This window comes from Hyaena hyaena, unplaced genomic scaffold (genome assembly GCF_003009895.1).
Source record: "Hyaena hyaena isolate Hyena2069 unplaced genomic scaffold, ASM300989v1 scaffold_1118, whole genome shotgun sequence".
NCBI classification, from domain to species: domain Eukaryota; kingdom Metazoa; phylum Chordata; class Mammalia; order Carnivora; family Hyaenidae; genus Hyaena; species Hyaena hyaena.
The window spans coordinates 80,525-224,703 of record NW_024081753.1 but is presented as its reverse complement, the minus strand read 5'-3'; the positions used below and the strand labels follow the sequence as shown (position 1 = coordinate 224,703).

Below are 144,179 nucleotides of genomic sequence, written 5' to 3'. Positions count from 1 at the left end.
AGCTCCTGAAATCCTATCAGACTTGGCAATATTACAAGGATAAATCAGACACAGAAGAATGTTCAACTTTTGGCTGAAATGAGAATGTCTTTATCTAAATTCCATTAAGCCTGGCACCTTTCAGAATTCTCCGACAGGAACAAAACTCAAACACAGTGTCTGCAAGCCTGCCAAGTTCCCCGTATCTGAATAACCTTCAATTTCGGGCTGGTCTTTATCATTGACTTTAGAAAATTACCTGTCATTCCATTTTTGCTTCTTGTGTAATTTAGGTTTTGTTATTGTCAAGTTCAAGTATCATTTACAGCATAACGTAAAACTCCCTTTATGGTCATTATTTTAACCTCCATAAACAGACATGTCCATGAATGAGATAAAGAAGAGATTTTAAAATTGAAAAATTTAAAGACTGGAAGATTAACTGTTTCTGTACAACCCAGAAAAAGCCCCAATTTTGGATATATTTGTTCCTGAGTAGTGTTTTAAAGCAGAGTTGAAAGTTGAGTCTTTCCTGAACTAGATGAAGGTGCTCTGTCTTTTTCATAGGTTAGCCATGAATAGAAACAAAGGACCAATCAAGTTGACAATAAGGCAGCCATATCATGAGGCAATGGAAAGTAAGAGGATTACCAGAATGGGAATCAGAGAAAGGAGAATATTTGTCTCAGGTTTCCCCCTTCACCCACTAGCATGATTCTGATTACAGCTCCTGTATTTGCTTCTTTAAACAAAGATTATCTTAATTATCCTAATGATTTTTTCAACAATTACTTAGAAAAGCATTGCCTCACTTTCCCAATTTGGCAAACAAAAATAGGATCTGATTTTAAAGCACGGGCAGGATGAACTCAGCCACATCCCAGGAGCAGCAGAGCAGAGCACTGACAGGCACAGAACAAAATATTCTCCTCTCCTGAACTCCCAAAGGCACATGAAGTGTTTTCTACATTTCCAGTTTTGGAACTCCCCAATTCCTTCCCTCTGTGCACAAGGTAGAGCAATGTGAGGATCCTCCTGTACTTCTGAGTATGTCTGAAGCCAAACGGCCTTAAAAGCTGGCATGCTCAGATCTCACAAAACCTGTCACCTATGCGACCAAATTATCAAGAAAGCTCCCAGCTAACTTCAGGGCTCTTGCTTGGAAGGAGAAAGCAAGAAATCATTAGTTCTGGAGCACATGCAGCAAGCATATATAAATCCAAATAACTCTGTAAATCTCTGATTCAGAGCTAGAATCAGGGCCGCCTCTTAGCTTCCCGACAGCAGCCTCTGTGGAGTATGAAAAATAAAACAAAACAAAAAACAGTAAAGCTAATGGAAGTTAGAAAGCCATTGTGATGGATACCTCAGTGACCTTGGAGGATAGACAGACATCGCTGTGGTGGAAAGCCCTGGAAGCCTGCAGCCAGCTGACTGCCTAGCAGCTGGGAAACACAATCCCAGAGTCAGGAACAGCCTCTCAGGAGCATGAGTTGTTTGCAGGAGCCCTTCATCATCCTTAATAAATGCGTGTTAGGTATCTATCATGTTCAGGGTTCCAGTCAGACAGAAAGAAAGATGAGTAAGATGAGTACAGCAAAGGTCCTTTTCCTGTTATCTTCTTGTTTACTTTATCTATAAACACCACTCAACCCCCATGGCCCCCAGGAAACCCTCGGTGAGCATCTGTTGAAAAGGCACATAGCCCAGAACTGAGAATCAGAACATTTCAATGGATTGAAAGACAAGAGCCAACAGATCCACTTATAAATTTAAAAAAAAAAAATTGGAAGAAAGAATTATAGACAACAGTTGGCTTAGTGGGTTTGGAAATTAATCAAGGTATCATCAGTATATCTGGATTTCAAAGACATGGTATTTTCAGAAATTGCCTTAATTATAGAATGCCTAAAGTTTTGCTTTCTGAAAATGACCAATTCATAGAATAAAAGATGTTCTCTATGTAATATATAAAAATGAATTTCTCCTCTAATTGTGTACTAACATGAAGTTTGGTCGCTTCTCTTTGAAAACACACTTACCAAAATGCAGCTTTACAAATATTATCAAAACTTTATTATTTTATATCACTTCATCAGGAAGTAGGCCTAGAATAAAATGACAGATATATTCTTTACTCCTCACTCAGCAAAGACCATTATATGCCTCAGGCAAGCAGTTATTTGCCAGACTGAACTATTAAAATATTTTATGACTCAGAACCAATTGTCAACAGTATAACGCAAATATTTTAGAAAGCTTGATTACATAGGACTAGTTCATGAATGAGAAGTTCAAAGTATATTTATTTAATAAATACAATAAATATGTATGTTGATAAATAAAATATTAGAGAGTAGATTAGGTTTTTTGAAGTATTTCCATTGCAAAACAGAAAAGTAGCTGTTGTAGTTACAGGGTATTTTCCTGTTTAATGTCCTCTATGTTAGTAAAGTAGAACATTACTCAAGAATATAGGAAGCCATACCCTAAAATAGGTAAAGCCCAGGGTCAACAAACCTTTTCTGTTAGAAGCCAGACAGTGAATGTCTCATGTTTCACATGCCACATAGTCTCTGTTGCAACTACCCAGCTCTGCAGTTGTAGCACAAAAGCAGCAACACACAATGCATAGAAGAATGAATGTGGTTCTGAGCCAATAAAACTTTATTAACTAAACAAGTCACAGGCCAGCTTTGACCATAGACCATAGTATGCTAACTCCGGAGTAAAGCCAAACTCCAGTATAAAAACAAATCCAACAATGTTATCAAGATTTACCTAATAATTTTAGCATTTGGAATTTATTCCAACTGCATTTTCTAATTATACTAAATCCATATTTTCACAAATAGGTAAGGAATAAAAATTTCCTAAGTATATAATCAGATTAACAGTTTTTCAATGAATAAGTATCCATTAAATAAGAATGTGGCAGATAATATTGTGCTATTAGGTTATATGGAAAATTACATGAGAATCAAATAATATTCTGCCAAAACATCATAATCATAACACATTTCAGGATCTTAAAGTAGTGCTGATAATTTAATGAGAAAACTGGTAAGATGCCAAAACTGATCCAAAGAGCTTCTGGAAAGGTGGATGTAGGCAATTTAATGAGAAAGTGTTAGAATAAGATTACCAGGTTAGATTTAAAACTGGTTACTGACCAACAACAGAGGTTATCTGTTCCACTGGACAGAACTTATTTGCATATCTACCTAACAAAAATCTACAAGTTAACCTCTGTCCTACAGAGTTGTAAATGACTCAGTCAGTAGAAGCCCACTACTGCACGGAAAAAAATATTCAATAATCCTTTTTTTTCTTTTTACCTATTTCAAAGTTTCAAATAATTTTCCTGACAATTGGAGATTACCCTATATCTTCTCTGCCTCTTTGAAATATCTTGAGATATATTACATACATTCTACCTTATTTTCTTATATTTTTTCCCCACTAAGGTGACCTTCTCTGCATCATAGCACTATGAAGACTCAAAAAATTAATGACAACAAACAGCCTTTTCCCAAGTTGCTCTGCACACCCATGTCCTTGGGATTTACTATTCTGAGACCCTATTTACACAGCCAACAGTGGACAGCTGAATGGATGATGGTATATTAGCACCATGGAATAACTGCAGCTGTTGCCATCATCTTGTAGAAACATTTATTGGCATGAAAATATGTTCACAATATATTCATAGGTGAAAAAAGTAAGCTACTGAAGGATGCATGTGAGCATTTCTTTGTGTTTTCTGCATTAATTTTATAGTTTTAAAAGTTTAAGATTCTCTCCCCACTCCTTAAATGTAGGTTGTGCTTAATAACTTCCTTTCAAACAGTCCAAAATGGAAAGAGGGAAAAAGGGTAAGTTTGCAATAGAGAAACTTGACAAACATGACCTCAGCCAGGTGATCAAGGTCGGTATCAACAGTGATAGCCCATGTTGGTAGAAGGTACCCTTGTCATGATATGATGAGATGGAACTTTATCTCTGCGGTCTTCCTCCCCCAAACCCACAGACCTGCTCTAATAATGAGAAGAATTTCAGACCAATCTAAATTGAAGGATATTCTAGAAAATACCTGAACTGCACTATTGAGCACTGTCACAGTCACCAAAAACAATAAAAGTTTGAGAAACTGTCAAATCCAAGAGAAGCCTAAAGGAGACATAATGGCTAAATGTAATGTAGTATCCTGGAACAGACATTAGGTTAAAAAATAGAGAAATCTGAATATGGTATGGGCTTTAATTAATAATAAAGTATCAAATTGGCTCATTAATCATAACAAATGTACCATACTGAAGCAGGGTGAATGTTGGAAAGACCACCAAGTGCCAAATAGAAGCGAGGCAAGATTTTATTCATAGCTGGGCCAAACCTGATCTCCTGATCTTAAGGAGAAAATTGCAGAGAATGGCCCGAACAAAGGTAGCAGTGAGCTTATATGGATTTCAGCAAGGCAGAATATGTCATTATTTAGTTAGCCAATTACAATTTACAGCATTTCATGGTAGCCAATTATATTGTGTCACACAGATGTTAGTTTTGGCGGGAACCTATCATTTTAAAGTTCTTTGTCTTAAAAGGGTTTGAAATGACCATCATAGTTAGACATTTGAGAAACCGTGTGGTAGTGACCATGTGGCAGACCACCTGAGGCCTAATGGTAAGGAGGTGTTCTGTAACCTTTGCATACAGGTTGTGGCTAACCAGAACAGGGAAGCACAAGCTTGCTAAGCAGATTTACAGAAGCAGAAATAGCATGTTAGTATTTAACGGTGCTTGAGGTCAACCTACAACACATACTAGTGTAAGATGTTAATAATAGGGGAAATTAGGTGTGGAGTATATTGGAACTCTCTGTACTTTTTTCACATTTTTTCCATAAATCTAAAACTTTTAAAATTTAAAAGTTTATTAATTTTTTTAGATTTAAGAATCTCTATTTTTTGCATCATTTTTTTCACTTGAATTTCTTAAATTTTTTTCATTTATGTTTAGCTTCATAAAGTATCTTAAGCAAGGGTGACATTTTCTATGAATTTATGTTTCTGTATTTTCAAAACTGCCTTCTCAAGTCTCAAAGTCACTTATCTCAGAAAAAGAATACTTCTATATGTGTCATACCATGATTTTCTTTAATCTTCACTTAGTGACTCCCTTTAAGAGAATTTTCCACACAAATATGAAAAATTGTAATTTTGTTATAATGAGATTTAGATTTCTTCCTAAGGCTCACATTTCCTATCACATGAACTATCTTCTATAATAATATTTTACCTTATGAATATTACCCTGATACTGAAGTCAAATCAAGGCATTTATTGGTAAGATGAAAAATGATAAAAATATTAAATGCAGGTTTTGCTTTATAAGCATTCCAGTACAATTGTATGTGACAGAGGAATCTAAATGGTAAGAGGTCAGAGTTGATTTGGGTTTTAAACTTCACTCCATACTTACTTAGAGGTCAAATTATCTGTGCGGTAATTTACTTTAAGCGTAAACAGTATGATATATGTATAACTTAATTTTAATCTATATCCCCACAGTGGCTTGTTGGTAGTTGAAAGACCTCCATTCAGAAATCTACATGACAGAGGAGTCCACTTCAAATGCCATTGTCAAAATCTATATTAGAATATCTGTTAATTAAGATTGAGTATGTCTAGAAAATAATTTTCATGAGTGAACTAAAAGATGTTCAATGGTATTTTACCTGATCATACCTGATTATGCCTGATTGTACCTGATTTTACCTGATTGTACCACCTATGAATGAAGTAGGTATAAAAAGGCAGGAAACCCAACACTCAAAACCTATTGGTCCATTGGCTCTGGGTCTTCTCCACTTCCCAGATGACCTTGTAGCCTGACCACACCAGAACACTGTTTGGTCCACTGGCGGGTCATCATTTGTGTCTATGTCAGAGTGAATCTTCAAAACAGTAAAGGCTAACATTTGTTGATCACCTACTGTGTGTCAGACATTGTTCTAAGCCTCATACATGTAGAAACTCATTCAGTCTCTAATCTTTCTAAGATATGCAGGGCTATATATCACAAACAAAGAAACAGAGGTACAGAGAGTTTACATAACTTGCTGAAGGTCTCACTGCCAATAAGTGATGTGAATGAAAGAAGCTCTCCTAACCTACAGAACTGTATTATGTCCTGTATTCTAAAAGTTATAAACTCTAATAATAAAAATATCCTTAAAAGGCTGACTGTTTTGAATATATTATACAACATGACCCCTTCAAGGTCATACTTTTCTCTGTTCTTCTGAAGCAATATTTGAATCCTTTTTATTTCAAATGTTTGTTTACTGTAATGCTCCTTTTTATTAAAATGTTTGTCTGAGGGGCGCCTGGGTGGTTCAGTCAGTTAAGCATCAGACTTTGGCTCAGGTCATGATCTTGAGGTTCATGGGTTTGAGCCCCGCATCAGTTTCTTTGATTATAGCTCAGAGCCTGGAGACTGTTTCAGATTCTGTTGTCTCCCTCTCTCTCTGCCCTTCCCCAGCTCGTGCTCTGTCTCTCTCTGTCTCAAAAATAAATTTTAAAAACTATATAAAAATGTTCATCTGAATCTCTTTTTCAAATGTGTATTTGACAGTTTTACCTGGATCTCTGAAATTTGCAAAATGAATGCTTTCATGGCTTTTAAAGTGCTGGGCTGAAAACAATTGTGTGATAATCCATTGACTCTGGTCAAAATGATTGACCCACCATATCATCCTCCAAAAGGACAAATACCATTCTTGGCCTTTCCACACCACACTTTGGTGTAGTCTTGGTCTGGCCTGGCAGAACAGATCCTGACAAAGAAGAAACTGGCCACAGGAAAAAAATCTCATGACAAAATCTCATTGAAAAATCTCATGAAAAAATAAATACCACTTCCAAAAACTTTCCTTAAGCAGCTGTCAGTTTAAAAGGCTTTTATCATTTCAAGTAGGGCTCCCTGAGCCCATCCTCCATGTTTGCTTATACTGTCTCTCCTTTGTTATTGCTTCCCACCACTTAACATATTTTTTCATAAGTCATTTTTTTTTAGTTGTCCTATTTTCATGTGTAGGCAAGACCCACTTTTTATGGGCACTCCTTTCTCCAAGAGTCAGAAAAGTGAAACCCCACCCTTGCTCAGTTATTTTCAACCAAATGGACTCTATTCTGCATAATTTGGTGTACCAGAGATGTCCCAAAGTATTCCTTTGATGACTTCCAGGACCATCATGACATGAATCACCTAAGAGAAAATAGAATATTTTTTCTAATAGAAAAATTTCATCCTGGCCAGATGAAGTCTGGTATCTATGGGACAAAGAAACATACAAAAGAAAACTAAAATTTGGTTGACTCTTCATACATCCAGGAGAGTTTGGAAACCTTACTGAGTACAGAGAGGGAAATGTAGAGAGATAAAGAGAGACAGAAGCAGTGAGGAATTTGGGGACAACCTTTGTGAAAGTATCTGTTAAAAGGCCCCAGAAGCAAAAATCTCGTTCTTTATTTCTTAAAAGGGGTACAGGCCCAGGTTCCTCTACCAGACTATGTTAGAGAGCATGGACACCTGTGAAACACCTGGTATTGATGCTTTAAAGAGTGAGTACCTGATAACTCCAATAACCTTTATATTTTGTCCTTAGACTCATAACAACCCATACAGTGGGCCTCTACCGGCTTCCAGATTTCCTTCTTCATAGATGCCAAAAAAGTTTCTATACAATTATTTCAATATAAGATTAAATATTCAAAACATTATTATTGAAGTTGCTTAGTCCTGAAGAGGTCACACCTTAGAAATAATGGCCAGTGGTGGCCATTCTGCTTCACAGGGAATGGAACAAAGACTGATCCCTAGGAAAAGTCGCTTTTCTAGAAACTAATTCTTTTGCTGTCTATTCCTTAACTTTAACTTTAAAAAAAATTTAATATTTTATTTATTTCTGAGAGAGAGAGAGAGACAGTATGAACAGGGGAGGGTCAGAGAGAGAGGGAGGTACAGAATCTGAAACAGGCTCCAGGCTCTGAGCTAGCTGTCAGCACAGAGCCTGACGCAGGGCTCGAACCCACAAACTGCGAGATCATGACCTGAGCCAAAGTCAGACGCCCAACCGACCAAGCCACCCAAGCGCCCCCTTAACTCTTAAATAATAAGAAGTAGATCAAAAAAACCATTCTCCTCAAGTAAGCCTTAATTACAAAAGACTGTGAAATAGAAAATATATTAGTCTAGCAGAAAACAGTGAGTAGATGTTGACATCCAAACAGCTATATTTGCAAGTAACTCTGCCTTATGTTGTAATGTGATCTCTCTTATAGATGAAAGAATATTTTATCCTAAAAATAATAAATAAATAAATAAATGCTTGGATAGTTACCAATATAAACCTACTGAATTACAAATGGTATAAAGAATTTTTTTTAAAGAATCTTAAGAATTATCTGTTTGGGAAGGTGTGATCCAAATACATTTACCATATAAAATTTCTATTTCTAAATGTATATGGTTAAAAAGTATAAAATGTATTGCTCTATATTAGGATATTTTGATTAAATATCATCGTTGATTTTTAACCAGAAAGTCAAGGTTTCACATAAAGTGAATATATAAAAAATTTTTTTTAAATCGACTTAAGCTCAAAAAGAAAAAGTTATCTTGGACTGGTAAAGACCAGCAACAGGGGCACTTGGGTGGCTCAGTTTGTTAGGCACTCAACTCCTGATTTCAGCTCAGGTCAAAATCTCATAGTTAATGAGATTGCACATCATACTGGGCTCTGCACTGACAGTGCTTAAGATTCTCTCTCTCTCTCTCTGCCCCTTCCCCTCACCTCCATCTCAAAATAATAACTAAAAGGAAAAAAAAAAAAAAGACCAGTAACAAGACAGTAATTTGTAACAGGCTTGTGCCTGAGGATAGCCTCTGAAAGTAAATAAAAAGAGAGGGAGGGGCACCTGGGTGGCTCAGTCAGTTAAGCCTCTGACTCTGGGTTTTGGCTCAGGTCATGATCTCTCAGCGGTTTTATGAGTTCAAGCCACATGTCAGTCTCTGTGCTGACAGTTTGGGGCCTGCTTGGGATTCTCTCTCCCTCTCTCTCTGCCCTTCTCTGCTTAACTGTCTCTCTCTCTTTCAAAAATAAAGAGACCAAAAAATGAGAGAGGGTAAAAGGGAGAAAAGATGCCAGTTTACAATCTGCAAACAGCGAACACTTGTTCTAGAAAACTGGGGAAGGGTGACCTAATTACCTCTCTCTTCTTTAATAAAGTATTCATATTTTATCTCACTTTTATTTCTAAAATATTCATTGCAAGTTTTAAGGTGTTTTTTGTTGCTGCTGCTGTCTTAAATGACCCTGGTTAGGAAAAATGTATCCAATATATGGAAATAAGGCAAAAGGATGGCTGTGTCCTTTCATTGTCGTACTGGGGCATTGGCTAATAAGTCAGCAGCCGAGGGGATTATATTTTTGACTTACTATTTACCTCTGATTAAAGTTCAGGCTTGTGAAGTTAGGTTTTAACTTGTAGAAAATTGATAAGTTGCAAATGATTTTGGTCTGGTAGAGATAAAAATAATTTCTACCCTGTAGAAAATACAACCCCGGAGATTAAAGCTTTATTGTCCTATTTTGCACCTAATTTAGTACTCTTACTTCAGCATCCTGTTTTTAATTCTCCTTTGGTCCAACTTTGCCATCCTACTGGTTCCCTTTTTAGTAAGTTAAACATACATTTGAGTCACTTTATATTTGATATCTTTAAGTCTAAAATTCTAATTTTAGGGGTGCCTATGTGGCTCAGTCGGTTGAGCATCTGATTCTTGATTTTGGTTCAGGTCATGATCTCATGGTTCGAGATAATACCCCACATCAGTCTCCACAATAGGCATGGAGCCCACTTAAAATTTTTTCTCTTCTTCTCCCTTTGCCCTTCCTCTGCTCATGTGCACTTGTGTGCTCTCAATCTCTCCCTCAAAAAAATAGTAATAATAATAATAAAATAAAATTTTAATTTTAAAAAAGATTTTAATTACATTTTAATTTTAATAAAATTCTAATTTTAAATAATAAAAACGAAAAAATGAAATTTCCATTGGTTTACATAAAGTTTTAAAAAATAGATATTATATTGTATGCTATGGTTACAAGTGTAATTACCATAAGATGTGAAATTGGAAATCTTGGGCACAGCATATTTGTTTCCATTTAAGAATTTGAATTTCTGCACTATAAGTAAAGAGCTATCATTTTATGTAAAACATGATATTTCTTTCATTTTAAATGAATTGCAACTGAAATGTGTTATAGGTGTAAACCTGCATGTTCTTTACAAATACCATTCTAACGAGACCCAGATGATCTGAAAATTATATGAAATCATAGAAAAGTTCCCACTTGAATTTCTTGGGCATAAAATCTTCCATATTTTCCACTTATTTTTTAAACTGATTGAATTTTATTTTGATACACGCTTGATATTTTTATAGCGTTTAGTTGGATTTTAGAAGTCTGATTTTGTAAGTCCTAAGAAAATATCTATTTGTATTTATCTAAAGGCTTCTGAAAAATAGCTGTGTGTATTAGACCTGTTTTTCAACCAAGGACACCAATAACATATATAAAGTAAGTGTTTTTGACTCATTACTTTGACCCATTGTGACCCATATGTAAAAGTCTACATATCCATGCTTTGTTCTCTGATAATCACAAGAGTTGTAAATATGAGTTATTGCCTTGATATTCCTGGAACAAAATTAAAGATTTTGATGGTATTAGGTTAAGATGATCCTACTGGGAGATTTGGATTGGTATACTTCAAACTTGATATAACAATGTAAGTCATGAGATGGGTTTTTAAAGGGATGTTACAGATTGTAAAATAAAAAAGAATGTGTAACTCAGAAAAAGAAGCAAAGTAAATATAAAAACTTGAAAGATCGGGAGATAATTTAGTAAAGTTTAAAATATATAACCAGGGGAGGGTCAATTAAGTGTCTGACTCTTGATCTGTATTTCAGATTATGATCTCAAGGGTTCATGGGTTTGAGACCCACATGGAACCCCATGTCTGGGCTCTGCACTGACAGCATGGGATTTACTTGGGATTCTCTCTCTCCCTCACTCTCTGCCCCTCCCCCATTCATGCTCTCTTGCTCAAAATAAATAAATAAATAAACTTTAAAAAATAATTTAAAAATAATAAAATAAAAAATTTTATAAGTAAGTACATAAAATATATAGATTTTGATAGTCTAGACATACAATAATACTTATTTATAGTTTAGTTATATGTTTTTATTAGGGATGATGATGTTGTAGATGATGTACAGAATTTCAAAGATTGAGCATTTGCAATTTATTTTATCTCAAGTAGAGCAGACCCTTGTCTCTTCTCATTGACGATAGTCACCAAGAAAAAACTAGTAGCTAAAAGCTTCCACTGTTTTAAGTGTTTGTATTTTCAGCTGATAATATCCCAAAGCCTTCAAAAGGAAAGCTAATGGAAACAATTGAACCAAACTATCAATCACTTAATAATTATATAGCCACCCAAAGACTACATAATTTCTAGAACAAAGCAATTAGCTGCAAATCCTTAGAGTAATACTGTTTAAAATTAAAAGAAATACATAGAAATGTTTAGACGTTAGCCATTTTATGGTTTGTATAATATATTTTTACCGTAGAACTCTAATATTGTTAGTAAATAACTAATTATGCTGGCTGTGTTGGGAATCTGGAATTCTATATGATATATATAAAAGTGTACTATATAGTGTATAGTGTAGAAAAAAGGAGGTAATATTTTAAAATCAAGCATTAAGGTAGGACCACCCTACTGATAGAATGGGATTGAAAATTTCCCATGGGAAATGAGGCAAAATCATCTCATATCTTTACAAAATTTAAAAAACAAAACAAATGAAACTCCCCAAAACTTCCTTCTCTAGGTCTAAAATGTTACTTTTAAAACTTAGCACAGGTTCTATGGCTTCTAATACTATTTTTTTCCCCAGGCTTCTTAGAAAAATGACTTATGCCATGTCTGGGGCAGGAAGGTACAAGACAAATGAATGTCACTCTATTGGCCAATGATCAAGCTTTCTGAGTTCAAGCCCCACATCAGGCTCACTGTTGTCAGCCTGTAAGCATAGAGCCTGCTTCAGATCTTCTGAACCCTCTTTCTGCCCCTCCCCCACTTGCACTCTCCCCACCCCCCCAAAAAGGATTCATTCTGTCTTTACTTCCTTTACAGCTGTAGTTTGCTGCTGCCTACCAAGAGGTTTTTTCTAATCCACTTCTTATCACTTCTTCACCTTCCTCAAGTGTTTCTTACAGTGAACAATGCAAGTGCTTAAAAAGGCAGAGTTGAGGCAAAAAAATATATACTTATAGGTATAAATGTGTGGATTTTTATGTCCAAAAAGGAGAGAATATGATGACAAAATCAGTCCCTACATAATCAACAGAAATGTATATTAAATGTTCTAGAATTTAAAATCTCAATTTATTTTTTAAAAACCCTTAAATTTTACTCCTGGAACCAATTTCTTGGGCCCTTTGATGTCATACTGTTTTTTGTTCTTCCAAAATAATACCATGACTTCCATTCTTGTCGATGTATATCTGAATTTCTTTTCAAATATATATTTACTTTATTTACTGTGTCTCTCTTGTATAGTTTAATTTTCTAAATTCATTTTTTATCTAATTTACTGTTAATATTCCCACTTTTGAAATATAAATGAGTCACTTTTAATGCCCTAAGAATTGAGGTGTCTGATTTCTAATAGATGCTCTCTTGTTGCTTCCTGTATATAAATCTTATACAAATAACAAAAGCTTTCTTTTGAAAAGCTTTAGTCTATAATTACTTTTCCCATATCCATAGTAGAACCTGGGAATAAAACCTAGTATCTCATTGATTAAGTGTCTGATGACAGGGAGTAGGGTATTTAAGGTTCACGAATAGGTTATATGGTACCTCTTTGCTGATAAGTAATGGTTTCCTTGATAGAATTTGCCTGACTTACTCTGATTCTAATATATCCCTGGTACCTGGTGGTGGGATCTTAAATCACCAGAAGTTCCTAATACTTACTGAGAGAACCTAACAATTGCTGAACAGTTCTGGTCATAACATAAGGCTATTTTACTATATTAAATATTAATATTTTTACTGACAAGATAAAATTAAATCAATAATCAGAATTCAGAATTTTGTACTATAATGTTGGACAAAGTGATTTTTCAATTAATTACCTTTATAAGCACTTAAAACATAAACAGGCTAAAGTTTGTCATTTTGTCGATAAAATAAATTTAAATAGGGGTGCCTGCGTGGCTCAGTTGGTTCAGCGTTCAACTCTAGCTCAGGTCATGATCTCCACGGATTGTGAATTTGAGCTCCATGTCGGGCTCTGTGCTGACAGCTCAGAGCCTGGAGCCTGCTTCAGATTCTGTGTCTCCTTCTCTCTCTATGCCCCTCCTCAGCTTGCACTCAGTCTCTCTCTCTCTCTCGCTCTCTCTCAAAAAATAAACATTAAAAAAAAATTTTAAAGAATTTTAAACATACTATATCTTGATTTCTAATCATATAGTCCAATTTTGTAAAAATGCGTATGCCCCTAGAAAGCCAAGCAACTCTAGTTCCACCTCTCTTACTGCCACTGACTCTCTGTATTACCTTGGGCAAGTCATTCAGATATTAATACCTTATCTATCATTCGTTTTTCCCAGAGTATTGTGGTAAAGATCAAACAAGGTAATACTGGGGACAGTGCTTCATAAGTTAAAAACAAATCAGTAAAGCTATAGTTCTCAACCTTTTTTTCCTACTGAAGTGCACAACATAACAGACAATATTAACATACTTTATTAACTCCTCTGGGAATATTTATATATTGTACAAACAGTCACATGGCCCTTGCTATATTCTAAATATCATTCTAAGCAATTTGTAAGCAACAACTCATTTAATCCACAACTCCCAAAGAAGTAGATAGCCTTATAATTTCTATTTTACTGATGAGGAAACAGGCACAGAGAGGCCACATAAGTTGCCCAAAGTCACTCAGGTAGCTGAATCACAGAATTAAAACATAAACCTACTACTAAAACTCCTTAACAACCACAAGAAGCTATCTCTCATGAAAAAAAAGTTTAGTAACAATGGATTTCCTTTCTAGCTAGAGTTGTCACTGGCAGCAACTTCATTTTGTGCATATTTCAGGAAGGTAATGTTTCAGAAATGATGCCTTAACAATCTTGTATCCTTAACTGAAATAAAGAGCTATAAACACTAGAGCAAGAAGAATAATTTCACAGTCATTATTATACAATAATCACTCATGCTAGTTAATGCCTATTGTGTGTCAGGTCCTGCACTCATCAAGGGTCAGCAAAATAAATCACAGATCATGTACTAAAAAGAGGCCCCACAGCAGTGGTGGAAATAGTCATGGGAGTAAATGACCATAGGATTATGTGAATCGTGTTCTGACATAAGCACATAAAATATTGCAGAAACATGACAGGTGAATAGTTCCATCATCCCTGAGAATCACTGATGAAATGACCTTTAGTTTTGCCTTGAAGGGCAGTAGAATTTTAATAGGTGCAGAAGGGTGGCAGAAGGTGTCGATATTTCAAGGAGGAGAAACAGCACAAGAAAGGGCATAGAGTAATAATAGGCAATAATTTGTTTGTGGGACTGATGATAATTCTTAGCAGCTGGAGAACAGTGCCCATGGGAGGACGCTGGTGGGAAATGAAGCTGGAGAGGAGTATGGGGATGACTCGTGAAGAACCTCGTAGGGCATTTAGGGAGTTTATATTTTATGCTATAGACAAATAGGAGCTTTTTTTTTTTTCTAGGTTTAAAAGCAAGTCAATACCACTTTTAAAAAATTGTAGTTTTCAAAGCAAGGGAAGAAATTAGAGATGGGAAGACCCACTAGAGTGCTATAATATTCCTAATTATAAGATAATAAGAGAGTAGCGAAAGAGATCAAGAAGATAATCTGGGAGCACTTCATGATGTAGAATCAGTGGGAGCTGGTGACTATTTGACTAATGGAGATGAGAAAAAGGATGACTCCCAGACTCATGGTTTGGATCATTGATTCTACTAGCTAAGCTAGGGAGCATACAAAGAGATAAATGTCACCAGAAAGTAAAAACTAAAAACATACCGAGTACTTATGTTCTGTATGAAAAGGACAATGGGGAGTAACTGAATCAGAGTCTCCCAAAGTAGTGCTTAAATGCAAAACACAGAGAAATAAGATGGGGTAGTAGAATCAGAGGTGGAGAGACACCCAGAATGAATGGAGGAAGAAGCTATTTATCTATCTGCAGAAAGTTATGAGGTGGTAAAAGCCATAGAGAACTAAAAACAAACAAAAACAAAACAAAACCCCAAAACCAAATAAACAAAACAAACAAACAAACATAAAACCATGCCTCTGAGAGAAGGAAAGTGGAGAGAAGTCAATAGAGGCAAGAGCAATAGAAGGAGAGATGATGCCCTGTGGGTCATTGTCATTTGGAGACCCTTCCAGAGTAAGGTTGCTGGCTTTGAGGAGAACAGCTTCTAGAGCTTCCACTGGGTCTCCAGGAGTGCTTATAGGCCAACTGAAGGACCCACTGCTGTGCCCAGTGATTCCTGACCAGATGGCTGCTCCAGATCTTCCACTCTTTCCCAGGCATCCTGACAAGTGCCTCTCACCTGAGTCAGCATGAGTGTGTCTTTCTTTCTTGAAAACAAACAAAGAAAGACCAAGAATACAATGTGTAACACCTTTGAGAGTTTCAGGACAATTAAATACTTTTCAAATATTTTCAATTATATTTTTAAAACACTTAAGATATTTTCAGTGTTTTTTTTTATACTGCTTTTTTTTTTGGTCTTAAAGCAATGTTACCACACACAGAAAGACAATAAACTATGCTTATTATTGACTTTAAAACCATGGCATTGGATTTTCTTAGCAAGCATCTCTAAGGGCTTGATACAGTAGTATCAATGAATGTTATGCAAGGACTAGACCCTTTTTGAAATTAATTTCTGAAAAAGCTCATGCTTTCGATTTTGAAATTTCATGATCATATGGATATGATTTTAATGCCAATGAAATTTCAGTACACAAAAGCTCTCCTTCAGACACTGTACATGGCTTACTAATTATATCTTCCCATAAATTCTAATCCCTTTCCCTCTCATGTTAGACCAGGGGTAGCTGTAAACTCTGAGGTTTTATTTGAATAAAAATTGAGAATTTGTTATAAGAAAATAGAGGATAGATGATGTGGTTTCTTCAACAAATAAATCACAAGGGGAAAAAAGAGAGAAAGGGTATGAAACTCATAGACTGAGAGGCTTAAAATCATGTTAGTCATAATGTGTGGGACTGATTTTAAATAATTTAAATAAATCCAGGTAAAGTGCAAATAAAGATAGAGAAACTACGACATTTTGGAGATATTGAAAATTTGAACACTAACTGGATTTTGATGGTAAGAAAGAACATTGTTAGTTATATTTGTGATAATGCTTTGTGGTTATGCTTAAAAAAAAAGAATCCTTATCTTTTAGAAACACATATAGTGTCTGGGATTTATTTCAAAATAATACAGGGGGGCACCTGGGTGGCTCAGTCGGTTAAGCATCCAACTTCGGCTCAGGTCATGACCTCACGGTTTGTGGGTTCAAGTCCCGCATTGGGCTCTGTGCTGACAGCTAGCTCAGAGTCTGCTTCAAATTCTGTGTCCCCTTCTCTCTCTGACCCTCCCCTGCTCAAGCTGTCTCTCTCTCTCTCAGAAATAAATAAAACATTTAAATTTTTTTTAAAAAAATCAAAATAATACAGGAAAGGGGAAATGGGTGAGGGCATAGATGAAACAAGATCGGTTATGAGATAAGTATTGAGGCTGAGGATGGAGATTTATACTATACTATGACTACTTTTGTGTATTGTAAAAATTTTTTCATAATAAAAAACTTTTAAAAAATCAATAATGACCTTAAGCATCTGCCCTTTCTGAGCCTTGATATTATATAATATAAGTGAAAGAATTTCGCCTCCCTCCAAATGTGTGTTTATGTGTGTGTGTGTATAAAAATATGATTGAGAACAAAATGCCAAAATATTAATAGTGACTATGTGTCAATGTTACATTCTTTAGACTGAATGTATCTCCCCCCCCCCCCATTCATATGCTGAAGCCTAATCCCCAATGTGATGGTGTTTGGAAGTAGGGCCTTTGGAAGGTTACTAGGTCATGAGGGTGGAGCACTTATGAATGGGATTAGTGTCCTTATAAAAGAGACCCCAGAGAGCTCCCCTGCTCTTTCAGCCATGTGAGGACACAGTGAGAAGATGGATATATATATATATATATATGTATACAAATAACATATATATATATATATATATAAATTTATGAGAATTAAGACAAACACAAACAACTATAAATATAAGGCAAATATAGTGGGGAAAAATAAAGGAGGGACAGATTACTTCTGATGAGATGATGTTGGTTGGAATCTTCAGGAGTTGGTGACATTTGAGCTGGGTCTTCAATGTGGGTGGCATATAACAAGCAGAAGTGCATAGAAGTGTATTTCTTCCATTGTCTAGGAAAAGCACTTTTGTGTTTCCCTTTACTCATACGCTCAATACTTCTGATGCCAGATATGTGGGCTTTCCACACATCAAGCAATTCTTTACAACACCAGATGGATCCTCTGTAACTCAATTCAATTCTGACACTATCTATTTGAATTTAGCATCACATCACATAAGATAAATGTTCAGTCCCACAAGACTGCCTCCATATCAGACACCAATTGCAGTCACCTGTATTTCTGACCCATTGTCAATTATTTGGAGTTTCCACAATCCCATATTTGGGCTCAGTAATTTGTTAGAATGGCTCACAGAACTCAGAAAAACAATTACATTTACTGGTATGATAGGAAAAGATAGGATTCAGTGGGCAGAGAAGGAAAGATTAGGACCTGAAGTCCCTGGGTGGGAAAAAAACACATATTCTGTAACAATACTGGGAGTATATGACCACAGCAAACCCCCTCAGGCATGAGGTTCCTCTTAAGAATGTAACAAATACCACCTATTCCCCCTCAGGTTTTCTTCAGGAATTTGATAAAAGACCTAATTAACAATAAGTAGTAGACCATAAAACGTATGACCACAAGGAATGGTATGGCTATAGACCACCCCTCATACAATGGAAATGAGCCAATCAGAAATGGACAACCCAACACCTAAAGCTATCAAGCCAATAAGGGTAGGACCTGAGAAGGAACAAAGGGAAAGGAGGGGGTGAGGTGACCAGAAGCTTATAAAACAAAGACCCTTACCTATTGTCAATGGGCATTCACCTTCGACTGTCCCCTCTCTATAAAGAGAGCTTTCTTAGTATTCTTACTTCCTGATCTTATACTCTAATAAACTTCTGTCTGTTGCTTATTTTGTGTCCACATTTTCATTTTTCTAAGTGGTGAGACAACGAACCCTGGGTATGGAGGTAAAAAAAATTCTGCAACACTGGTTTATTATAAAAGATATTATAGAAGGAATGAACGAACAGTCAAATGAAAAGATATATAGAGTCAGGCCTGGAGGGGTCCCAAGTATAGGAGTTTCTTTCCCTGTGGAGATGGGATGTGCCAACCTCCAGTAATGTAGATCCAAAACCTCTTTAAGCCCAGTATTATTGAGATTTTTATGAAGGCTTCATCATGTAGGCATGATCAATTATTAACTCAGTCTCCAGCTCCTCTTCCCTTTCCAGAGGATAGGCAGGGGTGGGAGGTGGGGAGGCAGCGTCAAGGGGGATGGTGCTGAAAATTCCAAACTTCTTAAATAACAGCTTGGACTTTCTGGGGACCAGCCCCCATTCAGCTCATTAAAGGTCACTTCATTAGAACAAAAGATACTCCTATCACCCAGGAAATTCCAAGGGATTTAGGAACCCCGTGTTAAGGAACAAGGGTCAAAGAACAAATATTAGAACAAAAGATGTTCCTAGTACTCTTATCACTTAGGAAATCACAAAGGTTTTGGGAGTTCTAGGAACCAGCAACAGAGACCAATAAATATTTTCTATTATCTTATACTTCCTTATCAACGGAAAGGACTAGAAGCAGCAGTCCAGTGGCACACAACATTCAAAACTTACAAGAGACAAGTCTGTAGAGATGAATTAAGAGTCACATCATAGGTAGCCTTGGATGCCATTTTGAGACCTCTCTGCAGTATTAAAAAATGCAACTAAAAAATTAAATTTTACTCAGATGCAGTTTTATTGGTGTCATAATGGTCCCCAAATGTAATTGTCTAATTAATGACCATAATCAATACAATTGAAAATTTTACTCAAATGGGCCCCTCAGAACTCTTGGATACAATGCCTTGACTGGATCAACTTAGTTTTCCACTGACAGGCTCAGCCTTGGGAATGTCTACTTATTTAGGAAGTCAGTAAAATGGGAGAGAAAAGCAGACTGATTAAAGGAATGTCCCTCAAACTTCCTTTGAGGTTTTTGCTTAAAACTCACACTATTCCTCTCTTGCCCATCACATGTCCTCTCTCTGGTGTCATACACATGCTTTTCCATGATCTCCCAGTTCATATTCCTTCAACTACACTGAGGTCTCTACAGCCACTGAACACAGAAGTCCTAGCTTGACTCTGAACGTGCCATATTCTGTCAAGCTTTGATAACTAAGCCTTTGTATCTAAGCTCATATGAGAAAAGAATATTATTTTAATACTACCAGTGTCCCTGACAAATAGTATATTAATAAAATCCTACCACTACACATCCCAGGTAGATAGAATAGAAAGCATTGTACATGATCCCTTCTTGAGTAGAGCTGCAGGAACATGCTCAGGCTGGTCTGTCTATGTTCATTGAGCATACCCAACTTGGAGCAGAGAAAAAGCCCAAAATTAGATTTTTATGATCAACAGGTTTCTAAAACAAGCAATTTTACAAAGCAGCCTTAGTCAGCAGTGTATACAACTGTGTGTAAAAACAATGGGCAGTATTAAAATAAAATCCAAATGTCAGGCATAAAAATGCATTTTCTTACCTTATTCTGAAAGAATGCACCAGGGAGAAATTCATCAAATAAAACCTATTGAAAATATGAGCACTCCTGCAGGCTTATTTCCAGTGGGACATTAACACAGGCTTGCAGTAATACCTCTATTAATGAAGAGAATGTGTTCCAATGACACACTTATTCATCAGATATTTTATAAGCAAGACAGAAAAAAAATACCAAATATCGAGACGTTACCTTTAGAAGTTCATACAGGAGGGTAAAAGTTTGATACATAATACAAAATTATGACAAAATACTAAAGAAAGTAGCATCAAATCTGCTGGAAAACTCTAATTAGGCCTCTTACAATTTAGTGTAGAAGGAAATGAGGAGAAATCATGCTAATGGAATTTAGGAAAATAGTTACCCCGTTGTGAAGACAGGTGGAAGGTTTGGGGAAACAACTGGAAAGGGTACACTGGGTGACCTGTTGAAGGTCAGGGCAGCATAGGTTTCAGTAGGTCACAGTGATGAAGGACACATTTTCATCTAGATGCAGCCACCTCTGTAGCTGCCCCTGGTGACTCAGGTGGGGTGGAAAGAGGGAGAGACTGGAAGGGGTATTCTAGGGGAAAAAAACCCAAAGTATCTGGCAGGAGTAACTCAACTTTACTTTTATGACCTCGACCCTTCATGACTTGAATCTCTCACATACTTGCTTCCCAAGGTCTGATAGTCTTTTAAGAGGAAACCACACCTTGCCCTTGATAATTTGAATGAATAGGTATAAAACTTAAGTTCATAAAACATAAGTGCTATTTAGGATAAAGTTGTCATTAACTACAAGAGTTAAAACAAATGACCACAAGAGCCAGCAAGTGAAGCAGTTGAGGGGTGGGGAGGGGAGACTTAAAGCAGAAGATATGCCCTGTCAACAGTGGACAGTTGTCATGCAGCTTTGACTGAGGGTGGCAAAGGGAAAGCCTGGGTGGTTACAAATATTTCAAGAGATTCTTACATTTAAGAGAGATGCTGATCCTTAGTTTTATGTAAAATGTTTGTATCTTCAAACATTGGTAACTAATTCATAAAAGCCCAAAACAAAACACTGTTGGCGGTGGGGAGCAGATTTGCCTGTCAAACTCAGGGCACAGACTGCCATTTTGCAAGTGCTGATCAAAAAGTATATAGTCAACTAGACAGGCTGGTAGAAGTAAGAATTACTAAAGCTTTCTCTTTGGGCAAAGCTGAGAGTAAAGAGAGCAGGAAGCCAATAGTTTGAGGGGGTAACGTAAAAAGCAGGTGAAACATATTTTGAAAGTTTCATAATTTTGCTCATTGTAGCCCTGTCTGCCTGTATTTAGATGGAAGAATTGGAAACAATGCAGTGTCATTTGTCAAGCTTTACCACATACAAAGCTTCACTTACCACGGTTTTAATCTGCCAATTTCATTATAGAGGAGATCAGTTCCCAGAGTTTTCACTAATCAAGGTATCACACTATATGTTTTTTGGCACACAGCATATTTATGAATCACATTAAGTTCCATCTACAAGGATGGTTTTTCCAAGATGCCACAGACTGAGTGTGGTTTCAGATTCTGCAGCCCAAACAAGGTTCTGAGGATACAGGCTTTTTTTTTTTAAGGAATTAAATTGTAATCTGCAATGCAGCAATAATTTACTACAGAGCTTTGGGCAAAAAGCCTGAGGCAAATTGTCTGTCTGAAATGTTATTAACACATCAGCTATCAAGGTCAGCAAAAGGCACTATAGAAGTTTCTTTTACTGTTCTTAGATGGTGAAATATATAAATCACCTAACTGGGGCACAGAACTTGCTTTAAGCAAATAAACTCAACATTTGCTATCAATTGATTTCAAGGAGCAGCAAGCTGATGAAAAGCTCTTAGGATAGTAAGAATCCTAAAGCTTAAGTAGATAGTAAGAATCCCCCACAATGACACCTCAAGGTACACATGTATCTTTGCATAAAAGGAAAGTATATATGTTTATAGGTATGTACACGAGGTATCTGTAGTATATGTGTGAGGAAAGTGTTTTCCTGGAGAAACTAGAAACATCCATATGGTTTCACTCTATGGATTCACTATAAATTTTTTTAAAGCTGGTACTGCGTGCTTACATGCTTCTTGCACTCTGTTGTAAATTTATTTTCTATATAAATAAATATTATCTCATTACCAACCATCTCCATTAGAATCCAGCAGACCATGAAATAGGCTTTGCAAGATCAAGCAATGCACTTAGGCCCCCAAAAACATTGTTTTGGCTTCTAGCTTAAGAACTCATGGAGAAATAAAATTTTACATAACAGTTTGGAGAACATACACTATATAATCCTTCCCAGTCAAAGGCATTTCTAAAAAGGAAAGCAGATTACTCATAACTGTGAAAAATAAATGTTTCTATTTCTACCTACTTCTTCTTTGTCTACCTTTCTAGTATTTCTAACTTTTACATTGTTTTCAACAATACATATTTAAAAAAGTATATTTTTGCTAATACAAAAATTACCTAAGGACAAAGCATCCTGAGATTTAAATCTGTTAAATTAAGCGCTAAGTTAAGTGATCAATCCCCACTCATTTTAAGCACATAACTTCCAAGGAAAATGCCAGTAAGAATACTATAAAATTCAAGAGCAAGTCAGTGGCCATATTCTAGATGCCATTATGAAATGCTGCTAAAATATCAACAAATCTAGTCCATATTCCATTAAGAAAATGATGCCTTAGGGACAATCACAGCAAATACACACAGTTGACTATGGTTATAGTCATTCATTTAAATTGCATAAATTTTAGCACCTTTCATATAGTACACATGCCCAGAGTTCAAAGTTCAAAAGGAATATTTAAGTACCCTCTCAAAGAAACAAAGAGTTTATTTTGCCCAGAATTTTAAAGTGAGTGGGAAATGTAGCAACACAAATTTTTGCAGCATAAGCTCTATTGCCAGGTTTAGGAATTGGCAAAAACCCAGGAACCATTCAAGAGGCTGGCACGGGGGGAACGGTCAGTTTTGATTGGCAGAAAGCAAGCCACAAAGCACACAAAAGCACACTTGTGTTCTGTGTTCTGAGATCCCCATAAAAGAAGCAATGTGAGGGCCCCTGGATACTTATACAGCAAAAACCATAAGGTCTGCAACATGAATGAACCATATCAAAATTTTTATTTAGCACAACACACAGGAAAGTTTTAAAGGAATTCAGCTTATAGCTGAAGAAAAGTTAATCTGTTACAGCATTTGGTCTAATACAACAGTACTATTGCTCATTATAGTATATTGCTTTTGTGTGGTTGTATCTCAAAGTCAAAAACATTTTTCATATAATCCAAGGGATTTCTAAAGTTAAGTATATTTAAGTAAGAACTTATATAGAGGACTCTATTTTTTTTTTTAAGTGATCAATCTTAAAATCCAGCTACGTGGTAGTATGAAAGCATCGCCAGCTGGATGGAAGAAATGTGGATTTGTGGGGAGGAATCTGTCTGGGACCTCTTTGACTCAAGGATCAGTCTTGGCATGATGATGGAGGAGCAACCATATATCATGCATTTCCTAATGGGATGTGTTAGGACCTAGGTGGCTTTGCTCATAAAATATTTGTGCCTAAAATGTTCAAAGTGAATGTAATCACTCCTAAAGATTGAACTTCTAGTTTATAGTAAAACAGGAGCTGGAAGAACAAGCTAACGCAGCACCACCATGAAGCAATTAAACACATTTAAAAAGCAAGTTGTTCTTCAACTTGCTCAGTCTCATCAACATGTTAATATCATGGAGACTGAAGGAAGTAATGGAGGGAGAGAGGCAAAAGCAGGTGTTGTAGATAAAAACAGGCAAGATGCATCACAAACAAATGTACTATGCATCCCTCCATTACGATCCTTGTTTCAATAACTGGCTATAAAAGATATGTTGGGGACAGGACAGAATATTTAAATATGGGCTAGATAGTATAAGGTAATTATGTTATATTTTTAGTTGTGATAACAGATTTGTAGTTATGTAGGAAACCGCTTTCATTTTCTAAGAAATCTATTTTGAAGTATTTAGGAATAAAATGTCATGATGACTATATTTTACCTTAAAAGACTTTAGAAAAAATAGATGAAGCAAATATGGCAAGTTTTAACAATTTTAAAATCCAAGTAGTAGGCATATGGGTATCTATTATATATATAGTATTCTCTCTACTTTTGAGTATGTTTTAAAATTATAATACTAATAAGTATAAGTAAACAAAACAAAACAAAGATGTTTATTTTTTATATAGTTTATTTATTTTTGAGACAGAGAGAGACAGAGCATGAGTGAGGGTGGGGCAGAGAGAGAGGGAGACACAGATTCCAAAACAGGCTCCAGACTCTGAGCTGTCAGCACAGAGCTGGACGGGGTGGGGGGGAGGCTCAAACTCATGAACCGTGAGAATGTGACCTGAGCTGAAGTTGGACACTTAACCGACTGAGCCACCAAGGCACCCCAAAGGTGTTTATTTTTTAAGTTGCTTCTGTTACATCCTCTCTTAACAATAAATATTCAAAACAATATTGCATTTAACTATCTTCCTGTCCCATAAATCCTAATAAATAATTTTTGATATTCTATTTATTCATATTCATTAAGGCTTTTCAAAAAAAGCAAGTTTCTAGGCCTTAATTTGTTAACTTTTACAGAACACTTAGGAGTAGACCTTATTCCACTCTTCCACAACACAAATTAAAATACATATGTATTTTAAAAGATAGTAAGTCACTCAATGCTATCATTTGAAAATGCCCACTGTTAATATACCAGTATTTTTTAGAGTAGAAATATTTTGATATACTCAAGATATTAAGTACAAGTTTTTATTTTTGCCTTTTTCTGCACTGTGATAGAGCCCAGGGTTTAGTCTTTTTCTAAATATTTTTAATTGTTTTAATGGATTCTCTAACTGCAGGGTAGATTTTACAACTATAGTGCACTTACGCATAAGAAAGAATTTTTCCTAGCCACAGCAATCAGACAACAAAAAAAAGTAAAAAGCATCTAAATTGGAAAGGAAGAGGTAAAACTTTCACTCTTTGCAGATGACATGATAGTATATATAGAAAACCTGAAAGACTCTGTCATAAAACTACTAGAACTTATAAATTCAGTAAAGTCATAAGATACAAAATCAATATAAAGAACTCTATTGCATTTCTATACATCAATAATGAAGTAGTGGAAAGAGAGATTAAGAAAATAATCCCATATACGAATGCTCCAAAAATAATAAAATACCTAAAAATAAACCTAACCAAGGAGGTGAAAGACCTGTTCTACAAAAACTATAAAACACTGATGAAAGAAATTGAAGAAGACACAAAGAAATAGAAAGACATTCCATGCTTATGGATTGGAAGAACAAACATTGTTAAAATGTCAACACTACCCAAAGCAATCTCCACATTTAATGCAATCATTATCAGATACCAACAACATTTTTCACAGAACTAGAGCAAAGAATCCTAAAATCTGTATGGAACAACAAAAGACCCTGAATAGACAAAGCAATTTTGAAAAAAAAAAAGAAAAAAAGAAAGCTGGAGACATCACAGGTCTAAACTTCAAGTTATATTACAAAGCTGTAGTAATCAAAACAGTATGGTACTGGCACAAAAATAGACACATAGAACAATAGAACAGAACAAAAAACCTAGAGGTAAACCCACAATTACATGGTGCATTAATCTTTAACAAAGCAGGCAAGAATATCCAATGTGAAAAAGACGGTCTCCTCAACAAATGCTATTGGGAAAACTAGACAGCAACATGCAAAAAGAAATGAAACTGGACTACTTACACCATTCACAAAAATAAATTCAAAATGGATTGAATTTTGGGGCTCATGGGCTCAGTCAGTTAAGCATCTGACTCTTGATTTGGCCTCAGGTCATGATCTCAGCGTTCTTGGGATCTAGCCTTGTGTTGGGCTCTGCCCTGCAGCATGGGATATGCTTGGGATTCTCTCTCTCCCTGTCTCTCTGCCCCTCCCCTACTCAGGCATGTGCATGCTCTCTCTCAAAATAAATAAATAAAAATTTTGAAAACTGGATTAAAGACCTAAATGTGAGATATGAAACCATAAAAACCCTAGAAAAGAGCATAGGCAGTTATTTCTCTGATTTAGTCTATAGCAATTTTTTTCTAGATAGGTCCTCTAAGGCAGTGGAAACAAAAGAAAGAAACAAAAACAAAACAAAACAAACCCAAAAAACTATTGGGACTACATCAAAATAAAAGGCTTCTGCACAGTGAAGGAAACAATGAACTAAACTAAAAGGCAATGTCGGAAATGGGGAAAATATGACATAGTCAACAAAAATGAACGGGGAAAAATGACATATTCAATAAAAGGTTAGTATCCAAAATATACAAAGAACTTATAAAACTCAACACCCAAAAAACAAATAATCCAATTTAAAATGTGCAGAAGACATAAGCAGACATTCCTCCAAAGGAGACAAACAGATGGCCAACAGACACATGTAAAGATGCTCACCATCACTTCAGGGAAATGTAAATGAAAACTACAATGAGATATCATCTCACACCTGTTAGAATGGCTAAAATCAACAACAAAAGAAACAACAGGTGTTGGTGAGGATGTGGAAAAAAAGGAACCCTTATGTACTGTTGGTGGGAATGCAAAGTGGTGCAGCCACGCTGGAAAAGAGTTTGGAGTTTCCTCAAAAAGTTAAAAATAGAACTACTCTATGATCCAGTAATCACCCTACTGGGCATATACCGAAGAATATAAAAACACTAATTCAAAGGAATACATCCACCCCTGTGTTTACAGCAGCATGATTTACAATAGCCAAATAACGGAAGCAACTTAAGTGTCCATCGATAGAGGAATAGATAAAGAAGATGCGATATGGAATATTATTCAGCCATAAAAAGAACGAAATCTCACCATTTGGAACGACACGGATGGAGCTAAAGAGTATATGCTAAGTGAAATAAATCAGAGAAAAACAAATACCATATGATTTCCTTCATATGTGGAATTTAAGAAACAAAACAAATGAGCAAAGAAAAAAAGAGAGAGAGAGAGAGAGAAGCAAACCAAGAAACAAATTGTTAACTATTGAGAACAAACAGGTTGTTACCAGAGGGGAGGTGGGTGGGAGGATGGGTGAAATAGGTGAGGAGAATTAAGGGTGCACTTGTGATGAGCACTGGGTGATTAAAATATAAGTTAAAAAGAAAAATAACATTGTGAAAAAAAATTTGTTTTTTTAAAAAAATATTTATTTATTTTTGAGAGAGAGAGAAAGACAGAAAACAGAGCACAAGTAGGAGAAGGGGCAGAGAGAGAGGGAGACATAGAATCTGAAGCAGGCTGCAGGCTCCGATGCAGGGTTTGAACTCACAGAGCTGTGAGATCATGACCTAAATTGAAGTCAGAAGCCCAACCAACTGAATCACACAGGTACCCCAAGAAAAAATTTCATTTTTAAGTAAGGATTTAATTATCATTTTCCATTACAGAAATTTCTAATAGGGAAACCATGATGAGGAAGACCACAGGCTACATTATGACTAGGATCATAATCCCAGTGCTCTTGTTTGGGTCCAGCCTGAATTGGGATCAAAGGCTCATTCTCTTCAAAGTTGCATAATACTGACATCCAGTTGCATAACTTTACACAACTTAAAGCAATTTACCCTGAGGGGATGCTCCTTCTGAAAGGACTTACTGGGAACTTAGATAGTGAAATGTATTTACATAGATAAGACTTAGCTGAATTTAGAAGAAAACCTGGCATGGATACTTGGACTGAGAGTCAGGGTGAAGGTAAGAAAGCAAGGGAAAGTATTGAGTTGGAGAAGGATTTGAAAATGGGTATGTCTGGCAGAGACAACATAAGCAAAGGCATGGCATTGGGAAATGCACCTAATACATTCCAGAAACCAATTTATAACAAAGAGTATAATCTGAGGAGATGTAAAAGACAATTTTTGTAAATAATATTAGACCAATGATAAAAGACCTGGGATGACAGTTAAGTTCAATTGGATTGCAAACTTCAAGCAATATACAGTTACCGTGAGTTCTCAAGCCAAAGAAAGCCACAATAAAAGCAATGTTTTAGGTAGATTAATCTGGCAGAAGTGTGTTGTGTGGTTTGAATTGGGAGTAAATAAAACTTGGGAAAGTAGTGACCTGTCTATAACAATGAGTCAGTTGAGGTTTTGAAACCAGGGGATTTAGAAACCAGAGACACTTTAAAGAAGAGTAAACAGGACTCCAGGGCTAATTCGATAAGAGAGATAATGGAGAAGACGAAAATGAATAATGACTTGATGCAACACTTAGCGACTGGGAGAAAGGTGTTCCCTCAAACGAAAGGAGAGTGGGAAGATGCGGGGAAAGTTACAGATGAGAGGGAGGCTTCATTTGGGATAGCAAATTTGAGCTGATAGTGGGACATGCATGTGTAAATATTCTATAGATGAATCTGGACCCGGAGTGTACAGTGAAGCCTGACAATAAAGTAAGGTGAAGAGTTTCATGAGTGCTTTGTGGAATTCGTCATCTTAACTGTATAGAACTCCTTATGTAGGCCAATAGCCTACATAAGTGGTCATTGAAATAAATTTCTCCCATCTTCCCTCCGTCCCTTCCTTCTTTCCTTCCTTCTACAAGTATACATTTTCTTCATCATGAATGACCTGTTACATTTAATCTGAATCAATGACATTCTAATCCCATCCATCCCCATTAAGAAGACTGACAAGTGAGAGTCATTTCAGAATATCTAGGGAATGTGTGCTTTCCTCTTCTATGTTGGAAATCACTTGTATGTCAAAAGCCAAGGGATTTTTCATATCTTGGGAAATATCAGTGTGAGTCTATCTCCACAGTTTGATAACACATTCCAACCTTTTGAAAAAAAACCTGTTATCAAACCTAGTCTTAAAATGCTATTGTATCTAGATTCAATGTTGCATTAAACCTCCTTATAAAAAATTCCTTGCCATCATCTCTGTAATAACTCTCAATATTACTCAGCTCCCAATATCCATGATATGATTAAGTCCCATTTAGTCTATTCCAGCTTTCTTACATAGTTATTCATGGTGTTTCTGCTAAGTCTCAAACTCAGATAAGTATGAGATCACATAACAATTCACAACACTGTCAAAAAGAAGTGAATTGAAAGGACATCAATGTAATGTCTTAATCATTCAAAAATGAGTGGTGGTAGCTTCAGACAGGCAAGTCAACTGCCTTTTTAGTATTTTTCCCATGGTATCAAATTACTCATTTTCTTTATCCTGTGCCATGATCTAAAGGTCTTATCATATCTTTGCTAACTTTTTTGCACCCGTGTTAATAAAATAACTATTTTTAATACTTCATTAGTTGGCTAATATTAGCTAGAATGCTTTCAGCTGCAAATAAAAATCTAATTAAGCTAGTTCAGATAAAGATATGTATTGACCCATCAATATACCTGTAATCCCATGGGGAAAGCATAGTATAGTTTTGGAACAAACCAATAACTCCAGTCCTTTTTCTCCATTATTCCTTCCACTGAATTCTCCACTGTGAATTAATTTCATCCTAAGATTAGCTTCTGCCTGATGGAAAAAGAGCTGTGGCAGTTCTAAGCTTTTTATCTGCATCGCTATGGTGACCAGAAAAAGAGAGACTCTCTCTTTTGATTGACTCTTTTTTAAAAGCAAAGAAATTTCTTTCCCTGAAATCCTCAACAAACCTTTCCTCACATCTCACTGGCACAAACTGTCACATCACATGCCCATTTCTGAAGCAATCACTGGCAAAAGAAATTATCTTAGGTCAATGACACTAATCCCTAGGGCTGGGGGAAAAATGTCTTTTTACCTGAAGCCCATTGATTAGAAGGGGCAAAGGGATATAGTAACCAAAAAAAACTAGGGAAACTGTTAGAAAGGAGAAAGGAAGAAATGAATGCTCTGGTAGAACTTGTAGGTCTGCCAATAGACATTACTTTTATTTTTTGAATGGGGATTTTTGGCATGGGGTAAAGGAGAAAATGGAAAAGAAGCCATTTGACAGTTCTTACGGTTATCCACTCCTCTCAATTGCCGTAATTTTTCTTTTTATATTTCTCAAGATACTTTGCCTGTCATTGCTGTCCATTTATATACCTAGTTGCAAGTTGAATTTCTCAGTAAGATTAGTGACTAGGATCCAATATACTGGGACTACTTCTTCCTAGTAATTTTTTCATGTATATATTTTTCTTTCTTCTATTTTTGGAAATATTAGAAAAATTCCTAATATTTGGAGGGAAAATTCATCTAGACATGAAAACTTTCTGAGTATTATTTCTAATTCTTTCTCAGGAATGTATGGTATTTTAAAAATAGCACCAGTTTATCTAAGGAGATCTCACATTATCACTGTAAGAGTAAAAGGAAAAAATTAAAAACACAATATACTTGAGACCGGATGGATTTACTCTTGCCTCTGTGTCTTGTATATTGCTCCTGAAAAGGGTATATTTTCATCTATTGCCTTCAGGGGCCTCCAGGCCCTGTGGGCATGCCTCCTTATTCTGCCACTGATGAGAAGAATAAATCCCTTGTCCCCAGTAGGAAGGTACTGCATGCAGTTACTCCTCATGTCAATTCTGCAACATAAATATCATTCACTTAACTTATTCCCAAGAAAACTAAGGCCCAAGAAGTTAAATCTCACCAAGTTACCACACAAATGATTGGTGGAGTCAACATTCAGATAGTGTTTTTCTGACTGAAGGACTGTATTACTTCCAATGTGCCAAATGGCGTCTCAATCCTAAATGCCGTCCAACATTCTTTTTAAATTAATAAACTTCATTTTTTACAGCAATTTTAGATTCACAGCAAAGCCAAGCAGAAGCCGAAAGAAATGTATAGAGTTCCCATATACCCTCTGCACCCTACATGCATAGTCTCCCTCACTATCAGTAGCCCCAACCAGAGTGCTATATTTGTTGGAGTCGATTCACTTTTGGTGTTGTACATTCTATGAGTTTAGACACATGTGTAATACAAGTATTTGCCATTGTAGTATCATATAGAATAGTTTCACTTCCCTAAAAATCCCCTGTGCCCTACGTGTTCATCCTGGCTGACCCCCTACCCCTGGCAATCATTGATTGTTTTACTGTTGCCATAGTTTTGCCTTTTCCAGAATGTCAGATAGCTAGAATTGTACCATATGTAGCCTTTTCATATTGTCTTCTTTCACTTAGCAATATGCTTTTTAGGTTCCTCAATGTCTTTTCATTGCTTTATAGCTCATGCACTAGATGATATTCCATTGTGTGGATGTACCACAGTTTTACTTACTCATTCACCCACTGAAAGACATCTTGGTCACTTCCAAGTTTTGGCAAATATGAATAAAGTTACTATAAACATCCATGTACAGGCTTTTATGTGGACATAAGTTTTCAATCCAACTTCACTACACAAATCCCTTAGAAGTACAATTGTCACAAAGATTTATTGCAGTCTTGTCCTTTGAGTGGAGTCTCCCAGGGCCATTAAGAATTCTTTAAATAAAAATATTTTTTAAAGAAATATAGATTAGCAGTTAATATTTTATGAGAATTTATATATCCTGATATTGTAAAAACTCAATTTGAAGATTATTAGGCTAATTTAGGTTAATTTTCACTGTCTTCAATTGATAGGAATGAAAGTCTCAATGCCAAATAAAAATGACAAAGAGGAATTATTTTCTAGGAAGTATATATTTGTATACTAACCATTCTTGGTGCATATTTTAGAGTAAACATATAGAAAAAGGAGAAGGCTGTATAAGCAAACACAGAAGAGGCCTCAGATCCTGTGCTCTCATGCAGCAAGTGAAGGGTGTGATGTCTGCAACACTAGAGAGCAAAATAATTGATTTCATATTATAAATTCCACTGAGGGCTTAATGCCCAATAGGGGCTGAGACATCATGTTAAAACAAGGACACAGTACATTTTCAGTACAATTTTAGGATTTCAAATCAATTTGAATCTGATGAATTATGTTTAACACAAATTTATATTTGTAGAGTTCATGCTATTTTAGATCATTCTTTTCGTTATAACTATTAGAGATAAAAGAATGGTTTATAGGAAAAGAAGTAATTAATCAAGTCCTTACAACCAATAATTTCAAAGTCACCATTGAGATTGTGTAGCTTTGCAAGCCAACCAAGAGGGATCCAGTGTGAAAGTTGAGTCTGGGGAAAAGCAAGAAGAGGCAGAAGAGAATTGTCTCTACTTTATGTGAAACACAAACTTGACAATGACAGAAGTAGCCTGACTTAGAACAGATATCAATCAGGTAACTCACATTCCTGCAAGGAACAGGAAGGTAACAAGTAGGGACTGAAGAAAACCAGAGAACCTGTGCCCAATCTAAGGTGGCAACTGCTACTCAGCTCCAGACAATTGTTGCCATGTAGGAATGTGGAGTCAGTGCGGTTACATTTAGTACTTGGTGAATTGTCTTTTCAACTCCTTTGCCCATTTTTAAACTCAGTGGCTTATTTTCTTAGAAGTATTGAGAAATTTTTATATGTTCTGGGTATCAGTACTTTATCAGATGTGTGCTGTGCAAATATTTTCTCCAAGTCTTGTCTCTTCACTTTCTTGACTGTGACTTTTGAAGAGAAAAATTTTTGCATTTGATGAAGTGCAGTTTATCAGTCTGCTCTTTCAGCAACCACACTCCTGTATTGTATAGAGTCCTCCATTATCCACAGGGTATATGTTCCAAAATACCCGTTAGATGCCTCTGAACCTCGTACATAAAACAAACATAAGAAGATTCTGAAAGACGGAGAGGAAAAGGCAGGCTGGCTGGAGAATTTGGGACCTGAATGATGACCAAGTGTTGGGTTCAGTGGGTTTTCTTTTTGTCTCAGAAAGCCCAGACTTGGAGCTGAAGAAGTCAATGATCCAGAAATGCCAATGGATGCAGACAATAAAAAGCCCCAATAAAATTCTGGTCCCTGTAGTTACAGGACCAAGAAAAGAACAACCTAGAAAACAGAGAAAACAGGACTCTTCAGATAATTATCACTCTACTCTGGCTAAGCATCATAGAAAAAAGCAAGATCCCATCCACATCCATGCCAGCAAAGGACAGATGGGAAGCATAGAAGTCTAGCCTTGTAAGGATATAATGAGGTGTTCCAACTCTTTCTAGCCATAGTGTCAAAGAAGGCAAAGTAGGAATCAAAAACCTCCATACTAGAGTAAACATCCATGTCTTGCATTGTTTCTAGCAAACCTGCTGTCAATCTTTATTCATCTATAGTGTGTTTTTGTATTCTTTTTTTTCTTTTCTCCTTTATCTGCTTTTAAGATTATCCTTTTATCATTCTTTCTAGGTAATTTAATTATAATGTACCTTTGTATAGTTTTCTTCATGTTTCTTGTGCATGGAGTTCATTGAGCTTCTTGAATCTGTGGGGTTTAAAATTTCAACAAGTCTGAAAATCTTTCAGCCATTATTTATTCAAATATTTTTCTCTACCTGCTCTCATTCAGATATTCCAATTACAAGCATAATAGGGTGCTTGAAGTTGTCCCAAACCTCATTGATGCTCTTTTCTATTCCTTTCTCCCATGGTAGTTCATTCTGGATAAATTATACTGTTATGTCTTCAAGAGTACTCATCTTTTCTTTTTCCCTTCAATGTCTTATCTGCTGTTTATCCTGTTAAAATATATCCAGTATATTTTAAAGTCTCACTCTGGCTCATCTTCAGAAATTTAATTTGGGTTTCTTAAAATTATTTTTTTTGCTTTTTGAACATATGGAATGTAGTTTAATAACTGTATTAATATCCTTATCTTAACCAGTTCTGGGTCAACTTTGATTATTTGACTTCTTTTCATCATTATGAGACCTGTATTCCAGCCTCTTTGAATGCCTAGTAATCCATTTATATCAGACATTGTTAACTTTATATTATTGAAGGATGCATATTTTTGTATACATATTCTTTTCTTTTTTTCCATACAGCTAAGTTACTTGGGAAAATTTTAATCTTTTTGAATTTTTTAAAAAAGATTTTCTATGTAGAACTAGAATAACATTCAGTTTACAGATAATTAATTATTCTCCTCTATTACAACCCTTTTGCATACTCTACTCAATGCCCTGTGAATTGTGAGATTCTTCTAGTGTGGATGATGCAATCATGCCCTGTTGCTGGCAGTGTATGAATGTTCTATTACCTCTAACCTTTTTTTGGATGGTTCTTTCCTTGACTTCACACATAGTTTCCTCACATGCATGGGTTGATTAAGACTCTCCTGAATACTAGAGGGGGACCCTCTGCAGATTTCCAAGATTTCCTCTTTGTGTAGCTTTCTCTTTTCAGAACTCAACCCTGTGAACCCTACTTGCTATCATAATCTCTCTGGACACTCAGAAGCATCTCCTTAACTTAGGGAGTCCATTGTCCTCTGCCTAGTTTCTCTTCCCAGCACCACAGCCTGGAGACTTTATCAGGCAATAAAACAGGCAATAATAGGGCTAATTTCATGTGTTTTCTGTTTTCCCATCTTTTAAGTATCACTATCTTTCATTGCCTGATGTCTAGTGCCTTAAAAACGATTTTATCATATATTTTGTCTTTTTTCCTTGTTTGTTTCCTGAAAGAGTGTAAATTCAATCTCTGTTATTCTCTCATGGCCAAAAGAAGTCTGGTGAGAACCTCAAGAAAGCTAGATTTGGAAACTGTACAGTCAGAAGAGAAAAGAATTTTTCTGTGGAATTTGGCCTTCTACTAATCGCCACTAAGTTTCCTTGTCTCCCTAATCCCCATCTTCACTGACTCCCAGAATGCCTCAGCCTCAGAGGAATGTACTATTAGGAAAAAAGAGACAGGTAATGGACCTGGATCCTATGCCTCTGTATAAGATTGAGTTTTTCTGAAAAGTCAGTGGAGATTCATCCAGCACAGTTTCAAGAGAAGCTTGGAACTAAGGATACAGACTTGAGATTAGGACCTGACATTTCTCTATGAAGATCTGAGGTTGTTTTTTTTTTTTTGTTTGTTTTTTTAATTTTTAATGCTTATTCATTTTGAGAGAGACAACAAGCAAGCAGGAGAGGGGCAGAGAGAGAGGGAGACAGAGAATCTCAAGCAGGCTCCTCACTGTCAGTGCAGAGCCTGATGAAGGGCTCGAACTCACGAACTGTGAGATCCTGCCTGAGCCAATATCAAACATCAGATGCTTAACTGACTGAGCCAGCCAGGCACTGAAGACCTGAGTATTTTGTTTTTTAAATGTATTTTCACACCAGACCTGAGGAGTGCACATGATCTGAAGCTGCAAATTCTTCTATGGGGAGAACTCCAAAGGAATGTATGCCCAAATCTCCCCTTTCCTCACATATTGTAGAATAAGCAACTCTTAATTTCATTATTCAGTTCCCTCCAGAATAAGAGAATACACACTAGATTCATAAATATCAGGAGAAGAAACTGTAGTGAAAACCACAAGTTACCAAAGTTAAACTCATTTGTTTAGTCTGAGATTGTTGAAACTTGACCTTTAGAGTGCAATGTTTTCTGGCTGTGCAAAAGCTAGTTTGCTCTTAGAGCAAAACAATTCAAAAAATGACCATTGTGAGGAAAAAATGATTTTCAGGGTATATTCTAGGCCAACTTGCAACACATTTTTAATGCTGTGTTACCAAAACCTGACATTCAAGTTGAAGTTCTCGTGAAAAAGAGAACTTTAATGCTCATGACTGACCAACTTCTCTGCCTTCTTCCAAACATTACCCCAACTTCTCTTTCAGAGAAACTCCTCCTGTTTAATTGAACAAATATCTTATATCTTCATGAAGTTTATTCTCAGAAAGACAGCCAAAATGGAGAGAAAATAAAGAAAATGGTAATATAAGTATATAGTTTTCTTTCTTTTCTCTCCATTTCATATAATCTAGTTTAAGTCTTCCAAATGTATAGAGATTATTTAAAATAATTCTTGCTTCATTAACCAAAAAAAAATCTCTATTAGAAATCTAGTGTAATAAATAGCTGCAAGTCACTTATTTCCTTCTCAAAAACTCTATTTGTCTTCACTTGAATCGAGGAAATTGGCAATAGCTGTGAAACAATTATCTATAAGAGATGGCTGAACACTTCCTCAGAGTATAGAAGTGTCTGATGTGCCGCAGGACCCGTTACATTTTGAGACATAATCCCCTGTCCTGTACTAATATTGTGCCCCAAACTAGCTGATAAGTCTTGATTTCCCAACCTCAATGAAACATAGATATAATAAATAAGTACTTTAAGTCCCCCAATTACATGGGAGGTAGATCCTGCCTCTGATAGGACTAGAAAGACCTTCAGTCTGCTCCAGAACTTCAAGGCACCATATAATCTCCTAGCTTCTAGGGCCACATACTGCTCTTTGCTCCAATTCTACAGTTGCAGTCTGTGCTACTAGTCATTTATCCAACATATATTTATTGTGCACCTGTTATGTGCTAGGTATTGTGCTAGATGATAGAGACAGAAAGGAGAATGAGTCAGAAAAGGTCTATGAAGGGATTGAATCCAGGCACTGGAAAACAGAAAAAGCAGAAGGTGAGAACAAATAGATCAGTATAGAAATAAGATAATTTCAGAAAAATAAGCACTTCAAAGGAGGCAAAACAAAACAGTTATCAAAGAGTGATCTGAGTGTGGTGTGGCGGTTTCTTTAAATAGAGTGGTTAGGGAAGGCCTCTGTGTGGTGACATTTGGGCTGAGATAGAATGCAAGTCACACAAGGAGCCCAGGTAAGACCATTCTCTCAATTAAAAGGGCAGGAAGGGAAGGGAAGGCCCTATAAGACCCAAGTCAAGCTCCCTAGTCCTTTTCTGGAATTTTATGTCCTCGACATCAGGCCTTATGAACGCGGACTTTCTGACCTGCCGTACTATGACACATATGTTCCACTCACAAACTCCTCCTGCGTTAGTGCAAGCCCTGAGCATTCCCAGCTTTAACAGAAGAGTCACCATCCCAGGGCCAACCTTCTGCTAGTGACCAACACTTTATCAACCACATTAGTTTCATCTTACAAGTCTATGTAGAAATGATCTTTGTGCATCTTCCCAGCCAGGTTTAGACTTGTTCTCAAAGTACACTTACAGGAAGAGGCAGAGACAAAATGGGGAGAAACTCATGTGTTTCAGTCCTTGGATTCACTCCCTTCCTAAAGCCTGGCCACATTCATGTTGTTGGAGTATGAGACACTCATATCATATCATATCATAAAATATAATATAAATATTTTTCCTTAAGCTAGCTTGAGTTACTCTGTTACTTATAATCAAAGAATATTAACCATAACACTCTCTCCACTTTCCCTTCTATCCTGCAAGTATTTCTTTTTAGTGCCAGCTATGACCTATATACCCATCTTCCTGATGGTAGAGAAGTTTCACTAGACAGTCTGCTATTTCTTAAATGTTAGTGGTTTGTACTGTTTTCCAAATATAATACTGGAAGTATCCAACCTTCAAATTGCCCAGCTGGTATTTATATCATATTTTTCATCTGATGGCTATGCCTTTTGTTAATATAATGTGTTCATTTTCCTGGTCCTGTCATGTTTGCATGTTTTTCTTAATATTCACTTTGACATTAGAGTCTTATTTTCCCCCTATAAATATTTTAACAAGCCTTCTTATAATATTTGCCTTAATATCACTGAAAGTTTATAAGTGTGTTCTCTTGGAGCAAAATACCCATGATATATTCTTTGATCAGTAATAATATATAAAAGAAATGTCACATTTGCCTTCCCACTTTAATTTAAGTTCCCACTTTAAGTTCAGTGTATTTGGTAGGTATTACAGACTATATCAATTTGAATCTCATTTGTAAATATAGTGAAAGCAAAATTAGGAATAGATGCTAAAACTGTAAGAAAAGAGACACTAGAAACTATTTCAAAAAACAAATAACTTAGAATTTGTTCCTGGTAAGGCCAAGGTTTTCTGAGGACACAAATTCTCTTTTTATGGTAGTCATTATCATTCCTCCTCATAAGGAACAATTTCAATAGAAGAAAAAGTTATTGGAAACAAACAATTGTTAGAAAGATTCAGATTTTTAAGTCACTTTCATCTTAGTATAAATGAATGACCCTTACTTACCCTTTCTACGATGATTTTAGTAATCCATCTACATTTGACTTAATTATGCCAATAAATATTCTTAATTAAAAAATAAACCTCATTTAAACAAGTGATATCTAATTGAAACTCCAGTGTCAAGTGTATAAAAGAAAGACACTGAAGATGTGATGTGTTCATATTTTGAAGCCCATAATAGGTGTGTAATGGAATAATCTAATAATCTAGTATATATATCTAATTGGAATTGTGTACATCAGCTCATTAGTCATTTATTTTATTCTCTTTCAAATGTTTCCCAACAGACTGAGCTGAGATCTAGCCAGCCATTTGTACAAGGGGGAATGAAAAAATGAATGGCTGAAATGTATAGTACATAGATGATAAAAAGTGTCATGGAGAAAAATAAACCAAGGAAAGGGCATAGTCATATTTGGTGAATCTTTTCTACAGGGAAACATTCATGTTCTATTTCAAATGTGAATATAACTTTATTTTACAAATATTTGAGAAAAATTTGATAAGAACCTTAGTGAGTTTAGATTCTAATTAAATAAATAGCTATTTAGAGACTTAGAATAATGTGCAAAGGAAACACTATTTTATAATACTTTAAAAACAGTTTCTAAAAATAAACAATTTTACCAAATTCTAGAGAATAGCACTTATTTAGCAATAAGATCATCCCCCACATTCATCAGCATCATCACTACATTCCCCCTCAACAAAGAACATACCACATACCACACATATACACAAATATTCATGAAAGCAAAAACATTTCACTTAGGTACTAAAATCAATCATAGCAAAGTATGGAAAAATAGGTCTAAGAAGAACTTTATCCCTTGGTCTTACTTTCTGCATCAACATGTTTCTCACACAAAGTTAGTTATTACCCAATTACCTACCACAATTTACAGATTGCATCTAATCCCCCAGCAAGCTTTCAATACAAGTCATCTTGTGTCACACTATAGTTATAAATGTTCATTCCTGAAATTTAAGAAACAAAACAGATGATCATAGGGGAAGGGAAGGAAAAATAAGATAAAAACAGAGGGAGGCAAACCATAAAAGGCTTTTTTATTTTTGAGAGAGAGAGAGAGAGCGCGAGAGAGCGCGCATGAGTGGGGAGAGGGGAGGGAGAGAGTGAGAATCCCAAAGAGCCTGTACAATATCAGCATGGAGCCCAATGTGGGGCTTTAACTCATGAACTCTGAGATCATGACTTAAGCTGAAACCAAGAGTCAGATGCTTAACTGCCTAAGCCACTCAGACACCCCCATAAGAGACTCTCAAAGGCAGAGAACAAACAGGGTTGCTGGAGGGGTGTTGGGTGGGGGGATGAGCTAAATGAGTGATGGGCATTAAGAAGGGTACTTGTTGGGATGAGCACTGGGTGTCATATGTAAGTGATGAACCAGTAAATTCTACTCTTGAAACAATCATTACAATATATGTTAACTAACTTGGATTAAAAGAAATAAAAAATAATAAATATACACTTCCCATTGTCCTGATGGACTTCCTGTTCCTTAAAGGCTTAGATATCTATTGAAAGAATATTTTAAAATACTCAACTATATAATGCCTTACCCAGTGATATAGTATTTATTATTTTAGAACATGGTTGTTGTGTTAGAATATCAATTTTTGAGAATTCTTAAAATATGGTGTATTCTAAAATAAGTGTATTCTAAATACCACAATAAATTTGTGTGAACTTGAAACTATAGGAAACTGCAGCTGAAAATGTCTTTAGGAATAATTTGATCCTACTTCTTTTTAAAAAGAGAAAGTTGACAAAGAAAGAAACAAAGTGATTTTCCCATGATTATTCAACTCACTAGTGGTAAAGACAGTCCTCAATCGTGAATACCCTGGCATTCAAACTATATCTTCTTTCTCTAAAACTTAGTAAATTCTCTGTATCTTAAAATTTAATATCCTGAATTATTTAGCAAATTGATTCATTTTAAGGATTGGATAAAATATCCTTAAAATGCTTAACTATACTGAAAATGTATGTCCTTAAGTTTATCTATAGGCGCCACTAGTTTTATCATAGCAAAATAGCAGCATTTAAATCTCTGCCAAATCATGTTTAACGGAAGTAAACATAACCTCTGCCTTGAGGTTGCAGCCATCCTCACCTTGCTGTACTACTGTCTAAGATGAAAACATTTAGGTAGACATTGTAATATCTCTCAGCAAAGAATGTCTATCCTGAAATCCAAAGAGCTAATCAACCTTAAAGATGAGGCATTTTCCACGTTATCCTTCCAGCTTGACCCAGCGTCAAAGATGAAGAGAGATTATTCATCGTGACTCAGCTCTGGAGTAGCAGCAAAGGAGCTAAAAGGTGGGTGCAGATGGAATTTAAATTTGGAGCATTATAAAACAGAACATTAGGGAGAGTTCTTTTAAGACCTTGGAGTCCATATGGAAATCACATTGGAGACTGTCATCAAGGACTGCCTCCTTGGCATCTTGCAGAGTAAAGCATAGAACTGGAATTTTTTGTTTCTGAGTAGAGATTGAAGAAATTTCCTAAATGCTCTTTCCTTTAGCCAACCCCTCTACTGACCAGGCAAGCACATTTATTTATAAGGCAGTTGCTCAGAGGAATAAGGGGGGAAACCCAGAATTTCCCCAAATTGTTAACATACAGTATACTAATGGACTAATGATTAACTGTGATAAGACAGCCCAAAGTGATGTAATTCTAGCTCACTTTAAAGTAGTAAAAATAAACTTGCTCAGGGCATCTGAGTGGCTCAGTTGGTCGAGTATCTGACTCTTGATTTTGGCTCAGTTCATGATCTCAGGGTCATGGGATCAAGTGCTGCATCACACTCTGTGGTGAGCATGGAGTCTACTTAAGACTCTCTCTCTCTCTCTCTCTCTCTTTCTCTCCTGTCTCTGTCCCCTCTCTTTGTCCCACTCCCTTGCTCATGTGCATTCTCTCTCTAAAAAAGAATAAAAAGTAAAAATGAAATTGCTTTCCTAAAGACTTCAAATAAAAATTGACAGAAAAAAATTAATGAATGTGTCTCACTTTTTTAGATTAGGCTTTTCCCTCCTTTAAGAATGATTTTTCAATAGTCTCTTGTTTGGAAACTGTTGAAAAACCATTAGAGCATTTCTTGCTAGTCTTGTTGGAGACAGGAGGCGAATGGATAAAGGGTAAGTTCCTATGGCCACAACTCTTCTTCTTTTTCTTGTACCTCATTTTTGTAACTTCAAGTACATTCATCCACAAATAGAAATGCCCTCCAAAGAAAGGACTACCTCTCAAAATGTGACAACACGTATGAGCATATATTTTGTTCAGCTCAAGGCCTGGTACAAACTAACTTTTTAGTGTCAAAAAATAAAATGGTGCAAGACAAGTATTGAAGATCACAGCACAGACATATATTCTTAAAAGCATCAAGTTGTCAGAAACTTGCCAAAAGGAAACAAATATCACACACAGTGAAAAATCTTGCCAAAACCTTGAACAAAGTTGAAAGATCTGCAGGGCCATAAAATATTTTTGCCAGTAGCTCTAAATGTAACCTAAGTTGGCATGTGACTCCAAAGCTAATCTCATCTGATGGGTCATTTCTTAACATGTACTTAAGAGTATCTTAAAAGGAAACACAAAACAGATATGAACATTAGTTTTAGCAGCTGTCAATACTCAGATTTAGAAATTTTATTAAAACCATACATGAAGGGCAAATAAAAAACTGATGGCTTGAATTAATCCATGGTTTTTAAAATCACTCTTTTTATCCCTATAGAATGCACAAGAAAGGCAGTAAGTAAATGCATCTTAATTAAAACAGTTAATGCTAGCAGCCCCTGTGTGGCTCAGTCGGTTAAGTGTCTGACTTTGGCCCAGGTCATGATCTCACGGTTCGTGGGTTCGAGCCCCGCGTCGGGCTCTGTGCTGACAGCTAGCTCAGAGCCTGCAGCCTGCTTCAGATTCTGTATCTCCCTTTCTCTCTGACCCTCCCCTGCTCACACTGTCTCTCTCTCTCTCTCAGAAATAAATAAAAACATTAAAAACTTAAAAAAATAAAACAGTTAATGCTAGTTTAGTGAAAACTCTTATTGAGTAAGAATTGCTGAGAATTTCATGTGGGATCAAAATTACTGAATTGCTTTTTTTAAAGGTTTCTTCATGCAAAGTTATGACATAAATAAATTTTCTTCAAGTATCAAATTACTGAGACAAGTTTTTGACAGCCTGGAAAATATGTCAGATTAACAAAAGTGTTGCTAAAGATCTAGAGTACTTAACATTTTTCTCCATGTTTGTCAAGATTCATCCAGATTTTTGAGATGGTTAACAGCATACTTATAATTCAGAATTTAGTTAATTCAGTTAAGAGTGAGCAAACCATTTTCTCAGAATCAAAACTGAAAAATCTGAACTTGAGAAAAGTATGCATGGCAAGAAGAAAATTAGAATCAAGTGAGAAATTTAAAGATGTTTTTTATAGATTAGAAATTACCAGGGCCTGCAAAAAGGGGAAATGGAGGTATATTACTTAATGGATAGAGTTTTGTTTGGGGTGATGAAACAGTTTGGAAATGATAGTGTCATGTTTGTACAACACTGTGCATATAATTAATACTACTGAACTGTACATGTGAAAATAGTGAAATGACAAAGTTTGTTGTATATGTTTTACCACATAACATGAAAGGAAAAAAAAGACTCATGACACATGGGGAAAAGAGCAACTAAGTCATCAATTATAACAAAAACATGTCTTTGAAGTTTAACATATCTCAAATCGACATTTATTTTACAATCAATGGTGTCTTACATTTGCTGTCTGTCAGGAAGTAGTTGTGAGGTGGAGCCATTGCCTCGCAGGTTCAAATTTGGTTATTATTCACATTATTATTGGAAAGGCGCAACTCCTGATCACTTTACCCACCACACTATCAAGAACCATTTCAGGAGGAAAATAGGAGTCCTAGTTTTTTTTTTTTTTCTTTTTGTCTTGTTTTTGTTTTTGTCTGAAACCTTATTACATCCATTGGTAAGCTCAAGAAAGTGCCAGCATCAAAGCTTACAGAATTGGCGGCTATGGCTTGAAAAAAACTTCTAAAGACAGTAATGAAGAAATATGGCCCTGAGAAATACGGCATTTGATGACAGAGAGAATGATATAGTGTGGAAAACCATGTAGAGCAAGGGCTCTGAACAGAAAACTGAGTTATCTGACCTCTGAATATAAATGTTTTGTGAATACCTTAGCCAATCTATTTTGCTTATATTTTCCCTTTTAGTATACAAACATACAAAAAAAGAAAAGTCTAAGCAAGCTGTTTCAATTAATACAAAATTTCTAATTGATTAGACTCACTGTAAGACAGCTTACTTAACAGTGTATTTTTTTTTTTTAACCTCCTTCCCCTTAGGAGTATATAAAATACTGGTGTCTTATAAGCAATGGCATCTTAGATTTCAATAAATACAGTAATTTCAACAAATAGCCATAAACTAATATCTTTAGTAAAAACAGAGCATTCTTACAAAGCTATAGAAAAATGTGAACAAGTTAGTTTTTAAAAATGGTAAGGGATAAGAATAAGCAGTTCACAAAAAACTGAAAAGCCATCAAATTAATTGGATGAAGGATAGTCAGCCTCACTAAGGCTGGAGCTGGAATTATTGGGGGAAGACAATGACTTCCTACTAATGTTTTCTGGTAGAAGGACTGCCTAAAAATGGCACTCCTGATCTGTCTTCGTCCCTTTCTCTGTGACTCATCTAACTGTTAAGTTTGGGAAAGGAAACTTGTTGCGTTGCAGTTCAGCTACTTTCTTTCTTTCCTTATCTCATGCATCACAAATTCTGTTTATGTATTTTTTCCAAGGATAGACTGCTAATGGCAGAGGTCTGTTGTTTTCCAACTCTGCCTGTGATAAAAGGGTAAGATTAATTCTAGGATATTGTATTTGGAAAACTATTGTTATCGCAGATATAGGCCAAGCTTTATCAATAGCATAGGTGATAGTCTGTATCTTGATTCCTGCATCTGCCTCTTAATTTATTCTAAACCAAGCAGGAAGGTAAAGGGGGATTACTGGTTCTCTCAAACCTCATCAACAAATTACTAAGCAATTGCAAATAAAAACGAGTAAATAGTATTATGCATATAATATTGGTAAAATTTAAAAAAATAATAGTGTTGGCAGGCAGTAAGAAGCCCATTCTCTTACAGTTTTAGGAAGTATAAACTAGTAAAGGCCTTTGGCCAATTTAAAAGCTTTATTTATACTTAAAGACACACATCTTTGACCTGTAAATTTCACTTCCTACAGAGTACTCAAATATATACAGGATTATTTGTATAAGGATATTCGTAACAGTAGTGTTTGTGAAAAACTGAACTGGTTTACTAAAGAAGTTAGTAAGCTAACTTCTTTAACTAAAGAAGTAGTTCAAAGTATGATTAACTAAAGAAGTAGTTCAAAGTATGATTATTTTTAAAAAACATTTTATTTATTTATTTATTTAATTTATTTATTTTGAGAGGGAGAGAGGGAGCATGAATTGGGGAGGGTTAAAGTGAAAAGGACAGAATACCAAGCAGGCTCTTGCTCTGTCAGTGCAGAGCCTAACATGGGGTTCTAACTCATGAACCCTGAGATCATGACCTGAGCCAAAATCTAGAGTCAGAAAGTTCAACTGACTGAGCCATCCAGGCGCCTCCCAAATATGACTATCTTTATGTAGAAATACAATGGAATAACTTAGAATGGTTGGCAAACTACAACTATGGGCCAAACTTGTCCTGATTTTACAAATAAAGCTTTACTGAAATACAACCATGCTTATGAACTTATGTATTGTCTGTGGCTGCTTTTGTGGTATACAATGGTAGAATTTAGTAACTGCAACAAAGACTACATAGCCTGCAAACTCTAAAATATTTACTATCTGATATTTAAAGAAAATGTTTGCCACCCTGATTTAGAAGAATAAATCTATTTAGACTCATAGAGGCTGATCATGAAAAAAACTAAAACAAAAACAGCTGAAGACTCAAATGATCTCTATTATATAGTAATATCTCCATTATATAAATAATCTGTATGTAATGCAATCTAACATAAACAGCATCAAGCAGTTGCTTATTTGAGGGAAAGAAGGGCTGAGGTATGGAATAGGGGGGGTGGGGGTGGCAAAGAAAATATCTGGTTCTATCTATGAATTTCTCTTGCCTCCTAGCACTCCTTGTCCCTTCACTAAATCCTTTCCTAAAACTCATGTTCTGCCAAACTGAAGAGGAAAACTCTTCATCTGACTCTACCATTTTTACTGGTAGTGTCACCTTCCAATGAGGAAGGTTGAGATGAAGTGGTTTATTATCAGTGGTAAGCTTGCATATTTTGCCATGTCTTTCCCACTGCGTTTCCTCTTTTGAGAAGTTTAAGACTTAAGTTATAGAAACTGGTGCCATTTAAATTTGATCAGGTAAAAAGCTTCAGGAATGAGAAGTCCCCCTTCCCCAAAAGTTTGTAAATTTTTTTCCTGTTGATTATAAATTATCCCATGAAGCACAAGAAACTGGAACCTCTTAAAGTTATCATGCTTAATCACACATCTTTGGCAATTTCAGCTAAACCACAAAAAGTTTTCTAAAAATATCTGCTGCCTCTCCCCCTGCTAAAACTATTTAATCTTAGTTATAAAGAGGTAAAAACCAGTGTGGTTGTTCACTCATATCTAGCAAGAAGCTAATTATTAAATTCTTGAATGAAATTCCTTCTTTCTCTGAGCAATCTATGTTTATTACAATATACTTGTGTAGGATTTTGCAGCTATAAAGTGTTTTACTATACATTATTCTCTATGTCCAGTAAACTTGTAATATTATGAGTGAAAGAGGAAATTCTGAGTTTCTTTAATGTGAATACTATATCAGAGATGTTAAATACTTTGTCTAGGGTAAAAACTGGCAAGTGTCAAAGAAGATTTTCACTCTCCCTCTCAGAAACAACAAAGTATACACTTTTAACAGTTTATATGTCTATATTTCCTCACTTTTTAATTGCCTTTTTTCAAATGACTTAAGAGAAACATTATTTTTCGATGGGAGACAAATGTTAAGTGTTAGAGATTCCTATTTATGGCTTTAACAGCAGCAGCAAGTGACTTTTTAAAGAATACAGCTAGAGGAAGATAGGGAAGAACTATTCTCAAAACTTCATCACATCTAATGTGCACTATCATTAGTTTCATTAAAACAAAAATCTGCCTACAATTCAATTCTTACCTTATCCTACTTTCCCATTTGAAAATTATATGAAAATCATTACATAAAAGGACTACAAAAAGTATATTTAATGTCCCAGTAAAAGCTAGTAAATCAAAGAAACTGAACCCATGATGGTATTACTATAAAAATACAGGCATTGATTAAAAAACAAAACTCAAAAGGCTTTTAGATTTCTTTCAATAATTACCTAAACATATGAGATATACATAGGAAAACTAAAATAACAAAATACCATGCTTGACTGAACTCAAACTGCTGAGCTTAGTTTTAAATGGTCTTTCACCTTACAAGGTATACGATCTTACAAGGCCATATTCTTAGAACTTAGGGTACAAGACACAGTCTACAGTTCCAACAAGAAATGGGGGATAAAAAAATAGTGAAAGTAAAAAAAAAAAAATATTAAAAGGCTGGTAGACTCCTAGAGACCGTATATTAGTAAACTCATGATGGGAACAGTAATCTAAGTCTATATAGATATAGGAATAGCCTTAAGTTTTAAGGTCAAAGGGAAAAAGATTTTACCCTTCTGAGATTTTTTTCTCTTGTTTTCAAACCCCTTTTCCTCATCTCTCTTAACCCTGACTTCCTCTTCTTTTACTTCATCTGTATCTCACTCAGGATCTCTCTTCCTCTCCTTGCCCTCACAAATCTTCCCCTCTCCTAATTTATAATTACTGAGGTAATGCATACAATGTTTTCTATAAATATATTTGCATATTCTTTCCTTCAACTATATGCTTCTGGTTCTCAAGAGTTGCAATATGGTATAGTAGGAAGAATGTTGGAAGTCAGTCAGAAAAACATTATTGAGTCCCAGGTCTGCCACTATCTATTTTTGTGACCATGGACAAATAACTTTTCAAAAGAAAAAGAAATAAAATATTCTTATCCAAAATTTAGAAAACACTTAACTTAGTATAGAGTGAGTTATAATATAGACAGTAACTCAGTCATGAGTAAGTACTTTTGTGGTTTTTCCACATATTAAATCAAGTGCAAAATTAAAGTAGATAAGGTTACCCAAGACCTTAGGGTTCATTTGTCCAAATTTGTTTCCTGTTTTCAAGATGTTTTGTTCAAGTCAGAATACACAGGTGACATTTGGATTTAATGTGTTACTTAAGATTCTTTGCAATTTGTTAAAAAAAAAAAACCAAGTCATTTACCCTATAAAATTGCCCATGTTCTAGATTTTGTTGACTGCTTGCCCATGGTAGCTTTTAACATTTTTCCTTGTGCCATGTACTTCCCATTAATAGAACTATGGGCTTGATCAGTTTTTGTTGTTGTTGTTGTTTTCTTTTTTTGTGGTGCTGGGTACTTTTGAGTCATAGTATAAAAGATATCATTAAGATACACCAGTGAGTTTAAGTCTTGTCATCTTGATCCATTCATACAAAGTTTGTCATCACCTTTTCACTTAATGGCTTCAGGAGTGACTGATGACCATTGCCTAACTCTCATTTCATTAGGGATTGTGAAATGGTGATATTCCAACACTTTTACATTTTTTAAATGGAATAATTCTATACATTTTATAAATTCTTCTACTCAAATTACTCTGGGGTAAGGCAGGATGAATCCTTCTTTGTATCCAAGTAATCAGTTTCCAAAATAATTCCTTAATACTCTTCCAAAGGTGACTGAATTGGTTTGTCTTTGCTATTAGTATTTTGAATGCAAAAGTTACACACTTAAATTGTTTTGTTCCATTTTAGTTATTATCCATAATCTCTTATCCAAACAAAGATTATCAAATTACTCCATGCATATATATAGTCGTTGTTTAGAACCCTTGCAGGTAAATCTTGAACTTTTAAGAAAAGACGGTGGTACTTGAGAATTTTCCTGCTTTGGTGAGAACTGAGGTATTACCATTAATTTTTAGATGGGAAATGGTACTGTGATTTTGTTCGAAGAGAAATGTGCTATCTCAAATCAAGTAACATCTCAGATTTGCTCAAAATAACCTGGGGCCAAGTAGGTTGGGATATAGATAAAATATTAGTTTGGCCACAGGTTGCTAACTTTTGAAGTTAGTATAAAACCATAGTCAACTATTGTTCATTATATTATTCTCTTGTATACATTTGAAAAAACCCTGTAATGAAGTTTTAAAACTCCCATTTCAGCAGTAAAAGTTATCTATTATAAAAAAAAGTTTACAACAGAAAACCAGAGAAAAATACACAAACTTTAAGTCCAGCTCATATCCAAGCAGTTTCTGAAAATGATATCATACAAGAGGAAGAAAATAACTTACTAACACAACCTCACTTTTCATTAAAAAAGAAATTGGATATCTGAAATTAAGAGATAGTCTGAAAAGTGTGATTCTTAAGGTATTCTTTATTAAGATCATTAAAAGTTGTAGAAACAACTTTATATTATAAAGGCACAGGGAGACAGTTCTGATAAAATATTCAAATTAAACAGTAACTTACAGTACAAAAGACAATTTTAATGCACATACAAACCCCAAATGTCTGATTCAAAAATATTTTACTGTGTCTATTAATGGGCAATGATTAAAAATATAAATTGCTGCTGTATAATAAATATCTGATAGTGAACATCTTGATAGCAAAGTGAACAAAATATTTATTGCTTTTCACATACATATTTTTCCCTGTAATTTAAAATTCCTAATTCTTTTACTATCTTCTTCTCAATCTTTCCACATAATCTCACGGGGGAAATGGTAGTTATAACAACTACCTCCAGTAGCAATCACTGTTGGAAGTGTTTTCTCACTTCCTGTTCTGCAATCACAATCACTTTTCCAAAGTTAAGATAAATGTTTGCTAAACCACATAAAGACAACCCTCCATGAATGGCATTCTAAAGTTTGTAATGAACACATATTAAATATAAAAGGTGCTCTGTTTTGAAAATGTGTACTTATTTGTAGTTCTGAGTAAGTGGTGGATGTTTGACAAATAATTTTACCTGCTCCCCTCAAAAGTTTTCCAGAGTTGTAAAAAGTCAGCTTAGTAAAATTTCTAGCACTGAAATGTTTCTTTGAGGGCTAGTTGATATCTGTAACATAAGGATGTATAAAAAATAACAGAATGCAATCTATTCTATATTGGAGAGACCTTAACCTTCTCCCACTTTTTATAGTGGGGTTAACATTATTGATTTCATCATCCTTTTTTGTTGTAACCCAGTTATAGATGGTACAAGCAGAATTTCTATCACAACAGTAAAATAACATGAATGCGCCATCCTAACTCACGGCTATTTCAACTTAAATACCTACACTAAAGTATTTGATAATCATTGTAAAGTTACTTAACCATATGTCATGTTCAGACAGTGTGTAGCAGCTAGTAATGTGCCTGGCAAAGAGCTGACGGTCAATAAATAGTTGCCGAATGAATGAAAAAGAAAAGAAAAACTTGGCTTTGGTTGTGCACATTTAAATCACTTTCTGATTTAGAATAAGGTCAGTCTAGAACTAAATACTGCACAGTACACTAAACTTTGCTGTAAGCTAAAGCATTAATTCTAAACAACAAAAAAAGATCACCTCTGTGAGAGTCATTTTATATATTGTAACTTTTTAAAATAGCCCACAAATTTCACATGTTAATTTTTTATCCACATACTTAAATTTGATGTTTTGATGTTTAACAATTAATGGGGTAATGGAGACCAAGTTGGACAGACTGGCTATACTATGCTTTTCAATAAAAATTGCTAGTCCATCAGTAAATAATGTTATGATGTCCAATTAAATTAAAATGATGACTACCATGTTAATGTCTGCCAAACTATCAATGACTATAAGGTAGGGTATCTTTAAGTCACATATGCTTGGAAGCAGTAGCTTAACTTCTGAACATAAAAGAATAACCAGGGAGATCTGAATGTAACAGTGACAGTGTTCTATTATTGAAAGTGTGATAAGAAGAAGTAATAGGTGACCAATTTTAAAATCTAACCATGATACTAGATCTAACATTTCTTTGGCATATGCATTACTATCTTGGATTAGTTAGCATTTAAAATATACTGTGTTTTTTTTTTTTCCTCAGTCAAAATTAGCATTAAGGTGTAGATTGCTAGTATACTCTTCTTAAAGCCTTTTAAAGGACAAGATGACATTTTGCAACATATGCCAAACTTCGTGTTTAGTGTACACTTATAGGCATAGAGGGATGTAACTGTTAAACAGTCTTAAATGATTTCATGCAATGGTGAAACCACAGAATGTGGAGAGAAAAGTATTTACACAATAAAATATTCAGCTCTGAAAAAAAATAGTAAACCTGGGAATCCTGCCCTAACAGTAAATGTGTACCACATAGCACTGAACAAAAACTAGTTCAAATTTAAATAAACACCTAGAGTAACCTGAATATGTAAAATTTAATAAAAAAACATAAAAATGGGGGGGGGACACCTACACATCAGAAGGAAAAAGTGGCCTATAAAACAGGCCAATCTAACTTGACATTCAAAGTAAATGCAAGAGATTCACAAAATCATGATAGTAATGCAAACTAAGTCAAATACCAAGTACCCTTTGATACACAAGCCAATGTAACTATCAGACTCATTTCCAATAGCTTCACAATATTCATTAATCCACTCAGGCATTCAGGGGAGCAAAGCAGTCAATGACAGCTCAAGTCTCCAAAGTGTAAGAACAAACTTATTCGCAGAAGCGTCATGTAATTTTTGAAGTAACGTCTTATTTTGATGTTAACATAAGATCTATCAGTGCAAGTTTATCATCTTCTGAATGTATTACTTCCAAATTTCATTTTTCCAAACAGTTTTTGGTGGTTTAGTTTTAGCCAGTGCTATTTAAATGGAGAAAAGGAAAGTTCACCTTAGACTACCTCACATTGTTACTTAACTGTGCTAGATACTCTCGCAGTTCTTTTGCAGCTTGGAATCTGCCATAGCGCTTCTTTGGGTTGGCACACTCATCCAGCAAGGCCTCTAGGCGGCCATCTTTGGCAATTTCACTTGGTGGATCATGAAGGAGTCCTCCAGAAGTGCCACGCCAGGTGGCATGTCTGGATAAGAGGTTCTGACAAACAGCATAATAATTGTGGTCCACAGTCGCACGAGCACAAAGAATTTCTTTTGAAAATGATAAGCAAGCCTCCTTATCACAGTCATCAAATTTGCTTTCATACCATACATCCCAATTTTCAGGTTTATCTGTGAAAGGGGGAAAAGCAGAAAGAGAAAAATACATTTTAAAAAAGTTTTTATTGCTTCACAAAATACACTTCACTAATTAACACAGCAGTATTTGTTTCTACAATTGCATTATAATTTTAAACATTTAAATATATTAACTTATACATAGACATTTACTGAGAGTTAGCCAACATCAGGCTGAAAGATCAGATAAGGTCCCTTCTACTTAAGGGTTCAGTCTGGATAGAAACTTTCCACCATATAGAGGAAGTGCCATACAGAGAAGAAGGTCAGAATGCTACAACAGTACAGTAGTCTAGGCCCAGTATAAGTGCAAAGGCATGGACTTAAGGGATTGTTCCAGATGATTCAGGAGACAAGAAGTTCACTGAGGCTAGAGTATAAGACAAGTACCTGGAGAGAAGGTATAGATGAGGCTAGAGAAATAGGTTGAAACTTGTGTGGTCATGAACATTGTTTCTTTTATAGAAAGGTAACTGGAGGGCTCATGAGTGGCTCATTAGGTTCAACGTCAGACTCTTGATTTTGGCTTAGTCATGATCTCACAATTTGTGAGTCTGAGCCTGGCACTGGGCTCTGCGCTGACAGCAGGGAGCCTGCTTGGGATATTCTCTCTCTCTCTCTCTCTCTCAAAATAAATAAACTTCAGAAGAAATAAAAAGTAATTCCAGAGTGAAGATGGGAGGGACGAAGATGACAAGAGCCACTATTAATCCAGGAAAAAGCCACATTGTAGAAACATAGGAGACCAAAATTAACAGGTAAGCTTGAGTAAAGTTGAAGGTTCTAAACAGATGACAAGGTCAATAGTACTTATATAACAGGGTTAACATTTTATATAGAGAGAATAAATATAAAGTACCTATGAGGTATTCAGATAGGCATATGATATATGCAATTAGAAATAGACTTGAAACTTAGTACTTTGAAGTCAGAGGTACAGTACATGTATTTAGAATGCATCAACATATGAATGCTTGATGGAGCCAAGAGAAGAGCTGAATTATACTGGAAAGTGTGTTGAAACCAAAGGAAAGAAACAAAGACACGACAGAACTTTGGGACTTAAGGGGTGGGCAGAGAAGAAATTAGTGAAAAAATTCATTCAGCAAATCATTATTTGGATGTCTACTCTAAGGCAGGCAAGGGTATAATACTTGTAAACAAAATAATAGATGGTGCCTGCCCTCGCTGGCTTACAATCAAGTATGTGAAATGGACATTAAATAAACATTATCATAAATAGTGGAAAATGCTATAAAAGAAACATTAAACATTTTTTTAAATGTTTTTTTAAATTTATTTCTGAGAGAGAGACAGCGTGAGTAGGGCAGAGTCAGAGAGAGAGGGAGACACAGAATCTGAAGCATGCTCCAGGTTCTGAGCTAGCTGTCAGCACAGAGCTCCATGTGGGCTCGAACCCACAAACTATGAGATCATGACCTGAGCTGAAGTCGGATGCTCAACCAACTGAGCCACCCAGGTGCCCCGGAAACAAACATTTTTAACAGTAAAAAGGTTTATGAAAGAAACAATCCTCCCTACCATTAGATATGGTGGTCAAGTGTAACATTTAAGCTAAGCTTCAAAGGACAAATAGCTAGCTATATATGGAGCAAAGGGGGAGGCATTTTAGGCAGAGGTCACTGCATTATGGGAAAGCCCAGAAGGGAAAAGGTTCATTCAAGAAACCAAAAGGCCATTGTAGCTGAAGCATCAAGGGCAGTAGACAGAGGGATATTAAATGGGATGCAGATTAGGCCCTGGTAAGAAGTTTTATTTTATTTTTTCTTTATGTCTCTTTAATGTACAGAGAACATTACTCAGTCTTTCACTTGAAACATTTACAAATATATTACAAAATTTAAATAAAACCTTGGTTCACCTTAAGATCTCACATTTAATTTTTTAAATTGAAGTATAATAAACATACAAAGTTCTATTAGTTTCAGGTAGAAAACATAATGACTACTCTATATATTATCCAAAGCTCACTATGATATGTGGTCACCAACTGTCACCACATGTTATTACAATATTATTGACTATATTCCCTATGCTGTACTTTTCATCCTTGTGACTTAAAAGTTTGTATCTCTTAACCCTCTTTATCAATTCTGCCCACATCCCCTCTGACAACCATCAGTCTGTTCTCTGTATTTAAGAGTCTGGTTTTATTTTGTTTTTTTGTATTTCACACAAGTGAAATCATGGTATTTGTCTCTCTCTTCCTGATTTATTTCATTTAGCATAATGCCTTCTATGTCTATCTTGCAAATGACAAGATCTCATTCTTTTTTATGATTAATATTCTATCACACATACACACACTACTTCCTCTTTATCCATTCACCTTAGTTGCTTCCGTATCTTGGCTATTGTAAATAATGCTACAATAATCATAGGAATGCATATAACTTTGCAAATTAATATTTTTGTTTTCTTTGGAAAATAACCAGTAGTGGAATTTACTGGATCCTATGGTAGTTCTATTTTTAACTTTCTAAGGAATCTCCATATTATCTTTCACAGTGGTTGCACTAATTCATATTTCCACCAATAGTCCATGATGGTTTCCTTTTCTCCACATCCTCACCAACACTTATTACTTCTTCTCTTTTTGTTACTATGTATCCTGACTGGTGTGAGGTGATATCTCACTGTAGTTATGATTTGCATTTCCCTTATAAATAGTGATGTTGAGTATCTTTTCAGATGTCTGTTGGCCATCTGTACATCTTCTCTGGAAAAATGTATATTCAGGTCTTTAGCTTTTTTTTTTAATAGGATTTTTTTTAGTGTTGATATTTAAGTAGGAGTTTGAATCCTGTTTCGGATTCTGTGTCTCCCTCTCTCTGCCCCTCCCCAGCTCGTGAGCTCTCTCTCAACAATAAACATTAAAAAAAATTAAATTAAATTTTACCTGAAGGACAATGGGAAGTCATTTTAAAAACATTAATGAAAGAGTGAGAAGATCAGCTTTATGTTTTGAGAAACTATGTGAGTAGAAGGAAACCAAAAGAGGGAATAATTTCAGAAGCTGTTACTAATCAGTCACTTTATGAATTTGACAATTAGGTGGTTCCTAATGGTAATACAGAATTTTAAGTCAAGTTCTAATGGGTGGAGGCATGAATGGAGGCTAGAAGAAGGAAGACTAAGCAATACTTTTTTTGAAAAACAGTTGAAAAAAGCGGGAATGTGGACAAGTCTTAGACATATTTGTTTATGGGGAGGGAAGAGAAACTGGATTTTAAGGAGGGAGTAGGAAGTTGAAGATAACTAATGCAACCAGTACTCAGAAAAGGATCAATTCTGAAATAAAGAGATGAATATGTATTCTTTTTACTAGTTTAGATAATAAAGGGAAGGACACTGAGGGAGTTGCCACAGCAAAACCTCAGTGTCTGTGAAAGAAAAAATAAAGATCACTTCCCAGAAAGAGTACAGAAAAGAGAGTGAATAAATACAGTATTTTGTAAAGTAGATATTTAAAAACAGCCTTTGCCTGGGTGGCTCAGGTGGTTAAGCATCCAACTTTGGCTCAGGTCATGATCTTAAGGTTCGTGACTTCGAGCCCTGTGTCAGGCTCTGTGCTAACAGCTCAGAGCCTGAAGCCTGTTTCGGATTCCGTGTCTCCCTCTCTCTGCCCCTCCCCAGCTCATGAGCTGTCTCTCTCTCAACAATAAACATTAAAAAAAAAATTAAACAGCCCTACAATGAGACATTTCAAAAGAAGTACAGAGTTAAAGTAGCACTAGAGCAATGTTGACTGTATGAATACACTTGTGTAGTTGTATTCATCCAAGATTAGGAATTAGTTGGTATAAAACTGTGACATGTAATCTGAGAATGTCTGGATAAAAAAGTAACAAGAAATTATTTTTACTAACACTGAAATGAAAATTTTAAAAGTTCAGGTAAGCTGTACAACTTTGTGAATATACTAAAAACCACTGGATTACACACTTTATTTTTTAATTTAATGTATATTTATTTTTGAGAGAGAGAGAGAGAGAGAAAGATAAAGAGAGAGAGGGAGACAGGGTACAAGCCAGGGAGGGGGAGAGAGGAGACAGAGAATCCGAAGCAGGTTCCAGGCTCTGAGCTGTCAGCACAGATCCTGACATGGGCTTGAACTCACAAACTGTGTGATCATGACCTGATCAGAAGTCAGACGCTTAACTGATTAAGCCACCCAGGCACCCCTGATCTGTACACTTTAAAAAAGAAAAGCATGGTCGAATCTGCTGCAACACTCACAAAGGCAGGAAGAAGGAGGTGGGGAATAAAGCACGCTAGCGGGCTGTCTACTCCCTGTGGTAGCAAGTCAAGAAATAATCAGAAAGTAGTTTGGTGAGTATGGAATCAGAACAAGGTACTGGGAAAAATCAAGTATTTAACAGAATCAAGACAAGATCATGTAAAAACCTAAGTGTCAAACTAATAAATTTTTGTTACTTTCACTGCATTCCCCAAGTGCCACACAGTTTTGGTCTGAGTTTATCAAAAAAATCCTCATAGGACAGGAGAGGAGGGGACTTAAAATATAAGGCGTTCACCATAGAGCTACAATCTTTCGATTTCTCTTACTAAGTAGATTAATTACAGAGTTACAATCTTTATCTCTGACATTTTAAAATTCCTGTGGCATTTAATTTTCAAAACACTTCAGGTAGTCTGCCCACCTATCCTATGAAAAGCTCATAAATAAATTGAGAGAAAAAGATGTAATAATGTCAAACTGAAGTTTGGGACCAACAGTGCTAGAAATCATCTAATGGTTAGAAGAAAAAAAAAATCACTGTAGGAACCCCACAGAACAACGGAACATAGAGCATCACTGTAAGAGATCCCACAGAAAAAGACTTCCATGTTTACTCTGGTAGTCTGTAACTATATAAAAACTTAATTCTGCGTTACATTCCTAAACCACAGAATGTAGCAGACTATATAACACACACACACACACACACACACACACACACACACACACTATATCTATGTCCATTTGAACTCAAGGGATACTTTTTACTAAATATGGAGAAACTGTGACTAAAAGTACAAGTATAATAAACTAGTATTTGTTTACTGACACTGGCCAAGTAAAACAAAGAGGCAAGGCTGCCATCTAAGAAAGAAACTAAAGGTTTGTTTCATATAAATGTAAGCTCTCTTTTGACATACAAAAAATGTGTACAAAAGACAAATCTAAGATTTATATACTTACTTTGTCTAATTAACCTTTTGTCAGCAACCAAAACATTTTCAGCATCCACAATGATTACCTTCCCATCTCTAGGACCAACTGCAAAATTGTCAAAGCTGACATCCAGGAGGTAGAGTGCAAATTCAAAGTCATTGTTTGTAAGCTGCTCTGCTATTTCCATTAATTGCCAAGCGAGGTCAACTCGTTTCTCCCATGGTGCATTAAAGTAACTCCACAGTTCTTCTCCAACATAATTTACAGCCACCATTCTTCCACAAGCTCCAAGATACTTTGCAAATGGCCAACCTTCGTCAGATGGAAAACTCTACAAAAGAATGATCTTCATATTATAAAAGATTCTGATGAAGATATCCTAGATCTACACCCCAGATCCTCTTGGCAGAGAGGCATGCACTTGGGATTTCTTATTATATTGAGGAGTTGAAGAGAGATAAAGTTGATTTATTTTCTAATTCATACATTACTATAGAGTTAAAATCATTTTAAATAGGTAACTTTACATTATTAAGCTACGCTAAAACCGAGTAAGTCTTATCAAAATTTCAGAACCAAACTGATTGACAAAACATAAGCCATCTTCTTTATTACCAAATCTAGAAGTATTTAAATTTTCCTTTATCTAACTTGTTTAAGTACAATCAACCATCCTTTCTTTTGAATGAATAGCACTACAGACCTATTAGCCAGCAAGCATTTACCAGGCACCGCACACTGCTGTGTTGGCAAGAAAAGTGAATGAACTAAACAGAGAATCTCTAAAATAAAAATTTTAGGAGAGAAGACAGATAGCAAGCAAGTAGTTTTGAGTATAATAATTGTTAGTTATTAAGAAGTGGTGTAGGTCCTAAGACAGCATCCACAGCAGGCAGGGGGTAGAATTTAGCAAAGGATTCATAGAAGTGTCTCTTACCCTATACCTAAGGTTGGTAAAGAGCACTCTGATATCCTATTGATGCGACTTGTACTCCCAGTACCAGTCCCATGTTAGTTGTTTCTCTTTCTACTGCCACACTATTTTCTGTTCACCTTTAGCTCAACTTCAAAATTATTTTTTCTCCTAATCTTAGCAAGGTTTTCTAATGGATTTTGTAATCACTGGGAAAATTCATTTGCTAAAACAAAAGTCTTCCATATTGATGAACAAGTTACTTTCAACCCAAAAGTCAGGCATTATCTAAGATACTTTCCCATGCTAAAACACCCAAATACAAAAATAAGCACTGAGTGTAAAAGGATGAGAAGTAATGTTTTAAACAACTCTTTGGAAGATAACATGACTAGAGGAAGTACGTGTTATGTGCCATTCCTTCAGCCTAGCACCTTTCTTTAAATTGGGGGAAAATTATAAGATGATATTTACAGAAACATTGCAGGGGAAACAAAGCAAAACACCGCAAATATAAATACAACTTACTTCTATTGCTAAAAAATGAACAATCTATGTACACTGTAAGAACCAGAGATGAGGCTTTTCTTCTTGGACTCCTTATGTAAAGAAGTAATATTAACCCTAAACTTTTAATAAAAATGAAAAAAGTTAAAAAGTTAAAAACTTTTAACTCCTTATGAAAAGAATATTAATCTTAAACTTTTAATAAAAATGAAAAAATTCAATAATATCCTTAATATTAAAATTTTTGTCAGCTTTAAAGCAAAACGTTCTTAAACCTATTTCATCCATAAGTATCTATTTTTATTTGTGCTTCCTTTCAATGTAACTATTAATGAACAGTAACTGTACTTGTTCTTTGTATCTGTAACTTTAAGTTTTAGTATCTGCAGTTTTGTGACAAAACACTAGTTATATAAATTAAAGATATGATAGTATGAATCTTTAAATATAGTAAATGAATTGATTCCATTTCAATTTAGATGCAACATCTACTGATTCATTAGCAATCAGACGGAAGCACCTTTTTCATCTTGTATCTGAGAATTTATTTCATTTGGATATTGTAAAAAGTGACAGACTGCTCATGTCCAAAGTGAACTGCAAAAACCTGTTTGCTAACCATGTGTTATTTTCAACTTTTTCTCTCAATTTCAAAATACCTCCATGACCCTGAAAATTTACACAAATGATTACAAAAGATTTAACTGTTTCCCAGAAGTATTCATGTACAAAGTCTCTGACATAAAAAAAAAAAAAAAAAAGGAAAGCACTAAAAATTAGTAAATGTGAGATTATATAGTTTTGTCCTTCAAAAAGTAAAACAAAAAAAATCCCTCCACACACTATTGGTATATTATTCACATGCCATACTGTAAAACAGATACAAACATATCTTTGTGAAAATAAAATGGTCTTTGACAACAGGAGAAAAGGGAACCCTGCCAACATCTGCACATGTACAAATGCCTCCTTGTTTTTGGAGACATTCCAACTGGCAAACAACAGTCAAATATACACTTCATTACTCAAGTCCCTCATAGAAGAGGATAAAATATATGAACAAATGTCACATCGAGCAATTTTATATTCATACAGTGATTTTTGACAATGTTAACTGAAATCCTGTTATGCCTCATGTTAAGAACAGCATTATAATTCTTTCACATAGCTTGCTATCTAATCTTTTGGAAGAATTTTAATAAATGAATTCACACCACTAGTTAGTTCAGATGACAGAATTTTTTCATTGTATTATCAAAATAGTCATATTTCATTAATGAGAAAAGAATTCTCTTGAACACACTATATAGTACAAAGAAAATGCTCCACATTTCCATGGTCAAACAGAGTTTGAGAGACAAAATTTTAAGATGTTAGTTACAGTGTGGACTTGTTAAATATATCAAGCAATGAGAAACACAACTTCTTACTTTCTGATTCTCAAACCTCCACAGGGCAAAAACAAACAAACAAACAACAAACAAAACAAAAAAACCACAGTAGCTAAAATAAGAAGTTTATTGCTGAGGTCCACAGTTTTATTTTAAAATAAATCTTAAAATCAGATTTTCAAAATGCCTAGAACAACAGACATACAGTTTAAAGTAACTGGGCATGAATGTGTGTATTTTAATGAGTTATTTACAGTTGAAAAAATATGTACAAATACTTTTCATCTGAAGGAAGGAGTCTTTAAACTTGGAATGGTTTAAATTCTAACTGAACTAGAGGCACTCTAACTAATTGTTCATGGTTTTTCACCAGACCTTAAAGTACATCAAAGTGTAATATGTCAAGTTTTTAAAACTAAGTATTAGTTTAAAAATGTACAAAGGCACAAAATAGTTATAAAACTATTTCCATTACTGTATTTTCTTTTTAAATAAAGTTGGTGAGCACCCAAAGAAAACTTCTAGGAGTATTATTAGTAATGTAAAAATTAAATGGAAACTTAAGTATTAAGATACACATGACTAACTGATAAGATTGAAAGAATATTAAATGCCTTCACTGTTAATTTATAAAATAAAAAGTATTTTGAATATGAAACCTAAGACAAATCACTATCTCTCTTTCTCTGTCTCTTTTTAGTAACAGAAAACTGCAAGTTACCTCTTGGATACTTAATAGAACCCATATAATACTAATAACAATATTACATGCATCAACAGTAGCTTAAAGTCAAAGTTACAGAAATAAGTAAACCACTAAGGTCATCTCCCATTTTAAGAGAACGTAAAATGAAGGTGACATAAAATGTACATAATTGATATTAAAGTTCAGAAAATGTAGATATCTTACACTGTTTATGGCATAAAACATTCTATAAAATTTTTATATTTAAAAAACAATATAAAATACAAGTAGAATAATAATAGTCTTGAAATCACAAGCCTAGCTGTAAGGTCCACCTTCACTCTGCATCTCACTAATGGTGACTGTGGCAAAGCCAAAACTTCTTAGTGCTTTACCTATTCCTCTGTAAAACTGGAATAATATTTGTACCACTATATATATTCATCAAGGCAATCCAAGGACCAAAAGAAAAATAGTACAAAATGTACTTTGCAGATTTAATACTACTTTATAAAGAAATGCTTACCAAAACATTTTATTTTTCCTATTTACCTTATACTTCCTAAATAAATCTGTTAAATAAGAAGTCCAAATATTCATCAAGAGTTCTGCTTCTTTTCATATCACTTACTAAAAGGTGTCTAGGAATAATGAACATCTTCCAAATATAGTCAAGAACTACCAACTTAGAAAAGCATCATCACTGTCCTCTAGTCGTTTCTAATTTACAATGAAATATATAAATTAGTTACCAACTTTAAGAAGTCATAATGAAAAATGTGTAGGCATCCACAGACACTAAAAGGACACAAAAAATTAAACCTTGGTAACATATATACACATAAACTCAGTATTGTAATTTACTTTTCATTTACAATAGCTAAGCACAACAAAATAAATTTTAAATGCTTAAGTAATTTTCTGAAGTATATTCTACAAGTTTTTAAATTGGAATTGCAGGTAAGGGATGGTAGGTTAACCCATATTCCACTGACTATATAAATAGCTGGAGTAAATAAAAGAGAGTTAAGAGAGTCAGTGAGGAATGAAGAGAATAACATTTTTTATTAAAAAATTCTATACCTAGCCTAAAACCATAATGAAATACTAAGTAAACAGTTGTAAATAAAACATAGTCTCTATTCTCAGGAAGCTTTTTCAGCCCTAGTTGGGAGGATGGTTATTATACACACATTAATTCTAAACTACAGAATTTGTTACAAATTATGAAGCAGAGTAGCTGAGAAAGAGTAGAGACCTATTTCAGATTGTGTGGAAAAGGGCAGCCTCTCTAAAGAAGTGCTACTTAGGCTGAGATCTAAGAATGATCTAATAATGCTTAATAATATTAGACAGACTGGGGAGGGGACAGTCAGAATGTTTCAGTTACACTGTACAGCCAGAAACCATATTCTCAGACCTGAACAAAGGCCAAATCACCTTCAGAAAAATAAATGCGGAGGAAGGGAACAGTCTTCAGGTAATAGTCTGGAGAGGGAGGAAGGGAACAAATCATGTTGGGACTTAAGGAATAAAATACAAACTTCTCAACATGGTCTAAATGGTTTGGAAAAAATCCCAAAACCACTGGAAAAAAAAAAAGTCTTAACATTCAGAAATAATTGTACATAATAGAATTAACAAATATCCTGTGACATGCTAGTCTTAAAAAGTTTTTACAATTAAACAAAAAAACCCCCACAAGTTTTTACAAAATCATAATACCCTTTAACTACTGTCTTACCAGATTACGAAGTTCATTTTATTCTATTATGTGAGAACAGTCATTTTAAAAAGACATACAATGTACAAATAAAACAGGTAGACTAAAATAAAGTCAACTCTAGCACTTGTGATCTTTTTCTTTCTCCTTATATGACCAAAAGTAGGGTTTGCATACTAAATTTACAAGATTATACTTCCTTTAATACAAGAAATAAAGTATTTTAATGTTTACTACCTCACAACATTCCATTAAAAGGATTATAACTTTGCAGTTCACCTGAAGAAGAGATGTATTATAAGAGTCATTTTGTAAAGAAGAAAATTCCTAGTAAAAAGAAGCTGACTTGAAAAAAATATCAAAAGATACGATCTAAAATCTGGCTACAGGTTTTCTACAGAACCGGCATTTCAACACAAACAAATTAAACTTGGACATGCTTACAGAAAATGAGTGTTACCAAAAGAATAGAAAATGCTAAAAGATTCAATTTAAGTTTCAAATTATTTTTAAAAGCCCAAATCTGAACAAAATCCCATTGTAGTAATGCATGTTATAACAGCTGTTCATAGAGATTAGTCAACTGTACTGGTGACAGACTAATGTGTTCACAGTTTTGTGAACTGTCTGGAGGGGAACACAGTAAAATTACTGGGATGATTTAATGGTTACCTAATATTTGCTAAAATTTCTCTCTGAGACTTTAGGCTCTTAATTTATACCGCCAAATAGTGGCCAAAATCCATTGTAAATACTGTAGAATCTTCATAATCTCAAGACTTTCAAGTTAATAATTATTCCATTTACTTCATTAAATAACTTTTTAAAAAAAAGTTTTTATTTACTTATTTTGAGAGAGGTAAAGAGAGCGTGTGGAGTGGGGCGGAGAACAAAGTGAAAGGGAGAGAGAGGACCCCAAGCAGGCTCCAGGATCTCAGCAGAGGGCCCAATGGGGAGCCTAATGCAGGGATCAAACCCATGAACTATGAAATCATTAATTACCTGAGTCGAAGTCAACAGTCAGATGCTTACTGACTGAGCCACCCAGGGGCCCCTGAATAATTTTCTGAATGCCATCTTCCACCCACCTCAAATTCCAACAATATTAAGCAATGCCTTTAAAATGCCAAGGTTATGTTATTTCACTGAATACCATGTCCAACTGCTGTTTCTAAAACTGGAAACTAATGTCAAAATGCATCAACAAAAATTTTATATAAGTTTAATAGAAATTAAAAGTCTAAGATGAAGAAATACAGTCTCCCTACCAAAACAAAACAAAATACAAAAACAACCACTTGGCCACATATTTTAAATATGCATAACTTTACTAGTCTCAACTGATATTTTCTTACCTGTCACAATCAGAAAGTGTGATCCACATTTCTAGATTGAAATACAGATCTATAAACACCATACTCAAACAATGACTTCCACTAAAACAAAATTTCAAAGAAAGAAAAAGGATATAATAAGCTTCTTTTGGACCCACTAATCTAAGAATGCTACCTTGCTTTCTTCATCAAGACTTGATTTCTTTTAAACAGTCTGCCAAGTAGACCAGTAAGTACTAACTTACTTCCCTGGTTCTTTAATACATAAGCTGAATTAACATCACCCTACCCACCCCCCCCAAAAAAACCCCAAATATCTTCTGGTAGAAAAGTATCTCTCTCTGTTATACCTAATGCCTGGTTTTAGATTTGTATTTCTGTTGTTCAATATAGTCAAAACAAAACTCTTGGTTCCACTACCCCAAAGCTGGGCTTCCTCCATAATAAGGAACTACTTACGAGTTAGTTGCTCAGACCAAAATCCCAGGAGATATCCTTTATTTTTCCCTTTCAATCATACCTCCACCGATCAGCAAGTCACATGAGCTCCTTCTCAAAATATACTGGTTCTGTCATTTTTATGACCTTGATCGCAACCATCTTAATCCAAAACACCATGCTCTCTCCCACACTTGTGCAAAAGCTTTTCAGATTTCTCTTACCCTTTACAACCCATTCTACACAAACCAAGCACTACTCAAAACACCTCTATTGTTTCATATTGCTCTGAAAATAAAACTAAACTCTTTAAGCATGGTTACAGGTCTGTATAGGATATGATCCTTGTCTCCCTCTATGATCTTCTCTTCTACCATGCTTTCCTACTCCCATGTCCAAAAACACTACCCTCAGATCTTGTCCAAAAACACTACCCTCAGATCTTTGCACCATTTGCTTTTTCTCTCATTATTCACACCTCAGCTAACCTGTCATTCTTCCTGACCACCCAGTTTAGAATATTCTATCCCCAATCCAATTCTCCATCACAAGAGTCTGCTTTGTTATTTTTATACTATGTAAAATCTGAAATTATCTTGTTTTTTTGTTTGCTGCCCACACCTAGTGCCCCAGAACACAAATGATGCACAAACTGTGACCTGCCCTGTCATCTTCACTGTATCCTAAGGGTACTATAGATCAGCTCCTGAACTACTGAGCAGTGCCACACAATTCTTGCCAGATCTTTTCACCTCAGTTAAAACTCCAAATGTGCATGAGAAAAGCAAAACATGAAGACCCTGAGGCAACACACCTACCTGGGTTGATAGATAATTTTTTAAAATCCTTTTTAATGTTTATTTTTGAGTAAGACAGAGCACAAGCCCGGGTGGAGCAGGGAGAGGAGACATAATACAAAGCAGGCTCCAGGCTCTGAGCTGTCAGCACAGAACCCAACATGGGGCTCTAGCTCGGGAACTCCAAGATCATGACCAGAGCTGAAGTCAGTCACTTAACCGACTGAGCCAACGAGGCTCCCCATGATGATAGACAGATCTTTTAAGATTCTGTCTCAGAGTCTAAGAAAATTAGACCAGACCTAACTTTCATTTCTGTACTACTTAGAATTATTAAAAGTGTAATAACTTACAGAGAACAGGTGAACTATTTGCTTTTTATTATTGAATCTTTATCATAAGCCCTATTTCCATAATAGTTGTTCTACTTCATATGGAATAAATCCCTAACCCTTTTCATTACTATTCAAAAAACTTTTAGTCTAAAGCAGCTACAGAGGTATTTATGATGTGTATACATGTAAATAAGGGAACATTTTGAAGGTTTGTCAAAGAAAGATTAAAATGTGTATTTCTAAGATATCAACGTAATGTACGAAAGAATGTTTCAACTACTACAGCTATCTAAATATTGATTTGCAAAGTAGTAACATATTGAAAAAAACTTTACATCTTATGTATTTTACTGAATAATCCTATCTCCTTTAATCTTTAAAACAATCTTGTTAGATAACTGTTATAATTCCTATTTTATTGATTAAAAAATCCAGACTCTAAAACTTTAAGTGATCATTTAACAGCTTGAGGTAGCAAAGAATGCTATCACAATACTGTCCCTACCACTCCTTTCCTCCCCCTGACCCCATCCACAGGCAAAATCCCGTTTATCCTTCAGAACTCAATTTCTCTGTGAAATCTTCCCTGGTATCCACTCTTATAAAGATTCATTAAGATGTCCCTCCCTAAATGAGTCATTTGACAGAGTGTAGGTACCTTTTTATTTTTTTTGTAGGGCTTATAATGCTATGGTGATTGTAATATTCATTTATATACCTACCTCTTACATAGTAAGCTACCTGCTGCCTAGACAGATCCTTTGAATCCAGATATCTTATAACTATTTACCAAATGAACAAATAAAGTTCAGTTCTTCTGACTCTAAGTCCAGGGCTACAAGTCCAAAGAGTTTCCAGGTATTTCACAGATAACTTTCTCTCAAGAATCAATTTTAATAAGGACATACAAATTGGGTAAGACGTTTGATTACATAATTTCAAACCATTCAGGGTCTATGACTGGGATGAGTAACTATCCACATCTTACACTAGTTATTTATAATTATTTACTAAAGTTCATTGTTAAGTGCAAGGAAAATGCAGGGCTTATAGTCTAAGGTCATAGAAGTTTTATACATAATGAGTGGAAAGTTAAGAAAGAAAACATGTCAGCATTCTTTGACGTTAGCAGTAATTACTGCAACATAGGAAGGAGGCCAGAGACCATCAACTAGAAAAAATAGTAAATAAAACCCAACCTGATGATCTGCTGAGAAATTGACTACCCATGTCTGGAAAGCAGATCCCCAAAAAGTAAGCTTATCTATTCCCCGAGGAGTATGTGCTGAGGAGTATGTGCTGATCCATGTGATGGAAATGTGAAGGGAAACAGAAGATCAGACAAAAGAACAAAAAGGATCTCAGAATTAATAATGGTGAGAAGATATGAATAAATTCAGAAAATAGGCCAGTGGAGCAAAATAATTTTGCTCCACTGATCTGGAAGTGGTGCTTTCCTAAGAGTGAATGACTGTTTCTACGGGCTTTCCAAAATAAAAGTCTCTTTGTTGTTGATGTGAGGTATACAGAATTATTTTATTATTTGTTTTTCATCAAGTGTTGATGCAACCGCTGATTAAAAAAAACAAGAATAAAACCTCTACATTTAAGGTTATGAATTAGATAAAAAGTGCTCACTTAGAACTACTTAGTCAGAACCATCTCTGAGCACTAAATCTGGGAATGCAGTTCTCTCTAAAGGGAGAGAAGTAGGTGGCTCCCTCCTTAAGTTACTGCTTGCAAAGAAACTCCTGAGGCAGTCTGGAACATCCTTCCAAAATTTTGCTACTGTCCCACAAGACACTTGGCTACATTTAACTCCATATTTACTTTTTTCCTTTAAAGGCAATCTTTGTTTTTTTCGTTTTGTTTTAATCTGATTGTGTGTTTGTAAAAATTTGGGAGGAAGACAAACTTGAAACAGGGTTCTCCAACCTGGCCGCCTTCTCATACCCTCTTATCAGGGAGAGAACAAGCACCAACCCCCCCAATTCTCTTTTAGAAGTTTAAAATTACCAGTTAAAGTCAAGCTTAGAAAAGGAGAAAAAGTAATTTTTTGAATCAAGAGTTTGAGACTCAAAGTAGATTGGGGCTAAAAAGGAAAAGGGCCTATTCCAAATAGTCTCAATTTGTAGGTAAGTAAGTCCCATAAAGAAGTTTATCAACTTGCCCAAAGACAGTTGGCTAAATGGCCATAATCTTTTGTTTACTTCAAAAACTGTATATAAGGCAGTACACGTTAAAAATATTTTCTCCCTTAAGAAGGACTTGTTGAGGACAAAACAATATTCACTCAAAGTTTTCTGTAAAAATTCATCCTGTAATATAGGAATGGATGAAATTAAAGTAATGGCTTATAGTCTAGTAACTACCTTTAAGGTGATCCATATTCCAAACAAGCTCAAACCAGCTGATCAAATATACTAAAGTTACTTTTACCTTATTTTATATCTAATACTGAGTACTTACTAGGCATCTGGCACTATACATTGTTTTGCATGTATTATTCCATGTACAAGAATTGAAATAAAAGTTAAAAATCCATAGTGTTTAAGTGACAGTTACATACTCTAAAAATCAAGGAACTCCTATTAAAACCATGATTCAGGGGGCGCCTGGGTGGCTTAGTCGGTTAAGCGTCCGACTTTTGCTTAGGTCATGATCTCGTGGTTCGTGGGTTCGAGCCTCGTGTTGGGCTCTGTGCTGACTGCCAGCTCAGAGCCTGGAGCCTGTTTCGGAGTCTGTATCTCCCTCTCTCTCTGACCCTCCCCTGATCACGTTGTCTCTCTCTCCTAGAAATAAATAAAAATAAAAAAAAAATAAAAAAAAAAACCATGATTCAGAAAATTTTGGACAAAGTTCTACAAATGTAGCGAAACAAATTCCCATTTCCTCCATCCTAAACAAACTTGAGCTTTCTTTATTTCTATAAATAAGACTATCATCACTATCTCTAGGTGAAGTCAGAGATATAGTTTGGGCTTCAGGAAATACAGACAGCATTTTTCTCTAACATACACATACACACAGCTTCTATAAACTCAAGAATAGGAAACTACAAATATTGGTAGAAAATGTACCAATAAAATAACAGAAAACCTCCTGCCATCTTGCTAAACACTTTAAAATCTTGATTTTCCAATATTCCAAGAATACTATTAACAACATAAAATAAACTAAATCCCTCTCTCTCCAATTTTTTCATAGGATTAGGGCATACTTATAATTAAAACATACTTGGTAAGGTAAAACTGTGGAAAAAAAAAAGTATCAGAGTAAAAGATAAAGGTTCTAACATTTTGTTGCTTGATGTTCATAAAATTTTTTTAGAAGATGATAATCCTATGCCTGAACAACCTTCCTTTGAACTAGATAAGTTGCTGTAAAAACTAGTAAAACTATCCAACAATGACAAGGGAGTTGTACTTTCATACTATTTCATACTGGGAAGGCTGAATTACAAATCTATACAGCCTTACATACATACAGTATGCGCATAATAGGTCTCACAGACATATAATAGCTTTCATGTCTTCTTTCAAGACATAAAAAGAAAATTCAATTTGCTATTTCTTAACATCGGAAGAAGCAATTTTAATGGGCTAAATTTACATATATTTTTCAGTTCTTTCTTTAGTACCTATCAAAGGAGACCTTTAAATATTTATTTTGGAAGCATGTTTACCAAACTGGAACTTTTGTTAAGAGTAGTTTGATGAAGTCAGTTCAAAATACTTGTATTTTTTCCAAAGTAGTTTTTGGACAATATAAGAAAAATCTAATTTGTGACCAACTGTCCAAAAATTCAATAAGTAGCTCCCTCTCCTGGAAAAAAAAAAAGCGCGTTTCTTTTTATGCTGTTAAATACATGCTTGGATATTTAAAAATATTTTTTAAAATATATGAACCAATAAGTACGTATATATAGCCAATGTTCTATCATTATTAATACTGCATACTACCACAGCTATTTACAGTTTTATAGAAACTGTATAAATCCTAAAATTATATATGTCTACCTAACAGAAAGTAATAAACATCATTGATTTGACTTAGTGTGTAACAGCCTTTTACCTAGTCACAGAATTTTAAGATTCTTTTCACTTTAGTGGTCTACTCTCAATTACATTGTTCATACTTCTTAGCTATTTTTTTCCCCAACAGATGAAGGGGTTCTATAACGACAGTAGCAGCAGCTCTATGAAAATCTCTTACTTAAAAATAAGTATTACTCAACTTGCTTGTCATCATGTAAAAAAACCCCAACATACCAATATGAATGACTGGTATTAAAGACCTCAAATTTATATTTCTCATATCACTTAACAGAGAACTAGGTTGTCCGAATTTAAAATGTAATATACAAAAGTCAAAATTAACAATGTTGATAAATACATTTCCTAACAAACTCTTATCCCATAACCCATCTATCACCCACCCACCTGATCAGAGCAATTGTGTCACTAAGTTTAAATTAGAAGAATACAACTGATTTTTTTAAAGTTCTTTACCACTAAAGATGAAAACAGAAAAAGAATAAGTTTGAGGGAAGAGCTAATCAGAAAACAAGATACAAGCACACTTGGCTATCTCAACTACAAAGTAAACTGAAAATGTCAAGAAAACTTCAAAATTCAAATAATATAAAAACTTCCCAAATAAAGCAGATTTACCATCGTGTACACTGAATGCCAAGATATTTTTATAAGGAAGTGGATATATAATGTTCTTAAAATATTAGTCCTAATATTTGGTTTCTAATACATCAATACTCATAATTAGCTGATAAAAATCTTTCAATAGGTACCCACTATTACAAGTGAGAAAATGTGTACTAAGATAGCTCCTTACTTAAAAATTTTGACAGACTATCTGCAAGTACACTGCTGAAGCTTTCTACAAGGACCAAGCTTGCTAATATAAACTTCTATTTCTCAAAGAAAAAAATGAAAAAAAAAGTTTCAACTCAAATGTATATGCTATAAATATGGACTTAAGCTTTACAGACTACTTTTATTGAAATTATTTGAGAAAATAATTTCTTGGAGGGAAGTTTACCCTCTAAGTTTTATATACCATTCACTGTTAAAGGGAGTAGTATTTAATATGCAATCTGTACTTTCTATGTGACCAGTTATATACATCCTATGACAACTTAAAATTTAAACAGACCTACACTGAAGTTTTGAGGCAACGTATTATTTCCTGTTAAAATTACTTGCCTGAGCTAATTAAACAAAGCTGGGTTCTCTTAGCTAAGCTGGGTGGAGAACTTGAGAAAAGAAATATAAATGAATACCATACATTCCTATTCATGCACTTCAGATTAAAAAAAACAAAACAAAACCAAGAATACTGTACAACCACACCCCCGACGAGTGACAGTCTCAGCACAACAGAAAGAGAATGAAGTATAACAAAGTTACTTGTGATTAATTTTAAGTCATCCTCCCCACCTTGTATTTGATAAACAGAAAACAGGTATGGAAAAGGAGCAAGGTAACTTTCCTGCAGTGAACAGGAGGGATCACAAGCTCACAATAATCGCCACTATCCAAGGACATCGCACTGAAGCTGGGTGGGAATGTGTAGAGACTGTAACGACTCCAATGGTCAACATTTTTTTGGGGGGTTTTCTTTTCTTCTTTTGCGGTCACCAGTGAGAAGATGCCAACCTACTCACCCCTAAAATGTACGTTTGTTTTCAGAGTAAAGTCACAAGAGAGCCAATAACTCAACTAGACCAGAGATGAGAATCTCCTAACCTCCCGTTTGTCACCCTGGCCTAACATGTCATCTTCTTCCTGCAGCCAAATTACTATATGAATACGGCAGGTCACAGAATCAGGATGAAAATGTCGGTCTCGGCCTCAAACTCTCCCAGCCGAAGTCCAAAGATGCCTTACTTTCTCCCCTTCCTACTCCCACTCAAAGCACGACTCATGAATTAACCCCATCCCTGACCACGGTCTCCACTGCCCAGCTTTTCCTCAAATTAGATGCTAGGTAAATGAGTTAAAGAACAAAACAAAGACATTGGGGCCGAAGTTAGACCAGCCACAAGGAGTACTGAAGCGGAGAGCAAACGCGGTCCAGGAACACTTGAGAACTAAGAAGGGTCCAAAGGCTCATAAACAGACTACGCCGTGGAAGCGCAAACCCCGGCGGATACAAGCGGAAAGGCAGGGAGAAGAGCCCAAGGAAACTCACCGGAGAGACATTTTGGGAACGTACAAGACGCGCTCCCTCTGGTGTTTAAAGGATCCGCAGTCAAATCCAAGATGCGCCCGTGTGTAGGTGCCAAGAGCCGACTCTCCACCAGTCAGGTCGCCCTCCGCAATCCGTAACGGCGCCCAAGGGTCCCCCAAGGGCCACCCCCTTCCCACGCCTGCAGGCTGGCCCAGTCGGGCAGCCGCTAGGGTCCTAATTGGGCAACGAGAGCGAGTGGAGCCACTTTTCCGACTCCAGTCCGCCCGCGCGGCCCTTCCCCGCAGGACGCCCCCCTCCCGGGCTCCGCGCCTACCTGTAGCACCAGCGGCTCGGGGTTGAAGGCCAGGGTCAGCAGCAGTTGCATGCGCTCCGAGTCCTTGAGGTTGCGCAGCAGGAAGCTGCCCGAGTCCTTGGTCTCCGCGTAGCGGCGCACCAGGCGATCGAGCAGGCGCTGCGAGGGGCAGTGCACCAGGTCGGACCAGCCCTCCACCGCCTCGGGCGTGAGCAGCCGCACGTCGCCGTTGAGGCGCGCGAACTCGGTGCGGGGCATGGCCTGGAGCAGGTCGCAGCGGGGTCGGCCGGTGGCCCGTTTGCAGATGCTCTGGTCGAGCTGCGCCAGCTCGCGCTGCGAGCCGAGGCGCTTGAGCACCACTCGGCGGCGGCCGCCCTCGCGGGGCTCGCCGTACTGCGCGAAGTAGACGTTCTTCACGTTGAGGAAGTCCAGCAGGCGCAAGCGGCCCCACGCCTCGAACACCACCTGTCCGTTGAGGAAGCGGCGGCACCAGCTCGTGCCGAAGCACGCCGGGCACTTATTGAGCTGCAGGAAGCGCCGGTCGGCCAGCTCGTTGCGCTGCCAGGAGGCGAGCAGCGACGGCGAGTGCAGCACCATCAGCACTAACAGGCTGCCCAGCGCCGCCAGCTTCAGCGAGCGGGACAGGCGGCCCAGCTTCGGGGGCACCAGGCGCCACATCCCGCCCGCCGCCCGTCCACACGCACCCGGAGGGCGAGGGCACCCCGTGGGCGCCCCCGCCGCGCCGAAACCCGGAGAGCGACCGGCAGGGTCCCCGGGCGAGAGAAGGAGCGAGGTCGCGGGCTGGGGCGGGAGGCGGAGTAGGTGTGTAAGAGAGAAAGACGGGGAGCGGGAAGGAGCCGACCAAAGCAGGCTGCGAGTTCCTCAGCAGTCACTAGACTCCACAACTCTCGAGCTCCCTCCTCCGAGCTCCCCGCCCTCCGACTCCGGCGGCGCCTCCTTCAAGCCAACCAAGTTATAGAGGAGCGGGAGGGGGAGGGAGCGCGGGGACCCGGCGGCCGCGCGGTCGCGCGCGCGCACGCGCACGCGCACTCCTCGCTCGGGGGCGCGAGAGCTGCGGCGGCGGCGGCGGCCGCCTGTGGGGCGAGCGGGGTCTCTGAGGAGAGAGAAGGAGGGACTCACGGAAGGGGAAGAGAAGCTGGAATGTCTCACATCGAAAAGTAGCAACAGTGTAGGAAGGTGGGAAGGATGAGGTGCCTGCGCCTCCCTGACGCCTCACGCCCCGATTCGTACGCGCTGGCTCTCCAGAGACGGAGAGGGGGCCCGGGGGCGGGGCTGGAGGGGCGGAGCGAGCGCGTTGCGCGCCGCCCGGAAAGCGTAAGCGCGAGCCCGCGGGGGCGGCTTCTGGGGGCCGGCTCCGTGGGGGCGGAGCTCGAGCTCGTGGAGGAGGGATAAGCTGGCGAGATCTGGTGGTAAAATGACTTTTAGTTAACAGTTAATCTTTCATGATTGTTGAGTTTTACCGGGGCCTCTCTTTTGGCATCATGGAAACGGTCCTTAAGAGAGAACAAAAGAAAACACGAATTGCAAAATTGCCACCCCCTTGCTCGCCGGACTGCTCACGCCAGGCGGAGGCAGAGGGGGCGGGGCAACGTGCTCCCCGCCTCTGACACGCGTGGGGCGCGCGCCTGGGGGCGGAGCGAGGCGAGGCACGCCTGGCGGGAGATCGCGTCTCGTCAGGCCCGCGCGCCTCTAGGTCGGGGGCGGGCCTGCGGTGAAAACGTGGGGAAGGCGTGAGTTGTTGGCTGATGGTTTGGGGAACCGCATTTTTGGCGTCTGTTATTATCTGCGGTGGCATCTTAAATTTCCTGAGCGGGTATGGGAAATTGAAGTTAAATGGAAAGTGTGATGGAGAGGGAAACGACGCGGCCTGGGGTCGCCGGGAGTTCTGCGCTAACTGCTGCGAAGATGCGGGGATGAGCATTTGGCAGGGTTTGCCTTGCTCCCCTCTTGTTTTCACAGCCCGCCCTAGAGCCGTTTTCTTCTGCTCGGAGAAGTAAATTTCCCGGCGCTGTCCGTGAGCAGCGGGCTGGTGCTCTAGGCCCACCCATCCCCCCGACTCCGCCCCGCGGCGTCCACGGGCTCGGGCCTGCCCTCGGGCCAAGACGCGTTGCTGTGGCGGTAGTCATGGGGACGCGGGGCTGTCTGGCGCTCCGCTCAGGCACTTTGGCTCAGATTCACGCCACAACTGCAAAACTAACTCGGAAATGCTGAACTATAGCGCCTTGTTTTGGTCTAAGTTTTAGGGAACCCTGTCTCTTTAGCAGTAGCTGAAGATACATAATGCTTTTTAGTTTTAGCGCTCGAATAGTTAATATGGGAAGTGGTTCAGAGAAAAACGTGGTTCCTGATACCGTATTAAAAACCCGAGTCTTCACCGAATTAACTTTAGGGATTGAACAGTGATTTTTAGAAGACACTGGTAACTGGCATGTATAGATCAACTCTACAAGGGCTTAATAAGAAACCTCTACTGGATTATCAAATTCATTTCTCTGTATTGTTCTCGACAGTTACTTGATTGCAAAAAACGCAGCTATTCTCTTGGAAAGTACTGTTAAGTTTAATATATTGTCCTTCCTGATATAAGAGTTCAAACTTTAAAAGCCTTTCAACAATAAATATATTCAACATAGAAGGAGTTTTTAAATGATACTACATTGAATACAGACAGCTTGTAAGATTTAGTCTTCAGAGTCATGTATAAGATGACTAAGAAATTTGACTTTTACACCTAAGGACTTTGTGCCACCTTTGGCAGTAATTTTATTTAAATTGCGTCCCTGAAATCCGTACTATGTGAAGTTATGAGCAAGACCTCAAATGAGGATTTCCTAAGGAAAGCGTCTGGTGTGATTAGCCTGGAGATGTCATCTGTGCTGCTGCTGCGGCCGCCACTGCTGAATTGTAAACTAGGCAAGTCTTTTACTAAACTAAGAATTTACTGTCCCTATTATTTTTCTTACTTGTCCTGGAGATGTGTTTATTAGTACCAGATAATTTATGTGAAAATTCTTTAAAACAATAAAAACACTACATACATTTTTATATTTATAGCTAGAATGAATCCATTAGAATTCTTGACAGTAAAGTGGTTAAGCTGAGAGAATTGGACCATAGTTTGAGACTAGTTAGGTGACTAGTAACAGGATTTAAGAGGAATTGCTTCTATGTATGGAAAAGATCTTTGGAGTTCTTAAACTATTCTCAACCTCCAAATCCTTGGATTTCTATAGGCATCATTTGAAGTGTGGAAATAAAAAAGGTTACTAGTCTATACAAATTGAATTTTGAAAATATTTGCTTTGTCTTTAAATATTTTACATATGTGTAAAAGCCCTGATACAGTTACGTTTTCTAGACGTTTGTCAAAAAAGACAGTGTTCAAAAATTTAATACATTCTTCAAGGTAAAAAAACAAAAAGCCTTAGAGCTATAGGACAGAAATTCAAGAGTGTACTAATTACTATGTTAGGGTTTGGAGAAAGATTAGTCAGTGAATGATACAGTACATTACCCACCTATCCTATAAATTACAGGATGCTTTTGGTCAATGAATTATAAGCTAACATCCAAAGTTCTTCCCCATAAATTTAAATAATGGCAAATAATGTAATTTCCAATGCATTGTAAAATGACATTTTATAGTAGTAGTCACTCTTTTAAGTGTATGCAATGGAATTAAGTATTTTGGTACTCATCATCCATTTTTAAAAAGTGAACTAATACTTTGCTTGTCTAAGTGTTACATTGTATTGCTGTTTTGTCCTTTACATTTACAGCAATAGTTCTCAGGGACTATTGACCCCCCCCCCCCCAGGGAACATTTGACAATATCTGGAGACATTTTTAGTATCATAGCTATGGAGTGGGGGCTACTGAGTATCTAGTGGAAGGAGACCAGGGATATTGCAAAATATCCTACATTGCATAAAGCAACTCTCAACAACAAAGAATTAACCAGCCCGAAACGTCAGTTTTGCTATGCTACTAAGAAACCCAGACCTACAGAACTCTATTTTTATCTAGTATGGTTTTAGGCATAGAAGTCCTACTAGTTATCATTCTTTGCTGCAGCCAAAAAAAATGTATATTAATATTTATTGCATATCTTATGGTTATAAGGTTCAAAAATTAAGTCAATCTAGGGAAATTTTTTGTATCATTGTGACTATTACTAATATACAAATGATCAATGTATAAATATCATAATTTTGAATAATTATAAAAAGTAATTATTGAAATATATTTGTTAGTGAGATTGGGCTTTTTATCACTTAGCTTAATTTTTCATGGGTGAATGTTATTTATTGCTAGAATCTTACCTAGTCATTAATTTTCTCAGTATTGACTTTCAGGTGCCCTGACAGTTATGTCCTAGAACAATGCACCGTAGTGAGTTTCAGGATAGGTAAGAGGTTTATTTCTTTTGTAAAGGCCAACAGTGCTCTTTTCTGTGTACTGAAGTACCTCAAACATCTTTTTTAAGAAGTTGTTTACTAGTAGTTACTGGATGGGCCAGATGAGTGATAGCAAGGACACTGGCGGAAACATTCTGGATGTATTCTGAATACAGACCTAACATAATTTACTCAAGGTCTGGATGTGAAAGAAGGGGAAGCAACAGCTCTCACTGCGAGGTTTTTATCCTAACTCACTAGAAGATTTATTATTTGCGGGGATGGGGGATACTAAGAAGAAAAGAATGAGGCAGAAAGAAACACAATTCTCCCTGTCCATTTTCTTAAGTGCCACATTTGTGTTTCTAAGTTTAAGTTAGCTGTTGAAACTTAATTATCTATCAAAATGTAAATAATATTATATATTACTCTCAGTGTAGTTAAAAAAACTTACACAGTCATTTTCCCACAAAATGATGGGATCTTTTCCTTTGTTTCTAACTCCATTGCCCACAATTAAAACACTTGGCAATTCAGTTGTAACTGTTTACTAAGTAATGTTAATAACCTGATTTGTATGTGTTAGATTACCTTAAGGACAGGTTTTGTAACTAAAAGCTGTTCAGTGTTTCAGTAGAATTTTAAACACATTTTTTTTGTATTTAAAATAAAAAAACTTATATGTAGGTAATTTTTAGGACACATTCACTATCATCAAACAGTTGATCCCATTGGATGTATAAAACTCATAATCACCAAAGTTATGACTTTGATAATGAGTTATGTAGTTTTCTGACTTGTGCAGAATGATGCAATTTAGCTCAAATGCAACTGCAACTTTTAATTCATGATTTATATTAATTCAAATTAACATGCATTGTTATTGGCCAGGCTAATCCAAAGAGGCACATTTTTCTCTTAGTAAATTGTGAATACTTCTGTTTTTTTCCACATTGTTTTAGTAAAGAAAATAATATATACAGAGACAGAAAAATTAACACCATTTCAATGAGAGGTTACTTTCATACCCATTTATTAAGATCTTTTGAAAAATTAACCCAAAATGTGTACACCTTCAAAATTAACATTATTTTACCTATTTTGTGGATTGACATTCATACTTAAAGTTCCCCTTATTCAGTTCCACTCCAAGTTCAAGATTCTGAGAGTATGGGTTCTCTAAGTCCAGTGGATGAGACAGGTATATACATACCAGCTTTATTGCATGTCTGTGATAAATATTGAGGCCTAAGCAGTATTGAAGGAGCATAAACAAGTTAGAAATTCTTGAAGTTACCAACATTATATTTGCATTGAACTCCTTTTGGGAGAGTAAGTTGTGTGCACGAGGATAATTTTGCTTCTTTATCCTTTACAGCATGTTTTCTTCTTAAGCCTTACCTCCTATGTCTTTTATCTCTCTACATCTACTGGCTTGTGCCACCTCTGGTGGATGAAGGCACCTACAGCCCAATACTATGGCTAAACAAGCATGCCGGAAAGCTTGAAGAACATCATCTGCCCTTTACAGAGCAAAAGCATCCTCTGAGTAGCTAAAGCTTGGACTTCTAAGTAAGGTATCTTTGCCGGATCCTTTTATGGAAATCACATGTATAGGTAAAGGACCCATCATGCCATAGTCTTTAGCCTAATGGCTGGGCCAGTTGTAAAGATGAGCCACACCTGAACAAGGCTATTTATGTTTTGTACTTGGGTATCAAACATAATATGTATTTAGTATGCAAAATTAGATAGTTGAGATATGTTTTTTTGTTTTCCTTACAAAAGGACTTATAAACCTTATAGGTAAATAATTAAGAATTCCCATTTTGGGACACTAAAGATTCTGGCCACCAATTCTAACATGTGGGGGGTGTGTGTGTGTGTTGGTGGCGGGGGGTTCCCCATATCAGCAATCAATTCTCCCAACACCAGCTGGGTGTCCTATAATTTAACTCAATTCTAACAATGTCTGCTTGGAGATAACATCAGATTCCACAGGTTAAGGGCTTAGTCCCATAAGACTGCCCTCTATTTCATTTTTTTTAAATTAAAAAAAAATTTAATGTTATATTTATTTCTGAGAGAGAGAGAGAGACAGACAGACAGCATGAGCAGGGGAGGGTCAGAAGGAGAGGGAGACACAGAATCTGAAACAGGCTCCAAGCTCTGAGCTGGCTGTCAGCACGGAGCCTGATGCGGGGCCTGAACCCACAAACCGTGAGATCATGACCTGCGCCGAAGTCAGACACTTAACCAACTGAGCCACCCAGACGCTCCTGCCCTCTATTTCAGGTAGCAGTTGCAAGCCTGGGTAGTTACCTTTGCTTCTGAATGACCAGCCATAGGTCAGAGGTTCCCATGACCTCTCCTTTGGGTCACAGGTTAAGAGTTCAGTCTTATAAGACTGTCTCCAGTTCCACTTCAGATGCCAGTAGCAAGTCCAGGTTATCACCTATCTTCTCTTACATACCCTCTCCTCGAGTTCAATTAATTTGCTAGAGTGGCTCACAAAACTCAGAGAAACATTTTATTCATTTTAATACTGATTTATTACAAAAAGATGCAACTCGGGGCACCTGGGTGGTTCATTTGGTTAAGCATTTGACTTTGGCTCAGATCTCATGGTTCATGGGTTCAAGCCTTGCAGCTCAGAGCCTGGAGCCTGCTTTGTGTTTGTCTCCTTCTCTCCCTGCCCCTCCCCTGCTTGTGCTCTGTCTCCCTCAAAGATAAATAAACATTAAAAAAAAATTTTTTTTTTAAAAAAAGATTTGACTCAGGAACAATCAGATGGAAGAGATGCATAGGGCAAGGTACAGGAAAAGGACTAGGAGTTTCCATGCCCTTCTAATGTGTGCCATTCTCCCTTATTATGTATTCATCGACTTGGATGTTCTCAAAACATCTATTTGGGATTTTATAGAGGCTTCATTACAAAGGTATGATTGATTAAATCATTGGCTGCTAGTGACTGATTCACCCTCCAACTTCTCTCTTCTCTCTTCTCATCAAGGGGTGAGACTAAAAGTTCTAATCCTCTATTCCTAGTTAGCTCGCCTGGCAACCTGTCTCCATCCTTCTGTGCTTTTCAAAAGTCACCCAGTAATGTGAACCCAATTGTGGTGGAAAGAGGCTTGTTATGAATAACAAGACATTCATTTTACCTTTATGGCTCTAAAGTGCTTTCTGGAACTGAAGACAAAAAAAAAAAAAATACAACAATTGATGTTTCCTTTGCTCTCTTGCTCAGGAAATTCCAAGGTTATTATAAATCACATTATCATAGGAACTAACTGTAGAGATGTCATATCATCCAATGTAATCTAACTCCAGAGTGTGGCCCATTGAACTATCAGTACACAACAGATTTACCATCTTTGAAATGTAACTGATTCACTGATCTGTCTGATTTGACAGACCATCAACTACTGTCCTTGTGCTACCTTGTACTTACTAAAGAAAGTTGATTGATATGCAGGGCTTTTTCCTCTTCCCTCTCCCCCTTGGAAATAGTAGAGTTCTAGTTATCTTTTTGAGAAGCCAGGAATTAATCACAAAATAATACATATTAATTTATTATAATTAATTTCCTTGAAGATTAGTCTGATACTTAGAACTTATATAATTATAGGTAAATGAAATAGTGTGCTGATCTAATCACAAGGTTACAAGACCATTGTTAGAACTTGCTGACAAATTAAAAATAGCACCTTAGTAGATTAAACTGGAATGTCATAATAATTTGTATTTTTATAGATACTCTATTATTCTAAAATAAAATAGCATCTAATTGCAGTAATAAGCTTGCACACTCAGTAGTAAATACGGTAATTGAAGTCCTGGGATTTGTTTAAAAACAAGCTTTAAACTCCATATAAGAGCAGATTTTAGTTCTTGTTATTAAGTTTTGATTTGTAAGTCTTTACGATGCTAGTACTCAATTTTGAACTGTATGTAATTTGAAAAAAACATTATGTAATCTGCATTAAAAAAAGGGAAAGGAAAAGTTCAGTGTTAGTCTCAAATGCCAAAGAGATGACCAATAGTAAATAGTAAAACCTTAACTATAAAAATCGTTAAATTATAACATGTCTGTTTATTCATTTATTGGAATATATGTTTCTACCAAAATGACAACCAATGACTTACATTTCTTATGTTGTTTTTTCTCTTAAAACTAGAAATAATTGCAAAGGAAATTTCAGAGACAGTATTTTTAAAATTATTCTTAAATTCCATATACCTTTGTAAAAGCGATATTTAAAGAGAAATATTTTTATCTAATAAAACATTAGACTATCTTTTTTATATTTTCTATTTATTGCTTATATATAGAATTAAAACATTTTTTTTTATTGTCTTCATAGCAGCGACAATTCTATCTTTCTTTCTTTCTGTCTTTCTTTCCGTCTTTCTCTCTTTCTCTCTTTCCTTCTTTAAGAGAGGGAGCGGGCACATGCATGAGAGGGGCACAGGAAGAGAGAGAGAGAATCCTAAGCAGACTTCACACTAAGTGCCTAGTCTGACACTGAGATCATGACCTGAGCCGAAATCAAGAGTCTGACACGCTCAACTGATTAAGGCACCTAGAAGCTTCTATATTTCTTATTAATTCTAATAGTTTGTAGATTTTTTGGGTTTTTTTTTTATACATACCAATTATATAAATTACAGCAGCATCACTTAAATTATGTTTTTTAGGAATAAATCTAAAGATAGGAATAAATCTAAAGAAAGAAGGATGGGCACTAACTCTATACTGGAAATTACAAATCATTTTTGAGAGATAAAGATCTAAATAAATGGAGAGAGTAATATACCATGTTGAAGGATTAGTAGTTTTAATATTGTAAAGATGTCAGAGGTAAAGATGTTAATTTATAATTCAGCATAACCCCCATCAATATTCCCAATAGTTTTTTTTTTTTAATTAAATTGACAAGCTGAAAACTACAGATCTACAAAGAATGAGGAATGACTAAGTTATTCTTAAAGAACAAAACACTGGAGGAGTTAGTATATGCAAACAGTAAAAACAAACAACAGGTGGTCAGCTGACTTAGGACAAAAGTGGTTAAACAGTGTAGCTCCCAATGTGGTTTTAAATAAATGATACAAGATCAAGTGAATATCATGGAAAAACGTGTATATCTTGATCTGTCTTTAGATGCCAAATACCAGAACCAACTGTAAAGGAATTACAAACTAAATGTGAACGATAAACTACTAAAGCTTTTCAGAGGAAACAGGAGAATTTCTGCCTGACTTTTAAGAGGCTGTAATTGAGGACATCCCTGAGACCACCCCAAGTTCAGTAATTCACTAACAGAGCTCAGCAAAGCTTGTATACTCATGGTTACAGTTTATACAATAAAGAATGCAGATTAAAATCAGCAACAGGAAAGTGTGCATCAGGCAGGGTATGGGAGAGACCTGGCATAGAGAGCTTCCAGTAGTTCTGTCTGAGTGGCATTGTGTGAACAGTGCTTGTTTCTCACAACAGTGATATGTGGCGATGCACACAGAGTTGTCAACCTGGGAGGCTCAACCAAACCTTGGTGCCTCGCGGTTTTTTTTGGGCGGGGGGGGGGCGGTTAAGTTACATAGTTATGGCTCTCTTCCCACATTGCTGATCTTAGTCTTCTGCTCCTGCAGAGGTCAGTGTGATACCACATGGACCAAGGTCCCCAACATAAATCACATTGTTAGTATAGACTACTTGGCATGGCTTAAGGCCCCCAGGTATACGAAGACACTCTTATGAGGCAGGACATTTCAAGGGCTTACAGTTACCTCCCAGGAGCCAGGGATGAGGGCCATACCTTTCTTTGGACGAGATTAATCTTGTTACACATCAGTAAAGAGTTCTTAAAAAAAGCTCTAAACAAAAAGGTAAAATGATAAATCGGTCTTATTAAAAACTTCTGTTCATTAAGACAATGATTAAGTCACTCAGAGTAGTAGAAAGTATCTTCAATACATATATTGGACAAAGACTGGCATCCAGATTATGTAAAGAACTCCTAGAGATTGATAAGAAAAAAACCCAATGATGGTTGGTGGGGAGGGGGACAACAAGCAAAAGACTTAAGAAGGCACTTAAAAAAATAAACCTCACCTTTAATACTAGACTTGGCAAAAATGTGGAGTAATCATACCTCTTATACAGTGCTGGTAGGAGTGTTAGTTGGTACTTTGGAAAACTGTTTGGCCGTGTCTACTAAAGGTGAACATATATATACCCTGTGACCTAACAGTTTTGTTTCTAAGTGTATACCCAAGAGAAGACTCATGCATTCATTCACCAACAAACATAAACTAGAATATTTATTGCCATATTGTAATAGCAAAAAACTGAAGAATATTCCAATGTCCATTAACAAAGAATAGATAAATTGTGGTATATTCACCCATGGAATATGATATTGCAATATATATGATAAAACAGTTTACAAGTGTGCAAATCAACATGGATGAATTTCACAAAATGAGGAAAAACCAGACAAGATGGTACATTCTGTATTATTCTGTTTATATAAAGTACAAAATCAGTAATTGGGCATCATATTAACAGTTAGGCAATAAATACAAATGCCATGTAGTGACTGGAAGGTGCAAAAGAAAGGTTCCAACAACTATTCAAGGAAAAACAGCAACAATAATACACATGGCAATCCAAATCCAAAGAGAAAAGACACTTTCTTAAGGAAGCCAAAAATTCTGCAGAAACCTAATACCTAGATACATTGAGTTTACAAAATAAAATGTTTACTTTCTCTAAGATACTCATATTCAAGATACCTGAAGTTTTCCCAGGAGTAGGAATAATTTGATTTGCATTCACTTTACAGGCCATTCTTAAAGAGAAAATCTGCTTTAAAGGTAAATTTAACCTCTTAAAAAGGGAGACCTACAACTTTTAAATGACTTTTTTTATGGTCTGTATTCATCAAGGGCTTAAAAGCAGTGTGTCACCTTTTTGCACAAATATGGTATAATAAAATATGTTATTTTTGTCCCTGGTTCCTGACACAAAGCTTCTGAAACCTTTGGAATTTCCTTAGTGATAAGGCAGGTCTCTAGTAGCTTCAGGATGGGGGCTGGTCACCAGAAAGACCAGTCCATGATTATGAGTGTGGAACTTTCAGTCTCACCCCAAACTTTCAGGGAGGGGAGAGGGGCTGGAGATTGAGTTAATCACTAATAGGAAATAATTTAATCAATTGTGCCTATGTAATCTTTATAAAACCCCTAATTGATGGGATTCAGAGAATTTCCCAGTTGAACTCATTAAGGTGCTAAGTGGGTAGTGTACTTCTTCCATTTGACTGTTCCTGAGTTAAACTGATAGTCACAAGTAAAAAGCTTTTCTAAGTTCTGTGATTTGTTCTAGTGAGTTATCAAACCTAGGGAGGCAGTCGGATGAACTCAAGAATACTTAGTTTGCTGAGCAGAACTATAGGTATCATTGGCACCCTATTTGCCTAGCTTCTGAAGTGGGTGCAGTCTTGAGGGACTAAATTCTTTTTTTTAAAAAATATTTCTGAATGTTTATTTTTGAAGAGAGAGACAGAGCATGAGTCGGGCAGGGGCAGAGAGAGAAGGGTGGGGGGGGGGGCGGACACAGAATCGGAAGCAGGCTCCAGGCTCTAAGCTGTCAGCACAGAGCATGATGCGGGGCTTGAACACATGAACCATGAGATCATGACCTGAGCTGAAGTTGAAAGCTTAACCGACTGAGCCACCCAACTGCCCCGGGACTAAATTCTTAAACTGCTAGAGCTTGATTTGAACTGAATTGTTAGACATATAGTTGGTATGAGAATTAGTTAATGTGTATAAAAAAACTGTCAACGAATATCTCTTTCTACAGTGACAGTTATGATCTGATTTGTGACCTCCCCCGCCCCCACATTCATATGTTGAAATCCTAACCCCCAGCAGCTCAGAAAGTAACCATATTTGGAGGCAAGTTCTTTAGAGAGATGATTAAGTTAGATGAGGCCATTAGGCAGGGTCCTAATCCAATCTGACTGATGTCCTCATAAATAGAGGAAATTTGGATACATAAACGGATACCAGAGGTATGTACACATACAGAGAAAAGACCATGTGAAGAGGCAGCAAATGTACAGCCATCTACAAGCCAAGGAAAGAGACTTCAGAGGAAATAAGCACTGCTGGCACATTAATCTTAGACTTTCAGCATATAGAACTTTAAGAAAATAAATTTCTGCTGTTTAAGCCACCCAGTCTGTGGTATTTTGTTATGGCAGCCTTAGCAAAACTAACAAATTTATTATTTGATTTTATATACTTATTTCAGACCAGATTAATTTACACTGATTTTATGTACTTATTTCAGACCAGACTTTTTAGCCTGGAAATTTTAGGACTACTTAATTAGTATCCACATCACATGCTATCCCAGCCCAAGGATTTGAATCATGATTTTCATACTTGAAAACTAGCACATGAATTACACAACAGTAACATGAAAGATCAAGTGGAAGAACATCTCAAAGCACAGAACAAAAATACAAACAGATGGAAAGTATGAAAGAAAAGATCAGAGAACTGAAGGACACATACAGAAGACTCAATAGTGAATAGCACAGGATTTCCAAAAAGGGGAAGAATAATGATGCAGTAGCATCAATAATTAAATATTTTATAGAAAAAAATGTCTTGAACTTGAGAAAGCTATTTGTCAACAGAATAAAAGAACTCACTTTGGCAGGATTGATAAAGAAAAACACTATTGTGGAAAATAAGACCATAGACTCAAAAGTTAAAATAAGAGTTATTTACTAAAAATGACATTGCAGAAAAGGAAGAGAGTTCCTATCAGCTATTGCAGAGTAATCATTACTGATTTTTTCTTCTTTTCTTCTTTTATTTAAAGTTTTTTTTAATGTTTTTTACTTTAGAGAAAGAGACAGAGTGTGAGTGGAGGAGGAGCAGAGAGGGAGACAGAATCTGAAGCAGGCTCCAGGCTCTGAGCTGTCAGCACAGAGCCTGATGCAGGGCATGAACTTACAAGCCATGAGATTATGACCTGAGCTGAAGTGGGATGCTTAACCGACTGAGCCACCCAGGCACCCCAATAACCAAATTCTTAATACATCAAAATTATCATGGTTTATTTGTACACAGTACTGCAATCAAACCCCAATTCCAAGATTTACATTATAGTCAATAGAAAATATAGGACCTCAGTAACAGTTAATGAAAAAGGAAATACCAGCAATCACAAATTAACAAATTTACAATATTAGAAGCTAGGTAATTTAGTATAATTTATATCTAGCAAAAGACTATATGATCCATTAATTCCAATACAATCAAGATATCATTTAATTGTCAATTAGTTGTTTATAAATATGTGAAGATTGATAAAATATATCACTCAGCAGCACAACTGAGGAAGTAGTAAAGGAAAGGACTATAATCAAACAGCGAAGAAAGCAGATCTCAAGACATGGGAAAATAGAGTAAATGAAAGAATGATGAGCTCTGACACAATTGTTACCTAAAGATATATCTAAACAGAGATGCAGAGTGAATGAGTATTCATAATATAAACACTAACTGATGCTTCTTGAAATAAAAGGGGCATACTGCAAAGGAACCCTGATAATAGACTCTGACTAAAGGCAACTAAAGTATATCAACTAATTCAAAAAATTTGGGGCCAGGGAGAGGTGAAATAAAAGTGTTCCAAAGGGCTTATCCAGTGAAGCAACAGAGTACCTAGCAAACAGAAATAGTTGGTATCTTATTTCCATTTAACCCTTACTTTCATATGGATTTCATTTTGAATATATGAAAATATCACCAGTTGCATGAAAAAGTGCAATAGAATTTCATAATGAAGGAAAAGAGAAGAGTAATGATCAAACAAGAAAACTGAATAAGAGAAATACTTAAAGGAAAATAAGGAAATATTCTTAAAAATGCAAAGCAGGATGAAAGAAATAATACATGAATGATTAACTTCCCCAATGTATAAAATAGCTTCTTGGATTGGGTTGAAAAAGATAAACCTATCAATATATTCTTTTTTTAAAGAAAGTATTTAAACAAAGTAGTGAAGAAATGTTGAAAATTTAAAAAAAGGCATAAAAGATAAACAATTGCATGTAAAAAATGGAGGAAAGATAATGCTATTATCAGATAAAATGTATTAAGATTAAAAGTTCTAAATAAGATAAAGACTATACAATGACAAAAGGCACAGTTTACAAAGAGCATATGATAGAAGCCAGTTTTTAAGCTCTTATCTCTTAACTTCAAATTTATTATTTTATCTCTCAGCTTCAAATTTTACTGTTCTATATTTTGCTTTGTAATGCTGGAATTAGAACTCTGAAAATTGCATTTATGACTGGTCATTTTACTTCTTGTCAACCTCTGGCAATAGGGGTGCAATAAAAGGTTATCACAAGACAAAGAAGAAAAAAACTGTTCTTTTCTTACCATTTGTGTTGTGTTCCTCTTAGCATCACCCTAATAAAGTTTTACTCTGGCAGCTTCAAAATACAAGCAGGTAGTGAGAAGCCATTGTATCTTGTTGGTGTCTATGCAGGGACAAGCAGAGAGAGGTAATGGAGTATCTGATTGACCAGAGAATAGAAGAGCCCCACATAAAGTAAAAGTTACTCACTGGAAATCATAGCAATTCAACTGGAGAACAGTACATAAAACTGGAAGAGGTTTAGCATATTCCAATAAACAGTAAACTGGCTAGTTCCATAAGTTTTTGTAACTGACCCACTAGGACTTCCTCCAAGTACAAGGCTTCAGACTAAAGAAACTGCTGGGATGAAACAAAATTGTTTAGATTAGGAACAACTGAAATGAAGGAAAAAGAAGGTCCAGATAAAAGGGAAAAGGAAGCAGCTAGAATCTGCCCCCAGCAAGCCATTGTAGTTTTACTAATATGTGAAAACAATGTAAAAAGAATCTCATAAGTAAAGAAGCTATCTGAACTAAATCTTCTAAGATTTATGAAAAGTAAATCAACATAGAAATGAGCATTAAAAAACTATTGAAATCAAATACTGGACAAATAACTACAAGAAAATATGACATAATAGAATAAACCAAAGAAAGCAAACATGCTAGAAAGACATATTCAACATATATGCATATTGAAACATACCATTTCCAAATGAGATAAAAAATTAGGAAAAATATAAGATGAAAAAATAAGAATCAGAACTAGGAAAACTCATAAATTAGTTGATACAGCTCAAAGAAGAAAACTATATCAGATCTGATCAATAAACTAGAGAAAATATATGCCCCAAACTCAAGTAATCTCTTATTAGAAATAGATTAAACGAAGAGAATTAAAACAAAACAAAAATAAAACAAAATGAAGAGATAAAAGAGATTTGAGAGAAAATGACAAATGCCAAAGATCTAAAAGATTCAGCATATGAAAATGCAGTTCCTTAAGAAAAAATAGGAAATCTGGGTAATAGAGCAAATACTAAAAAACTTGCTGAATGTATTATTATAAAGTGTATATTAGTAGAGCACACTATTACCTGATAATATCAACCCAGAAAAATCAAGACCAAGACATATTCTAATAAAATGACTGGACTTTAAAGAAACAAAATTCCTCTGGGAATCTATGGAAAAGAGCACATATTTAATAAGGGCATCAAACTGCTATTACCATGGGATTTTTTTTAACATCCTTGGTTTATGCCAAAAAATAGATTAGCCCATTTAAAATACTTAAATGTGACAAGGCATAAGTAGGATAAAGCAAATGAGTAATTATGATATATTCTAAATCTATTATTTGTGTTATCTTGAGAACCAGATTATCATAATGGAATAAAACAGGTACAAAATTGAAAAGGCTATATAAAAAATCTGAATTTGTAAAACCTTAGAAAAAAAAAACCTATCAGCCAGCAGCAAATAGTGGTCCTGGTTTCCAGTTTATTGTTTTATAATTTTTTTAAGGAAACCATGGCTGCTTCAAGAAATGACCGATTCCAGGTTTATACCAAAAAAAATGTACCAGAACATATTGAAATACTGCATATCAGAGAAATAATCAAAAGGATTCAGAAGTCAAATTGAGGCCCTCATTGGCCATAGATACATAAAAATCACAATGGATTGAAACTAATCAAATATGTTTAAATATGTAATTTCATAATAAACAATATTTTTTAAAGACTTCATTGGTCACTGAGAGGCCTGTAAAGATGCTCAGTTGTTAGAAATTTTACCATTATGAGGAAAAAAGTGTCTTTGTAGTTGTGATTAAGTTACAGATATTGACATGGGAAGTTCCTTAATTATCCAAGTGGCTTTTAAATATAATGACAAGTACTATTATACGGGAGGCAGTGGGAGATTTGACTACAGACAGAAAAGAATGTCATGTGGTAGAAAAAGAGTCAGAGGAAGAAGATGGAGGAATGGAGTAAAGTAATGCAATGGCATACAGCACTGGTCTCTGGAAAAAAGATTCTCCCCTAGAATTTGGAGTGAATGTGGCTCTGCTGAAACCTTGATTTTAGCTGCAAAAGAGTCATTTCAGACTTAAGGCCTTTATAACTATCAAAGAATAAATAGATGTTGTTTTAAGATGCCAAGTTTGTGATTGTTACAGCAGCCAAAGAAAACTAATGCAGTCAGAAATCATTATCTTAAAAATATTAATAAAAAGGGAAGCATTCATTTCTCCTTTCCTAAATGAACAATACCACTTGGTAAGTAGCAAATGAGGAAGTGTCTTATTAACCATTCCAGCTAATAAATAAAAATATTAGGATATCATAGGTATTTTATAAATACTAATAAATTAGAATTTAGACATGGAGCACAAATGGCTGCTAACATCAAAATCGAGAGAAAACATGTACCTTGAGATAAAAGATTATATTCTTACCAAAGGGATAAAAATGTAATTTTATCAAATTTCTAGATCCTAAAGACAGTTTGCAGGAAATGGAATAAAATAGAACATGTTGAATTACATCACAAGTATATAATAAAAAAAATCCAGACTATGAGAAACCAGACTGGACAAACATCTCATTTCTTCAACAAATAATTAGTAAAGAAAAGAAGGGATAACAGGAACACCTGTATATAAAAGGAGACTTAAAACACAATTCAAGTTAAGAAAAATAGGTAAGACTAAATAAACTGTAATATCCAGGGATATCCACTTGGGTCATTAAAAGCCATAGAAAACAACAAAGAAATGAGTGTCATAAAAGTTGGGATAGTGTACATAGATGGGAAGCGGCTATCAGTGCTAAAGGGCACACAGAGATACTTCTGGGATGGTTAACCAATTTCTATTTCTTGGCCAGGATGGTGGTTATAAGGCTATTCTCTTAGACCATTCAGGCAGATATAACAAAATGCCAAAGACTAGGTGGCTTATAAACAATATTAAGTTTATTTCTCACAGTTCTGGAGCCTGGAAGTCTAAGATCATAGCACTGGTATGCTTGGGTAGTGCCCTCTTTTTAGTTGCAGACTTCTTATATCATCAGTAGGCAGAAGGGGTCAGGGAGCTCTCTGGAACCTCTTATACGAGAACTAATCCAAAGTCTCCACCTACTAATACCATCATATTTGGGGGTTAGGATTTCAACTTAATGAATTTTGAAGAAGGGAAACACAAACATTTAGAACATAGCAGATACTTAACCTTACAGTAAGTCACTAAGCTACATTTTCTTTTGTGTGTTTTTCTGTAATTTTATTTTATAATAAAAAGACAAAAAAAATAAAACAAGTAAATACTACACTAGTGCTTCCACCATAAACAACTAAAATTTGGACAAAATATAGGAAAGAACTGTCTTCAGACTTTGAAAAACAGGCAGTTCAAGAGTGTGATCCTAAAGAGAAAGGAAACAATGAAATAAGTTATTCATTCATTCCACCTTTTAATTGGAGGTAGTTTACAGACTGAAATCAGGAAAGGAGAGCATGAAGAGGCCTGGGAAATATTTGAATTTAGCAGAATGGAGAAACAATGTTGACCAATCAAGGCATCCCATAGAGATCCCCAAATGGTCCCACCTTAGTAATGGGGCTAAATTTTCCCACATTAAGAATATTCTGTCATCACCTGAACAAAGCTTTTTAAAAAACCTGGAATAGATGAAGTAACCATGACACAGCGAAACTCAGCATTCTTTAAAGAAAGACCAAACATCCAGACTCTGTAACATCAAACTCATATTCAGCATTTGATCAAAAATTACTACACATGCAGGAAAAAATGACTAATAGCTAGGAGTGCAATTAATAGAAATAAGTATAATGATGAAATTAGCAGACACATTCTTTAAAATAGTAATTATAAGTATTTTGATAGGAAAACATGAAAGTGAGAGGAATGCAAGATATGAGAAACTAAAATGAAACATTTAGATGTAAAAAAATATATTCAAAATGAAGAAAAACAAAAACCCAAAAACAACAGATTAACATCATAGCCGACTGTACACTAAAATAAAAGGTAAGTGAACTGGGGTCCCTGGGTGACTCAGTTTGTTAAGTGTCTAACTCTTGATCTCAGCTCAGGTCATGCTCTCACAGTTTATGAGTTTGAGCCCTGTGTCAGGCTCTGCACTGACAGTGCAGAGTCAGCTTGGGATTCTCTCTTTCTCTTTTTGCCCCTCCCCTGTTCTCTGTCTCTCAAAATAAATAAGTAAACTTAAAAGAAAAAGTAAATGAACTGAAGGTATAGCAAACAACAATAAACTGTTCAAACTAAAGGACAAAGAGAAAAGGGCCAAAAGTAAATGAACATATTGACTCTGTGAGTGTGGAACAATATCAAGTGATCTATGGATAGTGTCCCAGAAAGAGGGGGAACAGAAAATTTTTTGATGATATAGCAGTCAAATATTTTTGAAACTTGAAGAAAATTATATACTCCCAACAGCCTGAATTCCAGTTAGTCCCAAACAGAGTAGACAACCAAGAAAATCATACCAATAGACTTCAGTTGTTGAAAATTAATGACAAAAATTCTTTTAAATGAGCCCAAGACAAAAAAAGTCATTTTACTTGTAGTGCAATCAATAGGATAAGAATATTGACTTTCATTAGAAATAATATAAGCTGGATGGTGATGGAAAAACATCTTCAAAGTTTTGTCTTCAAAGGCAGAAAGAAAAAAAATCTATAATCAGGTTCTATAACTAGTTAAAATATCCTTCAAAAATGAAGGCAAAGTAAAGACATTTTCAGACAAAGCTAAGAAAATGTATCACAACCCAGCACTATAAGAAATGATAGAGGAAGTTATTTTAGACTGAATAAAAATAATGCCAGATAGAAATTGGTTCTATACAACTGTTCTAATAATCCAGTTAAAGATAGAGATTTTCAGGCTATGTGAAAAAACAAGGCAAACTTTATGGTGTGCACAATAATCATTTTGAATATAAAGACAGTGGTAGGTCTTTAGTTGTAAAAAAGCTAAAGTGGCTATATTAATATCGAAAAATAAGGTGAAGTGATAATACCAAAGTAAAGAATGCTATCTTATAATAATTAAAGGATCAATTCGAGAGGGCATAAAAATCCTAAACATGTATTCACCTAATAACTGAGTTTCAAAATGCATGAAGCCAAAACTAAAAGAACTGAAAAGAAAATTAATCTATAATTATGATTGAAGATTTCAGCACAATTTAGTAACTGATAAAGGAAATTTACAGGAAATTATTAAGTTTACAGAAGACATGAACAATATCATCATGCCTGCCCTAAACTGAAATATAGAAAATTACATTCAACAAAAAAATGTATATTCCTTTGAGTGCATAGGAAATATCATCAAAATAGACTATATGTGGAGCCACAAAAAAATTTCTATTAAATGTAAAATAACCAAAATCATACAGCATTATTCTCTGACCATAATGAAATGAAATAAAAAAATTATCTTAAATAAATACCTAAATATTTGAAAACTAATCTACACAGTTTTAAATAACCGAGATTCAATGAATAAATAACATGGTGAATTAGAAAAAAAATGTTGAAATGAAATATATTATTTTTGAATTAAAATGAGAATAACACACTAAAGTTTTTAGAGGCAGCTAAAGTGATGCTTAGAGAGAAATTTATAGCCTTAAGTGCTATTATTTTCTTGAAAAATAGTGATATTAATATCTTAATGCTATTAATGATAATATTAATTTTTTTAAATCAATGATCTAATCTTTTATATTAAAAGGTAAAAAAATTAAGTTCAACATAAGTAGAAGGAAGGAAATAAGGAATAGAGTAATGAATCAAAATAAATAATAAATAGAATAAATATCAGTTGAACAAAAATCAATAAAATTGATAAACCTCTTGCTAGATTGATCAGAAAAAAAATGAAGACAAAAATTTCCAAAGATAGGAATAATAAAGGGGAAAACTCTGTAGAGCTTATAGGACAAATTTCATGATAAAATGAACTACTTAAAATTGATAAATTGAAACTGTCTGAAAGATCAAGTGAACAAAATTGACACAGGGGGAAAAAATAAGTATGTCCAAAGTTCTCCTATTAATAAAAAGGAAATTTATTATTTTAAAAACTCCCAACTTCTAAAACAAAGAGCATCATTCCCACATGGTAGGACTGGTAAATTTAAGGAAATATTAAAAGAAAATTGACACTAATCTTACATAGATTTGAGAAAACAGTGGGAATTAAATACTTCCAACTCATTTTAGGAGGCCAACACTGTCCTAATACCGTAAAACCAGACGGAGACATTGCAAAGAAACAAAACTACAGATCAATATCCCTCATGAACATAGATGAAAATATTCTTACCAAAATATTATAAATCTAATCCAGAAAAATATAAAAATATCATTACCAAGTAGTATTCTGGAAATGCAAAATTGATTTAACTGTCAAAAAATACAGATATTTGACTCGAAATGGATCAGAGGTCTGAACATAAAGGCTAAAACATTATGAAACTTCTAGAAGAAAACCAAGACAAAATTATTACAGAACAGGGATAGACAAAGATTTTTGAGAAAACATACCAAAACCTCCCATCATAAAGCAAAAAATGATAAATTTACTTATCAAAATTAAAAAAACTCTTTAATTTTTAAATTGCTTTTTGTAAATTTTATAGTTTAATAAATTATTTAATAAAGTAAGGAATTAAAGTGACTGGTACAGTGGTTATAAACCTATTGAGAGAGGGGTGCCTGGGTGGCTCAGTCATTTGAGCATCTGACTCTTGATTTCGGCTCAGGTCATGATTCTGTGGGTGTGAGATCAAACTTCACATCAGGCTATGTGCTGAACATGAAGCCTGCTTGGGATTCCCTCTCTCCCTTTCTCTCTCCCTCTCTCTTTGCCCCTCTCTTCTAATCATGGTTGCTCTCTAAAAATAAATAAATAAATAAGTAGATAAATAAATAAATGTTGAGAGACTGGGCATGTGAGACTTGAGATGTAATTGTTTGAATACATAAATTTCAGGCATCGATGAAGAGATCATCCCAATTCTGTTGACTTCCTGAAGTAATGCTCAGTGCCAAGAAATCTCTTCAATCTTTAAAAATCTATCTGGCAAGGTAAGGCCACACTTCATCCCAAAGTAGAATGTGGAAAACAGCTGTATGTCTTAGGACTAATTTAAAATCTCATATTCTTTTGTAAAAATGATTTATGATTCTGACTTTCCTACTGCTTTTCTCCTTTTCAGTCTTAATTATCAGCTGTTGGTTTACAGTGCTTATCCAACTTATCCTTACTGAATTGTATGTCTTTGCATGATGCTGTAGAGGTGCTGAAAGATCCATAGTGATAACTGCCTTTCTTCTTCTCTTCTGTGCTTCCAACTCAGGATTGTTTTATTATCCATTCTGTAGGTGTAAATCTGTATTATAATGTGTTTCCTGACACAGGTACAGTCTTAGTTCCTTTTGAAGTGGATTTCATAAATGTTATTATTATCATTTTAGGTTTTGAAACAGTATCTTTTTTTTTCTCAGTATTGAGATACAATTGATATACAATACTGTATAAGTTTAAGGTGTACAGCATTGTTTGACTTACATATTTGTGACAAAATGACCATGGTGAGTTTAATTTCTATCACCTCATACAGATACAAAAAAAATGAAATAGAAAGTGTTTTATCCTGTGTGATAGGATCTCCTAGAATTTATTTTCTTAACAACTTTCAAACATACCGTACAGAAGTGTTAACTATAGTCATCATTTACATTACATCTGTAGTACTATTTATAATTGAAAGTTTGTACCTTTTGATCACCTCCATCCAATTCCACCCTCCTTCACCCACTGCCTCTGGTAACTACAAATCTGATCATTTTTTTCTTTCTTTCTTTTTTTTTTTATGAACTTGGAAATTTGATTTGTTTTTGTTTTATTTTTTAAAATTGTTTTTAATGTTTATTTTTGAGAGAGAGAGATAGAGTGTGATTGGGGGAAGGGCAGAAATAGAGACACACACACAGAATCTGAAGCAGGTTCTAGGCTCTGAGCTATTAGCACAGAGCCTGATGCAGGGCTCAAACTCAGAACCACAAGACGATGACCTGAGGTGAAGTCGGAAACTTAACCAACTGAGCCACCCAAGGCGCTCTCATTGTTTTGTTTTGTTTTTTTGTTTCTTTAGAGTCTACATATAAGTGAGATCATACAGTATTTTTCCTTAACATAATATCTTCAAAGTCAATTGGTGTTTTCCCAAATGGCAGGATTTTGTTCATTTTTATTTTGAATAATATTCCATCGTGTGTGTGTGTGTGTGTGTGTATGTGTGTGTATATACTACAACTTTTTTATCCATTTATCCATGTATGGAGATGTAGGTTGTTTCCATGTCTTACATATTGTAAATAATGCTATGGCTAGCATAGGGGTGCAGATTATCTTTTTGACATAGTATTTTCATTTCCTTCTCCTATATATTCCCATATGTGGAATTACTGGTTGTTCTAATTTTAAGTTTCAGAGGAACCTCCTTACTATTTTCCATAGTAGCTGTACCAATTTACCATCCCACCCACAGTGCACAAGTGTTTCCTTTTCTCCACATCCTTATGAGCATTTGTTATCTCTTATCTTTTTTATTGTGGCATTCTAACAGATGTGAGGTGATATTGTGGTTCTTTTTTTTATTCTTGAGAGAGAGTTAGAGACATCATGAGCAGGGTAGAGTCAGAGAGAGAGGGAGACACAGAATCTGAAGCAGGCTCCAGGCTCTGAGCTAGCTGTCAGCACAGAGCCTGATGCGGGGCTCGAACCCATGAACTGTGAGATCATGACCTGAGCTGAAGTCGGACACTTAACTGACAGAGCCACCCAGGCACCCCTGTGATATTATGGTTTTAATTTGGATTTCCCTGGTGATTATTGGTCCTGAGCACCTTTTCATGTACCTGTTGGTCATTTGTATATCTTCTTTGGAAAAAGTCCATTCAGATCCTTGCCCATTTTTTTTTTTTAATGTTTTATTTATTTCTAGGAGAGAGAGAGAGAGACAGCGTGAGCAGGAGAGGGTCAGAGAGAGGGAGTCACAGACTGAAACAGGCTCCAGGCTCCGAGCTGGCAGTCAGCACAGAGCCCAACGCGGGGCTCGAACCCACGAACCGCGAGATCATGACCCAAGCGAAAGTCAGACGCCCAACCGACCAAGCCACCCAGGCGCCCCCCTTTGCCCATTTTTTAGTTGGATTATTTGGGGGCTCTGATACTGAGTTGTATAAATTTTTTTTATATATAGTTTGGATATTAGCTCCTTATCAGATACATAGTTTGCAAGTATTTTTCCTCCATTTTCACTTTGGTCAATTTCTTTTGTTGTTTTCGTTTTTGTTTTCTGTGTAGAGCTTGTTAGTATGATGTAGATTCACTTATTTTTTCTTTCTTTGTTACTTGTGCTTAGGTAGGTGCCATATCCAAAAAATTGCCATGACCATTTCCTGTGTTTTCTTCTAGAAGTTATATGGTTTCCAATCTTAACCTTTAATCCATTTTGAGTTCATTTTTGTGAGCAGTGTAAAACAAACAGGTTTTAAGTTTAAATTTTTTATATGGGACTATCTACAATTTTTCTAGTACCATATATTGAATAGACTGTCTTTTCTCCATTGAGTATTCTTGGCCCTCTTGTCAAATATTTATTGACCAGAATAAACATGGGTTTATTTCTGGGTTCTTGATTCTGCTTCTTGGTCAATGTGTCTGCTTTAATGCTGGTATCATATTATTTTGATTACTATACCTTTATAATATAGCCTGAAATCAGGAAGGATGATGCTTCCCACTGTGTTCTTTTCTCAACATAACTTCCCTTTTAAATATCCCATTAAAATGAAAAGGCAAGCCATAGATTGGAAAAATATTATATATGTGTCTATTAAAATATATATATATAATTATATAATGTAGTAAATGTATATTATAATTATATTTTATAAAAGATTATATGTAAATAATATGTAAGTGGCAAATAAATACTGAGAAAAATGTTCACTCTCAATAGTCCTCAGAAAAATGCAAATTGAAACTCAGATGAACAAATGACTATATATCTTTACCATGGCCAAGATGAAAAGAATTAGAAATATAACTTACGGGCAAGAATGTGAAACAACAGAAACTCAAACATTGCTGGTTGGATTGTAAAATTGTATAACATTTTAGAAAACTGATTAGAAGTTTTACACATTATTTAATAAAACGTTTACACAAATAAGTCAATGTCAAGAAATAACCTAACAATTTACCCTTTTCAAAAAATGAAGAGAAAATTATATAGAAATTTATCCCAGTAACAATCAGTGCTAGAAGACTATAATACATTATTTACATTTTCCCCAGGAAAAGAAAGAACATCCTAAGAATTTGATATAAAACCAAATTATTGCACAAGTTTAGTCTCATAGACATTTCAAACCTATAAAAATTAGAGGATAAGTTATATTACTTTTATAAAGGAAACCACTGAAATTATTATAAAGAAAATAAACATGCTTAAAATTAAACCATAGGAAAAAAAACTGGTAGCAAATATTTATAAAAGAAGAAAACATAAAACAATTTGACAGAACTAAGTCCAAATATATCTCTCAGATAATAAATTTATATGGAATAAACTCACCTAGTAAAGAAAACTGTTAGATTAAATCACAAAGCAAAACCCAAGTATAAATTGTAGTTTAACGAGATCCAATCTAATCGAGAAAGGTTAAAAATTAATATTTGGGTATAGACATAACTGCAAGTACAAACAAAATGAAAATAGGGGATATTGCGTGTTTTTCCCCATTTTACGAGAAATAATTGACATACATCACTGTATAAGCTTAAGGTGTACAGCATGATGGTTTGATTTACATATGTTATAAAATGACTATCACCATAGTTTACATCCTCCATCTCATATAGATACAAGAAGAAAAAAACCCAATGTCTTGTGATGAGAACTCCTAAATTCTACCCTTTTAATAACTTTCCCATGTACCATACAGCACTGTTAACTATAGTCATTATGCCATATATTACATCCGTATTATTACTTTATATGCTAAAGATAAATATATGATATACAACAAATATAAGATAACTGGAAGTTTGTACCTTTTGACCACCTTCTTCCAATTCCCCTCTCCTCATCCCTGTCTCTGGTAGCTACCATTATGGTCTCTTTCTATGAATTTGTTGTTCCTTTTTTTTTTTTTTTAGATTTTACATATGATCTCACTTAGAGATCACACAGTATTTGTATTTCTCTATCTGACTTGTTTCTTTTAACATAATGCCTTTAAGTTCCATTCATGTTGTTGCAAATGGCAGGATTTCCTCTTTTTATGGCTGCATAATATTCCATTGTATATATACACCACAACTTCTTTATCTATTCATCTATCAATGGACAATGTATTGTTTCCATATCTTGGCTATTGGCAATAATGCTGCTATGAATATGGGTATATAGATGTTTTTTCAAGTTATGTGTATGTTTACATGTATTAGTTTTTTCACACTAATTGGTAGATGCTTATCAATCCCATTTCCTCTTCCACATGGGGCCACTACCTTTCTCAGCCCAGACTGCAATATGGATATGGTCTTGTGACTGGATTCTGGCCAAAGTAATGTGGTGGGTAAGATACACCCACAATAAAATGTTTCATGCAGTCTTCTCACTTTTTTTTCTTGGCCAACTATAAACAAAAGATTTAACATAAAATTCTGAAGGAGCTATATAAGATGGCCTGAACTAAATTGCTCTTTTCAAAATATCAATATATAGTTAATAGATTATACTTATTTCTCTATAGAGTATGGCCCTTCATACCAAAAGGTGACATCTTCAGGGCTGATTTCCTCATTCCAGGGCCTATATCTACTTAAATCCCAACTATCAGATATCCTTAAGCTTCAGTTGAAAGTTAATGTTGAAATATTCCTGGGTAAGGCCATAATAAAATTCTTTTTCTTTCACCTACTTTCTTCCATGTAGAGGTTATCAATCATCAAGCCTTGTACAACTGTTAATATTTCCAGGCCAGTCCAATCATTTAATGAAAATGATCTCATTCCTATCACATCCTTTTGTCTAGATAATTCCTTTTTCTGTACTGTGTACTCACTTTTTTTTTTTAATGTTTTATTTATTTCTGAGAGAGAGAGAGAGACAGCATGAACAGGAGAGGGTCAGAGAGAGAGGGAGACACAGAATCCGAAACAGGCTCCAGGCTCTGAGCTGGCTGTCTGCACAGAGCCCGACATGGGGCTCGAACCCACGAACCGTGAGATCATGACCTGAGCCAAAGTCGGATGCTTAACCAACTGAGCCATACTGTGTACTCACTCTTGACATAGGTTTATAGTTTTGGGTTCTTCTGGAAGCTGATCTTTTAACTATAAACTAGTTGCCAACTCTTACTTTCCATTTTTATTAGTAAGTATATCTTGTTACACTCTCCTGGAACCACTTTTCAAATCTCTCCTTTAACCCATCTGCAGTCCTATAATTTTCTTTCATACAAAGTTGAGTTTTCTGGTTTTCCTTATCAAGATGTAAAGAATTTCTGGCTATGACATTTATAGATATTTTTTGCAGATTATCTGGTGATTATAACTAGTGATAAAGTGTTGAATTATATCAGTGTATTAAAACATATTTAACACATTTTAGATTTCAAAGTCCTGTTGAACTTCGAAAATCTCAACCTTATCCAATCACTGTTGACAAAATGATTGATGTTATACTCCTTTAAATGTTTCCATATGAGATTATTTAAATTCCCCCTCCTTCCCCTCCCCCATCTGTCTGGAGTGTTGTACTTCCTTGGCTGAAATCAAATATTACTTTAAAAGTTTGGGCAATATAATGGCCTCCCTTGCCTTTTAGACCTTTGGCTCCAGTAAAGTTTAAAAGTACATCATTGAAGGTTAATTTATCCTCTGTTACACTTATAAAGCTGGCTCATATTCTCCAAGTCTACTTGCCAATATTATTCCCATATCTAAAATGCCCTATTGTTCTCTGAAAGCGAAAGTAAAAAGGTGCTTTATTATGAAGAGCATAAACATTTTTTTCACTTAAAGATTGTGCTACATGATTCAATTTTTCTTTTTGTTTCTCTTTAACTGCCTCTGAAAAACAGGAGACACAGTCCATTAACTAATAGTTCCTGGGAAATAGTAAATCCCTAAACAAGTACTGTGCCTTGTTAAATGCAGAGGATTTATTAAAATAGTGGTTGTATTACTTTTCTCAAGCTGGGTGGCTTTAAAAAAGAATGCCAAAATCCATTGTCTCATGGTTCTGGAGGCTAAAAGTCTAAAATCAGGTGTCTACAGGCCTGTGCTTTTCTGAGGCCTATCAGGGAATCCTCCCTATTACATCATTCTAGCTTTTGGTAGTTTGCCAACAAATTGTGGCATTCTTTGGCTTGTAGATGCATTACTCTGTCTTCACATGGTATTCTCCCTGTGTCTCCTCCTGGAAGTATTCTTCCTTTTGAATCTCAAACATCTGGACCAGCAGAGTGTAAGATTGTGGGTACAGGAGGCAAAAAAAAAAAAAAAAAAATTGCTGGTGAACACTAGGAGTAACAGAGTGATGCCACTCCCATATTATCCGGGAGGCTATTTATGTTTAAATTAGCATCCAATATATAGTTTGTTTCTCCCATAACCATGAGTCACAGGTCCAGGAATCAAGGGATAGAAATGGAGAAATGGGAATGAATCCTATTACTATTAAATACAACTCTTTTCTGTACTCCAAAGGCTGACTGATAATAGTGCTTTGCTGATTGGTTAAAATTCACTCTTAAAAAATAAACTTTCAGCAGTAAATAATTACTAATATAAATGCATAATGATATATTGCTTACATGTAAATTATTCTTTAATTTTAAATTTTATTTAAATCCAAGTCAGTTAACATATAGTGTGATAATTATTTCAAGAGTAGAATTCAGTGATTCATCACTTATATATGCTCATTCCAGTGCTCATTCCAACAAGTGCCCTCCTTAATGTCCATCACCCATTTAGCCCATTCTACTACCCAACATCCCTCCACAACTTTCAGTTTGTTCTCTGTATTTAAGAGTCTCTTATGGTTTGCCTCCCTCTCTGTTTCTTTTTTAAATTTTTTAATGTTTATTTATTTTTGAGAGAGAGAGAGAGACAGAGCTAGTGAGGAAGGGGCAGAGAGAGAGAGAGGGAGACATAGAATCTAAAGCAGGCCCCAGGCCCCAAGCTGTCAGCACAGAGCCTGACTTGAGGCCTGGACTCAAGGTCATGACCTTAGCTGAAGTCGGATGTTTAACCAACTGAGCCATCCAGGTGCCCCTGCCTCCTTCTGTTTTTATCTTATTGTTCCTTCTCTCCCCTTATGTTTATCTTTTTTGTTTCTAAAATTCCACATATTAGTGAAATCATATAATATTTCTGTTTCTCTGACAGACTTATTTTGCTTAGCATAATGTACTCTAGTTTCATTTTTTATGTTGCAAATGGCAAGATTTCATTCTTTCTCATTACCAAGTAATAATCCCATTGTGTGTGTGTGTGTGTGTGTGTGTGTGTGTATATAACAGGTATAATCATTGGGGTGCATGTACCCCTTTGAATCAATTTTTTTATCCTTTGGATAAATACCTAGGTGTGATTGCTGGGTCATAGGGTAGTTCTATTTTTGATTTTTTGAGGAACTTCCTTACTGTTTTCCAGAGTGGCTGCACCAGTTTGCATTCCCACCAACAGTGCAAAAGTGTTCCCTTTTCTCCACATCCTTGACAACGTCCGATAAAATAATTTTAAGAATAAAAAAGCAGGTAGAGCTGAAAATGATCATTTCTTTCTAAAAAATGTTTATTTATTTATTTTGAGAGAGAGCTCTGTACACAAGTTGGGGGGAGCAGAGAGAGACAGAGAGAATCCCAAGCAGGCTCCACATTCAGTATGGAGCCCTACATAGGGCTCAATCTCATTACTGTGAGATTGTGACCTGAAGCAAAATCAAGAGTCATACACTTAACTGACTGAGCCACCCAGGAGCCCTGAAAATTATTATTTCTTGATCATGAGAGGTTTTTTTAGCCATAGCCTAAAAAGACCTCATCCATCATCCAAAATAATTTTCACAATAATTTCATGTATCAATTCTAAGGACATTTAAAAAGTTGTAGGGACAATATTTCCTTTTATATATGTTTTCTGTAGTAAAGGATTATAACTCATCAGTGCCAGTGTTTAGGTCATAGGTATAACTCGCAAAGGAAGTAATTCACTTTGAAAGGAAATGACTGCTTCACTTTGTTTAAAAACAGTCCAGTGTTTTAAACTTAATAGAGGGAAAAAAATACACCCTTATGTATAGATGATGATCTAAATTTATATCTGCAGCTCTGATTGCTTCTCTGAGCTCCAGATATACATATCAGCCATAATGACCCTATCCACTGGGATGACCATTATACACCTCAAACTTAACCTAGTCCTTCCAGAACTCTTGTGTCAGCTCTTTATCCCCATCTTAGTAGAAGTTAAATTCCAAGAATTCTTATTTCCTCTTTCCTTCACACCCTATTTTCAACCTATCTGCAACAACTGTTGGATTTACTTTCAAATTATATCCCAACCATTTCTTGAAAGCTCTACTGCTACTGCCCGAGTCCAAATCACCATCATCTCTCACCCTAACTACTACAGTAATCTGCCTCTTTTATGAGACCATTACCCTACCAGCCTGTCTCCATAAGGAAGCCAAGGTGATATTGTTACAACATAAATTAAACCATATCTCTTACTCTACAGCTCAGAATATTGCCCAATGTCCTTGTCTTGGTTTAAGGAGCTACGTACACTTCTGTATGACCTCATCTTGTACCACTCTCCCCCTACCACTGCTGTAGTCACACTGTCCTTTCAGCTCTTCCTGTGAACAAACCAAACTTGTTCGGATCTCCTTGTTATTTCTTTTACCTTTCAGTCCTCACATCATTTAGGTGTCTGGTCAGATGTTCCTTGAGAAACTTTTTCTGATCTCTCTAAAATGTATCCCTCCCCACTACTTAATTCCTTTGACTCCTTGATTCATTTTCTTCATAGGAATTGTTTAAATTTTGCTTTCACACTAATTGTCCCCCTCACATAAATAGGAGTTTTGCCTTTTTCATGGCTCCATCTCTAGTGCCTGGTGCAGTGCCCATTGCTTAGACAGAAATTTAAGTATTTTTGAATGAATGGATGAATGCATTTATTTAAATATTCATTATTCTAAAATTGAGGCAAAATAGTTTAATTTAAAAAGGTATAATGCTAGCTTACTAAAGAGTTACATTGCTTTGGAAAAATCTCAGTTAAAATTGTTTGCAATTTGCTTTTCTGAAGAGTTAATCTGCTGAGTGACTCAACCATTAATAGGCATGCCTAGTGTCAGATGCAGGCATTATAAAGGAAAAAAAAAGGATGAAGAATATATAATTTGTCTTCATCCACAGCAGTGGTTTTCTACCTTGGTCATACATTAGAATCACCTGGGGAGGTTGTAAAAGTCTGATAATCAGGCCAGATGCCAGAATAAGTAATTTAGAATCTTGAGGATTGTATCTAGGACTTCATTAATATTAAAAAAAATTTCCCCAGCTGATTATAATGGACAACAAAGATTGAGAACCACTGATTCATGAGGCAGGAGGCTTTGTAAAACTATTCCTGATACTGACAACAGTAAACAAGGTATTCCAATATTTGTTCAAGTAATTAATTAGTGAACTAATGAATGAATGGGTGAATGTAAAGGATGCTGATAGCCAGTTGAACTGAACACCATTTGAAAACCTTTCAGAGGGTTTGGTCTACCAATAAGGTTGCTAGATTTAGCAAATAAACATATAGGATTCCTAGTTACACTTGAAATTTAGATAAAGAAGGATCTTTTTTTAAGTAGTGTATATCCCAAATATTTCAGGGAGCCTATACATACTAAAAAATGTATTAATTATTTGCCTGAAATTGAAATTTAGTGGGCATCCTATATTTTATGTGGCGACCCTACTGACTACTAATGAAGGAACAGTTAAGGTTGTTCTCTTGTAAAATTCAGTATGTTAAAATATTTAAAAGAATTCACTGTTGAAGTGGTAATTTAATCCTCTATCTTCAGCCTTACAAAGCTACCATAAAAACAGTCTATTATCCTTACAAATGAATTTAATTTTGTCTTTTTAAGCTATTAATAGAGCAATCATAAAAATGAGGTGAGTTCTTATGCATTATAGATTTTCCAAATGAACTTAGAATTTAGATTCTTCAGTAACTGTTTTTGAACTACCAACTCTTATACCCTAGAGTATAAAAAGAAGATCCAAAGTGTTTCTAGGACCTATAAAGTACACTTTCAACATAACTTCTGACTCAGGGACTATATTTTGCATTCTCTTCATACTCCTATAAAGCGTGAGAAAGACAGGAATGCTTCAGACCATGGACCTTTGTTTCTTCCTATCTATTTTCTTCTCTTATCATACTGACCAGCTAAAACTAAGATTATGTGGTGATAGTGAATAAAACTTTACTTTAATGATGGAAAAACAGAATAATTGAAATAAATCAGTTGAATAATTGGTCATTCAAACAGAAGTCTCAAAGACATTACCTTTTTCTTAAAGGATCCATAGAAGATCCCACCTTTTGCAAATGCAGATAAACACCCTTCCACCAATGGGTGGACTACTCATGTGTTCAGAAATTCTTCAATAGGTGGGTGACCCAAAGAAGTATAAACTATGGTTCATTATAAGGGTGGAAGGAATGGAATGGTGAAAAGGCAAAACAGGAAAAACTATTCACATTTCTAACATTTCCTTTCTCAATATGCTAATTATTATGGACCAATTCCATGCTTCCTGCAGAATTTGCTTGAAGTGGCTTGCTGAGAATTAAATGGTCAAAAAAACTTGATTTTCTGTCAACAATTTCCTTTATTGTTTGAAGACCTCTTCTTCAAAACTTGCCCAAATGTTGTAACAAAAATCAAACTTTTGCAGCAATTTTTCTGGTTATATACCATTTCTTTCTAGACATTTTAGCAACCAACCCTAAACCTAACGATGGATAAAGAAACTCAGAAGAGGAAACTCAGAAGAGGAAAAGGTCTATTCAGGTAGAAATTTTAATTCATCTATTTCATAATTCTGAGACTATTTTAGTAAGGGTACAATCAGGCAAGCTGTATATTTTCTGCATATTGCTCTGGGTGACAATCTGCATGAGGGTACAAGAGCATTAGAACTCAAATAGATTTTTCTGACATGGGGTATATCTGGCATCCTGCTCTTTCATAAACATTACTGCACCTTTTTCAGAGCTTGAGATGACATAATCATAGGCTGTGCAAATTTTCAGCAACCACACTATTTAAGATATCTGATGTAGGCATTACATAATTTTGAAATAGAAAATTTCAAATTTTGTTTTTAGAAAAACTCTCTTGGGCGAGTAAATCCAGGTGGGAAGTACTTAGCTCTATAAGTTCAGTAATCCTCATATTTATTTTGCAATTCAGTGCAAAGGTGTATACTCTCAATTTGAAAAATTATACATAGAACTATTTGATTCCCTAACTGTGTTTGTCAAGTTTCATACATATATATGCATAGATGTATTTTTTTAGTTTATTGGTTTTATGGTTTTTTTTTTAAACAATATACCTATGTTGGTGGTAACAACAACAACAATAGCTATTCTTTACTGAGGTAGTATAGTTAAGGTTAAAGGCACAGTTCTTGGGAAGTTTTTCTTCCTGTGTTTTGACCACAGCTCTGCCTAATAGGTGTGTAGCTGTGGCAAAACTAACCTCTCTAAACCTTAGAAAACAAGATAATAAAAATAGCTACCTGTTAGCACTGTATACTAATTGAGAAAATATATGTGAAGTCTCCAGCATGTAGTAGGCACTAGATGAATGGTAGCTGCTCTTCTAAGGGTAGAATTTGTAAACTGGAAGTAAACACTTCAGTGAACTTATCTCTGAATTAGACGTAATAACAGCTAACTACCTTTAAGGCTTTGTGAAGATTAAATGATGCAAGGTATATATAATACACTGAGCTTAGTGGCTGGTACACAGTAAGTGAGTCAATAAATAGGAGCCATTGTCTTATTATTATTATTACTCTTTTTTCAGGCTCCATATGTACTGCATTTCCAATAAAAATATCATCCTCATTATATTGAGAAGAAACTTGGGCCAAAATAGGCTAGAAAGTAATTGGGCCAGCAGTCAAACCCTAGTCTGGCTCCAATGCCCCATATCCTTTCATGAGAATCTTTTTGGCTCTAACCAAAGGTCATTCCAAACATTAAGAGAGCTGACACTAAGAGACCAAGAAACATGTTTAATTTCAATTCAGTTGCTCAGAGATGGGACACTCTTCCTACTATTTTGCTGATTCTCTACTATATAATAACTGAAAAATACATTGCTTACTCTGAGTTTTGAGGCCTTTAACAATCTTAATGATATTATCTTTGATCATTCAGACAATGAGAATAAAGAAATTGCATAACTAAATAAAGAATGAAAGAAACCAATATCATGTTCTTTAAATTCTCCAAAATGTCTGATAAAATTATAGACTTCATTCACTTTTTGGTGAATTTTAAATGGGCAAGAAAACTGACGTTTAAAATTAGAAGTATTTTGAAGAAAAATGTTACATGAAATTATTATTTTTACTTCTAATGTTTAGTTTTTACCTCAAGTGTTTACAAAATGCACATGGCTAAATATAAACAAGTCAATCAGTTGATGTTCCAGATGTCTTGGGAAATATCCAGATGTTTGTGATCTTAAAAAAGGATGTTTTCAAAACAACCATTTTATTTTCTCACTTTTCAGCTGCATGTGCTAGCCTAGCTATTACATTGACTTAGCTGTAAATTGCTTTTAATGTAAAATAACCTGAATCTTTTCACAGGGAAAATATGATTCCAAAAATATAAACTTCAAGTCACTTTGAAAATATTTTAGAAAATTAGAATGGAAAGGAAAAGAAACACTATTAAAACCAGGGGTTGACAAAGCTTTTCTGTTAAAAACCAGATAGTAAATATTTTAGGCTTTGTAAGTCACATGGTCACTCTTGAAATTATTCAACTTTGCCTTTCTAGACTTGATAGGCATGGCTGGATTTCAATAAAATTTTATTTACAAAAGCAAGCAGCAGTGGGCTGCATTTGGTTGGCTTAGGTCTAACCAGGTTGAAGATACCAGATGTATTCTATTTTGCATAATAAGTAAACATTTGGCAACACAAATTAGGGAGAAGAAATTTTTAAATAGGGGCATCTATCACTATCCAGTTGGCCTTGATGATGTAATGGTTATACTTCATTTGCTCCTACCTTCTCACTCCCTCTTCTCTAACCTCCTTTGTCTCACGGGAGGCTGACCTTAACAGACTGAATCACTTTCAGACTTTTGGGTGACATGAGAAGCTAAAAGAGAAATTCTTATAACTCTGGGGTAACTCACTCAGACATAGATATTTCACTGCCTTCCCAACCTGAACTGCTGTGTCCTAGGGGAAATCCACACTGGGCATAAATCTTTGCTCTCTCCTCCAAACTAAAGTGTATTGCTTCTCTGTTCTCTCAGGGTAAGCTTCCTGCTACGTCTCACTTAGAAAATACTTGATAAATCTGCTGAGCAAAAACTAACCCTCAGGGAGGGACTTCTCTTTATTAGAGGATTTCAAGATATGCCTTAAAAAGTAAATAAGGAATTTATGAAGATAGTGCTAACAGCTACCCTAGGGAACATGAGGGGCTAAAGAGCCATTATGGTATCTCCTACCTTAGAGAAAATTCATTATCCATAAGGTCAATCTTGATACTAGTAACAAACCAAGATGTGGGGACCCAGATATTTTTGTATCACCTCACCAGATACCAGTTAGATCTTTTAAAACAAGTGGTGTAATGTTTATTCATGTTTGATACCACCTTAACTAATATTCCATATATATTTTTAAATTAGTCTAAATTGTCAGGTGCTATGCTACCCATGATATGATTGAGAGATGATGAAATAGAACTCAAGTGGTAATTTTTTTTATATTATCTTAATTACAATTAGAGATGTTACCGGTTTGACTAGGTATGTGTATACAAAAAAATCTGTTGAAAAAAAAAATCACTTTAAAACTCTGTTAGTGAACTATTTGTATTTACATATTTCCTGAATATGCACTTCTTGGAGCACTGACCTTACGAGTCTCTGTAAAAGAGTGTGGACATACTAACTATATAGCCTGCTCTTAAAGGATGGCAAAGCACAGGAGTGGGTTATAGGCTCTGGGAGGTATTGCAATAACTAACCTATTTAAGTTTCTTTACAAAATATTCCCTGAACCTACTTACACATGAAACCTTATTTTGAATGTGATTTATTAAGACTTCATAGAATTTATTTTGAGAAATGCTGGTAAAATATATTAAATATTTGGTTTTAGTCACTAGGAAAATTGCCACTATTTCATTCAATTGTTTTTGGCATCTGTTGGTTGATTTGAACATTTGTTGTTTAAAATTCTCATCTTTGAAGATTTAAAAAGAAAATATATTTCCTCAAATATCAAATATCAAATATATGTGTAAACACAGCTTTTGCCTGCCTCCAAGTTTTAGGATTTGTAATTGTATGTGAAGGGATTAATGTCCTAAATAGGCTTTGTGTTTTGAGCAGTGGACAAAGTGAGATGGTCATAGGAGTATCTAAAAGAAATGAAAAATATAAGAAAATATTTTGAGTTGGGGCACCCTATTGGCTCAGTCGGTTAAGCATCTGACTTTTGATTTTTGGCTCTGGTCACAGTTCGGGACGAAACCCACGTTAGGCTCTCCAGTGAGTATGGAGCCTGTCTGGGTTTCCTTCTCTCTCCTCTCTGCCCCTTCCCCACTTGCACTACCTCTCTCTCAAAATAAATAAACTAGAAAAAAGGAAAAGAAAAGAAAGTATTTTGAGTTGATCCTAATCCTGAATTTTGTGTTCAGAGATTTGGCTATACCATATATTATTTTTTCCTTCTAATTTTATATTTATTCTCAAATTTTAAATATAGTGAAAGAGTTATATTAAAACCAGTGATATAATCATAGCCACAAATTATAATCTCAGGGATATAGGATTTTGTGGTAGTTGGACTACAGACAAAGACATACTTACACTGCCACAAAACTGCAGCAAAATTAGCTGGAGTAGCAGAATTTCACTAATTTTCCATTAAAAAAAATTGATCTTAAAAGGGCATTAATTTCCAGAGATGATATCGGACTTCATGAACTAATTTATTATGTGGAATATGATGAGAATTTCATTACAGTTTTTGACCACTCATGAAGAAAATACTGTTGATATTGTTATAAATGAAATAATTCTTTGAAGCCAAAGGCATCAAAATGTAGAATTTCACCTAAGTAAAATGCATATTTTAAAAATATTTTAAATAAAGACATATTTTACACATAATAAAATACGCAAATGTTAAAGGAAAGCTGGATGAATTTTTATATACATATAAAACCTGTATAACCATCAATAGATCAAGAGGTAAACATTCCCACCTTGTCAGAAAGTTCTCTTCTATTCCTTCCCCATTGATACTCATCTATCCCATAGCACTATTTTGACTTCTACCACCATAAATTAATTTTGCCTGTAAAATACATATTTTAACAATGCGTTTTTATTGTTGCTAACAAATATATAAAAAGGAAAAAATACCATTTGAGTACTAGTTTGGGGCAAATGAATATAAAAAAGAGAATAGTGGTTATATATTTAATAACAATAATGATTAGGTTGTACTTACAGGCATTTAGGAATACTTTATCAAAGTGATTTCTAAAATATTTGCCAAGACTTTAAGAGTTGTCAGAAGCTACTGATTTTATGTACGCTTTGCCTATAGTTCAGTGAAACTCATGACTGTTTCTGTATGAATACTTTTTTATGTTCTTTGAGTCCATTATTAGAGGACCAGAGTACAGATTAGACAAATGCACTTCGGTCAAGAATTTTATAATCTAATATTTGTAGATCTTACATACCTTTCATCATTTACCATTATTTGTTTTAGTAGCCTTTGTCTTCTAACTGGTATGTTTAAAGCCAGTCTAGGATTGGAATCTGGTTCTCTACCACTCTTACCCTATGGTTACATCAGCCTAGTAAAAAGAAAAATAAAAGATCTTTCCTTTGACAACGGACCATAGTGATGTAGCCACAAAGCCAGATGCTCTTGCTCAAATGGAACTTTGTAGGCCCTGAACACATGGTTTCTGGGAAAAACCTGAAGGACATGATTTTCCACAATGTGTCTGAACAGACAAGATGGACTTCAGAGGCTGTAATGATAATAATTATACTTTGTATGGTCTTGAGTTTTCCTGCTTCCCAAGTTGCTTTTGAGAAGGGGCAGAATGTAAATGAAATAAGATCCTCAAGACAGCATTCTTTGGGTGCTGCTTTTCTGGCCTGCTTCTCAAATCTGAACACCACAATTCTGTCTATAATTATCAGCTGGGTTCAGGCTAAAGCTTGAGTAGACCATCTATAGCGTTAATCTCTTCATGCAATATTCTATGCTGGTTATTGCTATTGGCGATCAATAGCCCAACCCCACCTTACTCCTCTATTCCCCTGGTTGAGTGTAACAAAAGCTTTATAAAAGAAAATTATAATGATTTCTGTAGCCTCCTTTTAATTTTTTAAATTATTACTCCATCTAAATAAAAGATTTCTGTTTTTTGTCAAAGATATTTGATTCAGGTAGTTCCCTCAATATCCCAAACTTAAAATTCAAGTTAAAAAATGTACACCTAGAATTTTGCCTAGATATGATTTTTTTCTCTCAAAGTATTCTTTTTAAACTTAATTTAAGTGAAATCATTTAAACAAACCTCTCTTGGCTTCTGTTATGTGCTTGACACATATCCTAAGTCCTGGGGAAGCAACAACAAATAAGATCACAGTCTGTAAGATGAAGGTTCTCAGAGGAGCTGAGGTCAGAGAGAAGGGATAGGTCTGGGGACATTTTTTCCTTTCTTCAAAAATTTTTTTTCTAACGTTTATCCATTTTTTTGAGAAAGAGAGAGAGAGTGCAAATGGGGCAGGGACACAGAGAGAGGGAGACACAGAATCCAAAGCAGGATCCAGGCTCTGAGCTGTCAGCATAGAGCCCGACTCGGGTCGGGGTGGGGGGCGGCTTGAACTCATGAACCGCGAGATCATGACCTGAGCCAAAGTTGGACGCTTAATTGACTGAGCCATTCAAGCACCCTTTCTTTTCTTTTTAAAAAATAATCCCAAAGTATTGGGAATGTTGAGAAACACATGTAAATATTGTCGTGTGGCTATCTCCCCAGCATCTGTTTGTCATTTTTTAGAAATGTTCCTGAACTTTCATTTTGGTACCTCTGGCTCTAGGGTAGGGTGGGAAGCTCAGGCTAAGACAGAAAACATATTATCATGTTCTGATCTCAGTGATTAGTTAATGGTTGCACCACCATAATAAGTAAGCCAGGTTAATGCATCGAGGACAGAGACCTGGAAAGGAATGAGCTGAAGCTAATATATAGAAGACAGAGACGTAGAAAGGAGTGAGTCTTTAATCAAACCAACCCTGAAGCCTACTGAAGACCTACATTTTCCAGTTACATTAGTCAATAAATCTCTTTTGTTTTTAAAATTTGTTTTGTCTTATAGTAAACATTAAGCTGCCATGACAAAGAAACGAAAAACAAATACTAGTTGCTAAAATAAGATGGTAGTTTATTTCTGGTGTAATAGTTTGACTTCACTAAGCCTAAAAGAGCAGCTCTATTAAATGAGGTAAACCAGGGACTGAGAGTCCTCCATATTATTACTTTGCTACCACTAGGATGACCTCCTTTTGAGGATGATTGAAGCTGGGTCACTGCCTTGTCTATAGCCTAGCCTATAGGAAAAGAAGAAAGAGGGGTAAAGGAATTATATCCCCAATGTTTTAAGGCCAAAGCCTAGAAATGGCAAACATTACTTCTAGTCACATATCATTGGTTCTAAGTTTCATACCTGCCATACCAAACTACAAAGCTGACTGGGAAATGTAGTCTCTAGCTGCATGCCTATCTAAAACTTGATTACTGAGTAAGAAGGAGAAAAAGGATTTAGGACACAGCTAGCAACCTGTCACACAGATTAAGTTTTTTCTGTTCCTTATAACATCAAAAGTTCTGAGACATTAGAGGAGACATTCATGTTAACATTTGTATGTAATGAGGTAAGTACAATAGAAACCAAAAAAATGAAACAAAAAAATGAAACATTTTCCCCACTATGTGTTGCCTTGAGGGTAAAAATAGCAATTATAAGGAACTGTTTCTTCCAACATTATTAGTAGGGCAGATTTAAATCATTAGAAGTTTCCTGGGGATGTTTAATTATTTTCCTTTGACCCATTGTCTCAGTTGTCTCTAACCTGATCAGTTATCTGCTTTTCATTCAATCTCCTTGTTTACTTCAAAGTACAGTCTCCAGAATGGCCTTTTGTTGAATATGTCAAGTCATTGTCTTTCTGAGCACATGCAGAACTAAAAATGTTTTCCAACTAATCATTACTTTTACTTGTTTAAATGAGACTACAGAAATAGTCAATGGCATTTATATAAAAGTACTTCAACCAACCAAAACTTAGTCAATATTTATTATACTCATTGGGCCATCTATGTGTAAATGACTCATTTTACTCATATAATTTCACTGTAAAATTACATAATGGAATGTTTTAGTTAAAAACCTAAAGAAATGATGTTACAATTTTATTTGAAAAAAATATTTACTTCTTATTAAAAAGTAGCAGCATACCAGAGCTTATAGATTTTTTAATAGACTTTATTTTTTAAAGCAGTATTAGATTCACAGCAAAACTGAGAGGAGGGTACAGAGAGTTCTCCCATACTCATTGTTCCCGCATATGCACAGCATCCTTCATTATCAACATCTCCCATCAGAGTGGTGCATTTGTTACAATTGATGAACCTGCATTGACACATCGTAATCACCTAGACTCCATAGTTGATATTAGGGTTCACTCTTGGTGTTGTACATTCTATGGGTTTTGACAAATGTATAATAACACATATCCACCAGTATTTTACAATACTGTATAATGTATAGTATCATAGAGAATAGTTTCACTGCCCTAAAAATCATCCTAGCCCTGGCAACCATTGATCTTTTCACTCTCTACATAGCTTTGCCTTTTCCAGAATGTCATATAGTTGGAATCATACAGTATATAACCTTTTCAGATAAGCTTATTTCACTTAGTAATATGTGTTTAATTTTTCTTGAGATCAAGATATCTCAAATATAGCCATCCCCTTTTTTATAATAGTCCAGCTGATAATTTTCACTTGAAGTCATTTTTTTTTTCTGTTTAAAATATTCTGATTCCACATTAGATCTAAAGTGAGGCTTTTAAAAGCTTTGGGAATCATTACTGAGGTTTCCCAAGAAGTTGTTTAATCCCTTTCGGCCATATTTTACTTTCATCCTTAATCTCAAAGATTTGCTATGAAGGGAATTTTCATTATAGCATTACTTCTTTTCAAACCCTATAGTTTGTAGAAAAACACACACACAAAGTTCGTTTATTTATAAATATGTATATATTTTAAAATTTTAATATTTTAATATCTTAAAAAATGACAGGATATTTCACTTTACCCTAGCAACTAGGTCTACCAATGGCTGTTGCTCTTTTCATTCATCTTCCAAAGAGTTTTCATAAAGGATTATTTATATAGTAATAAGATGAATTATAACAACAAACAACAATATGTCCATTATTCATTACAGAAAAATTTACTAAACAATCATAACTATTAATCAGTCAATGTTTTATCAACTACATAATAGAACCTATGTAATCACTCTCTTGTATATTGTATTGACATGCCATTAAATTTAATTCATATTGATTAGTACAAAGTTAAAGAAATAGAACTATAAAATAAAATATTTATATTCTCTGTCAGAATTCCAAGCTGGAGTATTTATTTCATGTCATATATTATGTAAGTTACCAATCTAAAATCATAACATAATTTGGTGTCTGGGATTGCATAAGTTTAACAAAAAATATATATCTTTTTAAGTCGTTTTCCTGCACTGACATGTAATTCTTAAATTCACATTACATTTTGAAAGAGGTGTGTTCATCTGTGAAATAGTTCAATGAATACACTTGCACTTTACAAATTCACTATTTAAATATCAACAACAGATGCATTAAACATTGGAAAACAGGTTCAGTGGTCTTCAAAGTGAGACATGCACACACCTTAGTTGCTATGCAAATTGATCCAGGGGATGTGGCAAGAAAATATTAGAACACATATTTCTTGTTAACTTTTGAAATTCTCATCTATTTAAAATGGCAGCTTTTGATGAATTCCCATAATATATAAGATATCAGTACAGGAACACATATATGTAATTTACAAATAAATTTTTTAATGGGTATAGTACCTTTTTTTCTAATAGCATTGATCAATTTAAAAGGTTGTAGACACTGACTCTAGATATAAAGCTATTGTTGTATGGCTCATACCTAATATAGTCCTTGACACAAAATAGAGATGCTCAATAAATATTTGTAAATGAATAATTAATCAGAATGGGTAGGGAAGGGTTCGATGCATTATTTAAATCTTGGAATGCCATGGAAATATGCCCAATATATCAAAAGGCCAAGTAACATTTTCCAGACCTGTTTTTTTTTAAGGACACTTAGGCTTTTAGTGATTGCTATGATACTAGATTGTCCCAGGAAGCACAAAGCCCTTTGAAATGCATTCTGCAGTTGTTATTGATGTTTTTGTTTTAACTTTACTGAAGAACAAAAATTAAAAACAAATAAGTAAACCACATAAGTAGTTGATAAACTAGAATTCCATTTGGACTTAGCAATGAAGAGACAATTAGGTAAGAATTGCTATTGAATCTAAACATGTTGAAATGGAGCAAAATGAGGTGTTGACAAGGATACTTACAAAGACACATCTTCTACTAATGTTCAAAGCCTAAACCTTTAAGAGCAAATGTCATTGAAATTTTTTTGCAAGACTTTGTACCTTTAAGTTTCTACAGGTTTCTTAGAGTCTTTAAAATTAAGTAAAAAAGGAAAAATAGATATTTGTAGAACAATTCTTCTTAGAAAGGAATGAGTGACAGTATAGTTTCTTATACAGAAATTATAGCCCTGTTATTTTGGAGAGAATGGTAGTATTTTCTCAGGAACCTGCAGTGTGGGCTTCAGCAAGGTGCCAGAAATTAAAGAAATAAGATTGCTTATTGACAGTTAAACTTGAAGGTCAAAGCAGAGAAGATAATTGCATAGATATGCAAAGTCACTGGAAAGACAGTCTTAGCTGTCTCCAGTTTGAATGAATCATTATGTCCAAAGAAAGACTCTTGTTAATAAGGTGGGGGCTACTCAGTCAAAGAGCACAGTTTACTTAGCTGCTAAGACTTAAGAGTATTTGCCTTCACATGAGTTCCAGTGTAGTTATGGATCCAGGGAGTATTCCCAATGGACTTTCAAGAGTGTGTGTTTTGTGTTTTGTTTTATTTTGTTTTTAAACAAGACTTTGCTCATTCTGAGGTTCAAAATAATGTTTCTGCTTGCTCTAATTTCATCCCACCAAAATGCCTTCTGAACAAGGGGACTTCTGATTTGTTTGCTCAGCTGTATTCACCTACAAGAAGAAAAATATACTGATTGTATGAATTTGGGTCCTTTCTGATCCCCAAGATAGTGGTTTCTTACAGTGAATTAATTATAATTAGGTGGTTTCTGATGATGTTTGGGGTTCAAGCTGAGGAGGTGACCATGCTAAAGATGTAGGCGCTCCAGTCTATGAGACCAAGTTTTTGTTATGCATGAACTGGTATCTTCTTTCAGTTTGGATTCATTTTAGGAACCATGTAAATTGCTCAGGTCTTATGTTTCCTGAATGAGGACAAAAGCAAAGTATTTGGCATTTTAAAATGTTAAAAGGTTGATCTGAATCCAGGATTTGACAGTCCCAAAGTCCTGAGCTCCACTCAGACTCTCCTTCAAGAATTTAGCTTGGTTACCTCTTCTTTGTGCTCTCTTGCTTACCCCAAAAGGGATTTGTACACAAAGCACAAAGTGCTTTCATGTCTACATGAAAGGACAAAGAAACTTAGAGTTTGCTATGTTTTTTTTAAAGGGGTGACACAGTAATCTCACATTGTGCATTATACACCAAAGCTCCCCCAGGTCTATTAGCAGTTCTCCTTCTCAATGTTTTTACCTTTGGAACAGCTGTTTAAAAATCAGCCTCTCTCCCTACCCCCTTTTCTTTGCACGTGGTCCTCTTTTTTGCACACACACCCCAAATTTTACAGTCCTCAGCCCAAACCCTACCCCTTTCAAAGTCCCACCTACCATCAGGCTTGTTCTCTCCTGAGAAGAGCAGTCTTATTTCTGAGTGCCCTCCTCCTGCTGAATTGTCCCCCTGAGATTCTTTTTTTTTTAAATGTTTTTTTACATTTATATATTTTTGAGAGACAGAGACAGAGCACAAGTGAGGGAGGGGCAGAGAGAGAGGGAGACACAGAATCTGAAGCAGGCTCCAGGCTCTGAGCTGTCAGCACAGAGCCCGATGTGGGACTTGAACTCACAAACTCGTAGATCATGACCTGAGCCGAAGTAAGACGCTTAACTGGCTGAGCCACCCAAGCATGTCCCCGTGAGATTCTTGAGAAAAAAAATCCATTATTTCAGTATAGTAATAAACAAAATTTTTCTTGGAAAGACTGAAATAATGTTTTAGTCATTTTAGTTTTAAAAATAAGCAAGTATCAATTAGATGATTTCTTACTTTAACATAGGAACAACTTCTTTAAAAATGTGAAAATTAAAGCAAGAGAAAAATAATTATTTAAACCTTTGAATTTGATAATAAAATATCCAATCACAGGCAAAACCGGGAGGGCCTTGAAAAGAATTCCAAGGGATGTTTTAAATTATCAGGCAATGAAAGAATACATAAAGAATTATATTTATTTTTTTATATTACAAAGCCATTTGCTGGAAAATCATTCCTCTTCATCACAGACCATTATCCAGGTTATAGCATTATTATTTTTTTAATAATTAATTTTGTAGTCTTTCATTTTTCTATTATTACAACAGTACTATGAGATCATTATACACATTTTCTCCTCCAGCTTTAATGGGATGTAATTGATGTACAACATCATGTAAGTTAAAGTGTACAATATGTTGATTTTATACACTTAACATATTGCAAAATGATCACCCCAGAACATGAGCTAACACTGCCATCCCTTCACATAATTACAGTTTTTTGTGTGTGTTGATAGCATTTAAGATTTACTCTCTTAGTAACTTTGAAAGGTTATTATATTTTGTTTTTATTTTATTCTAAGGAAAACCACTTAACTAGTCTTCACCCAATGTCAATGATCTGATACTAGGCAAGTCATTATGTTTCTTTGAACTTCAGTTTCTTCATCTGATACATAAGATTAATATTTGCCCTGTTACAAAGATTAAATGATATAATTAGTGTATGCGTAAAAAGGAAAATTTTAACAATTGGTCCCACAGTCTGTCCTAGGGAGGACGTTAAGGAATAATTGCCTATATACTAGATTATAAGGTGAGAGTTTACAGTTTTTCCCCCCTCAAAATTATCCTTCCAAAAAAGAGAGCAACCTTAAATTTAAGTCTCATATGTCATTCTTTTAATAATTGGAAGACATAGAACTATTTGGGGAATATCTGTCTGAAACAGCTTCAATCAATGTTAATTTCAGTTGTTTATAAAGGTCACCTGAAAGACTTGATTATAAAAAAAAAGGCAGAGAAATTTAACCCAGCTCTAATCATTATTCTCTAGGGTGACCTCTGAATTGTAAGTGTTGAATGTCATTGTAAATAAGGTTTAAATGTCACTTTAAAAGGCAATAAATTAAATGGTTACGTTATGGAGAACATAAATAACAAGTTGATTCTTATGACTTGGGATAAAATTTCAGTATAAGCAGTCTGGCAAGATTAAACATGCTGTACTTCCAACTAGTTAGAAAGAAACGAACTTGATGTGTTTGGAAGAACTGTGTTAGATGACTTAACAAAGGCTCTATTGATGGCAAAAACACTCATGTCAATTGTGAAGAATTTTCATGAACTGTGAGAATGAGGATAAAAACCTAGTATTTTATATAGCAATATAAGTTCTATATCATGTTTTTAAAAATATGATTGTGTGATTCAGTTGATAAACTCAATATTATAAGAAGACATTTGACTATTTCTCCTGTATCAATCATTTATCTACATATATATATCTACATATATATAATGTATATATATATATTTAAGTTGATGAGATACTTTTTAAAAGGGATCTTCTCTTTTGGAAGATGCATTCTTGGATCTTTTATATTCAGGCACAGATGGTATCTTAATGAGCATTTTGTTGGAGAATTTGTGGCTCTAGACAAAAAGAGGAGTTTGCTCCTAAGACTAGGGGCAAGTAGGGAGGGAGGCAGGGACACTATAATCACCCAAAAGTATGGGGAGATGGACAGGTGTACATTCCCAGTAATGAAGAAACTGAACCATAGGAAAAGAATAGAGATGAATATGTTCATCTGAGATTACCTGTGTCCTGCAATATAAACCCCTTCCAAGTCTCCCATCACCCCCCCAAAATCTTCAGAAATTCTATACACTTTCACAAGCTTTGTAAGAGTAGAGTTTTTTGTGGAACTCAATGAAGGGGGATATATTGCATCTCAGTTAACATTTGAATTGAGCAGAAGGAGCCTGGAGGCCAAAATGACCTTAAGAATATGGAATATTCTCTGTTCTCTCATCTTGTACTTTTGGGAAATTTGAGGAAAGCTCAGAGCTTTCATCAAGTAGAGGTCAGTTAGTCTCTCCCAGACCACACAGGAAGGGGGCACCGATGACAAGTGGAACAGAAGCATGTGCGTGTTGGGAGCACTAACACACTTAATAAAGTTAAGATATTTTTATTACTTTCTGTCCAATAACTTGAATCAAAAAGTTAACTACTTCTGATACAAATCTAGTAGCGTTTTTTAAGTATCCAATTCTATGACTTTAAGAAAATATAACTGAGACCTTTGTGTATTTCTAGAACTCAGGTTAATTTTATCTCATTTGAGTCCTATTTTCAAAGAAAGAATATTTGAGTAGTTGATGATAAATTTGAAAATAAGTTCTTTGTGAAATAAGAATAGAGTGTCTTATTTTATTGAAATCAAACCTGTCACTAAGTGGGTTTAGATTGCCCTTAGTTTTTACATGAAATTTAAGTGTTTCTGCTAGAGCTTCATACTTTCTCAATTTTTCTGTGTACCAATTTTATAATTTACTTTTATTTTACAAATATATCAGAAGTTTGACGTCATATCTATGTTACCAGAGAGCTTTTCTCAGGAACATAAATACTAGGAATAGAGAACATCTAGCTCATAGAACCCAAGTGGAGGAAAGCTGCAATGAAACCTTTAGGAATATTACTTTTCAAAATTAATGTAAAAAGCTTTATCTTCAAGAATCAGAACTTATTCTTAAAAATCAATAAGAGAGAATTAAAGCCTGTTCTAATCTTTTACTAAAATAATCTTATTTACATATCTCTAGTTTCCATAATAATAAAAACAGCTTTTATCAATTTTGGTAAATGAAAGTGACATTTTATAAGCTTTGGTAAGAAAAGTAGTTATATGAAATTGCTTCTGTTATTAAGTATTTATAAATTAGTCTTATTTGAACCATTTTACTTCTTAAATAATTTTAAGCATGTATCTGTTTTTAAAGCATGCATCTAGCTTACAGGACTGAATAATTAGGGGAAAAATTAGCCGGACATGCTTTGTAGTTTATTGTCCTGTACAGTAAGGATTTATTTTTGAGTATCTTTAAGACTGGAGGAATGGGGAGGGGTAAGATACCACTTTTTTAGCCTCAAAGGGCTTTTACCGTGATACTTATGTTTCTTATTATCTTGAATCTATTTCTGTAAAGCTTATAGTAGCTATTTTCTAAAAGAAGAATTTGAGGCACAACTGCTGATATATAATTACAGCCATATTATTATGTCTCTTGGTATAATCCACTATAATCAAAGTTGTTTACTCGCTGATTATATATCCAATTGTTCTACCAACCATGAAATAGTTGCTATGAATGTTCTTGAGAACCAATTTTTTCCTTCTCAATCCTTCATGAAATCTGCTTCTGTGTTTATTATAAAATCTTGAAAAACTTGTCTCTTAGACACTAGTTATCTCCTATATAAAATTTCATGTGAGGAATTTATTTTGGAATTTAATTTTGAGGGACCAACTTTCTATACTGACAAAGAATGAGAATTCAGGGAGAAACAATCAGGGAGAAGTAATTCAAAAAATAATTCTAAGAAAAAGATCCTTGGACAACCTTGTTTATATAATTTTGTTCTTCATGCTGGAAAGCATTTTTGTTCATCCATGAGGACTCCATTTTGTCTTGGGGGTTGGAGTAGTATGTGTAATTCCAGGTTTACATGCTGCACACTCCACTTCCTGTGCCTATGACCAATGTTGATAGTCAATCTAGATTTCCTTTGGTAACATGACCTTACAGTCCTTGTCAATACCCAGGATTGGCAGCCACTGCCAAAAAAATCAATTGGCTTACAAGATGAGACCCATTTGTCATCTTCAGGTTAGAAAGTATAAGTAACAACTCCCCATTAAATACTTTTATTGATGTTTGTGTGAAGACATTGAAACCTTCTTATCAGATTTGCAGATGACATAATGGTGTGAAGATTGATGGTTATAGAGCAGGTTAGTGTTGTGCAGAGAACAATGGTCTGGGTAGTAGTTCTGATTTTGACCCCCTCCCTTCCATGTGATACTGCATGAATCACCTTCCTTCTTCTATCCTGTTTTCCCTTTTGTAAAATGCATATTTTAATGTACATTTAGGTCTGCAGTTAGAAACTTTAAAAATAATGGATGTGACAAACTTTGTAGATTGTCTAATGATATACACATAGAAATCAGTGTTATTTTTATGTTTTCCCTGGAAAACTGAGGCATAGGTTTTACTCTTTTGTTTTAGTCTTCTCAGGCTACAACAGACTACCTGGCTTAAATAACAGAAAATTATTTTCTTAAAGTTCTGGAAGCTGGAAAGTCCAACACCAGTGTCTGGCAAGGTTTAGTTTCTAGTAATGACTTTCTTCCTGGCTTACAGACAGCCCTCTTCTCGCTGTGCCTTCACAGGGGAGAGAGTGAAAGCTCTGGTATCTTTTTTACAAGGACACTAACCTAACAGGATTATATAGCAGTGAATAAAAGGTTCAAAATGCCAAGAGTTAGACACTAGTCAAGTTTTTAAGTAAAGTTTCTTCATTGCTCAGGAAAAGATGAAGTAATAATTTTTTTGTTTATCTGCACTAATTTTTAAGCCCTGAAAGATGAAGACTTGTTTCTTCAATTACTTCAAAGATCTGAACAAAACAACATCTTAGGAAGGAGAGCCCCAAAGAGAGGCATCCATGGTCCAGATTAGTGGTACAACCTGGTTACTCTTCCTCCCTCTTAACATGAGGTAACTTTCTCTTTTATACACCAAATGGTAAATGAGAGTAAAGACATCATCTACAACTTTCCTGTTTTTGTTTGGGATGACAATTGGCTAGCTTCCTTTATTCCCTTTACCCTCATCCAGATTTATAAGGTTCATTATACATGTAAAGTTACCGGACAAAGAACAAACTATAAAGAAGATTATGCTTTTGTTCTTTTCCCCTTGCTTTCAGTGATGTGTATTACTTCAAGAGAATTACTTCATGGGTCATGTTAAACTTGCCATGTGAAGTTTTCCTGGTACATATTGTTTGTGTTCACAGATTGTATGAGCCTGGAAGCTTTTCTCTGTCTGCTTTATGGGAGCAGGTAGAGGACCATTTGTGTGAAGCACAAGAGCTCAATCTGAAAATGAAATCTCACCCAGGATCTCACCATGAAGAACAGAGGAAGTAGGACTGCTTTGTTGGAGTACAGGGAGGGAGGGAGATTAGTGAGAGGCACACTTTGAGAACCACCGGCTTTGGTCAAGAGCTCACCAGCAGCCTCATGTATTGGATTCTGTCTAGGGTGATGGAGCTAATAGGAGAGCCTGGATTAACATCCAGATTTTAGCACAGTTTGAAGGGGGAAAAAAAAAGAAGCAGTAACATCTTTGTGGAGAGCCTATGTAATAATGGAATAGGCTCTTCACAAAGCAGTGAACTTCCCAACACTGTAAGTATTGAAGTGATGATTGCTACATGGCAGTAGAATTTTCCTCATCATGTGGGGCTTTGGCTCAGATGACATGTGACTGTTTATTATAACTCTAATATTCATGGATTTACTAGTTCTGTAGGACATCTTATGAGGGGACAGAGACCATCAGCATCTGAAATATAGAGAAGTAGTTAAGCAAAATAATATCAAGTATGTAGAATATAAGATTCTCTGAGTGATAATATAGGTGCCAGTTCTAACCACAGAAATTTACCAACACTAGCCCACCAAGGCTGTCTGCTGTTGGTGAGGGCAACCTCAGCTTTCTAGCATTTTTATATATTAGATCAGCCTAATTTGCATATATCTAAGAGAGTAAAGAGTGTAAGAGTGTGAAGAGCAGTAATCCTAAGTGAAACAATCATAGAAAGGAGCACTTCCCTACAGAAAACAGAAGCCAGGCTTCCATGGCTGGATGGTGTTGCTCCCATTGTAGAGGTCCATGCCATTGCTCTGTTCTCCACACTTGAAAGTTGAGACTCTGGACAGAGACTCTGGATCTTACTCAATTCCAACAATACAGTTTGATATATGATGAAAACCCAGGCAGTTTCCTGGGAAAAAAATATCCATACATACCTACAAGGTGACCAATAGACCAAGGTAGCTACCCACCTGAAGACCCCACCCCTAAAGAATGTATTGTGGGTGAAGGGAAGTACATGTATTAATAGAATTTATTCTACATTTATAATATCACTCTATAATAATTATAAGAGAAGGCTAGTCTGGTCAGTTTCCACTATGACATCAGGGTCATGGATATTACACTGTTTACTGTCCATCTCAGACCCCCCAGAAGCTTTGAGAGAGTAGTTTCAATATCTCACTACTTTGGAGTCATTTCTAGAGAGTCTCCCACTACAGGGTTAGACTCTTTAGGCAATAAGAGGATTCCCAGTGACTGTGTTAACCAAAGCAAGTCTTACTCACCCCAGGCCCACTCTGCTGAGATATGGAGGCCATCACTGATGGATCTGCAGAGTTCCATTCTGGCTGACTCTAACCATAGCAGAACCAAACAGGAACATTAGAGCTTTCATTTTGCCAGTGGGGGAACAGTGGGAGGTGGAGTGGAGTACAGTTTTAGGTTCAGTATTTAGCAAGCCTTGGGGGTTTGTGTATTAAAAACTCAGGAGTTCTATGCTGATAAGTACCTGTCCTAAGAGATTGATGAAAGCCAATACTGTTTCTGCCTCAATTTTCTGTTCAGTACTCCAGTTCCCTAGGGAACTATATAGCCTAGTACAGCCCTTAAGTCTGGGAAGAAAGGGCTCTTGCCCAATCTCTGGGTTTTGGGCAGCTTGCATATCATAAATATCAAATTACAAAGACTTGAGAATATTTTTTTGGAAGTTTGTTAACTGATAGAAAAACATGAGAATTATAAGAGAGGGATTTATGAGCTGAACTGGGTATCCATCAAGGCCAAAAGATGGAACCTCATCCATGATAGTGGTAGGAGGGTGGGGAAGAGCAGATAGAGAAAATCACAGATTCTGCCCTGGAAAACCAGAAAGAGGGAGTAGTTGTTTTATTTGAAGCTGGCTCCTATTCATTTAAAGTGACATCTAAGCAAACTGGATTCCATAGATAATTGTGTTCCCTTTCTCTACTTTGGGTGGTATATCAAATTCTGAGAAGGAAAAATTCATTGTGGGGAGGAGAATTGGCCCCTTTCCACATCCTGGGGAGCTTGTCTGGGTCACCAGGCATTGGCCTGGTTTCTGCTCTGCCCCCCCCACCCCAGCGATCTGTGTTGGACCAGAAGAGGGGCCCAATTCTTTAGTCATCAAGACTCCAGGGCAATATGTGGAAAATTGGTGGGAGAGGGGGTGCTTTGGGGCCCCTCAGTACACTTTTTCCAATTCCCTGTTCTGGGTTACATGAGGGGGACTGGATCCTGCATCTAACACTCTGGTCATGGTCTGGGTCTGATTTAATAAGCTAATTACCAGAAGGAAAAATACTACTGCTAGCTCTTCTGGGTTTGAGTTATTACTGCCTAGAACCTTCTGCTGCTATGCTCTTCCTCCCTAGGAACATCCACATGTTCCTCCAACATCACCACATTACCACCACAACCCCCACATTGGGCCATCTTGGATAACTTGGTTACCTTTAGCTAAACCCTAGTTTGCCTTGGCATATTACATATTAAGTAAAAGTAATTCTCCATTAACCCCATTTTCTCCCAGACCGATTCCCTAGTGAAAAATGATTTCAGGATAGTTGCAGATAAGATGAAAATTCTCGGTTGGTTGCTGTAATTAGTTTGCTAGGACTGTCATAACAAGGCAACGTACACTGGGTGGCTTAAACAACAGAAATTAATTTTCTCACAAATCTGGAGGCTAGAAGTCCAAGATTGAGGAGTTGGCTAGGTCAGTTTCTTCTGAGGCCTCTCTCCTTGGTGTCTATCCATCAAGGCTTTCTCACAGTGTCTTCACATGGTATTTCCACTGTAGATGCACATCCCTAATGTCTCTTTCTTCTTATAAGGACACCAACCATATTGAATTAGAGTCCATACTAATGACTTCATTTTAACTTAATTACTTAAAGATCTTATCTCCAAATATAATTACATTCTCAGGTACTGAAGGTTAGGACTTCAACATATGAATTTTGTAAGGGATACAATTCAGCCCATACCTGTCACTTATAGTCTCTGTGTCCTTTGGAAAGTTATTTAACCCTTCTGAGCCTCAATTTCTGCATTGTAAAGTGGGGAGAGGAATATTCACCCTACAGGGTTCTTATGAGAATTAAATATATACTATATGTAAATAATCAAAATGATCCTTGGTTCAGAGTACCCCCAGAGACCCTGGGATGTCAACTTAACTACTATGGGCTAGATGAATGTGTGATCAATAGCTCGGCTTGCACAAATTGCTCATACTACAGTGTCTGTGTGTGTATGTGAATGTGGGTAGAAAACACATGACTGCCAGATAATTACTCATGCTTTTTAGTGTGTGATAAGAGTATGTATAATTTACTTTGAGGTAATAGCCCTGTACAATTTCAAATTTCAGAACTGAAAGTTATAATCAAATTCAGGTGTTAAAAAATAAAGGGAGACTTGTCTTCATTTCGCTGCAGTTTTTTTTTATTTAAATTCTCAACACTTTAAAATGAAGCAATTCAAATTATATTCTCTAATAGTCTTTGGTGTGCATTTTACAAATTGAAGAAACAGAGCAAAACAGAAAAATGAATGTACCATTGGTATAATGGAGTTCATTTTTCTTCTTTCTTTTTCAATATATTGTTTTTGAAATGGTTTCCCACAGGAATAGAATTTCCTTCATAAAAGTTGAAGTGAAACTGAAGAGCTCTTCACACAAAGAACACCGTGTGATTCCAGATGTGGTTCCTATCCCTTTCCATGTTGAGAATAGATTTTCTGTGATATCATTCTGAGGAATGTGTGCACCATGGCTGGGGTTATCGAATAGGGCAAGTTCTATCTCAGGGAACAACAACAACAACAACAACAAAGAGAAAATAATGTAAAGAGAATTTGCTTTTCCTTAGTGCCCCTTGCTATGTATAGCTGGTAATTTCCAGAGGCTCTGGTCAAGGGCTCATCTGGCAACAGGTTGAGCTGAGCCCATTCTAACTTAGGTCATTAGAGAAATTCAGAAGGAGTAGTGCTCAGGCCTAAAGCTACTACTGCAGTTTGATCCAGGGGGCAAGGTGTTTGGGCCTGAAAAAAGGTGTTCTGCTCCATGGGCATGAGCCCATTAAGGAGGCAAGGAAAAGAGGCCCTGCATTCCTAGTTTGATGTCTTTTTCTAAACATTCTGGGGGCATTTTCAGAACTTCACACTCATTTTTGGTAGTCTTTTCCCATCCTATCTAGTAAGATAGTTCTTTTGCCCTGGCAGCTAGTTTAAGTGCAGATAACTTTCCCTTATGCCTTTCATCTACTTCTCCCATCTCCCTGAAAGCCCCAGATCCAGGCCTCATCTCTGGGCAGTGGCTATGTCTTCTCACTTTTCCACCCTTTCTCAAATCCATGTTCCACACTGGAACCAAAGTGTCCTGCTGATAAAGCTTCAAATCGTTTTTAGATTTCATAGCAATGCCAGATAAAATACATGATCCCCAGTAAATTTAATTTAGATAAACAATATTTTTTAGTATAACTATGGCCCATTCATACCTATTTTAAAAAGTTATTTGTCTTGTTTATCTGAAATTAAAGTTTAATGGGGCATCATGTTTTTTTATGCACTAAATATGGCAATTAGGGCCTGCATATGCTAGCCTAACCTTGCTTTTACCTTTTTACATATCACCAGTTCTCTCTGTTGCTTAGCTGCTTGCAGTTACCCCAAACAGGCTGTTCAGTCTGAATTCCCTACAGCAGACTCTATTGCAAGGGCTGGTGTGCAAAGCACTTTATTTGGGAAGCTCAGAACATACTGGTGTGGAGTGGGACAGTGATACAGGAGAAGGAAGCCAGTGCCCACAGTGGGACTGGCACCAAATCCCTGGGGGAAATTCTGGGAAACACTGTGAAACATTTCAAATTATACCATCTGAGCAGAGAATGAATAGGGGAATTTACATATCAACACCACCACTCTGTCATTGGTTGAGGACAATGGGGGATGTTATTCCTTCCAGGTTTTTTTTTTTTTTTTTTACCAGCATTTCCCAGAAGAGGGAAGAATGCCCTTCTGGCTCCTGGGGGAAAACTCTCAGATTTAGATGCAGATACAGGCAAGGTGAATGTGCACTGGAGAACAGGAAATTTCCAAGCCCAATGGACACGGACAGGGCAGCCACCTGCTACACAGATACTTTTCCTCTTCCAGGTCTTTTTCTTAGCTACTGTCTCAGACTCCTCCCATCTCACCACTGCCCTTTGTTCTACTTGCTCTGTAGTATTCAGTTTAGATGTCACTTCTGAATGAATACCTTCCTCCTCCACCCCCACCCACTCATACATCCAAAATTCAAGTGCTCCCCACATCCTTGTGATAACTTCAATTACAACTCTGAGTAATTTTCTATTGCACTGTTAAAGCTTTTCAGGCAACTTTGTTATGAGCATGTGTCGAAGGTTTATTAGAACTTTGCTGCAAGGAAAAGACCTGTGAGAGAGTATATTAGCCAATTTAAAGATTCTTTCTTGTAAGAAATTTTGTAGTTAGAAGAATGATTAATTATTGTTGAATCAGATATAAAAAAGAAAAAAGAATGGTTAAATATCACCAGATTCTGGGGTTAACTGGGTGGTGCAGTCGGTTAAGTGTCCAACTCTTGGCCTTGGTTCAGGTCATCATCTCATGGTTTGTGGGATTAAGCCCCATGTCAGGCTCCATGTGGAGCCTGCTTGGGATTCTCTCTCTGCGTCTCTCTCTGCACACCCCCCTACCTCCAACCCCCAAAATTTAAAAAAAAAATTGAAAAAGATCTCCAGATTCTTGATTGACAGTCATTAAGGTAACCAGTCACTCGATTCCCCAGAGCAAATTTTCATCTACTAAAATCTGTAGGGAAATTGTTTAAAAATTAATCAGGAGTAACACTTTCTCCCAAAAGGACATCATGAATTATATAATTCAAAACATGTTTTTTTTCAGATTGAGGTTGGGATAACTTTTCGTTTCTAAAAAGTGTGATTACATGTTTCCTTCTCTCTTGTCTCCCCCTAACTCCTTGAGGTTGTTAAGTATAACTAGTTTCTATTATATATGCCCTATAACTAATACAGTTGTAGAGCCCTCAATACACGAGTTAATGGGGACTAAGTAAAGGTCAATTAATTTCTTATATACCAGCACTGAATAAATAAATTTAAAATTAAACACATATTACCATTTACATTAGTACCCCCCAAATTTAAATATGTAGGTGTAAATGTAACAAAATATGCACAAATCTCTGATGAAAGATATTAAATACATACACACCTACATACATACACATTCCATGTTCATGGATAGGTAGTCTATCTTGTATCAAGTCTATCTTGATAATATTGTCAAGATATTAGTTCTTCCCACTTGATCTATAGAGATCAATGCAATCCCAGTCAAAATCTCAGCAACTTATTAGAATCAATAAACAAATTTATTCTAAAGTTTACATGGAGAGGCAAAAGACCCAGAATAGTTAACTCAATATTGAAGGATAAGAACAAATTCAGAGAACTATACTACCCAACTTCAAAACTTACTATAAAGCTACAGTATTAAAAAAAAACTGGTATTGGTGAAAGAATAGAAAAATAGTTCAATAGAACAGAATAGAGTTCAGAAATGGACCTGCATAAGTATAGTCAACTTGTCTTTAACACAAGAGCAAAGATAATAAAATGGAGCAAAGATAGTCTTTTGAACAAATGGTGCTGGAAATAAATGGACACCACATGCAAATATATAAATCTAGAAATAGACCATTCTTTACAAAAGTTAATTCAAAATGGGTTGGAGTCCCAAATATAAAACAAAAGGCGCTAAAACTCATAGGAAATATCAGAAGAAATCTAGATGACTTTTATGGTGACTACTTTTAGATACAGCAACAAAGGTACTGTTCATGAAAAAGGCAATTGATAAGCTGGACTTCATTAAAACTAGACTTCTGAAGGTGAGTAATATTACCAAGATGGCGACATAAATTATTCCTGACTTTGCTCCCCATCACAAGAAGGACAACGAGCAACTATTCAAGATGAGAACCTCACTGATAGAATTCTAGAACATGAGGGTGAGTCTGAAATAACGCTTGCATCACAGAAACAAGACAGATTGCATTAGAAGGGTAAGAGAAGTGACTATGTATGACTTTTTTTCACTTCCCCCAGGCCAGTGCAACATGTGGAGGGATCTTTCTTGTGCCATTAGGTCCTGCAGTAAGAAAAAAAGAGAACCTAGGGGGAGACAACCAGTCTCCCCCCAACCATTGGGATTACATTGTGGGGACCTCTACTCTGATCTCACCTCATGGAGATTTCAGGGGAACCTTGGGGGCTTGTCCACTGGGAATATGACTATGATGGAGAAGCAGGGAGGATCTTATAACAACCAGCACATGGACCTTGGCAGACGGAGATTACCTGCAGTAATCAAGTAGTAATCCCAACCAGTGGTTTTGCTCATCTGAAGAACCATATTGGTAATGCACTTTGACTAGGGAATTCATTGGGGTTCAGATATGCCTGATTTGGGTTTTCAAATGAGGAATATTGCTAGCCCTAGAGACTTGTTTGCCCATGCCCAGACAAGGAGCTGAATCACGGCCCTGCCCACTATGGAGAGTATCTCCTGGCCACATCTCACCAGAGGAACACTTACAAGCTGTGTAGCACAGCAGTGCTCAAACTGAGAGGTGGGTAGGTTGAGCTGATCACCTCCAGAGCAAAGCCAGTAAGTACCAGGAATGGAGGGTTTCTATGCTATACATAGGCAGGAGGATTAACTCATAGCCAAAGCTGAGGGTAGCTCCCAACTGGATAGTATGGGAAATTGAGAGTTGTGTGGAGTGACCCTTCCCCTTTCCTTTTTCCAGACAGAAGAGCTGGAACATAGCCCCACCTGCTGTGGCTCCCTGTCCTACCTGACCAGAAGAGTTGGCAAAAATGTCTGGGAGCTGTGTGTTGCAGTAGTGCTTAAACTGAGACACACATAGGCAGAACAAATAGTTTTCTTTTTTTTTTTTATTTTTTTTATTTTTCCTTTATTCATTTATTTCTTAAATTCCACATATGAGTGACATCAAATGGTACTTGTCTTTCTCTGACTTATTTCACTTAGCATTATACACTTTAGCTCTGTCCATGTTTTAACAAATGGCAAGGTTCCTTTCGTTTCCATGGCTGAACAGTATTCCACTGTGTGTATGTATGTTTGTATGTATATACATATGTATACATTTATATAAGACATTTTCTTTATCCATACATCTACTGACGGACATGAGCTGCTTCCATAGTTTGTGTATTGTAATAATGCTGCAAGAAACAGAGAGGTGCATGTAACCCCTTGAATTAGTGCTTTTGTATTTTTTGTGTGAATGCCCAGTAATGCAATTACTGGATCAGAGGATTACTTCTATTTTTAATGACTTGAAAAACATCCATACCATTTTGCACAGTGGCTACACCAGTCTGAATTCCCACAAACAGTGCAAGAGGGTTCCTTTATCTCCACATCCTCACTAATCTTTCTTATGTTTTGGATTTTACCCATTCTGCAAGTGTGAGGTGATCACTCATTGTAGTTTTCATTGACGACATGATAGACATTTTCCCAAAGAAGACATACAGATGGCCCACAAATAGATGAAAAGATGTTCATCATCACTGATCATCAGAACAAATAGTTTTCAGAGAAAAGCCATTGGCCCTTTTCAGCCAAGGAATTTGGGGCACAGGTTGGCTTGAGTTAAGACAACAAAGAGCTTCGCCAGTTTTACAACTGCTTCTCCCACTATGCCCAGATAGAGAAACTAAATTGTTGCCCCACTTATCACTGAATACAGCCTTCAGCCTGGCTAACCAAGGAACCTAACCGGAGCACATGGGAAGCTGTAGAGTCCATCCAATAGTCCTGCTTACAGTGACATTTGAACAGAGTCATCTGTAGCTTTCCCTGTCTGCAGTGAGGAACTGGTAGCTGCAGCTGACAAGTGAATTTAGTACACACTTTTGTTGGTTTGGGTCCCCAAACAATTAGTTGTACAAGCCCTAGGTTCCATCCTGCTGGCCAGTCAGAGCAGGAAAGATAATTCATAGCCTTGTCTATTAATGAATATAGTACTGAGTCCTAACCATCTAGTAAACCTGATAGAGAATCTGGCAGTCACGGAATCTATCCTACAGCCTTACTTGGGTAGTGAACCAAACCAGCAGCCCTGTTCAACTGCTCTCAGTCAGTGGCACCATCTCCATCCCTGGCCTCAGAACTTGCACAGTTGCCTCACCCCAAAATAAATCGTAAGCAGGCACTGCCTGCCCAAGAATATTACCAGTATACATCCCCAGAAACTTAAAATGTTGACTGTTTGAATCTGACTGTTTGGAGACCTGTCTCTACTAAACCAAACCTGTAAAATCTGGAAGAGGAACCTGATCACTTAAATACACAGATACCAGCATAAAGAATCAAGGATCACAAAAAGTAGATAAGTATGACACCATGAAAAGAAACTAATAAAGCTCTAATAGATGATTTTAAAGAAATGGAGAGCTATGGACTATCAGACAAAGAATTCAGTATAATCCTCTTAAAGAAGTTTAGTGAACTACAAGAACACACAGACAACTAAACAAAATTAGGAAAATAATGCATGAACAAATGAAAAGTTTGACTAAGCATAGAAATCGAAAGAAAGGAAAGAAAGAAAGGAAGGAAGGGAGGAAGGGAGGAAGGAAGGAAGAAAAAAAGAAAGAAAAAGAAAGAAAAACAATCTAGAACTGAAAAATATAATACTGGGGCATGGGAAGATGGCTGAGCAGATTTCCAAGCCTACGCCCTTTGTGCATCTGGATAACATGTCAGTCACCCATTGAAGAATAAGTTTTCAGAAAACTCCTAACTGATCAAAAGCTTTCAGATAATTGGGGGATAGACAATGCAGTGACATCTACATATGAAATAGCAAACTCTCCCAATTATTGAGGGCACAATTTATTTAATTATTGTTATTAAATAATAACATGTTATTCCCATCAAGTGTGGGGTTAACATTGTGTGACAGGTTACCAAAGAAGACTTTGCCACATCTGATTATGTACTATGTGTGGATGAAAGCAATCTGAGATACTTGAATAGGAAAAGTAATCAAAAACTATAAATCTAAAATTGAACTACTTGGGAGTTATGATCCACAAAAACAATTTATTATTGAAGACCTCTATTATGGGAGTGAGTCTGACTTTGAGATTGTCTACTAGCAGTGTGTGAGGTGCTGCAGAGCCTTGTTGGAGAAAGCCTGCTAATGTCATGACCATTTCTCCTTGTAGCCCCAGAGTGAGCCCCATAGTCTCCACAGTAAGGGCACAGTTGTTTCTTCAGTTGACTCACTGTTTCTTATCTTAAAAAATAATTATAGATAGAAATCAGCTATTGTGTTTGACAGACAGATAAATAAAATGTTTGACTCAGACCAAAAAAAAAAAAAGAGAAAGAAAAAATATATAATACCTAAACTGAAGAATTTAATAGAGGGTTTTAAAGTGACTCAACCATGCAAAAGAATTAGCAACGTGGAGAATTGGACATTAGAAATTATGAAATGGGAAAATCAAAAAGAAAAAATGTTGGAGAATTTAAAAGAAAAAGGAGTCTATGGACTCTTGAAAGGACACAATGAAAAGAAACAATATTTGCATTATAGGAATTCCAGAAGGAGAATAGAAAGAGAAAGAGACAGAAAATATATTTAAAGTATTAATGGCTGAAAAATTTTCAAAGCTGGGTAGAGAAATGGACATGCAGATCCATGAGGCCCAAAGGATTCTAAATAGATTGAACCCAAAGAGGGCTACACTAAGACATATAATTAGCTTTTCCAAAGTCAAAGACAAAAAAAAAAAAAAAAAAAGAATCTTAAAAGCATCAAGAGAAAAGAGAAGTATCTATAATGGAATCCACATAAAACTATTAGTAGATTTCTCAACTGAAGTATTTGAGACCAGGAGTGAATGGGATGACATATTCAAAATGTTAGAAGGAAAACAACCTGTCAACTAAGAATACTATACCCAGTGAAACTATTCTACAGAAATGAAGGAGACATAAAGACTTTCCCAGACAACCTAAAGCTGAGGGAGTTCATTACTACTAGACCTGCCCTACAAGAAATGGTAAAGGGAGCTCTTTGAATGGAAATAAAAGGAGGCTAACTAACATCATAAAAATATAAAAAGTGTAAAATTCACTGGTTATGGAATATATAGTCAAGGATAGATTCTGTAATTTGTAATTGTAGTGTGTAATTTACTTACAACAATGGTTTAAAGTTAAGAAAATAAATATAATAAAATGACCATAACTGGAATAATCTCTTATTAGTTACATACTGTGAAAATATGTAAGTTGTAACAGCAATAGCCTAATATGTGTGAGAGAGAAGTAAAAGTATAAAGTATAAAATAAGGTATTATAATTTTAAGGTATTTATGTTAATCTTTTATAATTTTAAGATATTTTATGTCACCACAAGGGAAAAACTTATAGCAATTATATATTTAAAAAAAGAAGGGAGAAAAAGAAGATGGAGATGGAGAAGGAGAAGGAATCAAAGCATATGGATACCAAAGGACATCAAAACATGAACAAAGACAGCAGGATAAGGAGCATGGAACATTGGATATACAAAGCAACCAGAAAACAATAACAAAATAGGAGTAGTAGTCCTTACCTATCAATAATTACTTTAAATGTAAATATATCAAATTCTCCAATCAGAAGACATAGAATGGATGAATGGATAAAAAACAAGATCCAATGAAATACTGCTTACAAGAGATCCACTTTATTTTCATTATTATTTTTTAGTATATCTTTTTTTACTTTGAAGTGATTTCACATTTACAGAGAAGTTGCAGAGATGATGCAGAGGGCTCCTGTACCCCTTGTTCAGTTTCCTCTGATGCCAGCCTTTCAGGTTTCCACAGTACTTTTGTCCAAACCGTGGAAGCAGCAATGGTCCATTGACTGATGCAAGGCTCTATCCTCCAGTTCTCAGGCCTGGCTCCCCCTCACATGTAGCAGTTCCAAGCCTGCTCAGGGCTGTCAGAGTTTCTCAGTGAGCCTCATTCATGGTCTGTTTGATATAAGCTAAGGTTCTGGGCCTTCAGGTAGAAGACCACAGAGATGACTGCTCTTCTCATCAAATCATAATGAAAGCATATCTTGTCCAGGATGGTGGCCTGTGGCCCATCTGCAGCCACAGTGGCTTTCATTCTTTCTCCAAAAAGGTATGAGCTTTCTTGAAAGAGTGGTGGTGGTCTTGTGTCTCCTGTCTTTTTCTCTTTGGAAGGAAATAAGGGCTCTGCAAGTGGGGTGGTTGGTATAGTTTTCAGTTGGAGGGAAGGCTGGTATGTGCTGACTTTCAGTGGTGCCACCTTTAGTTGCATCTTGTTCTTGTCCTTCGGACCCTGGGTGTTGCTTCACTTTAGCCTTAAAGACAGAAATAGACTGAGAGTGAAGGAATGAAAAAAGTCATTCAAGCATATGGCAACAACAACAACAAAAAAGAGGCAGGTGTGGTTACATCAGATAAAATAGATTTTAAACTAAAAATAGTAAAAAGAGAAGATACAAGATCATTAAATGATAATAAAGTGGTTAGTTCATCAAGAGGATATAACAATTGTAAATATATATGTGCCCAAAATCTGAGTACCTAAGTATATAAAACAAAAACTAACAGAAAGGAGAAACAAACAATAATAGTTGAATACTTTAATTCCTCACTTTCCACAATGGATAGACCATCCAGACAGAGAATCAATGAAGAAAGAGCAGATGTGAACAAATTACAGACCAAATGGACCTAACAGACATACATAATATTCTATCTAACAGCAGCAGAATATGCCTTTCTCTCAAGTGTACATGGAAAATTTTCTAGGATAGCCATATATTAAACCACAAGACAAGTCTTAGAAAATTCAAGAAGATTGAAATAATACCAAATATCCTCTCTGACCACAATGGTATAAAACTATAAATTGGTAACAAGAACAAACAAGACAATTAATAAATACATGGGAATTAAACACTCTCCTTAACAACCAGTGGATCAAAGAAATTAATGAGGGATAAACAAGTTTCTACAAACAAATGAAAATGGAAACACAATATACCAGAATTTATGGGATGCTCCAAAAGTATTTTAAAGAAAGTCATAGCAATAAACATCTACATTAAGCAATAAAAATTCCAAATAAGCAACCTACCTCTATGCCTTAAGGAACAAGAAAAAGAAGAGAAAGCTGAGCCCAAAGTTAGTAGGAGAAAGGAAATCGTAAAGATTAGCACAGAAATAAATGAAATCAAGAACAGAAAAGTAATAGAAATGATTAATCAAACTAAGAGTTGTTTCTTTGCAAAGATAAACAAAATTGACAAATCCTTACATAGACTAATGAAAAAAACAGGACCTAAATCAACAAAATTATAAATGAAAAAGGGGACATTACAACCGATACCCCAGAAATACAAAGAATCATAAAAAGGCACGATGAACAACTGTATGCCAACACATTAGGCAACCTAGAAGACATGAATGTTAGCTGCACCTATTTTGGTAATCCTTTCATAATATATGTAAAGCAAACAATATTCCTATATGCCTTAAACTTACACAGTGATTATGCCAATTATTTCTCAATCAAACTGGAAAAAAATAAAGTATAGAGAAGAAAAAAATTAAGACTTCTGCCCTGCGAGGGGTGCATGGGTGGCTCAGTCGGTTAAGCATCTGACTTTGCTCTGGTCATGATCTTGTGGTTCTTGAGTTTAGCCCTGCATCAGGCTCTGTGCTGACAACTCAGAACCTGGAGCTTGCTTCAGATTCTGTGTCTCCCTCTCTCTCTACCCCTCACCCGCTCACACTCTGTCTTTCTCTCTCTTTCAAAAATAAATAAACATTAAAACAATTAAAAAAAAGACTTCTGCCCTGTGAAAGACAATGTCTAGAAAATAAGACAAATCAAGACTGGGTTAAAATATTTGGAAAAGACATATCTTGTTTTTTTCCTACAAACGCATCTGGTACAACAATCTTTGTATTGTTCCCAAATATACAAAGAACTCCTAAAAATTCAACAATAAAAAAACCAATTAAAAGTGGGCAAAAGATTTGAACAGATACCTTACCAAAGAAAATATACAGATGGCAAATGAGCATATGAAAATATCCCATTAGGGTATTGCACATTAAAATGACAATAATGTATCACTATATATGTATTATAATGGCTAAATCCAAGACACTGACCACACAAAATGGTAGTGAGGATATGGAGCAACAGCACTCTCATTCATTGCTGGTAGGAATGCAAAATGGTACAGCCACTTTGGAAGACAGGTTGACAGTTTATTTTAAAACCAAATACACTCTTACCATATGATCTAGCAGTTACACTCCTCGGTATTTACTTGGATTTGAAAACTTATGTCCATACAAAAACCTGCATATGGATGCTTACAGCAGTTTTATTCATAATTGCCAAAACTTGGAAGACACCAAGATGTTCTTCAGTAGACGAATCGATAAATAAACTGGTATATCCAGAAAATGGAATAGTATTCAGTGATGAAAAAGAAATGAACTATCAAGCCATGAAAATATATTGGAGAACCTTAAATGCATATCAGTAAATGAAAGAAGCCACTCTAAAAAGGTTACATACAGTATGATTCCAACTATGTAACTCTGAAAAAGGCAAAACTATGGAAACAGCAAAAACGATCTGTAATTTCTAGGAGTTGGGGATGAGGGGTGGGGAATTAATAGGTAGAGATCAGAGGATTTGTAGGATAGTGTAACCATTCTGTATGACACAGTGGTGGATACATGTCATTATACATTTGTCAAAATCCATAGAATGTACAACAAGAGGAGTGAACCTTAATGTAAACTATAGACATTAATTGATATATATGTCAGTGTAGGTTCATGGGTTGTAACAAATGTACCACTCTAGTAGAGGACATTTATAATAAGGGAAATTATATGTGTTGGGGGACAGGAAGTACATGGGAACTCTATGAACTTTGCATTAAATTTTGCTGTGAACTTAAAGCTGCTCTAAAAAATGAGATTTATTAATTAAAAAACTCAGTTTTTAAAAAAGGTTTTTATCCCTACCTGCACCTTCCTCATGCTCCTCAGACCTAGTCACTTCCTGAGGTGAGGAACGTAAAGCTGGCTGAAAGGCCCACCAAAAAGATTGTGTGATTACCTTGCACGTACTTCCTAACATATGATTAGAAGCGCTTCCCTTCCCTTGCCTTGTCTAGCTTAGAAATAATCTAGCACAAAAGGCTGAGTCAGAGGAAGAAGAGAGTGGACTCTGTAAAAGAAAGTGAAGACAAAATTATATGATTCCATTTATATGTAGTGTCCAGAATAGGCAAATCTATAGAGACTAGAAAATAAATTAATAGTAGCCAGGAACTGGGAGGACTGGCGACAGGTACTGACAACTGAGGAGTAAGCGCTTTTCTTTGAGTGTCCTAAAGTTTGTGGTGATGGTCATACTGGTCTGTGAAAATACTAGAAATTATAGAAGTATGTTCTTTGAACTTTCTGGTTTGTAAATGTATCTCAATAAATTGGTTTAAAAAAAAAAGAGGGTGAAGCAAACCAAGAGCTAAAATGATCAAAGGGTGGAAGGGAGGGAAGGAGACAGAGAAGATTGAAAAGGGAGTTTCCTGGCCATCTTCCAGCCTCCAACCTCAGAGGAAAATTCGCATAGTTGTACCTTCATAGTTTAAAAATTAGGCTTCATGTTTTAAAGAACTATAGACAAATAAAAGTCAAGAAGCCAGTCCTGAATCTCAGTTTCTCTGTGAATTATGTAGGAATTAGAATAATGAGTTTGAATCAAAGGAAGAGACAATTTTGCACATGCTTCTGGACTTTCTCTGTATGCCTAACAGACAATGAGGTTGTTTGGGACCAGCTTCCATTCACTTTAAAGGGAAACCCAATAGGGAGTTACCTATTTTTGAATCCCTCTTGATGTTTTAAATTCTAACATTGTATCAAACATGGATTTTGGAGAGAGCTATGAACCCAGACTATATTTTTTGGTCCTCATAAAATTACTTTTATTTAATTGTGCTTTGTCATTTTGCCACCTGCTTCTATTGAAGAATGCATTGAAAAAAACAGCCCTTGAAACTCATCATTATCCATATTGCAGGGGTGGACCTTTAAAGTATGTTTGTAGACCTGACTGCATCAAAAGCACCTGAAGCTCTTGGCAAATGCACGGATGCAAAGATAATCATAAACCCAAGATTGGGGCCCAGGGTTATGATTCTGTAGGTTAACATAATTGTACGTGTTAACAAAGGTCCCCTTCTGTTGCATATCCCAGCTGAAAACCACTATATTATATCACATATTCCTCCTTTATAAGAAACCATAAAAGACATCTCTCTTACTTTAGTTCTAGGAACAACTGTTCTGAATAAATCACCCCATTCCTATCTACACTCCAACTACTAGCAACATAGGACTTAAGAGGCAGTGAATTTCAGAAATGGTCATATTTTACTCTTTAATTTACCTATTAGGATAATCAAAACCAATTTTTTCAAATTTTCGATTTCTATGTGATGTACCTGTATTCGACTAAACTTGTTTTCCTTTTACTCCAATTTTACCTCATCAATTTATTTTATTCTGCTTGTTATATATCTTTGTAGATCACCTCAAATACTTTTTGTAACGAGAGGGATAAATTTGTCAGTAATTCAGGATCTTAGCCTAAAGCACCAGAGGCTTATTTCATTTACTTATGTGACTTTTTCTTTCCTTGAATGTGTTATTGCATCATTGCCCCCAGGGAACAACTGTATATCATTCCTGTCTGAAGAGCTGAAATGCACAGAGGTTATTCCTCAGTTGATTAGCCATAATATTAATTATGAAGATACCATAATACCCCTAAATTTTTAGAAAAAACTGAGGTCCAGAAATAATAACGGGCCCAGAGTTACTCAGGGAGTGAGAAGGCTGGGATAAAAAGGCAAAACTCTTAATTATTTTCTTAACTGCACTTACCAATTTGCTAATTTCTAGGGATTAATCAAGGAGGACCTTTACTTCACATTACAAGTGATTTATATTCTAAATGTGGGGGATGTGATTGGGATGACCCAAGACTTAAAAATTAATAGTACCTTGCTCTTTGGGTTAGCACATGAAAGGGAGTTGAGAGCTGAGGGACACTAGAGAGGTCAGGTGTAAAAAAGTCTAGAAGTCTACAGGCCTTTGCCTCACTGCCCACAGTGTTAGTCTAGTCCTCCTTGAGGCCATCCCTATAATTCCAGTCTCTCCTCTGCTTTCAGTGGGGATATCTCTTAGAAATAAGAAAATCTTCATATTTTTGTCAAGCAGTTCAGTATAATATGAACATTTTCAAAGAGAAGACAGTTCTTTGAAGACATTTTATTGATGGATGTTTTCCCCTTAAACAAGAAAGGTTTAGACTGAGATGTCTGAATACTAGATGGAATCATTCATACTTTGGGATTTCCAGGGACCAAAGTGTGTGCAAAATTACAACACTCAGAAGGGCCATTTATTTATATTGTATGTCAGTTAGTAATATATAGAAGTCCTAAAATTGGTTATGGTTACATACTGCAACAATTTCTAATCCATTGCTCTTAGGTGATCAGTGAAATTACAAAATACAATGACAGACCTGATTCTGCTTGAGTCAGTCCACTCCCATTCTGGCTTACATGTTTACTTTTTCTCTACACACACACACACACACACACACACACACACACAACAACAACAACAACTCAGTCACTCAAACCTGGAGCAATTTGGAGATCAAAGTTTCTACATTTCCAGGTTTGAAGGTCTCTTGAATAATTAAACCCATTCTGAAACCACTTAAGTTTTCATAAATCTCATTTGCTTTTTTCAAGCTCCATTCTACCTGGTTCATCAAGGCAGAGTGGTGAGGAAAAGCATTTGGAGTTAATGTCTAGCTGGTTCAATAAATAAACCAAGTGATGTTAAAGGTAATTAATATACATTTGTAGCAACTATCCAACCAATCTGATGCAGTTGTTGTGATTCCAGAATTTGGGCTGAATATAGGGCTAACTATGGGGTTCCTGGTATGCTCCTTTGACTGATCATATTTTGGCCTGTGGTGTTTAAATTCTTGCGCCTTAAGGGAAATATTGGAAATGTGACCAAGTTAGATAAGTTATCTTACCTCCCACAACCTGTTTTTCCATGTATTAGTTTCTCATCTTTAAAGTTTGTAATGAGAAGTGGAAATAATGGATGTGAATCCCTTAGAATAGTGCCTGGCACATAATAGGAAGTTATTGTCACTCTTTAAAAATTTTTTTTAATGTTTATTTTTGAGAGAGAGACAGAGTATGAGCAGGAGAGGGGCAGAGACAGAGGGAGACACAGAATCCAAAGCAGGCTCAAAGCTCTCAGCTGTTAGCAGAGCAGGATGTGGGGCACGAACCCAGGAATGCGAGATCATGACCTGAGCTAAAGTCAGATGGTTAACTGACTGAGCCACCCAGATGTCCTTTTATTCGTTCTTATTACTGATAATAGCACAGAGGCTCTTGGTCTATAATAATAAGAAAAATCAGGTAGTTTTATAACACAATTAGAACAATTATACAGATCTTCCTCAATTTATGGAGTAATAGGGTTCTGTCCCAATGACACCATCATAAATTTAAAATATTTTAAGTACAAATTGCTTTTAATACTCCTCACCTACTTGACAGTATAACTTAACCTACCTTAAATGTGCTTAGTATACTTAGCCTACAGTTGGGCAAAATTATCACAAAGCCTATTTTATAATAAAGTGTTGACTTTCTCATATTATTTATTGAATATTGTACTGAAAGTGAAAAACAGAATGGTTGTATAGGTAGAGAATGGTTTTAAGTGTTATCACTTGTTTACCTTCATGATCACGTGGCCGACTGGAAGCTGCAGCCCAATGCTGCTGCCCAGAATCATGGAAGAGTGTGGCACTGCATATCACTAGCCCAGGAAAGATCAAAATTCAAAATTTGTAGTACAGTTTTTACCGAACACCTATTACTTTCACACCATTGTAAAGTTGAAAAATCATAAGTTGAACCATCATAAGTTGGAGACTGTGTAACTAGAAACTACTTTCAGTAACATTATACAAGCATAACTTTCATTTTCCTTAAAATGAAATTTCCTTAAAATTCTCTAGGAATTCTCAAATGATTTCAGAGTATTTATACATCAAAATTATCTGTAAAATTATGCACTGATGATACTTTTTTCCCAACATGATGATGTCTGATATCTACTCAAATAAATTAATGTTATGTTGATTAACATCTTTGGTAGAAGTAAACGTAGTAGCCATTGAACAAGCTGATCCATGATATCTTCATTAGCAAAATTCTGTATTCTGATGTCCTTTACTTTAACAGTCTTTGAGATGTATCAAGTTTTTTCCTGCCTTTCTGGTTGTGCATAGTGAGTTTTGACTGTCTTCTGGCATTTTTATACTAGAATTGTGTCACTAGACAGGTACTTTTAAAAAATAGACTTTAAATTTTTTTAATGTTTAAAATATTTTTGAGAGAGAGTGAGAGACAAAGCATGAGTGTGGGAGGGGCAGAGAGAGAGGGAGACAGAATCCAAAGCAGGCTCTAGGCTCTGAGTTGTCAGCACAGAGCCCGATGTGGGGTTCAAACTCACAGACTGCGAGATCATGACCTGAGCTGAAGTCAGATGCTTAACTGACTGAGCCACTTAAAAGCCTCTAGACTTTATTTTTTAAAAGCAGTTTTACGTCTTCTGACATTAGTCCTGAGAAAGATTTGATACTATCGCTGCTCCCTTCCTTCATGTGAGTTGGCACAAATGAGACCAGTACCAATGGTTGCAAACTGCCTAGATTTACATCCTAAGGAGGTAAATCAATTGCATCAAGATAAAAGTTTTGTCTAGCTTTTGAAGAGTGAGTTCTAGTAATTATAAAAATGAAGATAATTACACATTTCTTTATATTTTCTTGAGACTAAGACAGCTGTAACAACACAAAGGATCACAAAAATATCAATGATTTTGTAATCTTTTTCTCTTAGTTCATATAGTATTCAGTGATGAAATATTGATAATGAACATTGCAATATTTTATAATTCCCTTATTTAGATACATTTCCAGAAATTGATGTTTTGAATATCAAAAACACTTCACAAGATCTAGTAATATTAATATTAAGGTATTGTATTAGGTCAAGCTTCCCTAAGCTTGATAATATGGATAATATAATAACATGGATAATTCCATAAGCGTGCGTGACATAAGCAATAGAAATTTATTTTCCAACAGTTCTGGAGGCTGGGAAGTCCAAGGTCAAGGTGCAGACAGATTCAGTTCCTGGTGAGGGCTCTCTTTCTGAATTGTAGATGACTATCTTGCTGTGTTCTCATATGGTTGAGAGAGAAAAGGATCTCTATCTCTCTTCCTTTTTTTTCTGGAGCTACAAATCATATCAGATTTGGCCCCCAACCTTATAACCTCATTGAAACTTAGTTACCTCCCAAAAGCCCTGTCTCGAAATATGGTCACACTGGAAGTTAGAATTCAGTATATGCATTTTGGAGGGGCACAATCCAGTCTAAATCGGGTATGTTTTTAATATAAAAATAAATAGAGTAGGAAGGGAGTCAAACAAAAGCAGGGAAGGGAGAATTTTCCAGGGTATAAAGAGGTAAAAATAATGTTGTTTCAGTTTTTTAGTTATTGAAGTATGGGCTGCCCTTAAGTTAATGGACTCAAGTTTTACTGGCACAAACAACCATTAACTAAGAAGCATTTTCTGGCAGACTGTCCCACAGAAAGGTGTGAACTAGCATCCTTCTCACAAGTTTCCACAGAATTTTCAGCTAACTGGCATTGTTATAGCAACTGGAGTGCCAGAGGAAGCAGTCATGGTCTTTATCATCGTCATGTGTCACTATGGCAACAGGAGCCTCTGGAAAGTAAAAGAAAAAATCTTAAACTGTCAACTGGAATCAAAGAGGTTTGTGAGAGGAAAAAAGGTGGAGGCTGAAATGAACATGAGGCTGGAGCAAAGGCCAGAGCAAAGAGAAATGATTGTACAGAAGCTGAACAAACAAGAGAGAAAGGAAACAATAAGCAAAACAGAGGGCAGAGACGTGGTTTGCATAGGAAAGAGAAAGGCAGGAAGAAACATGTAAAAATGTTTCCAGTGAGAAGGATTTGTAATATTTATTGATTTGAATAACTCCGAGATCCAGAGATAAATAAGCATAGGATGTTAAGGTCTATGCTATTGGAACAATCCAGTATGCTATTATTAATATTAAAGAAATATTGAGAATGAGGCCACAGGATAGTAAAAAAGAGTAAACCAATCTGTGGAGTGCTTTTGGCATAGCATCCTGCTGACTAGGAATTCTTATATTTGGTGTTCAGAGGCACCACATTTAAATGTGGATCTTCCTTTTTTGGGCAGTACGATTGCTTTAGACAAAGGCATGTTGCCATTTGGTCCATTACAAATATATATTTCCTTCATTACAGGATCTTAATGGGTTTATTTTTCCAAGAGAGAATCAAGGTAATTATTCTAATATTATTGAAAAGTAAGTGGCAATGTCATTTGGAATAAAACATTTTCACTTAATCTTTTCTGTTTTATTAGTGGTCAGACAGATCAAAGTTTTTATGGCCCAATATTAATTTTTGTGAAGGGAAATGTGTACTTTATTAAAGGGTGTGAGTAAAATGTTGATACATTTTTTTAGAATTAAGAAATTATTTTCAGAAATGAGAGATTGCAGAAGGAATAGAAATAGAGGCAAGGAAAGAAGTGATAGTTGTAATCTTAAAGAAATAAAGCAAAATAAAAAGAACAAAGCTTAAGATTAAACCACAGAAATAAAACAAGAAGTCTGGGTGATTCGCAGAAATTTGGTCCCAAGGATTTTCACAGGATTTAATTTTTCCCCCTATATTTAAAAATTTTAATGGCAGGCATTTCTGTCAAGCACTGTATTTTAGGTATCATTTAGTAACTTGACAAGGGGTAGTTTGTGCATTTCTGTTCTGTTCAGGATAAGTCAACTGGTTGGCAGTATGGATGAACAAACCTGTTTAAGAAGGCCCAAAGTTTCAGTAAGTCAGAGGCTCTTTGCTGTCCTGCTCCCACCAGAAATACACACCAAGCACCAGAGCATATCACAGGACAAATACCCATCTTGTCTTTGGATCCATCTCCAAAACTTGGATATCAACCTTGATGCCTCCTTCTTGCTCATGGTTTGAAAACCATGCAAAGCTTTGTAGTGTATGATCCTCACTCTCAAACAAGTTTAATTTTTCTTTTGAAAATTGCAGCTGTGTTTTTTCCCCTCTTTTTCTACCAACACACAAAAAAATG

General features: G+C 35.7%; 1 protein-coding gene, 1 long non-coding RNA gene and 1 pseudogene across 3 annotated transcripts; 2 read left to right on the top strand and 1 right to left on the bottom strand.

Annotated features, from left to right (window-relative positions):
* Positions 1-48,903: 48,903 nt before the first annotated feature.
* On the bottom strand, positions 48,904-72,570 carry DIPK2A (divergent protein kinase domain 2A). 2 transcript variants are annotated; one of them, XM_039222377.1, is made up of 3 exons: positions 71,605-72,570; positions 56,986-57,289; positions 48,904-51,752 (listed from the first exon to the last, which is right to left on the bottom strand). In XM_039222377.1, the coding sequence occupies exons 1-3, from the start codon at positions 72,259-72,261 to the stop codon at positions 51,421-51,423; spliced, it is 1,293 nt and encodes a 430-aa protein (XP_039078308.1). In that variant the 5' UTR covers positions 72,262-72,570; the 3' UTR covers positions 48,904-51,420. The 2 variants fall into 2 exon arrangements, with proteins under 2 accessions (XP_039078308.1, XP_039078310.1); XM_039222379.1 differs by lacking the exon at positions 71,605-72,570 and adding an exon at positions 71,292-71,380.
* A 3,387-nt stretch (positions 72,571-75,957) lies between these two features.
* Positions 75,958-121,243, top strand: LOC120224165. The gene is made up of 5 exons (XR_005526489.1): positions 75,958-76,012; positions 77,380-77,578; positions 93,514-93,608; positions 104,616-104,698; positions 121,132-121,243. It is a non-coding gene; the product is annotated as an uncharacterized LOC120224165 (long non-coding RNA).
* A 10,239-nt stretch (positions 121,244-131,482) lies between these two features.
* On the top strand, positions 131,483-131,977 carry LOC120224171 (annotated as a pseudogene).
* The last annotated feature ends 12,202 nt before the right edge of the window (positions 131,978-144,179 follow it).

Coding starts and splice junctions, on each gene's coding strand:
- DIPK2A (XM_039222377.1), bottom strand. CDS start 72,261: ATGTGGCGCCTGGTGCCCCCGAAGCTGGGCCGCCTGTCCCGCTCGCTG. Junction 57,290..71,604: donor CCGAGCCGCTGGTGCTACAG/GTAGGCGCGGAG, acceptor ATTCTTTTGTAG/AGTTTTCCATCTGACGAAGG. Junction 51,753..56,985: donor CAAAAGGTTAATTAGACAAA/GTAAGTATATAA, acceptor CCCCTTTCACAG/ATAAACCTGAAAATTGGGAT.